Source organism: Artibeus jamaicensis, unplaced genomic scaffold, assembly GCF_021234435.1.
Source record: "Artibeus jamaicensis isolate MK-2021 breed Jamaican fruit bat unplaced genomic scaffold, CSHL_Jam_final contig_387, whole genome shotgun sequence".
Lineage (NCBI taxonomy): Eukaryota > Metazoa > Chordata > Mammalia > Chiroptera > Phyllostomidae > Artibeus > Artibeus jamaicensis.
The window spans coordinates 10,479,441-10,623,619 of NW_026521812.1; the positions used below are offsets into that span (position 1 = coordinate 10,479,441).

The window sequence follows — 144,179 nt, forward strand, 5'->3', positions numbered from 1 at the left end:
ATGTACTGCACACACCACAGGAGTCTACAGGGCTCCCCCACCCCGTACAACAGCCAGACGGTGATTGTCAGAACAGGTGATGCCCGTTACAGGTTTGTCCAAGTAGATTGTTGTTACGTTCTTCCATGAGACCTGATCCCATAATTAAGATCACCCTTCCATCCTGAAACAGCCAAACAATAAAAAGAAAGCCCAGCCACAATAAAAGGCCACAGGGACCCTTGAAAGTCTAAAATTAGACTCCAAAATATCACAAGGTATTCATTTGGAAAGACTTGCCCCTAAAATTTGTGTGATTTGACATTGGGTGTTTTTACTGCCAGCAGCAAGAGGGACTGCAGCTACTAAGGAGGAGCAGCACACTGACACATAGCTACTGAAGATCCTTGAGGTAACAGATTTTTAAAATTTCATTGCTTAAAAAAAAATCTGTCAATTTCCAGGTCCTGTCCCGCAGGACATATCTGTTGGCAGGAGGATTATTTTCCTATTTCTTGTCAAATATTTACACATATTTGCATATATAGCCTATGTCTTTGTCTTTTCTAAGCACATGATTTATTTTAATTATTCATTATACATTCATCATGAAAAGTTGAATTATATACTATTGTACATAAAGAATACAAAACTAGCTTTTTGTATAAAGCTAACACAGAATGCAAGACCAACATGAGCAAAATAATGTTATACGAAATGTCTTGATGTTGATACAGCTCACTGTGAATGAATAACTACATATAAATGGCAAACACCATGGCTTTTCAGCATCTGTGTGGATGTTGGTAACAGATAACACATTGCCAAAGACAAATTGTAGAGAACTGGTCAAATTCTTTTATTTTTAATGTTTTTGCAATGGAACTGTCTCTTAATAAGAACTACAGATAAAGACTGATAGACATTCTACTGTTTTAAACTCTAATAATCATCATTTTTTGTGTGTTTTAAAAATGTGTTTCACTCATTATGGTTTCACTTTATGGTGTTTAATATACTTTTAATACTTCACATGAACAATGAACAATTAATTTAAGAAAAATACATGGACTTAGCTGCTGTTCTAGAGATAATACAGTGGAAAGGTAAGAATACGCAGTCTACATACACCCCTAAAGGTACACTTGTGTCATCAGGGCTTTAAATAGAGGGACTAAGGAATACTCACAAAAAATATATGGCTCTTTAGATAAGAAATAAAGTGAAAAAAATAAGGCACCAATAACATGTATAAATGTTACATACTCTCATCACACAAAGCACCGTATGAAGGGTTAAAGGGAACTATACATTAGTGCTATTGGAAAATGGTAATGAACCCAGTTTCCCTAGCTTTTATTCACAAATTTCTTTCTTTTCAGTAAAACAGGGAAAATTATACATTACATTAAAAGCACAATTCATGGAACCAACACACCAAAATAATCATTTGGCAATAAGAAGCTGATTAACAGTAAGAAATTAAGGTCCTAAATACTCCTTATTTCCTAACATTTTCATTTCAACAGAATTTGTTTTTTCTTTCCAATTTTATTTCAGAGATTTCTACATGATATTAATATCATTTATTTTTTATTTATTTCTACCTGCCTCTTTCTTAAAATGTTCACAATTATTTCCTCCACATAGTTTAATACCTAAGTAAGTAGACTAATAAAATGTAAAAAAGGTTACAATAAAATTACATATTTTCCAATATCATTGAAGTAGGAAAGAAAATCTCTGTTCAAATAGTCTAATTTTAAACAAAAATATTATCACAGTATTTGGAAAATAACTATGAATTCTACACAAAATGAAAAATACATAATATAAAGAAATGATGAACAAGATCTGGAACAAACTACTAGTGAAAGTCATCCACCTTACAATTAAAATTTTCTTATTTGCTATTGTTCACGAAGATTTAATTAAAATGGGATATATTCTGATATTTCAAATAGGACATGGTAATTATTCCTTAGAACTGCAACATCTGAATATACAGTAATATATTAAACATCCAAACATTTCCATTTTAGTAATTTACACTATGTGAAAAAAGTGAATGTGAATAATTTAATTGTCCCAGTTTGCAACAGGTATACATACATATAAATATATTTGTTTCATGAATGTCTTATAAGCAATTTTGTTTAAAATAAAAATAAAACAATTAATTGTGTGGCATCTTAATAAATAATGTGCTAACATAACATGCTACTGTTTTTGTATTCCTTCTACATAAAATTATTTCTGTGATCTCTCAAAATTTACTACTTAATAATTGCTTTCATAAGCAGCAAGACTGTCAATTAGTTTTGACAATAAAAATCTGTAACAGATTGTCCTTGTCAAAGTAAATGAATTTTATATATCTACACAGATATATATCAATTACTGTTCTAGGTTTCATATAAATTATAAGGTTGGTTTACTTTTTTCAATACCATCTACAGAACTTTAATTATAATCATAGTGATCAAGTACCAAAGTAAACTATTGCCATATAGAACTTTTAAAAAATGCATCTTAGAAAAAGGGTTTATAGTTAGCTGTTAAAAAATCATATACTTTATCTAGAATTTTCTTTATAAAGGAACATAAAGCATAATATTTATATCAAATATTAGGTAGTATTTACTTGAAGTGAACAATGAAAGTATATTCAGACACACTGAGAACATAATATGTTAACAAAAAATCTTATTTTTAAGAATTTTCCAGATTCTGGAGACTATTTCCCCACGTAGGGCATGAGGTGAACCAGGGACAACTCTGGGGAGATGATGAAAGCGCAGCCTGCCAGCTACAAGGAAGCATCTATTTTTGCAATTCCTGGGGCTCTTTAATACCTGACTGACCTTCCCACATCACGTACTAAACCAATGCTAAATACATCGAGTGTGGCTTGCATCTAAATCATATCAGTGAAGAAGTTAAACATTTGCAGATAACAAATGATTTCTCCAGAATAGGGTTAATACCAGCTGGAGTCAGTGTGATCTATTTTATGTTTTCAAAAGACCTACTTATGAATTCATGCTTGAGTCTTATATACAAATGTTACATTATATAAATGCAGCCCCCCAGTCCAGCCTGTAGGACTTTAGCTACAACAAAGACTATAAACCATACACTTAGCCATTTGGGATGAATCGTGAATGTCTCAGTGTCAAGCTTGGGTGCATGTCCACACGTGTTGCTGTTCAACTAATATGTAAACACAATATTGACCTTTCAATATTCATGAAGCAATTTCTGAAGCTTGGATGTAGAGTGTTTTAGGCTCTATTATCCAACTGACATATTCTCATTCATTTTACTTCTCATCAGAGGGCTGGGCAGGGATCTCCAACTCTGTCCAAGGTAATCCTGATTATTTAGTTCAGTTTACAGATAAAATAAGCCAAAGTAAATTATGTTCACTACCACTGCCAAATTATGAAGTCCTTTCAGTGTCTGCATTCCATTTCATTAGAGTCAATGGAATTAACGGTAAGAAGAACTTGGGCCACATTTGGCCAAAGTGGGAAGGGAACTGCAGAGTGAAAAAGTAAGACAACCAAGAAATCGAGAAGAAAACAGAAATGTGATGTTGAGTGTGAGTGTATCACTTCACAAGCAGGGAAGAAAGTTATTTAATATTAATGGAAAAATACAATGATGATTAAACAGAAAAAATAAAACAGTAACTGTTTCATCTTAAACAATTATATTGATGATGGAACAGACTGACTAAAATGTGGGATAGACCTGAAAAAATATTTTTAATGTAATAAGTCTGCATAACTTAGGTAGAGTTAAATACTCCTAATGAAATTTATTTTTATGAGCTAAAAGGAAGTAGAGGAAAAAGCATTGGCAATCTTTTGTGTGGTTTTTAAAAAATAATTTGCCTTTAATTCCATTTTGTTATTCTCTAAAACCGTCTTTTCTTTAGGCAAAACAAAAACATAGTTTGTCACAGGCATAATTACATGCTTCTAAACTTGGCACTACGTATGTGAAATACGAAAACTTCAGGTCATGCTCCAAAAGACAGTTACGAGTCTTACACTGCTGTGACTCTGCTCTTGGATTTGGTGATGTCAACTGAGCTTCCAGGCTCCCAACAGTGATGTACAATAGAAGCCCCCACACTGTCAGCTGTGAAATGAGTAGTCTATCCTTAGAACCACAGTTGCAAAGAGTTCCACTGCATTTCTCTTTTAATGGTTTGCATCACTGCTTTGCATCCAACAGATAATATTTTACAATCTTGAATACTCCCCAACTTTTGTGCCTCTGTTTTTGTTCAGATCATATCTTAATAATTTTATAAAATTATTTCAGTTGTATTAAAGTAGTAAGTGTGGTTGTACATATTAAAGATGGGATTTTGGAATTTACTTTCCATAGGAGGTGGAAAATGCCAAAATTAAGTGGTGAGGATTTGAAAAACAAATACTCTCAAACTTGCTATTGGTGATAGTTTTCACTTACTTTTATTTCTGGTCAGTGGAATATGTTCTAGAGATTTCATGAAATACAAAAATGCATTTAAAACTTGCAGTAGAAATTAACTTGGTATTTTTAACAAACGTGTTAACAAGGTTATAAGGTAACATTTATCAATGGCTTGCTATGTTTGAGCTCCTAGTACCAATTTCTAAGACTATAATTTCAGAAACTTGGCTACAGTTTTTTAGGTACACTTTGCTCTAAATTTTCAGCTTCAGACTGCACCCCAAATTTAAAGAAGTGACACATATTTGCTAGCATTATTATTCTACTGTCTCCTTCAAATATATGTAATCCGTTTCTTTAAATCTATCAAATTATTTAAATGGCACAAGTATTTTAAAGTGCATTGATTTTAAGGCTATATTATTAATAGATATTAGCACAAAAAAAATAGAGCTGACCACAAGGAAATCACTCTCAATAGCGGGGACGGATTTCAGCCACAAACAGGAAAGAATGAGCACATACCCCCAATGGGAAGACTCGCATTAAGGCATATGTGCAGCTTACTTACAAAATTAAAATCTAAACGGCTTTTGGCATAAATTAAAAATTTTTTTGAACTACTTAATGAAATACATCAATTAGTATTACTTAGGCACTAAGTTTTTAAAAATAATTATGAATTTAACAGGGCAGGCAGCACAAAAGTCTAATGTTAAGAACATTACAATGAGGGTGAAGCAGGAAGGATGTCTTGGCAAATGTGCTGTAACCTCACAAAGGTCGGGCAGGAATGCTGATGCGTTGCACATGCCAGTGAGTTTTCACCCCTCCTGCCTCTCCTCTTGTCTTCTGGTCAACAGGAGCTAGAGTGGCAGAGGAGTAGACATGAAGGTGGTTGGGGAGAGTCACCGGGGACTGGAGGAGGTTACGGTGGTTTGAGGATATTTTAGGCCATAGATCTGGGTGGTAGGATTGAAAGATAAAGGCTCAACTGGGGCTTTGGGACTCAGGAGATGGTGGGTGTCAGGACAGGCACCTCCTGACAGGTACCACTGTCTCCAGACACCACTGGCGAGAAAGTACCATTAAGGATATCAAGTTGGACTTGACTGGTATTTAATTATCTTTGATTGTTTTCCTGTCTTTTTTATTTTCAGGATACAACAGCACCTACCAGAAAATCAAGGGATGGCAAGAGGATGTTGTTTGTACCAAAGGGTTGGGCCCCTTGCATGGCCTCCACAGGCAGAGGTTTTTACGGAACAGCTAGGATTCATTGTACAAGGAATGTTTCACGTTATTCCACCATTTTAAACATCCCAACGGACCACTTAACCTCACATACAATCTATTTATTTTTCTACGGATAACTGTGGCAGTTCATAATTGGCAACATTCTGCTTCCTACTTTTCACATTGGCATAATTAAGTTCCTTTGTGCAGCAACATGCATGAACATGGACAGTGTTTACAAAAATGTGACAAACATGACTGATTTGGTTATTTCATTTAAATCCCTCAAGTTTTACAACTAGGCCATCCAAACATCAGTGCGTCTTTCCTGGCTATCTTGTAGACATCTCATTACATGTTATTTTAATTGGAATAAGATTCATTTTCTTTTATATATTTTGGCCAGATTTTTATTTGGCTATTAAGCAGGAGTAAAATTATCCTGCAAAAAAATGCTTTTTCTTTAAAAATTATGTACTTCTATGTAATCTTTTTTTATCTAAGAAAAATATATCAAATATACTAATGATGTCTATGACCTCATTCACTGAAAACGTATTAAAATTTTATTACAAATGTCTTCTAAAAACCAAATTGAAAAATTATGGGAATGGCAACACAAAGTGACAACAATCTATGTAAAGGATCTTCAGTGATGCTCTGTATTAGAGAAGTAAAACAATCTTGTCCATTCAACAGGGGACTGATTAAATAAATTAAAGTAGAGCCTCACAGTGGGATATGTAGTAATTTACAAAACAATGAGGCAAATCTGTTGAAACTCTTATGGAAAAGTGTCTACCAATATATATCAAAATGAAAAATAATCACAGGACAGTAAGGATGTTATTATTCCACTTGTACAAAACTAATATACACAGAGATATGAGCACACACAGACATTTACTTGTATATTTGTAGAAAGTGCCCAGAAGGACACAAACCAAATTACTAACAGTGGCTACCCCTAGAAAATAAGGGGTCAGTTAAACAGATAAATTTGTGTTTTGTAATTCTATATGGTTTTCATTTTTTTACAAAATGTATACAGGGGAGGGAAAAAGTAGGTTTACAGTTACGAGTATGCAAAAGTTTATTTGTGTATTATTATTTATTATTGTATTACTTTGCATATGAAAAATTGTAGACCTCCTTTTGCCCACCTTTGTATATTAAGTTTACAATAAAAACATAAAAGGACAAGCTTTGGATAGAAAGATATTTCTTTTGTGTGTATGTTTCTTTCTCTAAAGTAGTTTAGAATGCATCCCGGAAGTTACGCTTACACGAGTTTTAAAAATTCTGTGCTCTAGGACAAGAACAGCCCTGTGCAACACAGCGCACGCCTGCTCGGCGGTGACGAGACAGCCTGCACTGGACAGACGCCAGTTGGTAACTGGAAAACTGGGATGTTTCCAAATAATATAAAAATATTTCCCAAAGATAAGTTATTCAAAGAAAGAAATAAAAATCCCTGAGTAGGCCAAAGACGACAGATACAATGACCTAAGAAGATAGATTATCTAAGACCAGACGACACATTATTTAGCCAGTCGGTATATATGTATGTGGCATCTGTATTTATATGCATCTATGGACATATTATATATGTATACATACATAAATATATGGATAATATATATACCCATATATTTCTATGGAAATATTCTATATATACATATATATCATACATAAACATAGCTACTAGAATTAGAATGATCATACTCACATATTGTCTAACTAACACCCAAGTCTGGGAAAGGCAAGTTCACAGACATTTAGCACTTTTTATGACACAATTGCATGGATTCAGGATGGAAATTCTCCTTCTCTCAGTTTGACACTAGAGCACATAGTACAGGCTCAATGAATATTTGTCAAATGAATGGATGGACAAACAGATGACTGAAAGGAAATATATTTTGTAAGACTAAAGCACATTGCTTCTTCTTATAACATGTCATGATTCAGTAATATGTCATTACAGAACCATAAATGGGACACCCTCCTCTAACTGGAAACTGTCTAGTCCTGAAGCTATAGTGTAGCTATTCTGAGTGTCATTTAGAAAGAACAGAAATGCGCTGGCTTGTTATCCATGCGAGTAAACTTCATTGTCACGAACTTCTTAGGTCAAATAAAAGTCATAAATGTTCTTAAACCTGGGAGACCAACGAGACAACCTATCCATGTTAATGCATGTTTTCTCACATAATCTGTTTCAATTCACACAAGGTTGCTGTTAAATTAATGCTATGTCTATGCAGATGGGTAATTTTAAGGATTGGGAACAAACAAAAACTAGGCTTCTTAGGGGTCTTTACTTCCTTTCTGATGATGAACATTTGTGATGAGAACAAAGGAATAACATAATTTAGTTACTCGTCCTTTTCTTTTATTTAAAGACACCTCAGCTTGGTAAAACTTCCTGAAAATATTTCCTTCATTTTTCGGTGTCCTTCTCCAAAAGCAGTTTATATTTTACATAGACCTATAAACACAAAAGTTTTATTTTCAGATTATCCCTCCGTAAGAAGATACCAACACATTATTATGCATGTGAGCAGTAAACATAAGGAGACTCCTTCAAAACTAGTATTTGTTTTCATGAAAAACTTGGGGACAAATTAAATAGAGAGAGAAATAAAGAGGTAAGAAAGAGGGTAAGGTAGTTAATAATACTACACCTTCACCTAAAGCAAAATTATCAGTAATTATAAATTGTTTAAAAATTTAGCAGAATAAAGATTATTTAACGGCTTCAGCAGTTCTTTCTACAGCAAACTTGCCACTTAAATGAACTAATTTCGCCTAAAGGATTTATTCTTATGGTGAAGCATGTATGCCAAAGTAGATGAAGGTGGAAAAGACTGAATGTTCAGGTCTTGAAAGTTTGCTAAAAATCAGTCAGTGAGTTTTGTCAGTTTATAAAGTTTGATAACCCTTGGGGTGATGAGGCACACATTTCTCTGTGTGTTTGTGACGGAGAGAGAGGAAGAAATAGAAAGGGTCAACATCGAAACAGCCTGTTGTCTAGATCGACTTTAATTCAGCACACTCCCAAATTATGCCCACAAAGGAACCATCACCATTAAATATATCTACAAAAATGTGGAAAAATAGTATGGAGGCATGGGACTTGGTAAGTACAAGGTTACTGGGCCTCGTTTTAACACAGATATTTATACACACACACATTCATATCCCTACACATATACAGGTCAGTAACTCATGACTCTTTTTATTAATTTAGTTTCTTTAGTTCCCTTTTGGACACTGAGCTTTTTGACAAGTATATCATCTGAAGGATGGAGGAATTGCACTGCTTGGGCCACAGATGAAAACAAGGGTATGTGGTGAGCCTTTATCTCTGAGAAGTGGCTTTGTTTGTTGGTACAGCTGGGACTTCAGCTGTTCACACCAAGTCTAAACAGGATGGCCCAGAGGAGGGTTCAGGTATGAAGACAGTCCAAGCAATTCTCAGGCGAGGCACTCTCAGACAATTCTGAGGGTAACTGGTTCTTATCTAAAATAATTTCTTCCAAGACCCATTAAGAAGGTCGGAATTATGGTACAGATGTTTATAGTGTAAGGAAGTGACCATTGTTTAAAAGCAGCAATCAGTATAAGGGAAGGCCAGGATACCATGGCGGGAGCACACTGGAGCAGAGGCGTTGTGGACTGCAGAGAACCACGGGGACTCCAGATGGCGGAAGGTTCCTCTTGGTATGTTTCCGGACTTGACTCTTGGCTGGGTGTGCCCTTCAGTATAGCTCCTACCCGGGCCAGCTTAGTTAGATGAAATCATCTGCATTTCACCAGTGCATACCTGTTCGTGATCGTTTTCTCTGTTTTTTACAAAGGCAATAGATAGGAAATACAAATAAACCTAAGGGTTAAAAAACATGAGGAGCTCATTAGGAGGAGAGGCATTTAGGCTTATAGAATTGAAAATTTTCTATTTTGCGAATGATTTACAAATAATCACTATTTAGCAATATGTGGAGATGAAAAGAGGGAAGAGACCTGTGCTACATGTGTTTACTTCTACAAGATTTCATTCTTTATTATTTTTCTTTAGCTCTCTCCCTGTTCAACCACCTCCATGACACCAGTTTGAAGGTGGAATATTTTCTCTCAAACCTGAGGTTTAAGTCTTCTTCATTGACTCTGGTTACACCAGTTGTGTACTATGATATCTACACTTCACTTTCAGGCACACTAACATTACTGAACAATACATGCTGTGGAACCAAATGTCAGGTTTCATTCCCAGCTCTATCACTTAGGACTGGCCTGGGAAGCCTTCATTTCCTCAACTGTAAAATGCAGATAATAACAGTATCTACTATATAAAGTCCCACTCATCGTAATAATTGAAATGTTAGTTACTATACAATTCTCATACATGCAAATTGCCTGCTAAATAAAACTTTACATATGAAAAGTTATTTTTTAGAAGAAAATTCCATTCACTAATTGAAACAATCATCAGAGGCACCTTCATCTATAGCACTGAATTGAATATTCTCGAAAGCAATGGTTCTCCATGTGTGGTCTCTGGACCAGCAGCATCAACATCACCTGAGCAATTTTAGAACTAGGAAACCATGGACCCTGCCCCTGGACACTGAAAAAAAACTGTGCTTTGCTGGAGGGACCAGCAACCTGGGCTTTAAACAGCCCTTCCAGGTTATTGTAAGCATGCTAGAGTCTGAGAAACCACTGCTTTAAAACATATATTTTACTACATTTGTATGAATAAACTATACGAGTCAATGATACACTTTCCATTCGTCAGTGCTCGGTATACGTTGGGCATATGTTCTGATCCCATCACAGGCATCTTTTTCCATCCAGGGCGCTCCTTCACTAGAACAAACCAAACACCCAAGGGTGTACCAGAGGCTCCTTTCTTCGATGCTCCGACCTGAACTCAGAATTGGAAAATCTGGGTTCTAGTCCACTGGATTCTTTCACTAAATACTAGTTGTATTCATATTGGTGTTAAAAGGGGGTTAATGATGCTTCGGAATACACATGGTTCGAAGTGTCCAGAGACTGAGCAAGTGTCACAGCCGTGCATCCTGCATGGAGCACGAGCCTCTGAGTCTGTAAATCCCACGTTAGGTGCCTATCTAAAGCAAGCACTGAACAGATGCCCTGCCCACGTAACAACAGACTCGCAGTACGACATTCATCCTCATACTCTATGGCACTCAGAGAATTCTCATCTCAGGCATGTTAAGTGTTTCTTACCGATTACAACTGCTATGGCCCCTAGTGCTAATCCCAGGACCAGGATTAGAGGTGCAACAAATAATTTTCCAGCTGGAAAACAAAAGGCAAAATCAGCATTATTTTTTTTTAAATATCAGAGAGTATATGTTATTTTCTTTTAAAGAAGTCTGGTTATAATTAGGGCAATATTTTTCCAAGGAAATACATCAGGTGTAGAACAAACATATACACATGCAGGTTTAGTAAATTCACTAAAGTCCTGGGCACATTGGTCACACATTCCATAAATCCCTTATCCTTTATAAGCAAAAAACAAAAAAAATCCAAAGCTACCAGCTCACTTTATTCTGCCAGGGACATGTGTGCTTTTCCTTTAGATCTCTTCCATTTCAACTTTCAAGATTCTGGAAGATTAAGAAAGGAGCAGCACATTCTGAGCTATGTCTCGAAAATTGAATTGGCTCACAAAATGGAAAGCTAGTAGGTGCTGTGGAGGGCTTCTGCTGAAGCTCACATCTGAAAAAGTGACTTATTTATATGAGTACAAATAAAACTAATGATATGAACACCTAATAAACAACTAGACTGAAATGTTTCAGTACTACTGTTAGAGAAAGCTATTAATTAACATACAGTACACTGAAAGTTATCGAAGTGAATCATTTCAACAAATTTAAAAAGGAAGCCCTCTATAGTAAGTGCCAAGACTAAATGCAGACAAGGAGGCCACATGGCATCGACCAGCCTTTTTCCTCCCTAAATTAATAATTGAGCACCGATTATAATGAACTCTACTTACATGCAAACACAGCAGAGTTTTCAATTGGAACCCCACTAACTTTGAAAGGCACTGGCACACACGCACACAAAAACCTATGAATATGTAATATCTTGTCACTGTGTAGTAACCTTGATCTTGAGGCATGTGAGCCCGCAGTGTAGCTGCAGAGCCCTGGTGCAAGAAGAGAGGAGAGAGGAATGGAGGGGCTTTGCAGTAGAATCGTGTGGCTGTTTAAGAAGAAGCCAGCAACCCATTCTACAAGTGAAAGACAGTAATTTAGAATAACCAATTATATGTAAAAAATAGAATCATAATGTAGTCACAATAAAAATGTCCATATTTGTATTGAGAAATGGTCTTTGGAACCCATTGGAACCATTATCAAGCTGAGAGAAAATATAGTTTTTAATACCTGACTTAAAAAGATTGCCATTCATCTGACACAATGTTTAACCCCGGGTTTTACTTGTACTTTTCACTGTGACAGAATCCAATTAAACAATACTAAATCTCATGGAACAATTATACTTTGTACATTCTAAAAGCTATGCTGAACTGTTTAGAATATATTGGCTTGTGTATTTTAACAAGTCTGTTTTTTCCCTGCACATGTAGCTCAGTAAGTTCATTCATATTTCCTTTAAAATAATTATTAGTATATTTTCATAATAGCTATGAAATTTGACTGAAAAGTAATAGCAGTGATTTTTTCCAAACATGACAGAACTTTGAGACCCAACTACCGGTTTTCTTTCTCTGGGAAGTAATAAACTAATTCTAATCATGCCACCAACGCTTACTATATGTTTAAGTCTACTTTTGAAACTGTCTTGAGGGATTAAGCACGCACTCTTTTATTCTTAGATCATTAACAATTCTTTTAAAATACCACTCTCAGTATTTAAAATAATTCATCGTATCCACCTATCATATCTAATTTATTCTTGTTATTTTTTCCTTTTCTTGCTATTTTAAATTATACTTGTAAATAAACGATTGTTGGCCTATCCAAAACAATCATCTGAAATGTCCTTCACATTATTATCATTTTTATTTGCAAAAAAATGCACAAAATTTCCAATTCATTCAGTACAGTATGCAAGTCCAGCACTGAGTATTAACTTGACAAAATATTTGGTAATCAATAGTCCACGAATGCATTTTATTTTAAATTACATGTCTCTACTACTAACACTGAGTATTTTTAAACATGTTTATTGGCTATTTCTTCAATTTTAGTTCCAGACCTCTTTGTCCCTTTAAAAAACAATGTGTGTGTGTGTGTGTGTGTGTGTGTGTGTATAAAATTGGGAGGCTCTATTGTTTTTGTTTATAGAAATTATTTGCAATCTAGAAATCAATTAAAGATTTATATTTTCTTTGCCCTTATGTGCTTTAATTTAATGCTTTGAATATTTGCATGAATTATATGAGAATGAAGCATTTTCCCTCTGTCACTTTTATTCCCCAAACCATTCATTGAATAATCTGCCTACTTTTTACCAGGGAGCCACTCCCATATTAGAGGCTGCCCATCATCCTCCAGTTTATGGTCTTCCTTGCTCTCTAGGAGCAGAACCTCTGACCTGCAGCTGGCCCAAGGCCCCATGGAATGCAGACCACGGTTCCCATCCCCCAGCTGTAAGAGAAGAGCAGGCCCCTTCTCTGTGTCTATCCAAGAACATCTAGGGGGCAGTGGTCCCACGCTGAGGGAGTGGTCCCACGCTAACTCAGTTTACATCACACACGCAGACAGGGTGAGAAGGCTTTGCTATGATCAATCCATCTTCCTTTTTATAGGGCAGGAAAAAGGCAGGTTTGTGAGTTACAGAGTAACCCCTTTTCCTGCCTTCTGTGCAGATGGGAGAGGTGGGCAGAACTGCCCTGGACGTTCCCGCCCAACAGGAGTCAGAGGCAGCTCTGCTGGAGGTGGAAAAACATGTGTGGGAGGGAGAGCTTATCTTAATGCCGGCTGCTCCCACGTTGTCAGGTTTGTTCTGACACATGTGTATACACACGGAATACAAAATAGGCCCACAGAAAACCATTTACCAAAAGTCGACCATAAAACTTTTAAATAAAACAGAAAAAACAGTACAGAGAAAGTAGTTCCCTGCCGACAGCATTCACAAGCTGTCCATTCCACAGGCTATTAAATAACTCGACTCTTGTAGGATCTGAGAAGAGGATTCTGGTGGATGGAAGAAACCACTGTGCCACAAAATGGCACTGAAGCCGGAAAGAAAAGAGCTAGCAACATAGAAAATTGATGATTTTGTGTTTAGGTTATTCTGTATATATAGGGACTTACAAATAGGTTACAGCTCAACACTTAAATTTGCAATTAGTTTCCTCATGATATTACTGTTATAAATAGGGGTTGGAGTCCCTGGCTATCCCTCCCAAATCCACTTAACTAATAATTAAATACCGGTTATATAATTATAGTATATACCACTATAAGAAAATAAACAAAATCACTGAAAATTATTAAAACCAGTCTTGGCTATATTGAATTCTGTTGGCTATGGCAAATTATGTTTAGATTTCAGGAGGGACATTTTTATAGGAATCAGACAAGATTTTAGAAAATGATGGCATTGGTCTCCATAAGTTAAAGTGAATATTAAAATACTTGTACTCTCTTTCACCTGATGGAACTATGCATCAGGTCAGCCTTGGTCTGATTAACCACCCTATGTAGGATTCTGGAGAGGGGAGCGGTTTACAGCAGCAGTGATTCAGGGCTAAAGAGACATGCAAAGCCATCGTCATGAAGGAACTAGGCAAAAGGCGAAATGTGCATGACGTTCAGAAGTACTGCACAGCCAGGAAAGGCTGCCGTAGAAAGACACAGTGGAGGCCTTTGTGATGAAAAGAGGAAGAAATCCCACGGCGGGCACATCCCAGAGGAGGACGGTGCTGAGGGAAGAAACAGCCACTGGGTGTGAAGGACACTGCCGTACACAGAGCTGGTGGCGCTAGGCCGGGGCGAGGGTCTGCGTTTACGTGTGTGTATGATATCACGTGTTGAGGGTGAAGGGGGAGGGAAAAGGTCCTTCCGAAAAATCTGCACTTGCATATCTAAACTTGGGTTTGTATGCAGTGGGGGCATTTAATACTCATTACATTACTGTTAGCCATGAATATTAACTATTCACACAATAGAAAATATATATAATGACTTATCAACTATTCGGATCCAATGGAACTCCACTACAGGGCTCTAAAGCATGCAGTTTTTTTATTGTATTGCACATCCTCCGTGAATGAACAGGGGGCACATGTAAGATTTTCTGTTAGGTATTGTTAATACAAAAATAAATGTGATATTGTTTCTCTCAACCAGTGCCTTACAATAGAGTTTCAGAAATTTAAAAGACTAATGACTTCTTATTTTTGCAGTGTAATTAATAATTAAAAAAATTATCTATCTATCTATCTATCTATCTATCTATCTATCTATCTATCTATCTATCTATCTTTAGAGGGGAAGGAGAGAGGGAGAGAAACATCAATGTACGGTTGCCTCTAGTGCATCCCCTGCTGGGAACTGGCCTGCAGGGAACTAGCCTGCAACCCAGGCATGTGCCCTGACTGGGAATTGAACCACGATCCTCTAGTTCACAGGCCTGTGCTCAATCCACTGAGCTACACCAGCCAGGGCCATAATTTGTTTTTTTTGAACAAAATCTGCTTGCTCATGTAAGTAAGGTCCTGCTAACAAACTTAAGTTTTTAACTTTAAACACAAAGGCAGAGAGCACATTTTCCTCCTATTTTGGGGGAAAGGCCCCACTAGACCACCTGGCAGATGACCAACATGATCGTGGCTATTGCATTTCTAAGTGCTGGCATCCCTGAGTACTTCCAAGGGAGGATTCCTCCAAGTCACGTTGGATACTCACCACAGACAGACCCTCTCACTAATCTCCTTAGATGAGGTCTCTCTGGGAGGTAGCGATATTTGCATCCAAATATACTGAGGTTTGATGTGTGGTCTCCAAAGAAACGGAGCTGGCGGTATCTCTCCCCACATCGATAACAAAAATTAGTGTTACATTGGGAACAGGTCATATGATCACATCCTTCAGTTCTCTGGATGTGGATCTGTAGCAGCAAAACAGGGAAAGGGAAGGAAAGGCTATTAAAATTTTTAACAACTAAATCTGGCAAATGTTACAAAAGAACAAACTTCAATATAAAAGCCATACGTTGCATTCCATTACAAGCCAATTTGCTTGTAATCCATCACGTTCTCTAAGATCACACTTGTATCAAATACTTCATGTATGCAAAGCTCAGTAACATTTCAGGTACTCATCCTGTTGGCTGATTATGACTAATGCGTAAAGTAACACATTCCAAAGACAACTCACATATCTTTCTAGACCGAGGCATTTTAGTATTTGTGTGTCTGGTGCTGAAGTGAGCACCAGACCGAGGCATTTTAAAATGCCGAGAAAGTGGATTTTGCTTATGCTATGATCAGCAAGAACAAGATGACGTAGGGAATGAGAGGAGATAAAGAGTTTTCCTTAAAAGCAAGGAATATGTAACACTTTTTGTGAATAAACATCAAGAACAAGAAGGTTCCTTTGTGGAAGGAAATGATCGTTCACTCCCAATACCATTTTAGTTTCAAACTTTATCATTCACAAATATGTTTACGGAACTGTGCATAATTCTATCTGTGCAACTAAGTGCCTTCCTCAACTGTTACCATCAATTTACATAATACAACTGTATACAACTTATACAATGTATTATGTAAGTGCATTACAGTTATTGTAATACAACTGTATTACAATTATACAATTGTAATATGTATACAACTTATACAGTTGTGTAAATACAGTTCCATCCTTAATGTAACAAGGGTTTTACTCTTGAGCAGTCCGCCATATACCCAATGTGGCAGTCACTGTCTCAAGCACTGAGGCCATGTTATAACAGATTTTACTCAGAGATATAATCGGGTGCTTGATACAGAATCCTCATGGACACTCATAAAGTGAGCCACCTTTAATGCCAGTAAAAGCACACTTACTTTCTTAGGTAAGTGTTCATAAAAAAGAACTAATAAGCATTTCATTAAAGGTTTGATAACATTGTCCAACAATCATGTAACTGAATCAGAAACAATGATGAAGTCTTCCCATTTCACTACAGAGTAGGCATTTGCATTCAAGTCACATCTTACTTATTCTTACCACACATGTATTTTAAAACACTTTTTAAATTGATGAGAGAAGAACAGAAAGAGAGAGAGACCTTGAATTGTTGTTCCACTTGTTTTATGCATTCACTGATCACTTCTTATATGTGCCCTGACTGGGGACTGAACCCACAGCCCTGGTGTATCAGGACAAAGTTCTGACAAACTGAACTATCCTGCCAGGGCCTCTGTCTACCTACCTACCTACCTACCTACCTACCTACCTACCTACCTATCATTCTTTGTTTAGAGAATATATTTAAACTGTTCCCAATACCATTTTGACTTCTGAAAGTTTCTACCCATGACTTTACTTTGGGACTAGTGTTCAGTAAATATTTCCATGCAGAGAACTTCACAATTAACACGTGAGTTAAACCCTCCTGTGGCTGTGTGACTCTGCAGCTAAGCCTTGGCCACAGCCCACGACCTGACATACTTCCTGTGAAATAATGCTCTTCTACCCTGGATGCACAGTGCAGCCCGTAAGCTTCTGTAGCAGTGCGGTTAGTTATACTTTTCAACTGGACAGCGATTGTGGAGATGGGATAAAATCATCCAGGAAAAAAATCTTTAATGTAAAGAGAGAAATTAAAAGGTTGACAGATAAAGAAAATAATTTATTTCAAAATATAAGCATTTTATAGGTTTTGCAAATAAAAAATTTCAAGTTGTTAATTCCAAATCCCATGCAGTATTTCAGTCTTGGTGATTAAATAACAAAAATTTTGAACTCTGATGTAAAGAAACAATACAACTTTTTAAGAGGACTTCTGAGGCTACTCTTAAAATAGTAAAAGTAATCATAGTAATGGTGAAAGTTTCATTTGAGCAGTATATGCATTTTTGTATCTGTGTATCTACCTACCTACCTACCTACATACCAACCTGCCTACCCATTTATCTACCTACCTGTCTACCTCCCTATCTTGAGAGCTTGTAGGTAGTGGTGATGAAATTGGAGAAATAATCACTAAGCAGAGGACGGCACGGTACAGGCAGCACACAGCAGCCCTCAGGACATGGTAAGTTACCAAGAAAGAAAGTGTACTAAGTTTCTCGCAGGATGTTACATATTCAAAATCTTAGTCGGATTGTAAGTTAAATGTCCATTCCCTCTCAGTGGCTGCTTGATTCTTGGCAGGTGAGCCTCACCTACATGGGGAGGTTGAACGAACTCAAGTTTTCATTGTAAGAAGCCCTCTGTCTAAATTTTGGCTCCATTAGCTGTACAAAAACATACAAAGCTTGCTTGACGTCTCCTAAGCCTCACTCTCCAAGCTATTACTTACATGAAAATAAAAATGTGATAATTCATGTACAGTGCTGAACCCAGTGTTTGGTACATACTGAGTCAGATCACTATGACACTGGTTTCTATCTGTCTCTTTCCCTTTACCCACCTAAAAACACAGAAATCAAATACCTGGGCAATGTAAGTGAACACCTGATTGCCAGGTGGTCCCCTTTCTCACTTCTTCACATGGGTAATTCTCAGGTGAAAGCTGAACTAGAGAACACCTTCTTAGATAGGTAAAGGCATATGAATATCTAAGGGTTACTAACAAGTCATTATTTGGTCAATATAGGCAAAACTTACTTTTTATGCTATTGGCCAACCCATCCTTTTAATATAGTATTGAACTTTTTTTCTTTTACCTAACAGTGCAGTCAGAGTCCATCCAGGTTTCACGGGGCCTGAAATGATCTAATCCAAGGGGCCCTCTTTAAAGAGAGGAATGTAAATTACAAACACAAACTAGATAAACGGCCTAAAAGGGGGCTTGTTCAGGTGAGGGTCTACGAAGCTTAAGCTTTTTAGCTTCCTGACAAATCCACTCTGAGCTCAGCATTTCCTCTCTCGTGCCCATTGCTGGGAGCAATTCTGAAGAACGGTCACGGTGCCCACACCCGCTCGGCACAGGGGATGGCAGTCAGGAGTCACGAGGGTCCTGCCGGACCCTGGCACCATTTCTGATCCTTCTGTAAACCACCTGAGCACCAGGCAAGAACGTGTCCAAAGAGAACTGCTGAGCAGCCAAAATAAAGGTTACTTCGTCACACACTCAATGTTTTAATTGTATATTGTATTTGATCTTAAAATGGAGACAATGAAGCTTACCATTTCCTGGTCACTGTTGCATACATAGTATTTGACTTACAAAGAGAAAAAGGCTAATATTTGTTCAGAGCCCATTGTGTGCCAAGCATTGTAAATAGATTAGTGCCTTTAAGCCTCATAACTGTACCACAAGATTGGCATTCTTACTCATAAACAGAGCTTAGGAAAGTAATCTGCTAGAGTGAACGGAGAAAGAATTTTGATTTGTGCCTGTTTATTATAAAACCAGAGGTCAATTATATTCTTTGTTAAATGACAGCATAATCTTTGCATTAGCTAGACAAACATGTTTGCTTTCCCGCTCAAGGCAAATCTGAGCCTTTCCTCATTTTAGCTTTTTTTGGGGGGAGAGGGGGGCGCGACTTATTTGTTCCTTTAAAACAGTATCAAAATTTTTTCCTAACAGGAAGTTTGTTCTAACAAGTTAAACTTGTCACTGATGGTTCATTTGCCTCAGTTTCACCTGCAATTTTCACCGTCATGTTCTATCTGTGTGTAATAGTGTTTCATTGGGTTCTAAAAGCTTTTGAGATAAATTAACTTTTTCATTTAAATCACAAAGATGGCAGTTTATAGTCTCTCTGAACAGTCTTATTTATAAAATTACATTCTGAAAATGGCAGGCAACTAAAATACTGTTGGTCTGATGATATTTCTGCACAGGAGGTGGTAAAAATCCAAGCTCTTACAATACTACTAACCGTGTACTTTGCGAGATGGGCATCATCAGTAGTATGGTTTTATACATTAATTTGAATACTTTATACACAGAAAAGGCAATAATTTAATCATGAAAAATGATTTCATAATTTACCAACTGTTAAATATACAGCACTTCCTTTAATGCTTCTGTGAATATACCTTGATTATATATGAATATATTTTAACGATACTAACAGAGAAACGAATTGATACAAGTTAATGTGCAACAGGAGACATTATTTTTCACGTCTGCTAAGCAAGCTGATATTTTGGACTCCTGATACCCAAGGGATAGTAAATTTCATATGCTAAATGAGTTCCCTGTATATTTTGTTCAAGATCACACTTTGACAATGCCATCTTTATTTGTAAAATATAGAGCCTTAAAAATGTAGGCCTAAATTATGTTTACATAAATTTCATTTTATTTCTCAGTGAGGCTGTTTTATTATAGCTTCAACACATTCAGTAAGGTAGGTCTGCTAAAACAGAAAATGAACCCCCCAAGTGGCCAACATTCAGAATCAACATTTTCTTTTTACTTAAGAGATGGACTGTAGGACAGACAAGATATTCCTAATTAATTTGTTTAAAATGACTACGCATAAGCCACAAATGCCACTTGCTTTGCTATTACTCACAGAGTTTCTTTTTCCATCTGTAACAAATAAAGATGGCTGATCCTCAAGTTCAGTATTTAATTACTAAATGTCGCTTACACCTCTTTACACTTTGAGTCATGAGGTGAATGTTCAGAATATGCTAGATGTTTCTTTGATAAGAGTTTTTGATACTAAGTCTACACTGTAGTAGAGAGAAATAACAATATGGACTGTTTTTGAGCCTACGCTATTCTTCATAGGACATACCAACACCTGTAGTAAGAGACTATTCATAAAACTACATATGTTTTAGTATCTACCCTCTTTATATTGTTACATTTAATAAAATATCCACAGATTTCTAAAAATAAAACTAGAATTAAGCCTTCTATTTTCATACAGATTCTTCCTGATCATAAGGCGAAAGAGTTAAGAATAAATGAACTGCTATATGCAACCCATTTCAGAATTAAATCAGTACATATGTGCCTGCAAGGATTTATCTCCTTCGCCAAGAAATGAGAGCTTATTTTGTTCTTTAAGCAGGGATAATAAGTTAACTGTTATATACTGTTGTCACCAAAAAAAATTTACTCTGTACTTTGATATATGTGTTTGCATTAGTGGCTTTTGATATCTGGAGGGACTGATCAGAAATAAGTACGAGAAAAGTTAAAAAATGTCCCATGAGTAATGCTTAGTTCTTCACTTAGCTCACTATACCAATTCTTCATAACATAGAGATTTTTAAATGAAAACATATAAACAAAGCCTTCAAAGAAACAATAAAGATATTTCGAACCTAAAATTCTTGTCCAACTATAAAATTAATATATAGGGGCAAAAATAAAACAGTTCCAGAGATGCTAAGGCTCCTGTGAGCTTTTTCTGGGGCCATGACTCACGGAAGCACTTCACAGGTGAATGTAAAGTTCAAGAGAAGAGAGTATTAGCACATAACAAAAATGATGCTAAGAAATCTGAGACACAACACTGGAAAGCAATCAGCCCAATTAGGTAGAGGATGTCCACTGGTTTCAAGAACATCTTAAAAAAATAACAATGGAATATACATTAAGCAATCAAATTCTTCAGCAACTAAATATTAAATAACATGATAAATAATGTGGGTATTTCTACTCTCAGTAAGGCAAAAAGAACGGCTATGAGAACTTTCAGGAAAAATAAAACAGCACTAAAGGCGTGTCCATTCCAAATATGAGGCAGAACAAAATATGGTATAAATGAATTGATATTGAGCCAAGGATGCTAGGGACATGTTTCCCAGAGCTGTGATCTCACAGAAAAGGAAATGTAATCTGAGTTCCATGAGTACACGTGTTTGATTATGTAAACACCCAATGTTTTTTTAAACATTAGAATCATCCTTTAGAAAAAACAGAAGTATTAAATATTATATTGGAATAGAATGTGAGTGTCATCAAATCTGACAACATAAAAACAAAGTTACAGCTTGAAGACGGAAATGGAAGGAAGCAAACAGAATTGTAGGAAAGCTAGATCCTCACTACCATCTAAAATTGTTAAGATCGTTAAACAGAAAAACTAGTACACTATTTAAAGGTAAAAGATCATCAAAAGAAGCATCAAAATAACAATACAAATTGGAAGGAGAAAGGGAATGGGTAGATACGAATTCTCATCTATCAGGTCACACTGGAAGTGGTGGCCTCTGTTTATAAGTAGACTACACTGCAAGGGATAAAATGTTGATTTCAAAATTAGTGGATGCCTCCTGCCATGTTAGCTTTTTAAAGCCAATACTCTGATGACTTTAATTACCCTTCAATGTACTGGTTTTCTCTGTTACAGAAAATTTATATATATTTCAAGTTAAGTCTTATGGTCCACTTATGACATAAATTCTTTCAAGAAGAATGTAGAGTACTGTCCTATTCTTATTCTGCAGGGTAGAGTCGTACTACAAATTAGCCCCCAATTTTACTTTTCCTCTTTATCACACTTCCCTTGAGCCCATGCTTCATGTTCTCAGAAATGTTCAGATGCATTTTCCCTCCTTCACATTCATTTTCACCTCTTCCCCTCTGCGACTGTACATCGCTTAGCCTGCCAATAGCTTGGGTATCACCACATCCTAGTAAATCCTCCCTTTAATTCCACATGACCTTCTAGCCAATAATTACCCTCACCCTTCCATTTTTGCCAAACTTCTTAAAAGAACACTCTATACTCAGTGCTTTTCTTACCTTCTCAGATTGCTGCAAGCCCATGTTATTCAAACGTCAAGACCATCTATCTTTCTCCAAGAAACAGTCATTCATGCAAGCTTTGAATGAATGTTTGTCTACTGATAAAATCTGATAAGGACTTGCCCTTAAAGAGCTTACAGTTTAAGGTGTAGAAATAGATTAATCAATTATGCAAATAAACATGCACTCATAAGCTAGAACAAATGCTCGGAAGTAAAAGAACAAGTTGTAAAGAGAGTGCTTAATAGGAGGAGCTAGATTTGGTTGAAGGGTCAGAAAACGCTTCTCTAAGCAAGTGACATTTGATCTGAAAAATGAAGGACAAGTGGCAGTTCACCAGTGAAGAGGACTCAGAGGTAGGGAGAGCATGCCCAACCCAGCACATCCATGCTACTGTGTCCATGAACTGAGAAGCAGCTAGTACTGTACACGCTGCCTCAGCATTTCTCCCTTTAACATTTTAAAACTCTTCAATTAGGTATATCTCTCCATTCAAACCCCCTACTCTCCCAGTCCATAAGATCTAAAAGGGCCCAGATCACGTTCATCTTGTTTATTGTTTTTAATATTAAAGAGACTTGCAAAGGTCCTGTCACATGGCGTCTCAATAAATATGTATTTAAAATAACCAAATGAGAGTTATCCATGACCTTCTAATTATCAAATCCAATTTTTTTTTATTATTTATTTATCTTTAGAGGGGAAGTGGGGGAAGGAGAGAGGGAGAGAAACATCAATGTATTCCCCCCCTCACTCCTCAGAAACATCCACTACTACACCAAGGGCTCAAATCCAATTTTTAAATTCTTATCCAATTGTATCTATCAGTGTCATTAAATCAGTTGACCACTACTTCCTTCTGACCTTTCATATACTCTGGCTTTAACAGCACCCCTCTTCTAGGTACTCCTCTTATCTCCCTTAGGTCCCAATTTTGCCATCTGTCCCTAATTCCACTCACAGCTCACCACTTTGAATATACTCTTCAGGTCATCTCTTCCATACCCCAGTGGTTTCAACTTTCATCAATAAGATCTCTCTCCTTAATTTCCACTGTGGACCTGGCTCCTGAGCTGCAGATGGTTTGCTGGCCATCCATATCTATAGGCCTTAAAGCCATTTCAAACTCAAATAAGAAAAACCCAATCCATCATTATTCCATGTCCTCCTGCCCCAACAACAACAAAATAAAACTAGGTCCATCTCCATATTTCATCTCAGTCTGTGGTATCTCCAACCATTTGGACACCCAGGCCAGGTATCTGGTGGATATACTGCTTTTATTTCTCATGTCCAAGGTCAGACAGTTTTAGGCCCAAGATATTTATCTAATCCTTCTCCTCTTCAGCTGTTTGACCAGTAGCTTAGCTCATACTGTCATCATTTTCCTCTAGATGTCTACAACTATGTTCACATAATCAACAACAACCAGCCTGAAATATAAATCTATACCACCATCCCCCTGTTTACAGCTTTTCAGTTTGGAAGATAAAATCCTTGTTTCTTAATGTTGCATGCAAAGCTCAGACTTGTCTCCTTGTGTAGCCCCACCTTTCACCACTTCTCTCTGTGAACCTTACTCTAAGGGAACCACAAAGTACTTGTGCCTATTTTCCACAGCGCACACTTCCTGGCTCTGTGCCCTTGTACTTTTCATTGTAATACTCCTGTTCCTGGACACTGTCACCATCGATCATGCCAAAATCTGTACAATGATCTTTAACAACCCAGCTCTTTCTGGATTCCCTGAAATAAATGAGATGTCCCTTTCATCATGAACTGCCTTGCTCTTTGCAAAGCCCTAATGAAGTACAACAGTGTTTTATCATTGTGAGTGTAACTGCTGTGTCTCCCCTTCTGTGAGAGTCATGAGAAAAAGGACCGTGTTTAAAGAGCACATAATGGATTCTCACTAAAAGTCCAAGTAAGGAGGAAAGAAAAATGACATTCGTTCATTCAAGAATTTTCCATTTAGTGCTACACAGGACCCAGCACTGCTCTAAATGCTGAAGCTACTTTAAGGACCAAGATAGGTCAAAATCCTTGCTTTCAGGCTATAAAATATACCCACTGTTTTAACAGTGATATGTAGTGTAATATTGTGCCATGGAGAAGCAATAGAGCATGTAAGGGCATATTATCAACTAAGGTAAGGGAAGGTGGTTACTGAGACGCTGAATTTTGTTTAAAGACGTGACAGTGTGGTCTGGCCACTGAGACATCTAAGAAAAGAATATTCCAGGAAAAGGGAAGAGCAAGTATGGAGACCCTGGGAAGGGAACACGCCTGATGTTTCTGAAGTGCAGCAAGGAGGCCAGCATGGCTGGAGGAGGACGAAGGAAGCAGAAGGTGATTTCAGGGACATAATGGTGTTGAGGCGTGTCCACGGTGTGACCTTGTGGGGCTGTCTAAGCTTCTGGCACCTCTGGCCACACTGGAAGAAGAGTTATCTTGGGCTACATATTAAATATATTGTGACACATAATCACAAAAAAATCTCATAATGTTTTAAGTAAATTTACACTTTTGTGTTGAGCCCCATTCATAGCCATCCTGAGCTGCATGTGGCCCGAGGGTCTTGTGTTGGACATCCCTGCCTCATAGGGTCATTATAAGAAACAACTTCAGCTTTGTGTGAGGTGGGAGCCATGGAAGGTTTTGAGAGAGGGTGATATAATCTGCCTTATGTTTAACAGCCTCACTTCTGCGTTAAGAACATTGTGAAGAGTAAGAAAACAGTCAGGACACCATTGCAAAAACCTTAGAGAGAGAAAGATGATGATGACCTGTAACTGGATTAATGACAGGGGGTGCTGACATGTGGTCAGACCCTGAAGACATCTCAAGGTACAATCTGTAAAACTTCTGTGAAAAACAATCTGTAAAGCTAGAGCATTGGACTTGCTATTTACCGAGATGGGGAAATGAAGAGAAGAACCTTTTGGGAGAGGAGAATACACAGTGTCAGAGAAGCCTATTAATTAAGGTAAATGAAGACACCGAGCAGGCATTTGGGAACTCGCCTTTCCTCCCGGACCCCAAACCTTTGTTCTGTTATTGACTGCTGCCACCAGTAAAACTTGCACCCTGTTTTAAGTTCTAAGCTGAGTTTGCTACAGAAACAAAAACAACTCTTAAAAACTGAAATGAAAATAAAAATAAATAGATCCAAGAGAGCTTTAGGTCCTTTAGCAAAACTGGCCCCACTTGTACTCATATGCAAACATTCCCCTGTCCACACTTCTCACTGGACTTCATCCCTCTCCAAGCTTTCATCTGTAACTGAGGTTCTCCATACGGGCTCTCAGCCAGTGGGAATGTCTCAGAACTTTACTTTGGTAGGGGGATGTTTTGTTGTCACAAAGGTGGCCGATGCTGGCATTTATGGCTGTTCTGCAAAGCTGGGGCCATCTTGCATGTATTTTTCTAATGCATTAGACATTCGTGTAGGTGAAAACCTGTTTCTAAATATGTGGTCATAGAACTCAGTTTCATTTTACATATAAGTGCAAAATAATGTTTGCATGGTTTTAATAGATAATGGATTATTTTTTTAGTTATATAATTACTGAGCAAAATGAGAATAGGTCAATTGTTTTAGAATTTAATCTTATTTTGTGTATCACCCCAAAATAAGTTTCATGGTTTTTATATATATTGACTTTTCTAGGACTATAATTACATAAATTCATAAGCATATGTACAGATATACTTATTTTGTATTCATTTAAAAATGGCAATTATATTGGATAGGTATTAATAACATTTCAGCTTCATTTAAAGTTTCTTAAATCCAGGTTTCTTAAACCCGAAGTTATGCTTTACAAATAGCTGCAAAAAATTGACCTCTTTATATCTTTTAATGTCTTGATACCTAAGCATTTATATGTTGAAATATATGTAATTTCATTATAATAGTTTCGCTTATTTCTATTTTACATTATATTAGGACAATATATTAATTTTTAAATAAAATGATATATGTAGTCACATTTTCATTTAATCTTGGGATAGTTAACAAATTTTATAGTTATTTTTTATAAAAATAGGGCATTGGATGCAATACAATTTATATCTTAGAAAGTATCTGCCATTAAATAATCAAGCTCTCCCTCACAACTAAGGTCTAGACTTTTTGGCACACTAACAAAACAGTAGGCGTGATAACCACTATTCCAAAAGCAGTGACTTCACGCAGTGTGGAGAGTGAAAATGGGTAATCGGCGGTGAAGGTGAAGTTATTTTACTTCCCGAACGGGCACTCTTTGGAAGCAGTCACGGGCCCCCCCCCATCTGCTTTGGCAGTGGTGTGTGTGGGGCTGGGGAACTGTGGAGTGTCTCTGAGGTCGAACCAGCACCCTCCAAGTTCTTCAACAACCACAGTCGACACAGCTGCAGCTCGGCTATAAGAGCCCACAGACGTGGCTTTTGTGCTAATTTTATGTGAAAAGCAGCATATTAAGCATTCTCTGAAAATACATTCTTGTCCACAGCCTCCTATTACAGGATTTAAGGTAATAAAATACCTAAAGGGAAATATAACAAGTAAATCTCCTTAACTCCAGTATTACAATGAATATTGATGAACATAGTTCACTTTCCCCTATTACTTAACTTTTCTGAGACTGTTTCTACAACTTGAGATGGCAACCGTTCCCCTTTCCCCACGACATTCCTTTGAAAAATTAAATGAGATAACAAATGTAACTTACATGCTGCATTACTATGTTTCACCAAAAGATATTGAATAACTAAAATCTGGAAAGCACATTGAACTTAGCATCTTAAAGCTGGAATTGGTAAAATTCCTAAGTACTGATTTTAACTCTTAGCTTCTAACTCACCAAATTTACGAAAAGCAAATACTCAGTTCCCTGTGATCCTGAAGTGACAGCGATGGCAGCAGGAAAGACGGACGAGCAAAGGCCTACAGGGGTCAGAGCCTGCCTAATGGAGGAGTGATTATAATACATGAGGCAAACTGGAAACAGTATTTTCATGTTGTTTGCATAATAGCTTTACCCAGTGCACACATCTCCACTTTTCAATGCAAATTTGGAAGTTTAAAATCAGTATTCATACGCAGCCTTCCTCAATTTTGAAATGCATTGCAAATAAGAATATATACTGTTCATATATAAAAATGTCAGTTTAGTTATGTAACATAATTGTTCTTCTAAAATGAAACAGCAAATATTCTTTTTCTCCATACCTGCAGCAATAAAGTTACACATACAATTCCCTTCAGTATTGTAATGATAGTATTCAGTGATATCCAGATGCACATGGTTCTCTCCTTTCCTCCTAGAGGTTATCTCACCTTGCACTTTGGACACTTCTGGGCATTCCTCTGCCCATGCTCAATTTCGCTGGCCCAGTGACGCAATAGCTTGTCTCCCTTTTTGTACTCCTTGCAGTTAACACCTTCATGCCAAGGAGAGTGGCACTTAAAACACCAGACGAATTGGCAAGTGGGGCACTGGATCTGTGAAAGGAAAAGTAGGATTAAGTACTAGTAGAAACACTAAAAGTGTCTAAAGGATAAAAATGGTGATGGTTGGGGAAATTGCGGTAGCTAAAAAGTTACCAATTGTTCAGAGTTAAAGTATCTTCCCTCTACAAGATGTAAATGACAGTAAAATATGACTATTTTATTACTGAAAGAGGAAAGAAGTGCTTTGCCATAGATGATTTGGCTGTATGAGATACATAAATTATGCTATAGTAAAGTACGCTATACTATGTTATACTTAGCTATAAGTTATGCTATACTTTGTATGCTATGCTAAAATTAAACACTTAGGACATCCTGGAAATCAATTTGGTCTTAAGGCTTTCCCCTAGACTGAAACACAGAATAAAACCTGAAGGTTCACGATGCCCCAACTCCACACACTCAGGCTGCCCTTAAATTTGTCTTTCTCTTGACCCAATTTCCCAGGCACTTCCATTGCACTTCTTGTCAATGGCTTCATTGACTTTTATAAAAATCAGAACCTCACAGATGCTTCAACAAATAAAAAAGCACTGAGAACAAACTGCTATACCATCATCTACCACGAAGCTCTGCCTAAAATAATGGACAATCCTTTTTTAATTATAAAAAAATAACACAAATGGTCTTATTAGAAATATATCAGTCTTGAGGGTTCTGTGGCCTGTTAGCTAGGAAACCATCAGAAAGATGTCTTTGTATTTTCATCGTGTGGCAGTACATGTGACAGTGTGTGTGCGTTCACTGAAAATATGTCTTCCACGTGACATGGAAGACTTTATCTGACTTCCTTTCCTTTGAATGACAGTGGGTATCTCCTTCTCACACAGTGTTTCTGGTCCTCACCCTCTGAAGACATATGAACATAACCTGACTTTCCTAGACCCGTTTGATTACAGTGACTTAATGAAATGTCTAACTATGAACAATACTGATAACTGACTAGTCTTCTCTGAGCTCCTGCATATGAACTACTTCACTGTAACATACGTGCATTTACTGACTACACTTTTTGAAAATCGGTTAGAATTTCTTTCCGTAAGCTATACAAAATCATTACTTACTTTTTTTGAAAAACTACTCTTGACAATGGTGGTTCCAATATACACATTAATTGAGGGGCAATTATAACAATGACTCTTCCTTTTATAACTCAAAGCACTTCAGTTGTTACTATGTCATGAATACTGTTCTTCCCATGCAAATATGAAGTAACAAAAGTACTTGTCTTTTTGATTTATATCATAACAAAATAATTTTTGTCAGAAAAGTTAAAAATCTTCATGTTTTATTTACTTTTTGCCATTATGTCATATGGTAATGTTTATACTGTTGCAATACACACATTACTTAATATTATCACAAAATAATGTTGCAAAGTAGGTAAGAACACCACATGTTTACAGAAGGGGGAACACAGGGCTCAGAGATTAAATAGCTTGACCCAATTAATATAGCAAGTATGTGTTAAAAAGAAATGTCAACAAAATGTCTGGCTCCAAGGCTAGAATTTTTTTCACTGTGCCAAAACTGTTTCTCACACTAAACAGCATTCTTTCTTTGATGACTGAAAACCAAACTGTAGAAGTCAAAGGTCATGTGATTAAAGTATCCGGTAAGTAAGAATTTACCAGGATTACCAACATAAGGGGAAATTTAAAAATCTTTTCAAGATTTTTCTCACATAAATTAAGATAACCCTTGGACTTTTTAGAAAAAGAGATGTTACTAGTTAGTCACTTAACCACCTTTGACTTTTCTGATCATTAAAGTGTAAATAAGTCATATTTAAAGTAAGAGTTACAATGTGTGAGTTCCAGATGATAAAAGAATACAACATGATCATTTTCCTCTGTCACTGAACCACGAATATCTAAATATTACAAGGGGCCTGAATAAATTCAATTTTGAAATGTAATGAATGAAATGAGGAAGATATCGAAAGATTTTGCTTTTCCTCAAGTATCTGCGCCATTATGTCAGATGGGTCTAAATACTTAATTCAGTTCTGTTACACTAGACATTACTCATAATTATAAATCACTGGACTCTAACAGCATCAAATACAAATAACTTGCTGGTTTTAAATGTCAGTCTTAGATTACATTTATGAAATGAATAGAGGAATGAATGTAATGGCACTTTGAAACTGGGATTTAACTCTATGGAAGTTAGGCATTATAATGGTTCAAGAATATTTGGGACCGAGGGCTGAACTATCATATCTACAAATCTCTAATGAAGACAATTAGAAATGTATTATTCTCCTAAGGTCCCAGAATGATAAGGCATCGGACACTTGGTGCCAATACCAGGGACACTGGCTATTAAATGCTACTGCAGATCCTACTGCCAATCCTTGCCATTGACACAGACTTGATGACAAACCTGTCAAAGGAGTTCTGCTTTTATTTCTCAAGGAAGGATGAGTAATTCAAATTCAGGCTCTATTGTTTACTGTCTCTCACTGCAAATATTAAACTATTTCTTTGCTTTGAATTAAGAAATGAAGGGACTAATAGCCCACTTCCATCACTCTGTTATTCAGAGACTGCACCTGAATGGTCTAAATACCCACCTTTTGGTCTGAAGATGCCTTATGCATTCTGACCTTAACCATGTTCCAAACCGGCCTTACATAACACCCATGAAGGCATCACCACTGCATCTCCCTCCATTACTGCTTTGCACTTACTCCTCCATATGAAATGCCATCTCACAACTACAAATTCTCCACGGAGGGCCTGCCCTCTGAGCACTTCTATTCACACAGAGGTCACCATTGTCCATCTTTGCCGTGAAGGTGTAGTCTGGGGAGCAGCACCACCAGCATCACCTGGGAGCTTGCTGGAAACAAAGAATTGCGCCACACCCCAGACCTCCTGACTCAGAGCTGCATTTAGCGAGGTCCCCAATAGACACGCTGAATTTTGAGAAGCACTGCTCTGTACCATGTGACTCCATCTTAATGGCCACAACTAATCTACACCAGGAAGGAGCTCCTATGCCCAAAACAGGTGTCCAGTTGCTGGAAAGCAGCTTACAAGGTGGCTGCATGTGCTTTGTGTAGTTGGGCACCTACTGTTGAATAGATAGTAGCCAAGTTAGACATTTTTTCTTGAGGAGTAAAATGGTGATACACACACTCTACCTTCGCTGTGAAGGCAAAGACAGAGGACAGCTTAGTGACCATAGTGAAGATCACAGGAGAACGGGGAACAGCAGTCATGGCTAGTGAGGCAATAAAGGGGTCCTCATGCTACCACTGCCAGGGTCCAATTTTCTATGAGGTCTGCAGGGTGGTTGCTGAGACAGCTTTCCTGCCCTCCGGCTTCCTGTGGAGCCTTACAGTAAACCTCCTTAACTGACATAGCTTGAGAGAGGACATCTCTGCTTCTTGTAATTGGAGAAAGTCCAACGAACACAATCTGTCTACTGAAATCTTACCCGGATCAAATGCTGCTTGCTTCACGATGCCTTCCCTGCTCATACCAACCAGATTCGATATCTGTCTTACAGAATGTGTAGATGTCCAATCTCCCTAACGGCCTGCAAGTTCACTGAGGGTGAAGGCTGCGCCTCATTCATCCTGTATTTCTTGAGTTAAGCAGCACAGAGTTTCTGGCACATGGAAGGTGCTCAGTAAATTATACTGGCTACCATTGCAGGAATTCAAAGAAAAGCCAACACATCTAATTTATGAGCAGCGACTGAGATGATATTACTTCTTAAGTTAGCAGATGATGTTTACCAAATATTTTACTAACATGACATTTTACTGAGCATCATGATTAATGTGCAAACTCTTCTATAAGAGACAGGGATGAAAATGTTTCAAGAATAAAGTTATCAGAGTTAGGAATCTTAACTTGTCCCAGAATCCATGAAATGTAAAATAGCTTTATATTGTATTTTTAACTTTTGAATTCCTTTAGTTCTTCCAGAAATCTGGGCTACAATAACACTCAGATGACGGGTTAAACCAACTCACTTTACCTAAGCAAATGGTATTTTCTCTTGACAGTTCATCATGCCAAATAAAAAAATAACCCACAAAATAAAAAAATTTAAAGTCAAAGAGCACTTCAATTAAATCTTTCTGTGTCTAAATTCTATACACTCTTAATGTACACATTGGGTTGGCAAAAAAGTCTCTGTGGTTTTTTTTCTATAACATAGAAGACACATGTTTCATTTTCACCAATAATTTTACTGAATATGTTGAGTATGTTGGCTATCCCCGATGTGCTATAGCACTGATTGTTCTCAGTTAATGTCTTGATTTGACCACTACCAGTTTCAACTGGTCTACCCGATGGTGGAGCACTGTCCAGCGAGAAATCTCCAGCATGAAACTTTGCGAATCACTTTTGACACATTTGATCACTCACAGCACTTTCTCCATACATTGACAAATCTTTTTGCATTTCAGTTGCATTTTTACCTTCTTGAAATAATGAAACATAATATGCTGAAAATGTTCTGTATTTTCTTCTATCTTTAATATTAAAATAGCTACACAAAAATTCATTGATTTTGATGTTTTTTTTAATGCACACTGATATAGCAGCTGTCACAATAACAATCTAACAATGTTGTTTCAAGTGAAGTTAAAGACAACTAAGCACTACTAGAGACAACTTATGGGGAAAAATAAATGTTTTGGCCAACCCAAGCATTATTTTAAATAAATCACAAACTCACTGCCTATCAAACTCAAAATATTAGACAGCATTCACGTGTGAATTTAGCATTTCAAATATAAGCTAACCCAGTTTCCAAGAATAATTTGCTTTTTTAGAACTTCAGGCTAAGACAAATACTCAATAATAAGACATATTCATCAATTCACTTGCTTATAAGACAAATATTCATTGAGCATCTTCAAGCAACAGGTATACTAAGTATCCTGGTTTTAGACCCATAAAAATAATGTAAATACTTGTCCTCAAGGAATTTACTGAAGGGAGATAGACATAAGCTCAGAGAGGTAACTAACCATGTAGTAACTGCCATCAAGTGGGTGCTGTGGGAAAGATGCTTCAGGGAAGGCTAGAGGGTAGAGTTCAGAGAGAACAGGGCCTCAAAGTATGAGTGGAAGGTCCCTGGGAAGAGTGATGGGGTCACACTTCAGGACCCACCACAGAGGCTTGAGAGCACACGGTATAGTGGAGAATAGCAAGAGTTCTAGCGTAGCTCAGACAGAGATGTCACTTCAGCTGGCTTGACCCCGAGAATTGCCGACATGTCCCAAACTGGGTCCAATTAGTCTTACATTAATGCACCTACCTACACTCTCGCTGTTTCTCTCAAAACACACTGTGGTCCCCAAAACTCCTCATATGCAACATGGAAAACTTAAGGCTGTCAGACAAGGGTTTGCCTAAAGAGACTGACCAGTATGTAAATAGACAGGTCTCAAAGTTATAAAAAGTTTTTAACAATGTAATATGGTTTTCTTGAAGAGGAGAAGAATCTGAAGAAATGCACGGTATTAGAAAGATGAGAAAAAGAAGTCTTTGATGTTCAAGCAAGCACTGTCTCCTTCCCTAAGAGGTCAAATCCTAAAGCAAGACGGCAGAGGAGGGAGGTTCTCCACATGGGAAAGCGTGGTTTGACTGCTTGCTGATCACTGTATGTTTCAGATGTGCACCACTGCAGTCTGACATACACTACAAAGTGATCACCACCAAAATCTACTCACCATCCTTTACCATACAACTGACACCCCTCAACATTTTGAACTCCTTTTTACCCCAAACCCACTTCCCCTTGGGTAACCACCAATGTGTTCTCTGTATCTATGAGTTAGTTTTTGTCTCACTTGGAGTTTTTTTCTTTTGTCTTGATTCTTATCCCCTAAGGCTTGACCTCCTACTTGGGGATTTCTCCCTGACGGCAGTGCCAGTAACGCATGGGCGTCACGAAGCACCGCTCCCTGACCACTGTCCAAATTTGGCCAAGTTACCCACCCCTTGATTTTTCACAGCATCACTGAAACTAGGCTGGAAAATGAAACAGAAACTTTCTTAAGGGTTGGGGACCGAGCAGGGACAAAAGTGTTCAATTGTGCCTGGGCTACTCAGGAGGCATTTAGTAGAGAGGATTCCTGCACAGTGTTAGGTTCCCTCACAGACCAAAGAGGGTAAATGTGGCTGAGGAAGAATACAGAGTGTGGCTGGTGGAAAATGCACAGTTCTAACCTCTTCTAGGCCACTTTACAGTGAGCCCCAGCCTGGCTTAATTTTCTACCCACTATTCCGCAGGCCATCAGAGAGGTTCTTCATGTGTCTCTCGTGCTGAAGATCCAAGGGAACGATGTGATACAGTGAAGAAAACACACACGAACAGTTCCCAGGCCCACTGCAGGTCAATTTAGGGTAGTTGTGAGTCTTGATTGTTATAATGATTGTACTTTTTCGTTGTCAGAGGTAGGCTAAAATATCAAACGAATCCCAATATTTGGCTTTTGCTATTAGAAATTCAAGCACAGGTAAAGACTCTATAATATATTATGGCTAACTTGTCTATCAAGAAAGCAACAAAGAACAACTTTAACAAAGCATGTCATTAGTAACTACAGGGAGAAATGCATCCTAACAAAGTTTAGGAGCACTGCCTCATAGCTGTATGATATATAATTTTCAAAGGTAACATATATAACACTCCATTTGTTTAAGCTGTCTTCTTTAAACTGGGCTAGATGACTTCACCTTTCACTCCCTCACAAATTTATGCTAGCAACAATCATTTAACAAACGTTTATTTTTCTATCAGCTCCTGACATCAATGATGCATTAAGGCCAAGAAAACAGTGTGGATCATAAACTAAACTGATCTTGCAAGACTGATGCATAATCTAATTCTCAATTTGCAAACACTATCAACTAAAAGTGATGGTATCAGAAAAAATGAAAAGCAGAGCAACACACTGCCTATACTTACCTGGGAAAGCTTTAAACATTTTTATATATGGAAAAAATCTCGAACATCTTCATGAGAAGGAAGCTTAAGTACTGTTCATTCATTCATCCATTCATCTATTTAATTTATGCATACATGCAAATTATTTATCAGAAGTACAACTGAAGAGGTACAGCTGGTATTTGAACAAACAGAAAATTGATAGGCCCCCAGAAGCAGAAAAAGTGGGCAGCCATTGCCATTATAGGGCCAAAAAGCAAAGGGAGTAAAGAAGTTTCTGGAGCCCAGTGGGAATAAGGAACATGGAGGAGGACACAGCTAGGGTCACGTAGAGATGCTGCCAGAGTTTCGCACTGACCCAGGAAGAGAGCGAAAAAGTAGTGCCTCTACTATTCTCTCCTTATCTTTCCAGCTTCTGCCAATGCCAACCTTAGGCCAAATGTAAATAGAAATCGAGGTGGTAAGGGGTCTGGAAAACCATTCCAAAGGGGCACTTTCTAGACTACAGGAGGAGAAGTCAGCGAAGGGTCAGTAACAGACGCAGGAAGAGGGTCAAATCAGTATTACCTGAGTTCAGCCTTTCACTTCAGCATTATTTAAAGTATATCAATTAAGAATAGCAAACCCATTGATTTGATTATATTCTTAAAGACCTTAGAAAAGTTTTCTTTATCACTTGAGGAAGGAATGTTATTTGTAAAATGCAATTGCAAGTCAGAAGGTTTATACTTAGAAGAGAGAAACAAGAGTGCTAAACATATAAAGTAAGAACACAGCAACTTTCCCGGGATATTGGCTTTTTTCTGGTACATTACAATGAGTCAAGATGACATTTTGTGATTTACTGAGGTTTTGTTTAATGTTTGTGGGAAGAATACTGGAGATTATTATTTGTTTTGCCTCAAGGAAACCATAAAGAGAATCACTGCTAATGTGTTTCCTCCGTTGACTTATGTATGCCCTTCAACACGCTTCAAATCCACATGAAAAGGGGGATCATTTCTTGGTTTAAACCTGCAAATAAGAAGGAAACCTAGAACTGTCCATACTTCAGTAAAATAATTCTATTTAATCATTTTTAATCCTCTTCTCTCTTCCTGGAAAAACTATAATATTCCCTACTTCCCCAAAGATACTCTTTTCATTTCTGGGAATTCGATGATCATCATTCGCCCTGCCCTCCCTCCCCCAAATATTACTGCTTTCCTGGAAATCTCTTTGGTGCCCCAAAGGGTCTTCAAACTTAAAATTATTAACACATTTTAAACTGAGTTAGTTTTCCACCTCTCAAACCCACTCTTCTTCCTCAAGACCCAATTTCATCTTTCCTTTACTCCCAGCATCCAACAGCCACCCAGTCTTTTATTCCACCTCTATTCTTTTGGATTCCTCCATCCCCTTCCCAATAATTTAGGGTTGCTCATTCTGCTGCCATTGCCAAAAATGAGGACAAGCACAATAACTTCTAGCATGTGTCAACAGCACTTAGGATGTGTCAGAGATGGTGCTAAGAACTTTATATGTGTGACCTCATTTAATCCTTACTACACACTTATGCATTTACCAGTAAATGAGGTAGAAACTGTACTCAAGGTTACAGAGCTAATACGTGGCAGGTTGAGAGTTTCAATCTGCTTCAAAACTAAATGCTTTGCCTACCTTTTCCACCTTGACAAATTCAAATGTTCAAGGTTTGATTTAACATGTTTACTCTTTAATGAAGCCTTCCCAATCTCTCCTATCCTTCGTTTTCTATGCTCTCAGTATTTTCCATCCACGTTTATATGAATACACCACTGAATCCAGACGATAACTGCTATGAAGAAAAACTGCCGGTGCTGCTGATGTGTCCGTCCCCAGGCACCACACAAGTGCCATTAGAGCCGCAACCTCACCTTTTTTATTTCCCCACCACCAACTTCCTCCCTCTACTGATATGCAGTTGGAGTTGAATTAATAAATTATAGGAACTGTTTAGGTTAGAAATTAGATTTCTAATGGGGAAATAAAATTAACCTTGCAGAAATGGAATGGTAAAAGTTTTTGGCCTCATAGAAGAGTTGACAGGACAAGCAGAAAAATATTATGACTGAAAACAACTGGATTTGATCAGAGCCAAGGTTGTCTCAATGGAAACCTCTCAGTTCAGGAATGTACTTGTTATATTTGATATCGTATGAGTTTGACAGAGTTCAGAACATAATGAAAAGCTCTATTTATTCAAACTTTTGCCAGAAGAGAGATGTTGACTAAAAGGCTGGAAGCATAAACTGGCACCTGAGAGTTCTTGTTACTGTTTGTTGATATAGTCAGTTTACACCTTTTCTATCTGCTCAGCACAAAAAAATTAACAAGTGGTATTTAAAAAAAACTATTCAAATGAAATCCAAAATACGGTACTTTAGGTCACAAATTTCATGTGAGATATAATCAAAGGTGTTTCTTGCTCTAAAATAGTTGTGATATTTTCAAGCAAATTTTTAAAAAGTTTTTATTTATTTAGCTTTAGAGAGAGGGGAAGGGAGAGAGAAAGAGTGGGGGAGGAACATCAGTGTGTGGTTGCCTCTTGCGTGCCCTAGACTAGGCACCTGGCTCACAAGCCAGGCATGTACCCTGACTGGGAATCGAACCAGCCACCCTTTGGTTCACAGGCCAGCACCCAATCCACTGAGCCACACTATCCAGAACCAAGCAACTTTAGTCTTCTATGCTAAATGCATCTGAATTGACAGCAGAAGCCATAATGAATGCCCAAAGTATAATATTTTGGATGAAGATATTGTAACTCAATGAGTCAAAAAGAATAGTATCAAAATATACATTACAAAGGTTTTATCAATAGATACAAAACCTTCTTTAGCTGTAAACAACATTATAAAGAGATTTTAAATTGCTCAGACATGTTACACATTAGTGCAATCTTACTTGTTTTCCTAATTCAGCATTTGAGTACTTGAATTCACTTCTCTTAAAGTTGGATAAACTATATCAATTTGGAAGTGGGCTCTGTTTAGGGAAAATGGGATTAAAAATACAGAAAATCTAAAAAACAGTCATTGGTTCACTGCAAAGAACAAAGATCTTAGTCTCAGCGTAGGGTGCTGCTGTAATCATGACTGTTGCAGTTCATTTGTTGGAGTATCCGTGTCCCTACTCATAACATCCAGACCGGCACAAGACATGTAAATCAGGTAGTTCATGTTCATGTGAGCACTGGGAGTTTAATGATGAAAAATGTTATGTAAATATTACACTAAATAGTCAAATAACTGTTTCAGAAATTGTTTGAATTAGCCCCAGAAATTCTGTATGATATACAACACAGGGATTATTTACATATTCTGTTTTATATATTCTATAAAAGAAGATTAACAACCACAGTCATCCTCTAATTCTGTAGCAGCTTTATTTTTCTTGAAAATGGCTTAATGTTTAAACTTCATATTAGATTTCCACTCCTCACCCATTCCTCTGGATTTTAACTGCTTCATAATCAATAAATTTTGTACTGAATTCTTCTCTCCCCAAAGCAATTTCTCTTTTCTGCTCATCAAAGATAAACAAAACAAAACACAGAGTTTATTAGATTTCAGATCTTGATCCAGTTGCTCCCTGCTTCTCTTCTTACCTACAACCCAAATGATAGATGGTAGAGGAAACTACTTGCTAAACCATAATCCCCTCAAAGCTACAGAATGAATAATGTAGCCGGCGCTGCTTCCAAGCCATGGAACATTGGTGGGAACTTACCTTCAAAGGAGATGACTTCAAACAGCCTTTGAAACCACTTCATCCTGCCATTCTGCTGCAATGGCAACGATGACAACTACTGCCACGGGCCTCATCATTTTTCCACTGCATTTACTGCAAACGTTCCAATTCTGCTGCACCTTAGAGTCACGTAGTGAGTCTCGAAAATTTGCTAGACAATTATCCTGGGGTGGGCTTGGGGCCCCAGTGTGTCTACAGGCTCTCCAGGTGATTCCAACGTGCAGTCAAGGCTGTGAATCACTGACATGCTCCCACAGTGGCTACCTCAGGTTTGCCTGCCTTCAGTGTGCCCTCCGGTGACAGCCTCTATTACTGCTGCCAGAGAAGGATCTCTCCGTACTGCCTCCAGAATTCCATTCAAACTTACTTCTAAACGCAGCGTAAAAGACTGTGCAGGATCTGCTCTTAAACACCTGCCTGGCTGCCTGTTCCCTACTATCAGCAAGTTCCACCAAGCATTTGTTTCCCACACGCCTGTCTCGGTCTCCAGGCCTCAGCATGGACTCATCTCTTGCTCGGAAATGCTCTCCACTGCTTACCCGTTTACCTGCCTGGGAATGCATCTTCTCTCTGAAGCCTCTCCTGACATCCTGACCCCACTTCTCTATCAGAGTTTTCAGAGCACAAGTGTGATGGGTTTCATGTTTGGTTTGTCTGATTTTGCTTTTTGACTAATCATTGAACTGTCATTTTAGAGCATGTGTCTCTCACCCTCATTAGACACTTTTTGGAGCAAGAATCATGTCACATTTGCCTGTGTATCCCCATCTAACCTAGCACAGTGCCTCACATATGGCGATAGTTTGTATTTGCTGAATAAATGAATCAATAGCAGTTTATACTATTTTCACTTATTACATACAGACAGAGCCAGAGAGGATTCACACTGGGTCTACTGAACAAGTCAAACTTATACTAAATTTAAAAAGAATCTCAATCTTTATTTAACATTTAGTAATAGTAAGGACAATAACTTTAAGAATTAGCCTTTTAATTATGCTACTAGATGAATGTGAAACATGGTTAAAGTCAAAGAAAAACCTTCATTAAACCCTAAAGAGTTCTCTCTTATCATCGGCCTCCCCACAACATGTGTTTTCAGAATCAGAGCCAATATACACTCACCTTAGACTCCGGTAAAGGAAGGAAGCCCATTTAATGCCCACCACAAGTTGGCCTAATCTGGCTGCTCCCATCATGTGACATCTAACCCACAATTCTGGTGAACATGCTTACTTTGTATTTGCTTTCTGATCTGGAAGGGGTGGGAATATGTCCTTTTTTCTTGAAGGTTGTAAAGTGCTTGCATTGAGGACATGGCTTGGTGCTGGAATCAATACGGCCAAGTTCTAAGAAGTATTTATATTTGATGGAGTCTTCATGTGTTAAGTTATAGATAACCGTTGTTTCCTCCAGGAATTCAAAGCATTCTGTGATAGGGCATTTGATTTCTACTTGGCCAAGTTGTACCTGAGTGAAAGAGCAAATGGGAGAGAAAGTGAAAGACATTGGTTATTATGTCTCTCTTCTTTTTGTTCATATAGTATTTTTAACTTCATGATTATAGTAAATAATTCCCTGTTGTTTTTTATGATTCCTAACATAGTAAATGGTAATCACTTTGGTACATATGTTGAACAGTATCAAAAATAGTTAATCATGTTTCCAAAATGATTTATAGCATGTTTAAGCATTCCATATCATTATAATATTTGTGAACTTCAATGACCTGAACCATAGGCTCACCAAAGAAGCAAAGTATCATCATATTCTCTGGAAACCCCACAGTGAGACAGCATTCAGACAATGTACCATTAAATGAACAGCTGGGGTGACAAGGTGTTTCAGATTTTTCAACCTTACTACAGAATACCTCACACTGAACCACAGGCACATTTAACTATTTTAAAAGGACAAAAAAGAGAATATATATATATATATATATAAATAATTTAAACATTATTGCCAAAATAACTTTATTTTCCCTGACACTTCCATGTAAAGAACATATAATAATAGTTCTTATCAGAATCACAGGAACAAGTAAGACAACTAAACCGATCACAACAGTGTAAAAAAAAATCCTAATGAGATCTGGCTACCACTTCAGTAATTCATACAATGAATTTCTTCCAATGACAACGGAGTTTGATCAGGAGAGCGGGAAGATATGCTGGGGCGCTACATGCAAACTGCATGTGGGATTCGGATATGGCTACCATTCAAGATTACAATATAAGGTCAAAGCACACAGTGTGAACACAACTAACGTTTAAACAATAAAGAAAATAGACTAGTTTGGAATAAGGAGTACCTAGAATGTTCTGTGTAAGTGGTGAACAAGAGCTCTTTACATTCATGACATCATAATCTCTTTTGCTCATTGTGATGTAGCAAGGGGGTCAGTGACAGGCCAAATGGTGAACAGTGCTAAACCATTTCTTTCTCAGCTGGGTGAACCTGACATTGTGAGAGGGGAAACAACGTTGACCTTGATGAACAATGCCTGCTGTGAAGACTGGGGGAGGGCTGGGGAAAAGCTACATGGTCAGGGGAAAAAAAACATCACCACCAAAACAATAAAAACAAGAACAACTCTAAACTCACTGTAGTTTGTCCTTTAACTTTGCTGTTTATCTGGCAGAGACATGAGGAAAGGTGGTTAAGAAGCTACAGGCTTCAGGCTGCATGGAACAATATATTTAATACCAGTAAAGGACATAAGTCAGGCTGAAAATAAAATGAAAGAGTCTGTCTTTTGTTAAACTTGAATTATACCTATCTGTTGAAAGTGTAAATTACTGCATGATTTTATGCTACTATTGTACAAAAGCTGGTCCATAGAGGTTTTTCAAGTATTTGCCCCAAATGATTTTTTTCTACTTTTTTGGAGGAGTCTTCCTATAGTTATTACAATCAGGTTTTATTACATTTGTTACAGAGTTATAACAATGTTATTATGTTTTATCATAAGTTATTTTCACTTATAGCTCAAAACAGAGGTCCTCCAAAACCTTTTAAATGGACAAAAATTATATATGATATTATATAAGAAACTGGCCTAATGAGATATACAAGACATTTTAAAATTAACAAAATGTTTCCTCTTTTAACATTCTGTTGACATTTATCAAGCCCATTTCTGAGCCAGGTACTACGTCAGGGACTGAAGCATTTCAAGTGTCTATTCAGTAAAGAGGCAACTGTGATACAAAGTGGTGAGTGTGCCCGACAGGAAATGGGGGAGGCTTGGTAACTCACACTTGAGAAGTTCAGAAGAGGCTTCTTGGAAGAAGTGAGGTTTCAAGAGAGATCTTAAGATTAGTAGGACTTAGTCAAACAAGACTAAAGGTGTTTCAAGCAGACAGAAGATAACAACATGAGTAAAGGCCTGGAGGGAAAGGGAACACAGCACAACATAGCAGGGATACCCACGTGCCAACTGGATGAAATACATGCTGTCCTCAGGAAGAGGCAAACTAACTGAAAGATGGCAGCCTTAGAGGGACTGAATGATGAGCAGTAAAGAGTGAAGTACAAAGTAAGAATTTGGAAGACAAGACTGTACATATGAACTGGTCTCAGAGCACAAAGGCAGAGCATGAAGCCGCCTTACGAGTCTGGATGCTTTTCCTATAAAAATAGAAAACTTCAGTTTCAGTGTATGGAAGATGATTTCATTCCACACAGAATGGGCTCGCTTGGGTCATCTCCAATGACCCTTATCTATTGGGAAGCAATACTACAGGGGGTAACAGCTGGAATTTTTTAGTCCCGGTCCCAATGTTCTAAGCTGGCCTCCCTCACCTATAAATTTATTTATTCTAACTGTGTCAACAAGAACAATAGCAGCAGTAATTTCACAGCCAGCCAGGAGCGGTCAGGTCTTAGAGAAATGGAACATCCTTCAGGGACCAGAACAGTGCAAGGCAGCTTAAAGGAGGGAGTCTCCTTGTCACTCCTCCGGCAGGGCTGTTCATTACTACACTACCTTAGGGTGCCTACCGTCTAACACCCAACCTTGTCTTCTCCTCCGCTGTTTCTCAAACCTGCTGCAAATCGACTCCATTTCCATACAACACACCATTTCCTTAGGCCTTCATATTTTCTGCATTTTGCCTGTTCCATTCCTTCTTTCTGAAAGCTCCAAAATCCCTCCTCCACTACACTGAGCCAAATGATCTCATATTTTACTAAACAGAAGCACCATGATCATATTCCCTCATTTTCCCACTGCTCACTGTCCCAGTCCGTGTTTGTCCCCATCTGTTTTGTCTTCCTTACTTTTATTGCACAGGGTCAGAATCTGCTTCCAGGACAAGTGTGAGTCTTCTGACATGTCTGTTGAGAATTCAAGTTTCCTGGCCCACAGGGCAAGTAAGAAATTTTAATCACTGCCGATAAGCTGTCACTGGCAGTTAGAGACAGTTACTCATACAGTCCTTTGAATTACTCACACTTCTTCATACTAGCAAACTCCCTTTTCATAATAAAATGTCACCTGTGGCCTACATCTCTTGGCCTCTACATGTCTATCGATATTTTTCAGAATAATTTCCCGAAAAGATCACTGGCAAAGAGTCATCATGATTAAGCAAAGTACATTCATTTATTTATTAAAAAGATACATATTTCATCAACTCAAGCATGCATTTTCCAACGTTTTAATATCTCAAAAGTCAAGATTACCTTATAATAAATGATCTCTAGCATTGTGCCATAGTTTAATTTGCAGTGTTTTAATTTTCTTGGTGGCTCATAATACAATACTGCCAACTACAATGGATCATGTCTCAGATTTCAATAAAATGTGGTTTTTATGGATGTGGCAGAGTAATGGACTATGGAGAGATGAGGAAACAGACAGGGCTTCTATTGGAGGAAATGCATAATAAACAAGTGAATAAACCAAGCAGATTGTAATCAGTTGTTATGAAGGAAGGTATCTTTGAGGGGTAACAACTTGAACTGAGAACTAAAAGGCCTGTAATGGTGAAACTGCAGGGAGAGGCTGTAGTCAAAGGAAACAAGGACAAGGGCCCCAGGGCAGAATGTGCCCAGTGTGCCTGATGCGCCTCTGTTCAGAGAACAGAACTGAGTTACTGAAACATATCCTACATGACCCAGAACACACAGGCCTTGCTGTTATTCTAAGTTCAATGTGATTCATTGAGTGATTTTCATGATGAGTGACATACTCTGATTTATACTGAAAACCTCATTCAGACTCTTCCTGGAGAATGGACTGTAGAAGAACAAAAGTGGAAGTTGGGAGAAGGGTAGGATTGCACATGTACTTCCCGGCAATAGCATCGGGCTGTGGCAGTAGATGTCCAGGCAGTAGAAGACAGAGACTGAAGTAGGGAACCAGAGGTGGGCAGATGAGGTTCATTACAGGAGTAAAACCCAATGGCTTTTGGTGATGGATCAGATATGGAGGATGAGGGAGAGAAAGAAATCAAGGATGAGTCCAGGTTTTTGCTTGAAATATCCTGATGACTGGAGGGTGCTACCTACTGAGAAGTTTTTAATAAAATATAGTTTATGTGGGTATGTGACATTTGCTGGAAATGATCCACTGTAACTTATTATAGTAACAAGAATAAAGCTCACTAATTCATTCAAAAAACATTTGCGCTCCTATAATTATACTTAAATTATGTAAAGTAGTTGAAGTCATAGGTCTTGCTTTTGTAGAATTTGAGGATATAGCAATTAAATTTGTGTTGACAGCCTCTTCTGGCAACTTGGAATTTGATGGTATTAATTCATTTAACATTTTATTCAATGTTTTAAATTTTTATTAGGCATAATCATAAACACATGTAAAAGTTGGCAGATTGGTATTATAAACCCTTAAGTACTCATTCTCCGGGTTCAACAACAATCAGCTCCTGGCCAATCTTGTTTTTACCTGTGCCCTGACCCATATGGCCCCTCCCATATTATTTTGAAACAAAGACTAGAAATCATATAATTTCATTCATAAATATTGCAGTATGGGTCTATAAAAAACATGATATCAGTAACATGATATCAAATATCTCCCCAAAAGACCAAAATTCTTCAATATCAATTAACAGTTTAAATAATGTATCATCTATATTGCATTTGTAGAACTTTATATACTTAATGTATTTAAAACCAAGGTATTTTAAATTTCTGTTGTGTTCTATGCTAATACTACTGTTGATGTCACTGGAAAACACACTTTCTGATTCTTCTGACTGAAAAATATGCCATTCTTGTAAGATAAAATTATTAAAATTATTTAAATCTGGAACAATCTCCAAGGGTGTTAGTAAGAGACACTCTTTTCCACTTCATGTTCAAGCTGGATGGCTAATTCGCCACCTGGGATAACTCGAAATTAATTTAGTGACACAGGTAAAAGAGAGCTCCAGAAAAGTGGCAGGTCAGTTAATTAAATCATCCAGATAAAAGAAGAGAGGAAGCATAAACCTTGAACTTTGAAGCTCAATTTATCAAATGTGTTGTTTATGATTTTTGTCTTGGTTTTAAATGTTGGTCATGATAGTTGACAAGGTGCCTTGGCCTTCTGTTCACTTTATACCAGGGCATTTCAGACTTCCTTTAAACTGGAACGTGTTAATGTGGTGGTGGACAAGAGTACACCACAGCGGAATCAGTAACAGTAAGACTGAAAGGTGTAAGGTGCCCCCTACATGCCAAGCACTGTTCTAAGCACTTTCTGTGCGTGGGTGACTTTGTAGAATACGATAGAGACAGATTCATTTTTAGGATCACAGATTTTCCCATAAATTTATCATCTGTGAGTATAGGAGGTGGTTGCTTTTCTGATAAATATGATTTTTTGTTTACTCAACATCTATTACACAGCACTGTGCTAGATACCTTTCATTACTGAAAATACTAATGAAAACATCAAACCAAATATCTCAGAAGTTCTCTCAATTCTAGACAAGGTAAACATAAAGAAAATGACACATAGGTGAATAAGGTTAAAGTGCTAAGTACCAAACGAAAAGAAAGTATCTTAAAAGCAGTGGAGGAAAAAGACATCCCCACATAGAAAACCTTGGCTCCAGGTACACTGTGGATAAATTCTACTGAGAATTTAAGGACAAACACCAATAATACATAACTATTCTCTCTTAGAGAATCGGGCAAAGGGGGAGATCACTGTTCAGGTTGTTTTATGAGTCCGGCATAATTGTGATGCCACAACTTGATAAGGATATTGTCAGAAAGGAAAAGTACTGACCTATCTCCTCATAAACACAGATGCAAAAATTATACACAAAATATTAGCAAACCAAATTGAACATTACATGCAAAAAATAACATCAAAGGTTTATTCTAAAAATATGAGGTTGGTGTAACATTAAACAATATATTGATATAACTCTCACAATAATAAAATACGGGTAAAAGTTACAGATTATCTCAACAGAAAAAGTATTTAATAAATTCGACATTCATTCATGCTAAAATCTAAGCAAAGTGGGAAGAAATATAAACTTCCCTAATGTGATAGGTATCTACAAGACAACCTACAGTAAACATCACATTCAATGATGAAATAGTGAGAATTTTCTTCTTGAGATTAGAAATGGGGCAAACAGACACTGCTTTCATTATTTAACATTGACTAGAGCTCATAGTCGATGCAAGCAAAGAAGCAAAATGAAACAACTGGAAATGAAGATATAAAACTCCCATTTCTTGCAGATTGCATAATAGTATATACAGAAAATCCAAAATAATTTACAGATACACTATTAGAGTTAATAAGTGAACTTAGCAAATTTGTTGAATAGGTTAGTACACAAAAATCAAATATGTTTCTATATGCAAGTAACAAGCAATTTGAAAATGATATAAAATGTACACTTGAAACCTATGTAATCATATTAAGCAATGTCACCTCAATAAGTATAGTTTAAAAATGTGGAATAATTGAAATAAATACATGAATATTAATCAAAGAAATAATATTATACCAATATTAAAAACATCAGGTATGAATAAATCTAACAATAGTTGTGTAATATCTCTACAGGGAAATACTCTAAATATTTTTCAGAAAATGAAAAGTAGCAAATAAATGAAGGAATATATCAGGTTCTTGAATTGAAAGCTTCAATATAGTAAAAATGTAAATTCAATCCTTACTGATCTACAGATTCAAGGCCATTTCAATAAAATCTGTTCTGGTTTTCTTTTCTTCTCCTCCTTCTCCCCTTCCTTCTTCCTCTCCTTCTCCCCTCCTCCTCCTCCTTCTTTTTTATTTTTTGAAGAGATCAAAATTATAAGCTGTGGGGTCAAAATTATAAGCTGATTCTAAAACATGTATGGACAGTCACGATACTCTTGATCTAGAAAAAGGAAGTACTCAGACTCGTTCTACCAGACAGAAGATGAAGCATCAAGCTACAGTAGCTACAACAGTGTGACAGTGATCCAAGGACAGATAAGGTCACACGATAAGACGACAGGACAGAAAGGAGCACAGAACAGAACCACTTACATATGGGAACTGGAGCTATTCACACAGCAGAGCAGTGGAGAGGATGTTTTTTCCAATAAGTTATACTGAGTCACTTTCCCTTGGCCTCCAAAATATGCTTCAATACCCTAAAGATGCCAAAAGCAAAGAAAAGCAAAAACCATTGCTGGTTTCACTATGAAAACCATTCTGCCCTTCCACAGATTGTAAGAGATTCTCTAAACAACTGTGAAAAGTGAAATAAGAAAGCAAAAATTTTACAAATTCTGGTGCTTTTGAGGTTTATGAGTAGGCAAATTAGTTAGTGCCTTTGACTGAAGGGTAGGCACATTTAAAGTAACAGATTCAGGGAAAATTATTGCAAAGTAGACATGTTGGCCAAGAAGAGTCATATAGTAGCTCCCCAAATTTGTTCCTAGTAGGCAAAAAGGTATTTAAAATTTTTTATTGTATTTTTTCCATTACCATTTAACCATCTTACATCCCCCTTCTCTCTTGGGCCTCACAGAATGTGTTTACCTACTCTTCCTGGTAAAAGCTCTTAAAATACAGCAACAGCTACCATGTCCCTCCAGCTTTTTCTCCTGGGAAAGCATCCTTACATTTTAAATTATTCCTCACATCTTGGAAGTCTTTCCTTCTTTCTGGTGTTGCTGGTTTGTAACGAAGTGTGACACCCAAACAAAAGCCATCCTGAAGGTATGGTGTGGCCACTGGGAAAACAGGGTTATCCTCAACCACGGTAAAAGCTGAAAGAAAGGGAAACTCTTACAAGTTACCCAACTAACTCAAGAAAGAAGTGGAAAACTTGAATGGGCCAATGACAACAGAAGACATCAAGGTATGCCTTCTTCTAGGAAAGCATCTATTCTCTGGGTTTTCACCTGCTGCGATGAAATATTCCCTCCTTCCCACTGCAGTTGTATCCTTTTTCTCATCTTGTCTGCTTTTACTTTCTCTGATCCTCAAATCAAGGACACTAAAAGAATTAATCTTTATTTTATTTCTTAAAATAACTGGTTTCAGGGCTTGTTTATATCTTTCTGTTTTCCTTTAACATTTTTTTATGTTCAATATTTTCCTTTTCTTGCTTTTGTTTCATTTTGTTATTCTTTTTCTAGTTTCTTAAGATGATTCCTTAGTTCTTTGTTTTCTGCTTTTACTTTTTATGAATACAGTTTTTCTTGTATAATTCTGGCATAAAATGTTGTTTTCACTTCTATTTTTTTAAAGATGTTATTTATTTATTTATAGACAGAAAGGAAAGGAGAGAGAGAGGGAGAGAAACATCAGTGTGTGGTTGCCTCTCACAGGCCCCCACTGGGGACCTGGCCTGCAACCCAGGCATGTGCCCTAGATTGGGAATCGAACCAAGAACCCTTTGGTTTGCAGGCCGGTGCTCAATCCACTGAGCCACACAAGCCAGGGCTCACTTCTTCTTTTAGTGTTTCTTAATTTCTCTGCAGTTAAAACTTCCTGATGATTTTTAAAAACATTTATATTCAATTTTACTTGATTCTGAATAGAAAAGTAAAATCTCAATTTAAAAAATTTGAAGGTTTTATTTCCAGCCCATTAAATAATCTTTAAAAATGTTTCATGTATGTTAAAATTTTCTACTCTAATCGAAAACATAAGATTCTATATAAATGTCTATGAAATCACAGCCTCGATGCTTTAAGTCGATTTTTCTATGAGCTCATTAATTATTTAGCTGCTCCTAAAACAGGAGTATTAAAATTGCTTACTAAAATTTTTTCAAAGTATCTTCGTGCTTCTAGTTTATGTACGCTTGGTTTACGCATTTAACTGCCATGTCACTGATGCAAACAGGCTTATGACATATAAATAGTCTTCATCCTATTTGGTGTTTTTACACTTAAATCTCTACTTCAGCAGAAATTAATACTTTCACTTCTCCCTTCTTTTTATTGGCATTTTCCTCCTTGGACTCTGCTCTTTTCTTCTCAACTTTTTTAAAAATCACTTTGCTGTGAATGATTCTATAGAATAGCTTCAATTTAGTACCCAAGTATTTATTCAGGGCAAGTCCCTCGGCTAGCTACTGGGGGGATTTAAAGATGAACGAATTGCTACCCACAAGTAACTTTCAGTTTATCAGTGGAGACAGACATGAGCATGAACAACCACAGTTCCCACAGAGAAGCTGACATAGACTGGAAAAGGAGGTATTTCAGTTAAACAGCAAAGGATGAAAAGAACCATAATGAATTGATTTGGCTATGTCTTATTTCTTAATATAAAAAAACATATAAAAGACACATCTGATAATGTTAGATAATCATTGTATTTATATAAGTCTGTACAAGTATCCACATATATGAAAAAACATGAATTGAGAGGTTTGAAGAAATTACTAGAAAATACATTTTAGGTTGTAAAATTATTTTTTCCTATTTAAAGTTCTAATATTTGTATTAAAATTTTGATCGTCCAGTAATTTTTAAATTTTTGCCTAAGTGTTTTCTGCACTGCAGCAGATGACAGATACGGAACTATTAGCAAAACCTGTGACTAAGACTTAGGCTTGGTCTTGAATGTAAGACAGGATACTTGAGAGCTCAGGCATAGGTTTGTTACGTATCAAAGCTGAAATATGAACACGAAGTTTCTGAATACACTTGGTAATCTCTGTTTATCCCGTATATCATCACCCTAATGAATTCTGGGCTTCACCCTAACACTACAGTGTGCGGTGGAGGAGGCAGTCCTGTCCCCAGGGAACTCAGCGCTGCGGGAATCCATCCCACACGCTGCTTCGGTCAGAGCAGCGGGGTGCCCTTCGGGGAGCTGACCTCCAAGAGTGCTTTTTAAAATCCCAAACCTTTGTTCTGGAAAATTGTTTAACAAATGGAACGAAAAAAAATATCACTCCTTACAATACTACTTGTCAACTTGAAGGTAATCCAAGTTTTGACACTTTTAAAAAACACATGTTCTGTATTTTCACTTACAACCATTGAAACTGTTTTTTTCTTCCCCTTCAGGTTTTGGTCTTTCAGGATTGGCAAGCTTCAAAGCTTTCCCAAACGTCAACCAAGTTAACACAGTTCTTTAACGTAAAAAGAGCAATTTCAACAGAGTCTTTCATGCCAAAACAAAGTATCTCTGTGTACCATCCACCCAGTTCTAGGAACAGTCTGTTCATTACCTGGAGTTTGCAGATTCAATAAAGAAAAATATAATTCCCTCCTTCCTGGCTTCTATTCAGTATTTCCTGATATAAAATACTGTTTAGTGTGGAGTGACCAAATTTTCCCTTATATCTATCTCTCAGGAACAAAGTTCAAGTACACTTGAGTATAAAAAGAGAAAAACATATTCTTCGAATTGTCTTCTCTTTGGAAATTTGAATTTTATATTTCCAAAGTAGAGAGAAATCTTATTCTAGGAGTACAGCAGTGTCTTTTAAAAATATGAATTGGATAGAGTAGTGTCCAAAAAAAGGCTTGCGTGGTCAATGAATATATGATACACTTTTACTGAGAAGTTCTGTGACTGAACTGAAAAAGGACTGGAACACTCAGTGTTAAACATCTTGGTTTACTCCAACTACATTAAAAAAAATCCTACTCTGCTTCAACTGAGTTTTTAAAGTGACACTAAAACAATAATGAAGAAAAATTCTAGACTTTTCTACTGGCCAACATGTTAAATATTGCTCATGGGTTAACACTGAAATAGTTCAAATGTAGTTTTTGGTTCAAATACTCACTTGAGAAAACTAGTTCAAATGTAGTTTTTGGTTCAAATATTCACTTGAGAAAACTAGTTAAGATAAAGTACATAGAAAGACAGTAAGAGAGAGACCACATAGGAGGACTGGGAACTGTAAAGAAATAGAACACGGCACAATATTTGAACAGAGCGAATAATCATTAAGTAAAACTAAAAGTCAAGTTGTTTTTTAAAAAAGCTCATATGCCAAATATAGGTACACATGCAAAGGGAGAATAATAACAATATAAATGTTTTATATAGTATTTATATATACACAATATGTAACTACTATATATAAATGCTATATATTTCACATATTATGTACTAAATACTTTGTATTTATGAATACTATTTTGCACTAATTTTTTCAGCTTTATTATATGCTCTTATCTTTTTAATAGATTTATTGATTATGCTATTACAGTTGTCCCATTTTTTCTCCCCTTTATTCCCCTCTGCCCTGCACCTGCCTCCCACCAGCATTTCTCCACCTGAGGTCATGTCCATGGTTCATACATGTAAGTTCTTTGGCTTCTCCATTTCCCATACTATTCTTAACTACCCCTCCGTCTATTTTCTGCCTACCATTTATGCTTCTTATTGCCTGTACCTTTTCCCCCACTCTCCTCCCTTCCCTTCCCCACTGATAATTCTCCATGTGATCTCCATTTCTGTGATTCTGTTCCTGTTCTAGTTGTTTGCTTAGTTTGTTTTTGTTTTTGCTTTTAGGTTCAGTGGTTGACAGTTATGTGTTTGTTGTCATTTTACTGTTCATATTTTTATATTCTTTTTCTTAGATAAGTCCCTTTAACATTTCATATAATAAGGGCTTGGTGATAAAGAACTTCTTTAACTTGACCTTATCTGGGAAGCACTTTATCTGCCCTTCCATTACTAAATGATAGCTTTGTTGGATAGAGCAATCTTGGATACAGGTCTCTGCCTTTCATGACTTTGAATATTTCTTACCTCTTTTTTTATATTGAATTTTAATAAATTTTGCCATAATATATATTCTATAAATTAAATCCTTTTGGAACTACTCAGAGTATTTATATATCAGGGAATCCTAACCTGGGGTCCTAAAATTCCTTTTTTGTGTTCTGTTTACCTGTGTATTGTTGGGGGCAGATACCCCTAGATTTTATCAAATACCTCAATGGGTGCCAGAACAAAACAGGGGGATTAAGATAGACAAGGAAACTACAAATTGTCTTAACAACAGTACAAATGATGTCATGGTCACTCAACAATTCCTTTAACAGATACATGTCCCAGGCACTATTACTCTTTGCACGTGAAAATAATGCTAACTTTTCTATTAGTACATCACTGTTCCTTTGTAATTGCTTTGATTTCTTTTATCCAGTCAGGGAGATGGATTTGGGCAGTTACGTCAATCACACACCCTCTTGGTTTCCATGGAATCGAGCATCACCCAGGAAAGCAGTACAAGTCCCAAAGAGTTTAGGGACTGAATATAAAAACTTGCCTACTGAAAAGACCAACTTGATAAACATCTAACTTTCATTCCCTAGTCTTTTTTAGAGAAATGTGCTTAGTATTTGTTTTAATTTTAACCTGTCAAAACTGGAACACACAGTGTCCTTGGCATTATTTCTACCACAGAAAGCAACAGTAAAGGCTTAAATTGTAACCCTCACAGACACTTCTGGTATTGTCAGATGAAATAAATAATAATGAGAATGGCAACTGCTAATATTATTGCATGTTTCATATCTGTCACTGTCCTAAGCACTTTCTGTCATCACTTCATTTGTACCTGATAAAGGTCCTACCAGGACCCCGAAGCGCGGGACAGTGAGCAACCTGTCCCAAGGCCACACAGAAAGGAAGTGCTGAGGCTTTAATGCAAACCTAGTTACCACCGGAGCTGGAACACATCACTGTGCTTCTGCAGATGCCTACCTAAACTTGGCAAAACTACCCGCTTGGAATAATAAGGCTGTGTGGCCACTGGCCACTGTGAGTTCTTCAATGCTTCATCGAATGCAGTAAGTGCTCTTCTAAACATGACACTCGGATAAGCACAAGCAGGCTGACCTTCCTCTGTTTCCTGCGGGCACCGTCCTGTACACAAGCAGATGTTCTCCATGTCCATCTGGATGTCATCATTTAGCAGCCGCTCTTCCCTGGGTCTGAGTCACCACTTCTTAACCCGTGAACCATTCCTAATTTTCACCTCCTTTCTCTACGCCTCACCTCCAACCTTCCCTTTCAGCTGACTGATGCACATGCAATGAACAACCCTGCGTTCCACTTGTCAAGATAAAATCTAAGGTGGTCAAATGAGAACCCCTTCAACTTTCTGTTCCCCATACGCATATGGGTGCATTTTCTTCCTCTCAGCAGAGAGCAGGGCTTCCCAATTTGACTATTTCTTTCTACATGCCTCATTAGGAATTTTCAAACCTCTCTGGGAACTTTGGATAATTAAGCATATAAACATGCTCAAGTTTCTCCCATCATAAAAACAAAACAAAATAACTCATCAGGACCCTCTGTGCCTTAGTCTCTCTGTCTTATTCTCCTTCCATTTTCAGCCAAGTGAACTGAAGTATTATTTAATGTTCTTGTCTCTATGTTCACTTTAAAAACCCACTACTGTCTGTGTCACCCCTCTACTTTCAGCCACTTGCTACAAAATTAGGAATGACATTCTCATTACTAAATGCCTCCTCCGCAGCACTGACACCGCAGACCTCTGCTTCTTTCTTGACCCATAAGACATCATATTCTCTTGGTTATTGAAACTTCATTGTGTCCCATTTTGTGGATTCTTTTCATGTCCATCCCTTATCGCTTCCCAAGTTTCCAAGGTTCCAGTTATCAATACAACAAATTGCTCTCACTGAGTAATCTGAGTGTTCTCCCTCCACCTCAGGGTTTCGACTCCACACATATGCTGAGGGCTTCCCGAGTCCACCTCCAGCCCGGATCTCTCTACTGAGCTTCTGAAAATTAAAAGCAATTCCCTACGCCGTGTCTGCAGTCAGACACTTCAAACTCAGACTAAAACACAACTCACTGCCTCCCCATCTCTCCCTGACAGCCCACTCTCGTTCATGTTCCCTTCCATAGGAAGTGGCACAGAAACCAACAGAACAAAATATTAGTGCCTCCTAACTGTTATTCTGCCTCATCTCTCTTTCAACTGGTCAATCAATAAAATTCTACTTTAGTCATGCTTCAGAGAACCATTTATGTCTTTTGATCTCCACTGACACAACACAAACCTGTGATACTGCAACAATTAAAATACCTCAGTAATACCCTTGTGCTCAGGATTAAGTGAAAACTCCCTAATATGTGAATTAAAGGCCCAGTTCATGATTTCGCTACTTTCCTGGATTCCTTATGGCCATTCCCTTCATCGCAGGCTATGCCCTGAGTCATTTACTGATGCGCTAATGGAATATGCTGTTTCTTCTAGCTGGGACATTCTTCAAACCTGTTTTGTTTATTTGTTTGTTTTCATAAATCCTGCAGGTCTTAGTTTAGTTGGCATATTCTTTTGGAAGACTTTCTAAATCCCTCAAAACTGCATTAGTTAATCTTAAATCGTCTGCAGCATCCTCTGCTTCTGCCTATCATTTTATCTACCCCAGCCAAGATTGCTTGTTTTTCCTATTATCTCCAAAACTCTTTGAGCACAGAAACTGTGCCTTGTTTATTCTTGCAGCTCAAATACCTCCCTCATCACTTGGCGTAGAGTAGGTTCCTATAAATATTGGTTAAAATTCCAAAAGAGGTTAAGAGAGCTAGTGTTGGTTTCTTGGTAATGACTAGGTAATGGGCCTCCAGCTACAGAAAACCAAGGGTTAAGCAGCAAGCAGAGACACAGGCAATCAAGGGGAGCATGGGGCCACTAGTCCAAGTGCAGCATCAGTAGCAGGGGAGGAAAAGGTGATTTTATTTGTTTCTTTTGCTTAGCATATAATATCATCTTGTAGGTAGAGTCATTAACGTTCTATTGTGGACTATTTTAAGGGGTGCTAGTCGTGGGGAAGGGGGTAAGAGTCAAACTGGATTTGATGAGTAATTCTAAAAAGATAAAAATGATCGGTCATAAGCACGAGTGAAGACACCTCATTCTGGCCTGAAGCCCAGCCTCTCTTCAGGGCAAGGCACACCCCTGGCTGGCCACAGACTCAGCTGTTGCACCCACACGCAGAGTGAAAGAAAAAGGCTGGGACATGGGGGCAGAAACACTTCTGGCCTCTGTTGGGCAGCCCATTCTTGCAGTCCAACTCCTTCAAAGTCTTCCTATGTTGCTCCGATGAAAGGACATCCCTTCTTTTTCCTTTCTTTCTTTTTATTTTGGCTTTTGTTTCAATGCACCAGTTGCCAAAACTGTTGTGTGGGCTGACCAAAATTCTACTGGATCCCTATTGCACATAATGGAACTATATAAATTTTATCTAACTTTTCAATAATTTCATAATTTTTGAGGGAGAACAGAAACACATTTTTCTTCCCTAAATCAAAAAGATTTCGTTTGGGCCTCATCTTCTAGAATTAGTAGGAACACAGGTGCTAGTCACACTGGGGCCTGGAGTGTAGGGAATTGTTTGATGGCAGTCTTGGGGGTCTCTTGTGTCAGTTCAGCTGGTGAGTGAGTTTTTAAAGGCAATTTGGACAACTAAGAAAGAAGAAAAATTGGGCTTTGTCTTATCATCCAAATATAACCAATACTAACATTTTCATATATTCGTTTGTAGGATAGACTATATTTAGTTATTTTCAAGATTTTATTTATTTATTTTTAGAGAAAGGGGAAAGGAGGAAGAAAGAGACGGAGGAAACATTGATGTGTGAGAGGCATATCTACTGATTGCCTCTCAAATGCCCTTAGTTGGGGACCTGGCCTGCAACCCAGGCATGTGCCCTGACTGGGAATCGAGCCAGCGACCTTTGGATTCACAGGCTGGTGCTCAATCCATTAAGTCACACCAGCCAGGCATATACTATATTTATTCTCTGTGCTTTCCAAATTTAATTTGGTATCTTGCTTTTCTATAGTTTAACGTGAGCATTTTTCATGTTACCATCTGTATCACCATTTCTGAATATTTTATAATGTTTCAGAAAGTAGATGAGCCACAGTTAACCTGTAGAGGCTGTTTCCAATTTCATGCTATTAAATTATGTGGTTATGCATAACTTCATGCATAAGGCTTTTTCTGTATTTCAGATTATTTCCTTAGGATAGATTCCCAGAGTTGGAATTATTGGGTCAAAGTACGTGATTATTATTGAACTCTTGACACATCTTGCCACACTGCTTTCCAAATACCATATTTATTCACAGTCCATGACAGTAACCCTTTACCATACCTTGCTCTGAGTGCCATCATTAAAAAAAAAACATGCAAACTAAAACAATACTAAAAGCTACAAAACGTTTGCCTTTGATATGATAAGCAAAATGGCAATATTAATTTAAAGTATAGCTGTACTTTATTGTTTTAATAATTGTAAGCTTTAATATATATCAGCATATTTGTTTGATGTTTTCTCTTTTTTCTGTGAATCTTCAAGTCATGGGCTGACCTGTAATAGCTTGATGCTCTCTGTATACTATGCAGTATTCATGGAGATTATATAATATTCCATGTGAAGTCAGAATAGCTTCCAGCAAAATGAGCCAAAGCAACAAGCCTGTATCCAGAATCCAATGATGAACAGATGTTTGCTTGGCAGCCTAGTTGTGATAATTAACATCAGAAAGCAAGGCAATTAAAAAAATTCAAGCAGATTTCACATCCATGAATCATGGTTCTGTAAATGTTCCAAACCATCTGGATAACTGGGCTCCAGCCCTCCATTCTGACAAAGACCTGCATGATAGTATGAAAGACAGGGACCTCTGAATACCAAATGCTCCTAGGGTACTCTTTGTCTGACTCTTCAATCACTTCTCCTTCTCTACCTTTTAATAATAGATATTGATGTAACTGTCGCAAGTCCTCAAGTTCCCTGGGTTATACACTTCTCCTAGGTACATGCCATACTTTATTTACCTTGGTATCCTAGGAAATCACCAGGATCCTGCCTTGCATACAGTAAGCACTTGGTATTTGTTTGTTGAAATAGAATAATCAAAGCCTTGGCAAATGTCTGACCTCAAGCCAGAGGGTGCCTTTTAATTACCCTGGTAGTTGTTTACCATTACGATAAACAGCTCTGTCAAGTCCTGCTGATGGTGGGAAGGCTGGTGAAGGAAGCTCCCTGGCTGTGCTCCATGGGAAGAGCCAAAGAGAGGGAACAGTGCTGGACTTCGAGGCAGGTGGACTGCCTGCACAGCACGCGTGGTCTCGCCAGGGTTTACTGTGAGGTTCGTAACGTTTACTGAGATCGGAGGCAAACTGTGACTCCAATTTGATATGCAATATTGGCAATGTATGGTCATTTTACTGTATATTATTTTAGCCGAGGACTATTTGTTTCCCCAAGAAACAGATGGCAAACAGGCAATTCTCAAAGGGGAAGAAAGGGGTGTCTACCTGAATTAGCAATCTAGAGATTTTCATTTTAATGACTCAGTATTATTTGATTGCATATTTTCAAAACATTTAAATAAGATCTACCCCACATTTTAGGAAACATGCTGATTACCTTCAATTCTGCACCATTTCTTTGGCAAAATCAAAGTCTTCAGTAAGTCTCTGTACTGGCAAAGAATTTCCTAAAGTACATTTCTTAAATAAAAGAATGCATGGCATAATCTGTATCCCTTATTTCTTTCCAGCTTTGAATTTTGAAACAATTTCTCTCCCTCTCTGCCCCTGTCTCTCTCTCTTAGAGCTGGAATCAGCCGACTCTCCAAAGAACCGTTTGTTTTCATGGAGAATGATGCATTGAAACCAAAATCCATGCTTCAGATGCTCTTATTTCTACAGGGGTATTAATTACTTCCAGGCCTTTCAGTCATCACAGTTATTAAACACACACACGCATATAATTTTGTATTTGTATGTTATATAAATTTAATAAATATTAAATATTAAAATACTTTCCCTTTGTTTTAAATATGATAATTTCAAACTGATGCTTCCAGTGCTAACCCAATGCTAATAACAAGGCTTCTTTCTCACATTGCTTCACTCCATATTAATGTCTCTTTTTTCCCAGGGTGAGAAAACTGATATAGACATCTTTATTTATTTGTTTTATTTTTCAATATATATGTAAAAGTTTCCTAATTGCTATACCAACAAACCAGTGACAACAAACCACTACGTAAAGATCAAGGTACATCTGAAATTCTCTTTGTACTTCAACTATATCTTGCTAAGATGGCCAAAGCAGGTGTTTAAAGTAGCCTGGACTAATTTTTTGTCTTTATGCAATCGATTTGCCCCAAAGTATTTTTAATCTAGTTGAAGAGATAAAGTATCACCACATAAAGGGAAAACTTAGGAATGAAAGGCACAGTATCAGTGACAAAAATACTACAGAAAATACATGTGCCAAGTACTAAATGTGAAGCTGGTCTTCTTCAGTAAATTTGCCAGAAGCATTCAGAGTCAGATTTTAACACTCAGCTTAAATGTGTGAACAATCCAAAAAGCCATAAAATCCAAAAGTGTGCATTACCAAATATATGCTACAGTAAAAGTAGAATTTTCAAAATTACCTAAAGCAAGTTATAGTCATTATTCACTCATATTCGTGACCATCAAATGAGCACCAGTGTGCTATGCACTTGACAAGAAGGAAGCTATCACTAAATTATAAAAAACACTGAAAATCATAAAAATCCACCTTGGAATTAAAAGAAATTATCAGTAGAAGTAGATATACGTTAAAAGCTCATTTTAAAGTAGAGTATAGTTTTTAAAGCTAATGCTTTAAAATGGGAGACTTAAAGCAAAAAGTTCTAATAAATAACTTTAACTGACCTCAGAAATAAAATCTTTATTAGTGACATGATGTTTTGCTGGAAACTTGCTGATTAAATAAATATTCAGACCTGATCATTTCTGGATTTAAAAGTAATTACATAAAGTCAAATCAGATACAATCTTATTCCCCATAAGCCTATAAAAAATGTAATGGATTAGAGAGCCAAATATATTTGTAGTAAAATATTAAAACATTATTATTATTATTTGAATACTATTGAATATTTATAACATACAACTATACCAAGTGTGTTGTGCATTCTCCACAACATTCATGTGAAGTTATTTTTATTATTATAATTACCATTATTATCCTCATTTGCAAGTGATGAAGCTAAGGGTGTTCAAAAGTTAGGTAACTTTCTTAGAGTCACAGAGCAGTAAAGTATTGCCCATGCAGTAAAAATCAGAGTTAGGTAAGTGACCTATATGTGACTGTTTATGCTATTTTTATCAATATTATACATGAGTGTTACTTTTAAAAGTCAAATGATTCTCTCAAGGAATATAATAAAAACAGAGAACCCTTATTCTGGGAAAAAAGACTTTTCAGCTCATATCTATTTTTGATCATTACCTTTATGTTTCTAGAGAATATTCTTATGTTCTTATACTAGAAATTAAAATTTAGAACTCTCATACCTTTCTAACCATTGTACTTATTTCCATGTACCCAGTATACTTGTAGCACAAAATTTTGTTAGTTAATCATCCACATGTAGGATATTGTGACTACAGAAGTAATACATACTATTTACTGCTGATCGTAATAGTATATTATAGTGACATTTTATTTTTTACATAACTATTGCATTCCTAGGACTTAACATTTCCCTTCTTTTTCTATATTCTAGCTTACTGTACCATTACAAACATTTCTTAAAATTCTCCGACTGAATTATAAACTTTCCCTGAAAATCTTCCACACAATCAGAACAAGTTCACCAAGTTCCACGTCTTCTTTCTTAGAGCATAGTTTCTGGATCCCTCTGTCCTGCTCTGCTCCAACACGGACTGGTCCTGAGCCTGCTGCTTCTCCCCACTGTGGGAGCCCACAGCTTCCTGGATGGCATGCTACCTGCTACTGTGCTTCATCTCCCCATTGCCCTTTATGTGGGTTTGCCTGCAGACCCCTATTCTCAGGGCAGTGCCCCTACCATCACCCTGGGGACGCGGCACCCTTCTGAAGCCTCGAATTACTTGGGACACAGGGAATCACCTAGCTGTGCAGGGCCCAGAAAAGTGAGAAGTGGGTCGGTTCCTCTTCCTTATTCAGATTTTCAATCCTACTACTACAGAGAGTAGGATTTTTAATTCTACGTCTTTCAGCTTCACAATGCATCACCATCTTCTAAATATTCTGGTGTCTCCTATTTCAAAGACTCTCTGAGATTCATTGGTGCAGACTCAACTTTCTTGCTGGTACCCCACCTTTTTTTTAATCCACCACATTTCAAATAGCTCATTAAGTCAGTTACCACTCCATCCTTTTTTTCCCTTTAAAATGAGGTCTGGATGTCTGGTCCACTGTTGTCCTCTCTCTTGTTCTCACTGTCCTTGTGGGTGGCAATTCAAGTTTTGTGAATGCCAATGTGTTTGGAAAGTCTTTATCTAAAACAAACAAGACGCTATGTTTTCAATGAAAAATCTTGTACTCGAGAATATTTGTCCTTGAAGTAATAATGAGTGCATTCTGTCGTATCAAAATGAGGTCGGAACTAAGCTGAGTTTTAAAACAATTGTAAATAATTCTTATTTTTAAAACTCAATACCAGTGCCTTCTGGATTTCCAACAAGTTACTTAATCTTATGAAAACAAACAAACTGTAACTTTCCTTAAATACAAGGCTGGAGACTAGACTAAGAAATTATTAAAAATACAAAATACAGACATGAAGTAGTAATACTTCTTGGTTCTGTATTTCACTAACTGATGCTATTGCCAAAGAAAGGGGCTCTTTTACCATGCCTTTGTAAATAATATAAAGCTTTTCTTAATACATGTTTCTCTACCACAAACTCTTGAATAACCAGCATTAAAAATGGCTAGTGATTAAACTTACAAAAAATTTAATTCTATTGATTATGCACTATTAGAAGGATAGGTGTAACCAAAAATAGTTTAAACACATCAGAAAAATCTGATTCAGGGAAATAATATCGTAACTTTTGTTGAGTAAATGCTTCTCTATATCATTGGCTTTGTAATTTTACATGTTTTATTTCAACCTTTTACCACTGAATGTGTTAATCCACTTATAATGCTATGCTTGTGCCAATATAACTACTGGACACAATCTGAATAGAAAGATTACAGTGATTGGTGCCCACATTGTAAAAAATATACACTCAGGTAAAACTTAATAACTTCCCAAAATATCAGTGGCATTTAAATGCACATAATTAAGGAAGTAATTTAATCCCTATTTTAATCATAGGATTAAATATACTTGAGCTTAAAGGCCTATAAAACACATGATTCTAGGGCCAAGTAGAGAGAAATGTGTACACTTCCCAACATAACATTTCCTTTCCAGAAATCTTTCCACACCATGACAGGTTATTTTCCTTAGTGTACACATTCATGTGCCTAATTTATACTTCCATAGAACCTAAAGAAGCTTATGATAATACAAGTACAATAAAGCTGAAAAATAGGGTCCGAAAAACACCTACCTGTCAGTTCATCAAAGAGCTAAAGTTGATTAATCATTCTGTGTTTTTCAGGGCAAAGACAAATAGGAAAAAACCCATTTGTGAATAGCTGTTATTGTCCAATGCATTAAAAAGCATTCTAACTCACTGGGAGAAATATTTTTTCCTTCTACGAAATTCTACAAAAATATGTATGACACTTTATGTAAAATACATTGAGTATCATGAAAGGCAGTACCATCAAAAAGGTGTTTTCAAAAGATGTTTTCATATGGTCATGTGTTTTTTTCTTTTTAGTTATGCTTATAGCTAAGATTCATGAAAACAAGCAAAGAGAAAAAAGCACATGGAACAAGTCCAGAGAAAACCATGTGCCAGTTTCCAACAGTGCCTACCCACGGAGTCATGCAGAGCACACGTGAGTCATACAGCAACACGCAGACAAGGTATGTGAATATCCTGGTTCACTGCAGACCTCACTGTCCACGGTTTTGATTGGGGACTGCTGGTGTAAGCTTCCTCTACCTGGCATGCACCAAAAGTCCAGACTCCAGAAGAAAGGAAGGTTTTCAGGATGAACAATATTGTGTTCACCGACAGTTTAGGGGCAGTGACCCACTTTTACGGAAAGTTTTGCATCAAAATAAGACAATGGTTACCACTCAAGTTCCCACGTATCAGCCCAAGTGGCCAACTTGCAAGCACAACTTACTAACATTGGCAGGCTCAAGCCTGGTATGCTGAACTCTTTTCTGAACAAATTTCGTTAAACTAAGGCACTACCGACCCACAGAACTGACTGCACAACTCATTCGTGAGTCATGACTCAGTCTGAAAACACAGCCTTAAAGGACCCCATCGTGGACAGAAAAAAAGAATCTCTCTACTGACACCAGATTCCCCTAAAGGGTCTTAATTTTTCTCTGCTCTCTTTCACTGTAAAATTTGTCAGAGTGCTATGTGTTTTCTTACTTTCTAACTTCGAACTCCATGTTTAATTTTTTGAGAAACTTTTTTAAATCTAGAAAAGTACAAAGAATAATAAAAATCATGTTCCTCCCATCTACTCATAATAACTATTAACTTGTTACACTTGTTTAGACTTTTATCTATGTATGTATATATGTATGTTTGTATGTATTTTAAAATATAAAATTGTACAAATACTGAAGTCTCCTTTAATCAACCCTATTACTCTCATTTTCTTATTTTTTCTCCCAAAGGCATCCGCTGTTATAAGACTGGCAGGCCTTCCAGTCCCCTTTATACTTTCATGTGTGACGGTAACCATTTGAATAGTCAACACATAACTGTTCTGTGTTGTGCCTTTTTTCACTCAACATCTTTTTAGACCTACTTTTATGTTAGCAGATAAAGATTTAATTTTTCCAATTGAAATGCTATATAATATCTGAGCACATGAATAGGTCATATTTCATTAATCCAATCTGTTTTTGGTAGACTTTGAGGCTGTTTCCAAAAGTTAGTTCTTGGAAATAGTTCAGCCATGAATATCCCGGTAATGTTACAGTTATGTGTGAATGAGAATCTCCAGAAGCAAAACTCTTGAATTTTGGGGGACCTATGTCTCTATTTTGACATTATTGTTTTCTTGAAGATGATGTGAAAATATCGAAAATACAGACAACTACATAGTAGTATTCATATTTATCAGCTGTATGATTATATATGTACATGTAATTTAAAATATAATAAAAATAAAATGGGATCATACTGCATAACTATTGTAATGTTGTACTCATGATTATATCATAACCATGTTTTCTTTCTGAACTATTTTAAAGTGTCTGCATATCTGGGTGTCCCGTTATTAAAAGCATATATACCATTCAGTATTTTTAGAGTTTTTCACATTTTCTCTATTATATAATATAGTGGTGAATATTGTAGTGATGAGTATTTGTATATGTGTGTCTGTGTACATTTTTTATTATTTTCTTAGGGACACTCATAAAATTGCTGACTTTAAAAGTATGAACTTTATAAAAGATGTCTGGTACATCTAATACATGGCTATTTTTAACATCACTATTTATACACGAAGAGAGATTTTACAAAGAATGTAAAGTAAAGCAGTCCAGGTTGGTAGCTTTGTGAAGATGTAACTTGAGACAGGACACTTCATGTGTCCCTTTGCTTCCAATTCTGGACTATCAACAATTTTTGTTGACCTCTTAATAAACACTAGAGAGTATATACATTGATATCAAGAAAACTGCTAAGTGGCTGCTAAGTGTTAGGTGAAAGTCACTAGGTGTTCAATGGTCAATGTTGATGGCTTTCCTTGAAAATAAAAACACCTGACTAATACCTGTACATAGATGCTGGACGAGTTTGCCTCCGGACTCAGGTGGTCTGAACAATGGCATGAGCAGGGCAAACGTGGTTCATCAGGAAGCAGCTTTGCCTTTCCTCAAAAACTCAATCAAGCAAATGACTTAAGCCCTCATCAATACTATACTATAAATTATGTAAGAGATGGATGACCTTGACCTAAAATATTAATTTTTAATTTAAAAAGTAATTTCTCTCTATTACAAAAATGGGTTCTTCAGAAGATTGTACCCCAGGTAAATGAAAGAGTCTCCAGAGGAATGGAAGACTTTATTACTGTCCATTAACATGCCAAGCATCTAAGGCAATATGAACAGTTTGGATTTGGTGTGTTTGATTTTTGAACTGTTTCTAACAATAACTGGTTGAAAGATTTAGCTATCTCTTGAGGTTAATTATTCTATCTAGAGTTGGATGATATAATCAGCATACAGAAGAATTCATTGCTTATTTCCATCATCAAAAAAGATACCATTCGATTAACAGCTGTATCAAAAAATTTAATCATAATATTAAATAGGGGAAAGCAGAGCTGTACACCGAATATAATTTTAATTATTTATTATATATGTCGGTTTCATCATCAATATGGAGCTCATAGAGCTCTCCTGAGGATTGAGTGAAGTAACACATGCATGGAATTTAAAGTAAAGCTCGGAAGGCATCACCAACTAATAAACTTAGTAAGTATTAGTTACTAGTATCATTACTATTCAAAATCTCCTGTCTCCTCTACTGTGGTTATTTTGATCAAAGCAGAGAAGAGCTTTGCATCTGTTCTGGAACACTAAATTTACTCAGAGCCATCCACTCTGCCCAAATCCAGGGAATAGCACATGCATGATACTACCTGGGGCTGTCTATATGAATGGCGCCCTCTGTAGTTTGTAACATACCAGCCCTAAATTTTGTCTAGAGACAATTCCCATTTAGAGAGAAAGAACAACAAGCTGATAAGAAAAAACCTTAAATTCTTTTTGTAAACTGAGACTAGCTGACTTAGTATAACTTACATACATAGTGTAGATGGCATTACATTTGTAGGATTTATACTAATTTCACAAATAAAGTCTGTATCACAGCAATAAATAACTGCTTTTATTTATTGCCTCTGTTATATGTCATTTACCTTATAAACGTTATCCAATAAGTAAATAATAGCCAAGCAGGGGTTCGGGCCAAGGCAAAAAATCTTGTGTGCTTTTCAGCTGCCGCTCACTGAATGATTAAGATACAAGGGCTGTACATGAAGTATTCCAGTTATGTGCCTTGTCTCAGGACTCAGAATGCTTCTTTTTTACTGTCTTACTTATCATGAACTAGATATTGCAGATGAGTGAGAATTGTACAATGAATAGATCTGCATTAAGAAACAGCAGAAGCTCTCAGACTTCTGTTAGTCCGATCACTCTCTGGCTTTAGCACTTTTATGCTGGCTAATCCTTCCACCTAGAGGTTCCTCCTCTGGGTGCGTGTTCACAGGCCTCATTCTCTTGCTTCACTCAGATCTCCTCTGAACCATCTCATCTACCATGAATCCTCCCATGACCACACACTCAAAAATACCACATGGACACACACACATGCACCTACCTTCCCTGTCCCTACCCTTCCTCTTACCTTGGTTTTGTTCTTCTGGAAAAACCATTATCACCATTGTACTGTTATGCATATTTGTTTATGACCTAATTTTTCCCACTAGAATCCAAGCTCTAAATATTGAACAGGGGCTCAGTTTGGTGAACTGCTATGTCCCCAGTATGATAAACAGTTTATATTATTATACAGTAGCTACTCAATAAATATATGCTGATACAATAAATATCAAAATGAAAATATCAGAATTAAATATCAATTATTTAAAATATATTTTTGCTATAGGCCTTGAAGAAATCTTTCAGAAATCATTTAGAAATGCTAACTTTCAGGAAACGAACACTTAAGAGTCTACATCTGAAAAGCAGCCATGACAAATGTGTTGCTCAAAGGTAATTTACTCCAAGCTCTGAAGGGACACCTTCAATTTAAGGAGTTATGAAACAGGCATTTGAAAGAAGGTGGAACGTAGTCATCAAAATAAAGGCACATGAGTAAGGAATTCCAATTTGATTATAGGTTTGCCAATAAAGCCCAAATTAAATTAAGTCAAATCATTACTTCTAACTTATTAAAATATTAATGATATGAGCACATTATAAAAGCAAGACATAACTTCACTTCCCACAGGCTGTCTGCTGCCATATTATGCTAAGAGGCACTAAGGGAAAACATGGGAACAAATTCTTGGGAAATTTGGAATTACATAAATCTCTATAAATAAACGCAAGACTAAAGTTTTCTAAGCATATGTAAAATACATTACTTACAAACCCACCCTTATTGATGAAGCACATATTAAATTATAGTCACTATCAAACTAACTTAAATAGAAGCCTAAAAGCACATATACAGTTGTGAACCACCATCCACAGTGAGTGAGTATATGCAGTGTTGATACAATCAGTGCATAAAAACACATCATAAATATGATGGAGTACACTGAAAATGTCATGTTCATTGCAATTATCCCATATTTATCTGCTTAAGATTTCCAAGTGTCAATTTGCAAAAACTTCCCAAATTCTGTCAGGTAAGGTAGTCAGAGTTAAAAACCTTCATTCTGTTAAGCTTCCCAGGGTAGGTCATTGTAGTGTTTTCTATTTTAGCGTTATATATATTTAAATATATTTAAAATATTTGGAAATATCTCGAATACCTCACTTGCTTTTTATTCCTTAAATGTGCCTTAGTGCTTTAAGAATATTTTTAATTTTTTTACATTAAACTTTATCGATTACGCTGTTACAGTTGTCCCAATTTTCCCCCAAGAATGTCTTCTCTTTTAAAGGACTAGATGTCAAACCACCTCTGATTTTCTCTTTTATTTAGTCTAAGCCTTTAATAAAATTCACTATATATGTATTCCATGAGTATGTATTTGTTCCATGAGTGTCCTTTCAAAAGAAAAAAATGGTTTTTGATTTAAAAATAACTTTTGGCCAGCATCTCCTGATGTGACCCCTTCGGCTCCCACTAACACGCACATGCCGATCGGAGGAAAAGACAAGAAATCTGCACTGAAAAGCAGGGCTGGCAGGTAATATCTCATCAGGAGGAATTTCTTTCAATACCACAGCTACTGGGAGTAGATACAGAGGAGGAGGGAAGATACAGGGGAAAAAAAAAAAGAAAACGGAAAGGCAAGCAGAGCACTGAATGGAAAATACCATGAAGGAAATACGACTTGGTTCCTATTAAGCAATCATTTAAAATTAAAAGGGGCTTTTTTTCAGAATCTAATACTGTATTTCCTTGTTCTTTCATGTAAAACTTCTGTATCTAATTCAATAGAAGATGCATCCACACTCATGATTGCTTACAAATGCTTTATGACATTCCCTAACCAAGTGATTTATGAGTAATTACGTACAATTGTTAACAAGGCTAAAATAATCAGATCAAGAAACTGGAAGTCACAGACCTGGCCGCTGCACAGGGGGTACTGATGCACAGTTGTTACTCAGTAGACAGTGGCCATGATTCTCACCTGCACCATCAATGCTGAGAGCCCAGCACCCACTATCTGTGTTTAGTCTTTCCACTGATCCTAAAGATTAACAATTTTACGGAGTTAAACCCTAGACAAAACTTTAAAATAAAATAAAAATGTCTTTAGAGTGTTGCTTCCTTCCCTTTTGATGTCTCTATCTCATTTCTTGAATTGTTGGTTTACTTTATTGTGGCCATACTATGTCCAACATTACCATATTTTGTCATGCATAATGCACACATTTTTGCCCAAAATTTTTAGGGTAAAATAAGGATGTGCATTATACCATGAGTGGTACTATTAATTACATTTCTAAATAAATATTTTTAATTCCTTTATTTATGCTTATGCTTTAAAAGTGTAACTCTAGAAATAACGATATCCCTATGTGAAATAATACTGAGGAATACAAAAATCGGTTTTGTTGAACTTCGTAGGAACTTGCAAGGGAAGCAGTTTCAGCCAACAATTCAAAGAAAGGAAATGAAAGGTGATGTACTGTTATCCACAGAGTAAGAATAGATGATGCCAATTGTTATCCACTTGATAAGACAGGTGATGCCGACTTTATTTCCATATGGTGAAAAGCACGACATTTCTCTTCGTACACTTCATGTGGGAGAAATTATTGGAAAGTCTCTTGGAAAATGTAAAAACAGTTATCGTACACTGCAAGCTTTAAGCTAAAAGTTATTAAATACACTAAAAAGCACGGCAGCAGAGCTGCCGAGAGACACTCTGGGCCTCCTCCCACGGAGAGTGGCACCAGATTGTGGGGCAACAGGAAGAAACGCTTCTTCAGATGCCAAGACAGAAGACAATGTGAGGGAACCTCCAAAGTGGCCGGAGGTGGGGCATGAGGTGCAGACCTGGATTCTGCAGCAGCATCAAACTGGGACCTCTGGACCAAGATGATGCAAGAAGAGGGTAAAAGGATAGCAAGAGAAATAAAACATCGACGATTTCTCAGGTGCTATAACTTTATGAAGAGAGAAAGTTTGAGTGTTAGGACACTAACAAAACTTGCCCGGAACTTCCAGCAGCCTATGAGAATCAAGTTTTGGAATTTTACTCTTATGTTATTCGGTCTTCAGAAGACTCATGACTTCACACTGTCCCAAATCACCAGTGTGGATGAGGTCCCACTCACATTTGATGTGCCACCCAACAGAACTGTGGATATCAAAGAAGCAAAGACCGTGGCTGTTAAAATTAGTGAAGAAAACACATTTCACTGTTGTGCAGATAGGACAAAGCTACCACCTATGATCATCTTTAAAAGAAAAACATTTCTGAAAGAAAAGATCCAAGTAGAATTATTGTCCACATGCATGAAAAAGGATGGATGAATGAAGAAGACATAACAATCTGGTTTAATAAAATCTGGTCATAATGGCCCAGAGAATTACTTACAAAAAATAAAAAAAAAACAGCTTTGCTTGTTTTTGATCACTTCAAAAGCCATGTTACACGCAGTGCAAAAGCAATAGCAGTGGACCTGGAAACTCAACTTGCTGTGATACCTGGTGGGCTAACCAGCCAACTACAATCTCTTGTGTTGGTAATCAAGCCCTTTAAGGCCCTAATGAAGGAAGAGTGGATGTAGTAGAGGAAGTCAGCTGGTAATGATTTAACACCTACAGGCAGGATCAAGAAAGCATCCATCGCCCAGGTTTGTGATTGGACCCTAAGATCAAGGAACAGTGTCAGGAAGGAAGTGGTTGTGAAATTGTTTTTAAAATGAGGCATCAACAATGCTATGGATGGATATGAGGATGATGAAATTTACCGGGGTGAGGAATGTGATTCTTCACAAGACACTGGTAATGTAGAAATTGAAGAAGACGATACTTCTGATATTGACAGTGATAAAGAGTTCTTGGCCTTCTAGGATGAGGAAATATAGCAAATCTGGTACTGGCACACAATGTTTCTTGTACCTCGTATTTGTTCTTGTGTTTTGTAATTATTTGTTACATAAAATTTCTTGTTCCTTATGTTCAAAAATAATGTTAAAATTCCTTTATAAACAAAAAACAAGTATCTAAATATAAATTAAAAAATCAAATTAAAAATCAAAACAAAAGACTTTTTTCCTGAATGTATGGGCCAAAAACATGGGTGCACATTATACATGGGTGCACATTACACGGCAAAACATAGTACTGTTTTTCTAAGTGATTTAATTCTAAATAATCTGTGCTAATGTGCCTGGCATGACAGTAGCTTAATGCATTAACCTTTCCAAGTTACAAGTGAATTTTACCCCTGTCTTTTCTGAGACACATCTTAACTAAAGTCATGAATGTAAGAGCAGAATTTTAGGTACCAATGTGCAGACCAGGGAGGGCAGGACTTTGGAAGCTGCAGATCTTAGATCACGTCTGAGATCTCTAGCTTGCTGCACCCACGCATGGCAGCATTAGGGAGACTACCAGGTGCACTTAAACCCCAGCCCCTGGTTTAACCTGTAATGTAATGGGTTGGCAAGGAACAAAGGGGCAAAAAGCACTTTTCCATTGATGTTGCTTATGCCATTAAATAGCTGGGTCTAAGGATAACTATATATTTAAGTGAAAGTGGTTGCTTTCTTTCTTAAACTCTAAAAAGTCCCTTGTTTTCTATGTGGCAAACTTAGTACTGAAGTGTTAAAATTTCAGTTGAAGCATTTTTGACAAAATTTCTTATCAATTAAATGTGAAATAGTTTGTACCAGAAGAACAGAAGTTCATATGGGCATTCGAATCTACAAAACATAATGCTCCTTTGAGGTACTTCGTGAACTGCTTATTTAGAAGACAACTGTAGTAATGCAGATATTTAATATCATATGATAACTTTTTACATCAAAGCACTTCTTACATTAAACTTAGCATATCACAACAAGAAAGCTTGGTTGAAATTAAAATTGAACTTATTTTATCAACAATAAACCAAAAATAAATAAAAACATAGAGTATCATTCATTATGTTCTAGAAGTTCCTATTTTAAGAAGAAATAAGTTACGGCCACACTAAGACCTTTGTATCTGCTACTAAATAACACCATCCTCATTCCTTTACAGCAAATACTCAGGGATCCTAATTTAAGATGTTGCTCATTTCGACTAAGAGAAATGGATGAGATGCAGAAAAAACATTCAATATACCCTGAGAGTGATCGGCCTATTCTTTTTTTTTACTGCCCACTTTTTTCTTTATCAAAACCAAACCTGCCACCCTGAAAACCTGCCTGACCATTAGATTTCATGAAAAAGAATGCTGAGCTATCTTTGCATCAGCAAAAGTTGGAGGGAGACAAGCATGAACAGCAACAATAAAAGACCCTCCCCAAACAAAAACCAAAACAAAACAAATCTATGTACTGAAACCAGGCTTAAATAACTGGAGTGATATGAGAATACAAACATTTTTAAAGATTTTATAATATAACATGGGTAAGATCAATTGGAAATAAAATCTCAAGGATATAAAACAGTGTTTGCAGAAATTTTTGCCAATGAATGTGCATGGAGAGGGAATGTGGCTTGTCAGCTGTTTATCTCTTGACACTAGTTGGGAAGGTAAAGGCTTTGGTGGTTGACAGACAGGTCTCTATGTTTCAGAAGCATAACAACAGAAGGAGGGATAGACGAGAGGGAGGGAAGGGAGAGAGAAAGAAGAAAGAGAAGAGAAAGAAAAGAGAAAGACGATCTGCATTTAATGATAATGCCAATAATAGTCAACTGCTATGAACTGAAGTCTTGTGGCATCTCGATGCCTCATTACATGAACATAGCTCCCCGTGGCACGTACTCACTCCTCCCTCCCCCTCTTGCCTCCTTCTTATTCTTCTTAGGAAGGGATGGCATCATCTGAAAAAGAATCACTTCTGCTTCTAAGCAAATGAAAACCATCTCCAGTCCAGGCGCCATGTCCCTCAGAGGACTCAACAGGAGATGCTTTGAAGAAATCACAGGGGCTCCTGCAACACAAGAGAATCTGCCCTCTTTGTGGTCATAACTCACTTTCACCCTTTTTGTGAACTGGCTTGTAAGCAGATGAAAGGAGAAGCAAACTAGTTACACATCAGTCTTGATTTTCCTGTCCTGTGCCTTGACCCAAGTTCCAGCAACAGACCCATGAACGAGGGGAAAATGGTGCAAGGTCAAAGAACAAATACGCATACATTTCTGCTCAGAGAAGCCCACTCTAGCTACTTCCTTGTTCTTTGTCAACTAGTTGTATGAAATTACATATGGTGTAAAAATACATGCAGTAAAGTATCACTTTCAAGTACTAAATGAGGAAAAAATCATTTTAAATAATAACACTGTTAATGTGAGTATGAAGGTACTAATACTCTCATGTATTTCTAGTGGCATAATGACTTATGAAGCTTTTTTAGAAAGTAATTTGGTGACATCAGTTTAAGATGGTGAACTGAGCTGATGGAAAAAAAATCTCTTCGCTGGGCACAAAGGCATAAAATTACTGAACAAAATAAAACATTTTCACTACCTAATAAAGCTGGAAACCAAGAGAATGAAATCTCCAGGATCCAGAAGAAAAAGGGATCGAGAACTAGAGGCTAGAAGCAAGCAATCACTGAGGGCAAGGGATCCAGCCACAGGAAATCACGTCCCATGCTGAATGCAGAGTCATAGAGGGCTGCTCCATTTGCAGGACTAACCAATACCTCAGCAGGGGACAAGAACCTTCCCATCAGCCTTTGCTGGCAGTAGAAAGAGAGACATTCCAAGAAGCAGGAAACTGAGGCCTGGGTAGTGCTCAGGGCTGAGTGTCCAGACCTGCAGTACCTCTGTGACTCACGGACCCCAGAAAGAAAACTGGATTTATGACTGATCTGAGAGTAGTTACCGTAATGCTCAACTTCTTTGTGAGTATGATGCTCTAAACGGGAGCACAAGGGATGTCTTTGGAAAACAACCCAGCAAAATGCCTGTAACCCCAAGAAAGTGCAAGAACAAAGAAGCACATATGTGAGAATCATTAGTCATTGTACACTAGAGATTTCTGCACCCCAAGCGCTGGAGACAGCAGAATGCATGGAAAAGACTTTAAGCAGGTTCAAATGTTCAAACCGATAAAAGGAAGAATACAAAACTATTAGGCAAGAATAAGACCGCTGCACGAAAAAAATAAAAAGAGGTGAAAAAGAAACAAACTTTTGGAAAGCAGAGCCTTTGCAGTATATTCAGCTGACAACGTCATACTAGTGACTGTGCTAGGGAAGTGAGCTTACATACTTCTTTTTGTCTTTCCTGTAGACCTGCAGTTAGGGAATGACTATTACTAATCACCTGCATCATAGATAATGCCTGTCACTGAAATTTCTCCGTTATAATGCAAATTTTGGAATCCCCAGAAGGTGGTTCAGGTCTTTTTTCTCTTTGTTAAGCACAACTTAAACATGTCCAACACAAAGGGATGCTGTACTTCTATGTTCCCCTCTTTACTCCCACTTTAACTGACACGGAGATCGGCAGGAGCACTATCGGAGGCAGGAGTTCCGTGGGAAGCCTTCCCAGGCCTCCAGTGATTTGCAGGAACTGCCGAAGACGGCACAGACTCCAACAGCACTTAGCTGGGCCCAGCAGAATGCCTCAAAAAATACGCACTGAATCAATAGCCCATTACTGGGTTCTTACAAATGAACACCCTTTCTCCTCCTTCTCAAATTTGTAGTAGAGACACAGTACGAATCATCTTTACCTGCATTTGAAATACTATTCCTAGAAAGTGTAATATAAATCAAGCCTCAATTTGCCCCATAAATAATAATTCCCATAATTCCAAATTATGCTTGAATAGCTTATGTTCTATAGAAAATCATATTTAATTAATTAGCAATCAATACTTGAAAGCTTTGTAGTGCATACAATTCAATCAAAGAACATAAACTCACATTTTGAATTCATGGTATATGAATTTCTAGCCTTACATCTTAAAAATTCAAGATTAAGTGTTTCTTCAAAGTTTCAAAGGCTTAGATTTAAGAAAGACATTTTTTCAAAAGATTTTCAAATCTTTTAGAGAAAGCTGACGGGATGACCACTGGATGACTAAACAGTCTGCTCTTACCACAAATTGGTTTTTTCCTGCAGAAACCAAGTTTCTCATTCTGCTGCCTGCAAAACAGAAACTCTTTCTGCTTTCTCATCACCATTAAGGAGTTTTGCCATGTACCCTTATGTTAGGTGAAGATATATCTGTCTTTAAATTGCACAGTCAACATCTTTCCAAGGAAGTTTCTTATCCTTTGATGTCTCAGTATGCTGATAGTTCAATGTCAGGAAGCTTCAGACACTTCCCAGAGTGACCCGAGGCACCTTGTTTGAGGTTCAGTTCACAAAATCAGTGTTTTCCAATGCAACTATAAATCCTACATATCAGCCTTTAAAAAATTCATTTTTCCCCTTTTGTCAGCTATTAAAAAAAACCCTGCATACAGGGTGGGGGGAAAATAGGTTTACAGATACTCGTATGGAAGGTAATACAATAATTAATAAATAATATTACTAGATTAAACCCTGTTTCCCAGGCTCTTAACTGTATACTTACTTTTGCCATACTCTATATTTGCATGACTATAAAGTAGTAAGACTAACTTTCTAAGAAACAAATCAGTATTAATTTGTTTCTTCCACTCAAAGTGCCTGAGCTGTGGCCTTTGTCCTTCATGTATATATTTATGCATTTACAATGCTTCCTCTCCCTTTGCACAGGAAGCTTGTAATGACCATAAAGGAAGATCATTAGAAGCTTCAGATCCTCACAGAACCTAATTGATAGCCTTGTTCTCCTTCCAACGATGTTATCATGGCTCCAAACATTTCTGTACCTGCCTTTGGGTGCAATTTCTTAGCCAGGCAAGGACATGGTTCTCATCTTGAATTTATCTGACGTTTATTCTCCTCGTTTATTCTCCTCTGGGCTACGGCCTTTACTGCTCTACTGAATTCCCCTCCACCCCCAAGCCATCCCTCCCACTGTGTGACTTACCAGGAAAACTACCCCGGTGGTGTGGTTTGAGAGTGAGGGCAGAGGAAGAGGCACTTTGAGTTGGAAAATGCAAGAGAGACAGGGACCCCCTCCAATGTCAGCCCTCCCTGAACAGCTCCCCTGCTGGACTGTACCTTCGGAACAGAGTGACAATTGGAGACGGGCCCTAAGTTAAAGACAAATAACATCACTGAATGTCTTGTTTCTTTAGTAACTGGTTTTGCATCCATTATTTACACATTTACCTAAAACTGTCCTAGTGGATTTTTCCAAAACTACCTCTGAAAAAGGTCACCTCATTTTACTGCAAAATTTTTAAGGAAAAAAAAACTTTAACTCACCATTAAAGAAAAAGGGACAGAAGCAAAAATCTACTTAAAGGACATGTATTTCAAGTGCACAGTTTTGAAGAAACTGAAATCCTTTGGCTGCAGGAGGATGAGACTAAACATGGATGTTGGGATCGGTTAGTTCTAGTTCCCATCTCACGCCTTCCCTAAGTTCTCTGAAGCTCAATTTCTTCTCCAAAACCATCCACCTCACAAGGCGATGTTGAGGACTAGAGGACAGACTAAAGAAAAGGGCACAGTATGCGATCTAACAATAGCTACTCAGACACTCAGATATTTGGCTTTTCCTTTTTCACAGTCACCTTTTGATAAGGATGCTGCCTGTCTCCCACTGCTGAGTGTTTGTTATGTACGCGTCACTCTGGCGTCATTACAACACGAGGACCGTGAGACTTCAGGATGTTAATAACTTTTCCAAGGTCACAAGCCAACAAGAGTATCCATCTGACTGCGGAACCAGTGCTGTTTTCCACAAAGAAACGCTCATTCCCTTCTCTAATCAGTTATTATGGAAACATGCAGACACTCCATTCTGTTTCTTACCGACCTGAACTTGGATAAACCTATCATGTGAAACAATGTATTTTTAGACTGATTAAAAAGTATAAGTTCCACGTTCCTCATCACAGCTATGTCTGTCACACTATGGTAACAAATACAGAAATACATTCAAATTAGAGGAAAAAAATGAAAAACAAGAATTCTGTTTTATTTTAATCAATGCATTATAGACCAAATGCTACTGTAAATCACTAAATCACAGTGGGGGAAATCAAGACTTTGAACTTCATCTACTAGGACCCACATATCTGATTCGTAGCCACCCTGACATGGCCGGGCATGAGTGTGCACATTCATGTATGTGTTTATGTATATGTGTGTGTGTGTATGTTTGTGTACAAAACTTAAAATCAAATGTTCAGGTACAGATTGCTAACTAGTTAAATATGATTTTATAGAACATAAGGCAATCTAGCACAATTAGGAGTTATGGGAAATTATTATTATTTATGTGGCAAATTTAGTTTATACTCATATGTATGTATGAATGACAGCAAGCTCACCACTTACTAATGTAGGCCGCACCGTCTTTGGCCACCACCATCACTAAATTAACCTTTCCAATATACAACCACATTTTCTTCACTTCATCCCCACTCTGTGATGAGGTTTCCAGACTCCAGAGCGTCTTGGTAGCTCTGACCTGTCTGATACGCCTGCTTCATTGCGGATCCAGAACTATCACTACGCTACAGGCAGCCTCCTCCGACTGACAACGTTGGCAAACTCTCTCCCTCATCTAAAAATGAGGGGACCCCCAAATGGAATTTCTTTATTAAACATTGTGCATATATTCTTACATATTTAACTTTCAAAGTACTCTCCACTTGATGCAATGCGCCTATCGAGATGTTTTTTCGCCTGCTCCAGACAGCTTTTGAACTTGTCTATTTTGATGCCTTTTAGTGCTTCCACCATTTTTTGTTTCACCTCTTCCACATCAGCAAAACAGTTCTCTTTGAGGACTTTTTTCATCCTGGGAGACAAAAAAAGTTGCTCGGGGCAAGACCAGATGTATGGGGAGGGTGGGACACAGGGACCATGCCATTTTTGGTCAAAGATTGCTGAACACTCAGTGTTCTGTGGGGAGGTGTGCTCATAAATCACCCATCATGAAATGGGCAAATGCAATGAAAGAGTCTTCAAAAAAATTTTCATTGAAGCCAAATGCAGCCTCTCACAACAATGCCAGTTGGCACACTGATACACATGGATTCCTAGAACACTCACTCACCTAACAGGGGAAGCCTGTGCTACAATGGGCCTGCCCTCCAGAAGATAATTCCAGGTTTTTTGGGGTCCCCATCTCGTGTAACATAATCAAAGAGATTCCACAATATACTTTAAGGACTTAGTTACAAAAATAACATCATGGGGAAGATTCCACTCTAATGAGGGATGTGCAGTGTCACAAGCCAGCACACAAGTCCTGTGGGCTCTGGCAGAAAGTAAAGAGAGAGGAGGAACAAGGGCTCAGAGACACTTCCGACGACGACGGGACAGCCCAGGGCCAGAGTTCAGCTGACAATGGAAAGCAACAGAGGAAAACAGGGCGGCAGCAGTAGGAGGAAATAACAGGGCCGAAGGAAACAGCAACTTTGGGGGTGAGAGTCAGGGGTGGGATGCGGGTTGGAAGTATGAGGAAATGAAGCCAAAGCAAAACAGAGCGTGGACATACTTGATGGAAGCAAAAGCAGGGCAGGAACTCAGAGCGACGTGAGCCAGGTGGAGACCACAAAGCTTGTGATGAGCAGAAGCAGAAGACTTACACGTGGTTTTACTGCCTGGACAATGACAGTTACATTCCTCAGCAGCCAAATAGCAGACCGCACACTTGATGGCAACACACCAGACAGATACTTCCTTTGAAAGCTAACAAGGCAAAGACCGGGATAAACAAAGTAGGCCACTTTGGGGCAATTATTCCTTTCATTATTTTACACTCTAGCAATACCAAAGTAATTTTAATGCATCCTGTGTACTAGGTGTTTGAAATTTATTAAAAGTTCTGTAAATAAAGACCCTACTTCATATTCAGAGTACAACAGCACTTAAGATGTAACTGCGGAAATTATTTTAGTGCATACGCCCTGCCTCCATGGAAACACAGTCATTCTGCAAGCGGGCCTCAGGGTACCCCCTGGTCTGACAGGGATCACCGATGGGGCAACATTTCCTCTCCAGCGGCTGTGCACTTTTTGACTTATCATTGCTTTGAATCGCACTATTCAGCATTAAAAGATGATCATTTTGTTTCCCTCTCTCAGCACAAATAACACAAAATCCATGCAGTGATGCATGGAGGATTCTATTACACTGTATTCCTATCACACAGGGGTAAATCCTATACCTTGCTCATAACTGTAAACTTAAAAGGGAAAAACAAACAAGTTTCTGAATTCTAGACCAGTAAGCAATCATCTCGAATTTTAATGACTGTGATTCAAATTTTAACTTTATATTTTAATACTTTAAAGTGAGAGCATATTTATGAGAATTATCCGGGATTAACTAAATTATTCCAATTGATTTCTGCCCTATTTGAATTACTAGCTGATGAAAATGTATCATTACATCTTCACCTGTCATGTTATAAGACACTAATAGGTGGCACAATTACTATGGGCTTCCAGGTGCCCAGTCTTCACTAGACTCTTTATTCTACAGTTCTCACATTAAGTCCAACAAGCCTAAAAGCACAATTCCATTTACCACTGACCTCAAAGGCACAGCCTCTAAAACTAAATGGTAGCAGGGGTGGAGCATGGGGGAGAATAACACACAGAAAGACCTGTAACAAGAAAAAACATATTGAGAATACAAGATAATCTATAATGAACTTCACATAAATATCAAATTCAGCATTCTCTAATAGAACCCTAATCTTCAGAATACTTTTCCCTTCTTCTATTTCCCTGATGTGAAGAAATCTCAAAAATCAGAGGTAGGCGAAGGTTAATCACTGAAGAAATCAAAGGACAATTTAAAAATTAATATTCTTCAGAATGCTAGATCAATAAATAAAAGGTAATCTCTGAGTTATGATGGAAAATTTGTGTCTGTATATTCCAAGACTGTTTTGGGATTTTTAGATTATGTGTGATAGAAACATCTCCTACATTATACATCTATACCTTTGAAACACCTTACAGAATTAAAAAGAAAAGGGAGAAGAAAAATGTCTAATATACTCTTCAAACCTAAGATTCAAGCTGACTCTATTTTTTAAAAATCTTTTTATTCATAATAATCCATTCGAGACCATCTCTTCCCCTTAATGAAGCATGCTGCTGGACTACAAAGCATGATTTAAATTAAAATGTGGAAAACTTCCTCAAAATGTATTGCATCATGAAATTATTTCCACTCCTTTGAAAACATGCAGATAGTCCACATTTCAGTCAATGTACTTAGATAAAATACATTCTAATGTCTCTATTTCTCTAACTGCACACAAATCAGAAATGGGCCATGTTTTCCTAGAATACTTGATTAATGTAAGGACCAACATTTCCTTAGGAAACCATGAAAGATTAATATTTAAAGGTGAACAAGTCAACAGTTGGGTTTTCAAAAATAATAAAAAGTTTTCTTTACAACATGTACATTCATATTAAAATGACAGTGGACAAATTCTAACTCTCGTCTGACATCTCTAATGCCTCCTCTTTCATTATTTATTATGTGTTATACATAACACGGCATATATATATATATATATATTATAACATTATAGTGTTTCTTAAACTGGAACCCTGTATACAGTGACTGTACTCACAGATTTTTTTAAAACCAGTTTTATTTTTTCCACTTAAAGTTTTTTATTATTATTGTTATTCTGTTACAGTTGTCCAGGTTTTTCCCTCTTTGCCCTCCTCCACCAAACTCCCCTTCAAGTGACTGTGTCTTATGCCACTTAAATAGGGGATGTCTTTAAATTCTTAAATAAATTAAAACACTGGTTTAAGACCAAGATAATGACACAACAGGGCAAGTTTTGCATTACTAATTGCCAAGGGCTAAAAGGAAAGAACAGACATGTAAATGCAGAAAGCAAATACTAAATGATGAGGTGCTGTGATATAAACCAGGGTTGATCAGATGTCTGAATGGAGACAGGCTGGGGAGAACTGAGTCATCAGGGACCAATGGCAGGGTAATCAGGACTGTATTCATCTGCGCTGATGTAGTTTCAGAGGAAGAAAAGCTCATCATTTGAAAGTGTTCCCATTAATCTGTAGTTGAGTTACTGGCGGTGGAACTGTGTTGGGACCTATATCGCAATTGTAGAACTGTGTGAGAGGAACAAGTATAAAGCATGTGACAAGTATGACTGGGTGCCCGTGTACATGACAAGGTTAACTGTGCAGCAGGGAGTCCTTGACAATTGTTTTTTCCTTTAAAGGTGATTTGAATATGTCTCAAATTTTAAGAAATCCTGCTCCATACTTTCCAAAGCAGTTTTTATCACTTCATCTGACCTGCAGGGCAGCCCTTAGGGCTCACCTCCCTCTGAAGATAAGGCCGCAGTTAGGTCACCTGCTTGCAGCTGCAAGCTTACAATTGCGGCTGCACTGTAGGCTGGCCAACTACGGTGCTTTTGTCTGTAACACCACACTAACCACGCTTGTGAGCTAGAACTACATACAATGTTAAACCTTGGGAGAGAAAAAAAGGTCATTTGCATTTGCTATTTTTCTAAGAGAAGTGGGAGAGATGAGAGAAGAAATCCACTGCTGGGTGTTCACAAGGCAGAAAGCATCCAGGGAAACTGGAGAAGAGAGCTGCTGGGCGCGTCAGCGGAGCAAGCAGCAATCCCTGCCGGCCCAGCCTCTGCTGCCCCACGCACCTGCGGTGAGCCACTGACGTCACCGGCAGGCTAAAAACGGAATGGTGTTCCTACGAGAGGAAACTGAAACTGAAATATCCCACAGCCAACCACGCTCAGGACTTGACCAGGAGATTTGGAACCAGAGCGAACAAGGGCCAGCAGGCCCTCCTGGTCCTCGCCACAGTGCACAGTATGTTTTTCCTCGCACATTCTTCAGAGGGTCTAAGTCACCTTGATCCATGAAGTTGTGTGTTTAATAACAAATCTTGCCATAAGTAAGTTCTAGACTATATATAAAGGTATAAAGAGATATGTTTATTCTTGAAAACAAGAAGTGTCAAGAAAAAATACTTCTGAAGGACTCAATAAGTATTTATTCAGTGCCTATTATACGTACGACATTGTTCTCAACCAAAACAGGTGTATAGACAGACAGCTTGCTAACTACAAGTTTCTAATATAGTTGCTTATAATCTTATGTTGACAAATATTTATTATCATTTGATAAGTGCTATGACTAATGCAAACTTAATGCATATGAGAAAGTGGCATTTAGAGAATTCTGAATTTGGGGATGTTAGGCAAAGATCTAGGAAAGATTATGAATTTCCATTAACCTTTAAAAAAACTTCAGTTGAATTACTCTTCACTCCCTCTTGTTCGTAGCCAATGGCATTTTCTGTCTGTTAGAGAGTCTGACATGGGGAGGGGGCAGAGAAAAAAGGGTGGAGGAGCAAAGTGGGGGAAGTGAACTGTAGAAAAATGAGGTGTTGTCAGAGAGAGCCAGGACTGAAGGCCAAGCTCCCCGGGGGACGGAGAGACAGTAATGGAGAAAGGAACACAGAACATGACATGGTCTACAGTCGGAGGAAATATACAAACTTCCCTTCTGGGCAAATTTAATTTGAGGGGATGCCCTCATCTTGCAATCAGAAAAGGGACTCTGGAGCTTGCAAGAAAGACTAGGGTAAAACTGGAAATTCTGGAGTCATCCAGGGTGGGAAGAAAAGATGAAAGCAGATCACAGAGAGACACAGTAATGAGACGTTCGTGTCAAGAAGGGGAGACAAAAGTGAAGGGGAAAGTGAGGAGAATGTAAGGTGATCAGTGAGCCCAGCAGCGTTCAGGGCTGTAGAGAGAGTGGGCAGAGAGGAGACCAGCAGCCCTTTGGAACTAACGTCAGGGCCTCTCCTTGCACAGGCCCCCTTCGAAGATCTAGGGAAGTATTCACATGGTTATAAGCTTTTGCAGCAATAAGGTATTTCACCTGTAATTGGCTGACATCCCTGTTACCTTGTGCTCTGACTTCCCTCCATCACTGTGTCTGCTGTTATAATTATAAAGGAGCATTTTTCAGATTTGCCTAAGGAGAATTTGAGTTAGGGGTATAATAAGTCTGAACTTGGGGGGATATGCCACATGATTTTCAGTCACTTGTGAAAACAGTTAACAAACTGGTAAAGCCGCAGGGTAGAAATGACTTCCTAAAATATCTCACTTCCTTCTCTACAGACCCACCTGGAGTCATGGTACCAGGACTGCAGCCCGACATGATCGTGCCCTGCAAAGCACAGGGCAGGGAAGCTTGTGTAGTAGAGGAAAACCAAGGTTCGAAATATGAGACATAAATTTATCTGCAGGAAAGTCCTCCTAATTATCAAACACAAGACATTTTAAACAGATTTTGTTCTCCATGCCTAATTCAAACAGAAGTTCTCTTCAATCAATTTTAGCAAAAACATACCATAATTTTTCTTCTGTTTTGATAGAAATGACATAAAACAGAATTTGTCAGCATGTCTGTGTTTACAGGACACAAGACAAGCCCACATGAGGTGGTATATGTTTTATACATCCCAACCACCAATACGAAAGTTATATTACAATTAATTATATTACAAATAACTACTTGAGGCAGATATGTATCATCTTTATATTCTATTTTTCGAAATTATATTAAAATTTTTTGGTCATGCAAACAAAGGTAATCAAAGGGTATGCAGTGAAAAAGTAGATAACATGTACATATGAACATGTACAAGTCAGTTAATACAAATGTATTTTAAAATTACATGACTTACATTATAGTATCTGTGAGCTTTTTAAAATTCTAATTTGTTTTTATTTATATTTATTCTAACTGTTTTTTGTGCCTAATTTTATATTTACAACTTAGTCTTCCCTGTCTTATAAAAATACAGCCACCTTGTATAAGCTTCAAATGCCAAAAAACTGAACCTATCTCTGATTATAGACTTTTAACTTTGAAAGAAAATATCAGTGGAGTGGTGGGGGCAGAACTTAGATTGCAGTGAATTAAAGAGAATTAAAACTCTTTTTAAAAAGATCATTAAAAAGTACCAGGAAAAAACTACAAACTGGGAAAAGATATTTGCAGCACACACATCAAACAAAGGATTAGTATTCTGACTATAAAAATAGAACTCCTATGAACTTGTAAGTTAGATACAAGTAACTCAAGAGACAAATGAAGAGTGTGCTAAAGACATGAAAAATCCCTTTAAAGAAACATGAACAAAGCATAATCACCCAAAAACGATACCTCCAACAACAAATGTTAATTTAAACCTTGCTGTAAAATGAGGTAAATGTATACATCGAATCATGAGATTTTTTTCATACCCACCATTTGGCAAAAGACAAAGTTTGATAGTACAAACTATTATGGAGGAGCTTTCATCAGCTGTGAGAGCAAGGAGAGTATGGCACAACTACTTTGGAAAACAATTTGGCAATACCACGTCATGCTGAAGAAGCATCAATTCACCTTTCCCAGGTATAAAGCATGGATGAATTCCTGTACATGTGCCCTATCTGTAACAGAAATAGGAAACAGCAGCAACAGAAGCAATGTAAATGTTTACCAACAGCATAATGTCCAAGTAAACTGGGGTGTATTCAGACAGTGAACTACAAAATAGCAGTAGGAATGAGCAAAATGCTATCATACACTTCCATATGGATGAACCTCAGAAATTCATCTAAATACCATATAATCTCAGTTATGAGAGGAATTTAATGAACAAAATGAACTAATGAGCAAAACAGAACCAGATACATGGAAACAAGGAACAGACTGACAGCTGCCAGAAGGGAAGAGGGAGGGGGAGTGGTGGGAAGAAGGAGGGAAATGGTAGAAAGAAGGGGAAGGAACCAGTCACAGAACACGTATGAATGACCCATGGGCATGAACAACGGTGTGGGCTGACTGTGGAAGTGGGGGGTGGTCTGGGTGGAGGAGGGCAAAGGGGGAAAATCAAGCCAACTATAATAGAATAAATAAGAATAATTAAACAATAAAAACAGCATGGAATAAAAGAATATACCATATATGTTTTCATTTACAGAAAGGTGAAATCAGGTAAAAATAAACAATATTGTTTGGGGATACATATATCTGTGGTGAAACTGTATTATTTGTGATTCAGTAAATTCTGGGATATCAATGACCTCCCAAGTGAGGAGCCCAGAATGAATCTGGACAGGCACCATAGGAAATGAACAGAAGAACAGTGGTGCTTTTGTGGTTCCAGTTCTTATGCACAACAGTCAGTATGTAAATATTTGTGTTATTATGGTTTTTAAAGTCTAATCATATCTTATATACATTCTTTTGCATCTGTAGTATTTCACAAAATAAAATTTGTAAAAGAGATTAGAGAAAGGCAGTAAAAGTAATCTAACTTGAAAAATTATGAATCAAGGAGGTGAAAGTACAAATAACAAGTTATAATTATTGCCTTATTCGAGGATATAAATACAGTTAAGAACTAGCAATAATCTTGTTTCATTCTTTCTTAATGGAAATCTAAGTTTTCCTGAGGTAATATCTGAGTACTTAACATCCTTCTTTTGCATAATACTAGCAGCATGAACTTACAGATGATATTACATATTTCTAGATCATCACAATTTTTTCTACTATATTATTGAATGCCTCAGAGCTATCTCTTTCCAGAAGTGAGCTCCAAATTCCTCAGGCTGCCAATGGTCAGCCACAGAGCTATAGATTTCAGACTCAAGTAACAGGTGCAAATTTTCAAGTGTAATTCTTACCCCTAAAAAGATGAAAACATAATTTGAAACATAATGCCATATAACTGCCTACTGTAGCACTATTAGCACTGAAGAAAACAATGAGTAATTTGTTTCAGGATACATTTAAAGTAGGTTGTAGAAATTTTTGTTACCTACCCAAAGTCATGCAAGTAACTTTTTTCTCAACACTGTAAGCAGCAAATGCAACTGAGTGAGCACCTAAGATTTGGAGTCAGAAGATAGGGGGTGTCGGCCATTTCATTTGCAGGTTTGTGACCAATGGCATGCAGGAGGCACCTGGAAGTTTGAACACTACTGACTAGATATACCTGATATTAAAAATTACTGTTAATTGTTTTGATGTAATAACATGTTATGGTTATGTTAAAAAGAAAGAGCCCTTACTTTACAGATACTTACTGAAATATATGCAGATGAAATTATGTCAGGAATTTATTGCAAAATAATAAACAAAGGGAAAGTACAACATTGGTTATGAGTCACTGCTGTATTTGCATGATGGGCATATGGGGATTAGACTAATGTGTCCATTCTTTGTATGTTTAAAGTTTTATATAATAAAAAGATGCATACACACATTAGTAACACACACATTGCTTTTTTTCCTCTAGGCTGGCATTTTAAATTCACCATTTCTTTCAGGCTAGCCATTCCCTCCACTTCCCATCAGGAACTCTTCCCTTTTCCCAATCCCTCTTCTGCACTCCAGGAAAATGCTCTGTGCTCTGAAATACCAAACATTATTGCTTCACTGACTTTCAGTGGAGTCTCACTGCCTGCAGGATAGAGCTCCAAGTTCCTTGCCCTGGATTACAGGGCTCTTGGTGACTGATTCTTCCTTACCTCTCCAGAGTGGCTTCTGCTTCTTCTGAGCTGGTTCAAGACAATGGAAGAGCTGTGCCCTTTCCCCTGTGGCTCTCAGGCCTGAATGCTCTTTATTCAGTCCCTGTTACACCCAGCTAACTTCTACCTACTCACTGTCCAGTCTCACGGAGCCCCCAACACCCCGTTCAAACACGGACCTACTCTTCACACCCCGCCCCCGCACCTACTCCTAATGCAGCACTGCTCCACTGCAAGACAAGTGCTTTTACTTACACGCCTGCCTATCCAGCTTGCAATTCCTTGACTTAAAAACACGACGTGTTCATTCACCTTTGTCTCAGGGCCTGGAACAGTACATCTGGAAAGTACTCTGAGTATCTGTTCAATGAGAGAATAATCTTAGTCTCTCATGTTTCCTCAGCCTTTTTATCAAATAAAGAACTAACCACATGCTGGTGAATAGACGGACTGATGACGATAATGTTAATGATGATAGTATGGAGGGAGAGGAAAGAAAGCTAATACTGGTAAGTGCTTACCACCTGCCAGTTATTACTCAAAATACTCTATATTAATTCATTTCTGGGCCCCATCCCAGAACTAGTAAATCTCCATGTCTTGGGGCAGGGCCCAGAAATGCATTCTGATGTTAAGTCACTTTTAGGAATCACTGGCCTAGCAGTACAGAGACAAAGAAAGCTCCTATGATATCATGCAGTTTTCATTTTGCCGTTCATTCTTTCCTACTATTTGTTATTCCATGATATATACATTTGACAATCCTAATGTAGGCAAGGCATGACACTGGTTTCTCAGCATGTAAAATGGACATTCTGTTAAACTGCAGAATTCAGGAGGTTTTGCAGCAATTTCTTTTTCTGATATCTAAGTATGACAACATCAAAGAAACTGTTTTAGGTAAAAGAGGCTACTTAGCTTTATTAATAAATCCGAATAGGTTTATTAACCCTTCGATTACTTTGAAGTTAGAATTCAACAACAAAGTGTATTATAACAAAGAAAAATGTCCTGCTGAATAATTATTCTCTATGAAAATGTGAAATAGAAACCACCAATGTAATTTTATAATTCAAAGTTAATCTTATACTTTTCAAAACCAAATCCAAATTTTGCACAACAAAGCCCATTTCAACGAGAAAAGCCCTCTCTCTTCCCACTGTCCTAAACTTCACTCACACAAACCAGAGTGAATGAACACCGTCCACTATTTCACTCCAGCCACGCAGTCATTACATTACTTTACCTCCACACACCACTGGAAGTGCAAAGCATCACAAAGCATCCTGTGTCACGTACAGTCTTAAAATGGATGTTCTGCAGCCTCTCAGTTTCTTGCTTTCTCCTGCTGGACTGTATTATTTATGAAGCTTTTATCTGAGTATGGGGAACATGTTTGAATCTATGTAGCTGAATGTGAGACCAGCATTAAACACACCAGCTCGTGTTATTTAGAGAATATCACCCTAATCACAAAAGCACACTTCTGTAGTAACAACGAGTGAACGCCCTACTACAATAATGAGTGAGTGCTGCTTGGCATTGGTTGAAGGCTCTGCAGCTCTACTGTTCGAAGTGTGATGCCCACACCGGCAGCACTGGCATCACCTTGGGGCTTCACGGAAATGCCAAACTTGGGCCCCTCCCAGACCTACTGAAGAAGAATCCGCAACATCGGTAAGATCCCATAGGGCCTTGTTAGGGGAAGCACTGCTTTATACTTTTCATACACATGTGGGTCCTCTGGGTTCGGAGGAATCCACCTGTATGAGCAGGGGGTGCTCAGAGCAGCCCCGTCTAACGAGCTCCCTGCGATGATGGGGAAGTTCTGTACCTGGGCTGTCCAGCACAGAAGCCACTGGTCACACGAGTGCTTGAAATGTTGCTGTTGAGACTGAGACTGGGAAACTGCATTTTTAATTTTAATTTTAATTAATTTGATTTATATTTAAATAGTACCATGTGACTCTCTGACAGATCTAGAGGCTACTGATGATATAAAATCCCTTTCTGCTTAAAAATCTTACAATTCTAGATTTAGAAAAATGATTTACAAAATAATACTCAGGACTCTATTTAAAACAACTATCTGTTGGAAGGCCTACTATGTTTCAAATACTGAGGCTTCTTCATCAATGAAAAAAACAGACCAAAATTCTTGTTCTCATGGCTTATAGTCTCACAGGGAAAGAAAGACAATAAAAGTAAATATTGCGAATAAACAAAATAGTAACATTACCAGGAGATAATAGGCTACAGAAAAACAGAGCAGATTAAGGATGAAGAACGCTGGTGTGGGGTTAGTAGCATTTACACTTGGGGCGCTGAGAGGAGGCCGGCAGGAAAACATGACACTTGAGCAAGAACTGGAAGCAGACAGCAGTTAGCCATGTAAATGTTGGAAGGAGGAGTGCACCCACAGAGAATAAATAGTTTTTCCAAAAGTCATAATGTGTGTAAGGACCTAATGTGAATGAGGAACAGCAAAGAGTCCTGGGAAGCTGTATGTGAGTGAGCCATGCACGGCAGCAGAAAAGCGAGACAGAGTCCCCAAGATCAAAGAGCAGAGGTTTATGGGTCATGTAGGGCTTTCCGGCCACTGTGAATCTTTGTCCTTTATTCTGAGGATCCATGGTAAAGGAGACACATGTCAGATCTTGTATTTTTTAAATGGTTCCTCTGCCTTCACTTGAGATAACTTTACAAAAGCACCAGGACAGAAGTAGGAAGGATGGTTAGGAGCTTATTGCTGGATCCCTGGTCGGAAAGCACAGTGGCTTGGTTCACAGCAGTAGCAGTGGAAATGGTGAGAAGTAGCTGGATTCTAGAGATACTGTAAAGGTACAGCAAACAATAATATAGTGCACAAAATATTGGAAGGCAGTGTGAAGAAAGAGAAGAGTCAAAGCTGATGCCAAGGTTTTCATCTAAGTATCTGGAAAAATAGAATGACCATCAACCGAGATGGAGGGTAGAGCGGGTAGAGGGGGGACTGCAAAGAGCCGAATCTTTGCCATATTTGAAATGTCTGTTACACAACCAAGTGGAGTCTTAGCACACAGAAGGAATGGCCTCAGCTGGAGATATAAATTAGAGAAACAATGTCATACAGAGAATATTTATAGAGATTATCTAAGATGACAAGTGAGCATAATATACAAAGAAGAAAAGAGGAGCAAGACTGTTGGAAGTTGGAGCAAGAGTTCAGAAGTAATTCATAAGGGGAGAAATTAACAAGGAATCATAAAAAATATGTAGTGTGGAAGGAAGGAAATCAGGAGTCTATGGTGTTCGTAAGCAAAGTGAAGAAAAGGTTTCAAAGTAGAAGGAGCATCAAATACTGTTGAGAAGTCAAGTCCATGTAATAGAAAAAAACATGACCATGATATTAAATGATGTGAAGGTCAATGGTGACCCTGACAAGAGCAATTACAGAGAAGTAAAGGCAAAGCTTGATTGAAGTGTGTTCAAACAACAATGAAAAGAAGAAAAATGCAACAGGGAGTACAGACAACTTTGGCCAAAAAGATGGATTGTAAAGTGAGCAGCGAAAAGTAATACTAGCTGCAAGGGCAAATAGGGCCCCACAGCGTTTTTATTTGTCTTAATTTTGTAGCAATTTTTTTTAAAAAGAAAAGAGCAATAGTAGCCAATTCATGTGCTGACAAAAACAATCCAATGAAGGGAAAAATCAATTAATACAGGACAGAGTTCAGCAAACTACTTGGCCCATTAACTGTCTTGTGCAGCTCATAAGCTAAGAGTCATTACTATTTGAAATGGTTAGAAAGAATCAAAAGAAGAATCAAATTTCATGGCATATGAAAATGATATTGAATTCAAATTTCAGTGTCCACAAATAAAGCTTTATTGGAGCACAGCCAGGCTCGGCACTGACGTGCTGTCTGTGGACACTCTTGCTCAACAACGGCCGAGATGAGTTTCCATGATAAGAGATCACAGGTGACACTGTATTAATTCCCACTGCCGCACAGTGCGCTGTGAATCACAATGACTGAGTTATCACCGGACAGTGTTTCAGCGCCATGCACACTGCTGTGCTGTGACGCTTCACTTTTTCATCTTCCATGCGCATGTCAGAAGGGGATGAAATAGATTCCAAATGCCATGCTTCGAAGGCCCAGCGGAGTGTAAATTATTTTATTATTGAATTAGATGGCACAGCATTTTGTTTGTTATGTGGTAACATCAAAGCTACACTCAAAGAATATAATACATGTCAGCATCACCAGCCTAAGCACTCATCAAAATATTCCCAATTCACGGAAAAGCAATGGTCAGAAAAATTAGAAAATTTAGAATAGAATGACTATTATTGCAGAATTTTTTCACAAAAATGCAAAAGCTAGAATGAGGCTACAACCAAAGTTCAATTTTTAAATGTCATGGTTTTTAGACAAGCACAAAAAAGCTGTTTACCAAGTCTAAGCTAATTAAATCATTTTATATTGCATCTGTCAAAGACATGTTTCTAAAAAAGTAAACTTGGTAAGAGGATTAGCCTTTTGAAGAGAACACGACTCATGAAGACTTGAGAAAATTGGAAGCAGTGTCAGTAGTCAATTTAAAAAACGATGCATCCCCCGGCTGGTGTAGCTCAGTGGATTGAGCGTGGGCCTGTGAACCACAGGATCGTGGTTTGATTCCCAGTCAGGGCACATGCCTGGGTTGCAGGCTAGTTCCCAGCAGGGGACTCACGAGAGGCAACCACACATTGATATTTCTCTCCTTCTCTCCTTCCCTTCCTCTCTCTAGAGATAAATAAATAAAATCTTTAAAAAAATAAATAAAAAATAAAAACGAGGCAGATGATTGCAAATCATTTTCCTTGGCTTTATTATGTCTTAATAGATGTACAGATACTGCTTAATTGTTGGGGTTTTTTTTGAGGAGCAGTGCTGAGTGTAAAATGACAGAAAAATTAGCCTTTATGAACAATCTATGTAGAATAAGTATAGGCAAAGGTTATCTTTTAAGAAGTTGAGAAAACAAATTCAGTACAAGTTGAAGTGGAATCTGTTAAGATGTGTTTTAACAGATTGTGGTAAAAATATGTACAGAATAGAAAAAGGCTTAGTTTGACAAATTTGTCAGAGGAGCAAAAATTTAAGGTATTTAAAGGCTATGATTACCCACTGCATTATTCATCAGCAAGTACTTTATAAAAAATAGTGAAATCTACCATGTTATTGAACCAGCAGTATCACCAGTGAAACTGACTTGCTTTCATGGACTTAACTGTAATTATCACTGTGGATTCTGTTAGGAACAAAAGCTGAATATTCTGATCTGCCCTGTTTATTAATGAATTAACCTAAAATTACAGGAACTAGAGAACTTATATACAAAAGTTATACAGTAATAAAATCATTCTTGACATTACTTGTGATTCCATTATTGGAATCACAAGTACTGTCAAGATGGTAAACTTCCCACACTGTGAAAAGTTAAAATGAGAAGCGAGATCTCCGTTCCCATGCAAATCTGCAGCAGACGTTTTCTGAGCTCAAGCTATAACTCCAACAGTATTTTGTAGGACCTGATGCAGTTTCAATAGAAATTTCGCATTTCAAAATCCATTTAAGAGTCACAAAAGACCACGTATTGTATGATTCTATTATGTGAAATGTCCGGAAGAAGCAAATCTTACAAACAGAAAGTAGGTTGTTGGTTTCTTAGGATTGGAGGAAGGGAAGAAGAGGAGGAGACAGGGAGTGATTGCTCATGGCTATGGGGTTTCTTTAAGAGGGAACTAAGATATTCTAAACTGAGGTAACGATAATCATTTCACAACCCTGAGAATAGAGTTAATAATATTTAATTATACAGTTTAAATAGGTGAACTGTATATGTAAAATACATTTCATAAAAATGTTTTGGAAAATACACTTACTTGTGCAATTGAGGAACTTCCACCTAACCTTCAATTGGCAGTAATTAATTTGCAGTGTAACAACATTCTAATAGGCAAATACCAAGAGAAAAAATCTAATAAATACTATAAAGGAATTCCAAAAGATAAATATAGGTTCATGCTAGTGAGTTTGTATCAGTATTTGGCAATACATATTTGTATAAAAAGACATTTTAAAGATGAAATACATAAAATTGCAAAACAGATCAGTATTGACTAATGAATATTTTCAATTAACATTGATAACAGAAAACACTAACAGTTAAGTGTTATCGCAAAATGAATAATGAAAAACATGATAATAGCAAACACTAAAAGTTAAGGAAAATGTTATCACAAAATAAATAATTCTATTTTATTAGTAGATCTAGACTGGAAATAAAATATACCCTATTGTTATCATACTTTCAAGTTTGTCAATAAATATGTAGAAATGTGTTTTTCTTTCTTATAAATCCCTATATAATAGTTCTAATTTTGCCTCTTGTCCTGCAAAACCCCAAATATTTATTATCTATTCCTTTACTGGAGATGTTTGCCAACCATGAGAGAGGAAAAAGAAGAAACAATTGTTGAAAATCGAGTAAGCAAGAAAAGGAAGCTGCTACCAATGAGGAGATTGGTTTAATCCAGACTTTGAAAAAAAATCTATGTTAAATGATTAGGTGCAAAGACTAACATGGAAATAAGACATATAATAATCAAAACATTACAGCAAGTGCTCAAGACAACTGGGGGAAGAGATCAGTGATGGGAGCCATGAATACAGTATTTTTGTGAAAATCCAGAGTACTGGGGATCAGCAGATGGAAAAAATCATAAAGGAAGTCTGCTGGCTGATAGTCATCCTCTCCTTCCTGCAACCACAAAACTGCATCTTTAACAACGTGAGGGGGGAAAAGGACTAACATGACAACAGCCAAAAACAAGGTCATGAAAGAGGGTAAGGCATTTACAGAAATAGTGAGCTTTAGCTCTGTAAATAGAAATACCAGTTTACGATCGAGAATAAAAATGTGTTAGCAGTGAAGACAGATGCTTTGCTTGTACCTGGAAGGGAGATTGAGAATTACTCTCATTTCATGGAGATGATCGTTTCTACCTTTGTAACCTGTCTAGATATCCTTTTAAAAGGCAATGAAAGAACTGAAGACCGAGAGAAATGATAGGTACAACCTTTATTTCAGATCCTGAAGAATAATTACGAACTTTCATACATAATTTCCCTCAGAGAGCTCTGGCGAGTATGCAGGGTTACACAGGTAGGATAATAGACCTAAGGGAGTAAGTTAAGTTCAATCACCTTGACTGTGGTATGCTACCATGTACTTTATAGAATATGTTTCCTATTTCTTTAAAAAGTAGAATATTACAAATAAAGCAATTCCTTACCATCTTTCTTTCCCAGCCTCTAAAGTTAAATAGATACTCTTACAAATCTGGTTTATATTTGTTTGCTTTTTTATACTATACCAAAAACATATCTGAAAAATATATCATGACTTTATTTGTCCTTTAAAATTTCATTGCTTTGGACCTGCTTAAATTTTAAAACTTGGCTGATTTTACTTCCTATTGTATTTTCAGTATACATATGTTAGTATCTATATATTTGTTTAGGTGTAAGTACATTTGACAGACTTTATGAACATATTAGAACTCACTCATCCATTTTCTTATGATGGAAATTTGTTTACAGTTTTTCAACTATTATAAATAATGTTGTGATACACAGTTTTGTCCACACCCCTCACAGATGTGCAGTTTTCCTGGGAACATACCTCTGTTCCCAGAGCCTGACCAGCACTTGTTGCCATCAGACTTCTTGAGCTTGTCACTTTCAAGTGTAAAATACTATTGCATTTTCTTGTCATTTTGTGTTTTCTTCATTAGTATAAATCATAATATACCCTAATAATAAATTTAACTTTTTTGTGTATTTTTTTTGCCATTTATATCTTTAACCTGCATTTTCCTAATAAGTATTTTTCTCTAACTGATTTGTATATTTATATACTATGGATAGTAATCCTTTATGACATGTATATATTATAAAACCACTTTCCCAGGGTATGACCTGTCCTTGACCCTCATTTATAGCTTCATATATAGCTAAGGAGACCCAGCTATATATGAAGACAGGATGTAATGGAGATTGCCCCATAAAACAATGAGGATAGAGTGAACATTTCAATAAATAAATGTGCAAGGATGGTTGGCTTTTCATATAAAAATTAAATAAGATATATATATATATATATATATATATATATATATATATATATATATATATATAGTTGTCTTCTCTGTTCCCTTAACTTATTTGTCTATATCTGTAAAAGTTTTGTACCACTTTAATGAACTTATCTTTGAAACTTATGTTGATATTTAGTAGGGGAAATTTTCTCTCCCTACTTATTTAAATTTTCTGTTAACCTTGCACCTTTATTCTTCAGCACATAAAAAATAAATGTACTGGTATGGAAAACGGATATCTTTATGACATTGCAACTTCCTATTCACTGGGGGATACCTGCATTAATTCAGGCATTCTTTTTTGTTCCTCAATGATCTTTTTCTTCCTGTAAAGATTATGTTTGTCTTTAGACTTACTCTTAAGAATCTATCTGAATGTAATTTCTTTTTCTCCTTGGTTCTTGCTGGTGAATGGTACCCAACTGCTCCTGTATCGAGGAAACCTAAATCTCCTGTTGGCTCTCACAGTTTATCTCTGGATCCTCATAGATATTCTATGGAGGTAATACTGTCCTCCAGAAACAAGGAGCTTTTGTTCCCTTTCCTTCCAAACTATATGTCTGTCTGTCTTTCTCATATTGCATTGGCTTGGACCTTTACAACAAAGCTAAACCGTAACACAGCTACAGCAAGAATCACTGTCTTTATCTAACAGTGCAATTGCCTCTCAGATTTCATCACCAAGTTTGACATTTACTATAAGTTTTTGATACATCCTTAAAAGTCTAAAGAACTTCTCATTTTGACTGATTGAATGTTGCTTCTTCATCTATGGAAATTATTATATGATGTTTCCTTTTCAATCTATTGATGTAGTAAATAATATAAAACAGATTTGTCAATGTTAGACAAAGCATTTTGCACCCTGGAGATAAATTCTCCTTGATTGTGCTGTAATAGTGTCTTTTTAAAAACTGCATTTACTAGATTTTATCATCTAGCATTTTATTTAGGTTTTATAAAATATTAATGATTTCTACAATATAGCTTTTCTTGTTATTTTTGTATTCTTCAAGTCTGCCTTTACTTACTAGCTTCATATTAGCTTCATAATGTAAACACTTTACAATGTGTAAAGGTTGTGTGTACACCAACCCATTAAATGACTTTTCCCAGTCACATGATTATTATACAGCAAAGAGTGAAATGCAAATGTTCTAACTCCAAGCCTACTTTTAGTGGTCCAATAAGGAAGCACTACATTTACTGGTCCACAAAGCACTCAAGGAAATTAATTTTAGTAGGGGTTAAAGGTCACTATTATGCATCACCCCCCTTACAAAAGTGAGGGTAACCACAGACAATAAAACATAATCACCCATATTTTTTACTGGCCATCTCTGTTCATATAAGTGTATGAGCACAAACAAGGCAGCTTTGATACAGAGACATCTACCTTGAAAGAGATGATCTCTCGGGTCCGCTCAACAGTTAAAGATTAGGATGTAAATCCACTAAACCACCACTCAGGCTCCAAAATTACACTCATCTTGGCCGTATTTCATTCACTACCTCAATCCTCTAACTTTTGTTCTCCCTCTCAGCAGTAATTAGAATGAATATTTAGAGCTCTTGCCCACACCTTGCTTATCCTGAAAAATAAACAATCACCAGAACTGGATTGTCCTTACCTCCCAAGACATGGAAACCTTTTCAAATTAGTGGCTCTAAACCTTTTATGGGTAATGGTCTGAAAATTCAGTATTGTTACAGACCGACTCACAATGAAAAAACATGTTTTACTAAGATATCAGGGCATTTATAACCCTTCTTAAGACAATCCATGAATTGCTAAGACTATGAAGTAAGAATTGCTGGGGGTGGGGGATGGGGGCTGAAGTAGTAACAAACAAAAAATATATAGAAAACTTTTCCTTTAAAACAGGGTGCTCTGTAAAGTGGCCCTTTGTCTAGGACAATTCCATCTGTTCCTCTCCTGTTCTCACCTGACAGCAAACCAAGGAAAGATGAATGACTCTCCTTCACAATTCTTCAGTCTCACCCAGAGAAAACATGTGAGTAGGGCAAACCCATTTCCATTCTTCTCACCATAAACTGAGTAAATTGCTTTCACATACCATAAAGTCATCTACTACTGACATGTTTTTCTTTATAAATGTATCAACAATGTCCCCAAGTGACTTGGGAAACAGGTATTTGCATGTCACATAAAAGACTTTTTTAAGTCTTTAAAGGTTAGGTATGTAGGTAAAACGATTGTTTAATTTCTTTTCAGGTAAAATCTACCATAACATAAGTAAGTATATTATTAATGATACTAGATGGCAATGGTTATAAATTATTATGTAAAATGTGTTATTTATACATAATGCAATGCAGGGATACTTTTTTAGTAGATAAGGATGGAGTTTAGAGTATTGAATCTTTATGAGACATCAACCACATATTTGCTGTAGAAAATGTCCAATTATCTATAAAGAAACATTGAAAGAATATCTTGTATTACCTTATGAACTAGCTTTTATTTTTTTAATAATATATGTTATTTCTGAGTGAAAATGTTAGTGTTGAGACCCAAAACTTAAATCCATCCATGCTTTTAGAGAAAAAACAATGAATTCACTTCAAAAAGAGATGTTTTGACAGAAAGATTAAAATAAGGGGGAAAAGTTAGATTCCTTACAAATTGAAATGGGCTATTGGAAACTCAACGAATATTCTACACATAAAATATAAAGCTTCACCCTGGCTGGTATAGCTCAGTGGATTGAGTGCAGGCCTGCGGACTAAAGGATCACACTTCGATTCCCAGTCAGGGCACATGCCTGGGTTGCAGGCCAGTTCCCAGCAGGGGATGCACGAGAGACAACCATACATTGATGTTTCTTTCCCTCTAAAGATAAATAAATAAAATCTTTAAAAATATATAAAGCATAATTTTTAAATGACTTTACTGTTTCTCAATGACTTTACTGTTTCTCAAACAGTTTTATAAATATGAAAGTACTCCCAGATATTACCCAGTCCCTGTGATTGCTCACACTCTCCAACTTTAAAATACTTTAAATTTAGTAAACACTACTGTTCTTCCAATTACTTACATCCAGTGGTGTTTTATGGTGAGACACCTCACACATGGAACAAAACTGTTTTAAAGATAAATACTTTAGGTTTTCTCGTAATTTAAAAAAAAATAACATTTTATTACCTCCAACACAAATATTAAGTGTTTTATGATCAATAGGAGAATGTAACTGGGGGAAACACTTCAGGACTCTGAAATAAACAAACAAAAGTATACAGGGGCAGGGAACTCAGCCACTCAGCCTAAAAATCCACAAGTAAATCTCTGTTGGTGGAGTTACTTATCAGTGTACTCTTACTCAAAACAACGCGAAGAACAACCACGGTCAGCACGAAACAGCTACTGTGCGGTGAAGCCGGGCCCGGGCCTTTCCCATTAAAGGCAGAGGCAGTGGCACAGACACCAAAGTGAACACTGTTACGAAAACAGGAATTAGAAGTAGGAGATAAATACGTGTAAATACATAGGAATTAACCTAGGAAACAAATGACAGTTATCAAAAAACAATTTTAGAAAGTAAGGACAAAAACTAAGTAGAATTGCCAAAAATTTCTAGGAACTTCCTCTCTGAAGGGAAGGTTGACCAGTAAGACCTTGTTATCTGCAGGAATGGAAGGGTGGGAGATGTTATTTGTTTTAAGTAATGATGAAAGCAAAACTGTTGAGCAGAAATTAAAGAAAGAATTAAAAAGCAAATTGCAAAAAAAAAGTAGGAAGCAGAGAATTGTTCAACTTCTCGAATAAATTAATTCTGACAATGAGGAAAATAACAACTATAGATACCTAGTCAAAAGAAGTTTTCTTATTTTTTGGTCGGTGACTTGATACATGGTGCCTCTGGAACCAAACAATCAATATCAAACAAACAAAATCACCCCAGACAGGTAAAAGATGAGCCAGAATCAAGTTGAATAAAGATTAACCTTATGCTGCTTGAAGAATAAGACTGTGGTTGAGGTTTTATAACTTTGGGGCCTTTGAACAGAAAAGGCTGCGAGAACTGGCATGATATCCTGCTGTACCAAAGGCAATGTGGTCCCAAGACAGTTTTAAAGCCTAAATCCCAGTAAGTGGTAGAATGGGAGAAGTAACCATCTCCACTGTTTGCAGACTAGTGCAAACCACTGTCGTCTTGGTCAGGTCTACATCTTTACCCCGCTATTCAAAAGGAAAAAGTTCCTGTGAAAACTTCCAGAGGTTGAAATGGCGTAAAGCGAGATGCAATCAGCTTAGGACACATCTTGCTAACGAATGCACAAAATAAATGAAGATAAAGCAAAGATGCTCACAGACACAGTTCAAAGCTACAGCAGCCCCTTGCGGAGATGCGGAGATGCAGAGATGCGGACATGCTGAGCGCAGGCTCCCAGGAAAGAGCGTGGTGGGCCACTCTCACTGCATCCTGGTGCACTTTGCCTTTGTAACAGCTCGCCACCAAAGAGATGCTAAATTCCATTTTCACTTTTAGCCTCTTCTTTTCTTAAAAGTGAAAATCCTCTTTGATTTCCTTCCATTAGCAAAAACAGTACTAATGCAGGTCTTACGCAAAAAGGAAGTGGTACAGAGCAAACTTTCGAATACGGAGGGACACCTGTACTGTGACTGCAGCCTAACCCATTTGCTTGCTTCTATTCTTGCCATCCACCCCTCAGACAGCAGCTTATTCTCCACACCAAAGCCAGAATCTTTTTAAAGCACCCATTATCATTTCACAACTCTACTCAACTTGCCAGTGACTTCTCATCACAGTTGGAATAAAGTATTAATTCTCTAGAGGGGCAGCACAGTTCTAGACAATCGGACCAAAGTGTACCTCTGTGAGCTCCTCCGACCAGGGGCACCTTTTACTCCCTGTTCTTGAAACACGCCACACCTGTAGCCCCAGCTTTTGCAGAAGGGCTCTGCCCCTCTGCCTGCAGTGCTCTGCTCTGTGTCGAAGTCTTCATTCCACTGATTGTTTGTTTAGCTGTCACCTCTCCACCTGTATTTGCCATACAGTCCACCTGAGCTCGTCTCTATTCATGGTCACCTGCACACGTCTTTCTACAAGAGTGTTTTTGAGTGTGTACATGAACTTGCTCACTCCACCTCACTCGGAGACCCCTGACCACCCCAGCCCCTTTCTTTTGCCTTTACATCAACAATTTTTTAGACAATAACCAGTTCCAAATTTTTCTGTTCCCATAAATACAGCTTTCTCTTTTTACAACCACTTAAGTCAACAATCAACATCACATAATTCAGTCATAAACACTTCCTAATCTTTGTCTAGAAAGCTTATTTCTCACCTACTAAATTTCTAAACTTGCTAAGAGTTTAGAAATTGTCTCTTCTCACAGTGATTAGCATAGTGCTAAGCAAGAGTTCTGTGCTCTGTAAATGTTTATAGTAGAGTCAGAACACTCTAGCTCCTCACTCCTTTCTCTTAAACCAACTGAATAGAGCAGGTCCTTGAATAACATCATTTTGTTATAACCTTGGTGAGATGCTGTAACTTAACTTTTGTTTGTATCAATTAGCCTATATCAAAATTGGATGCATTGTAAGTTGATTCTCTTAAAGTTGTAGAACCTATTAATGACTTTAAGTGAAGACTGACTACTGTTCTAGGAACAGATATTCTATGGCTTGACCAAAGTGAAAGAAAAGAAAGTCTTGGCCAGTGGAAAATATTTCTCTATGTAGAAATCTCTGCAACTCAACTGATTATACATTATACTGTGTTTTGTTTTTCCCTAAATGTTGATTAGATTAATAATAATTCTTCCATCTTGTCTCAGCTACAGTCTTATGATCAGAAGCAGACACTTTAGCATATGACTGTGTAGTGTTAAGGGTAGTCTTCAGCCACACATGAGAATGTCATTAACCAGCCTGTAGGAAGACTGACTGCCGACCTTGACCTCATTAGCAACAAAGCGACAGGGTTTTGTCCATCTAAATTGCAACAAACCAAAAAAACCCAACCAGAATAATCCAAAAGTTCCAATAAATTTTAGCATCTTAATTTTCATTTTATTAATAATATATAATATCTTATTGCTAATTAATAATTGTGAAAGCAATGTGTTATAATTGGCTTCCTTATTTTTAAAAAATCTTCTTTCAGCATTTAGTGACACTGGGCATCTAAGGTTTATGTTCAATTTCTTTTGATACATTGTTTAAATAAAAAACAACTCACAAAGACCAGATGCAAAAAGGGACATTGTTGCCTGTGCTTACTAAATCACTATGCTTACTTTTGTATTTCCTCTACGATTATTACCATATTGTTAATGAAATTCAGCTAGTAAATTTACATCTTCCCAGATGTCAATCAACTGTTCTTGCAGCTAACCAGAAAGTGCTAAATTTTTAAACAAATGGGTTAAAAACTGAGGCAATTCATTTGGTTCCAAGTTTTTAAAATTTGTAGTGGTTTTTGAAGAGAAAAGCAAATCTGAAAAAACAGTGTTTTTCAGAAATCTTTAAAACTAACAGAGAAGCCAAGTATTTCCCCAGAGGGGGAAATTACCATCATTTCAAATATTTTCTTTCCCAGCATGCCTTCTAAGCTCTTCCTTTATCTTAAGGCTGAAGCCTCAGTGGTGACATTAAAAATTAACAACAAAAAAGAGGTAAACCCAAGGAATACCTGTTTTTGGTTGATTCAAACCATATCTGAAATCTATAAGTATACCTAGAAATGACTATGCTTAGATTTTTACAAATTGAGATGAGCAAATAATTCTCTTGTGATAATGAAACAAATACCTTTGAGACCTTGATACACATACACACACACACACACACACACACACACACAATTTTGATATAAAGTATTGACATATTGGGCATATAAAAATTCATTTATTTTAGGAGCTTATTATTTTCAAAATGTTTCATACACAATCTTGAATTAAAAAGGGTAACATAAAAAAACTCTTGCAGGAGGACAAAAATCCCCTACTCAGTACAGACTTCTTTTAATAAATTCATTCTCCCCACCAAGGTCCTACATTCATATAAAAAGGGCACACCAAGACCAGGCCATATCGAAGTCAATTCTGATTTGACCCCACCATTCTCCTTACACGTAAATGAATGGTGAACTCAACTGTAAACACTGGAAAAATGGCATTACCAAAGGAAACAAAGTCTAGTGAAATACAATGAACAACTGTTTTATTTTTCCCGCTGTTTGAAATTGTCAAGCAACCAGAGGAAAAAGCTGTAGTGATTTAACCTGCACCGTTCATCTCAGGGCAAATGAGCTTCAGGAACACTGACCAGAGTCCATGAGCATGCGATGAAACAAGAATCGACACCACAAAAAAGGAAGTAATTTGCTAGGTAGCCTGTAATTAGCCTCTGAATTTACAGTAGAGAATATTATTGAGGCAAATAGCTTAAGAAGCTTTAAAACGGGATTAGTCATTCACATGAATGAATAAACCCAGAATTGAGTTACCCGAGCTGAGGAAGGAGGGAAACACATCATACACGCGATACACGCCCCTGTGTTTCAGGGTGCACAGACCTCAACCAAGAAATTTTGGCGGTTATGCCTCTAGATATTTAAATGGTTATCGATGTGAGAGGACACTAAACAAATGATAACATCACCCAATTAAACGAGAAGTATAAACAATAAAAATACAATGGTGGGACAGTTAACAGAGATTAACTAGGGTAGGTAAATCTAAAGTGTTACTAAATATAATATTATTTTTGTATAGAATAGGACTGGACTACAAAAAATGTTATATCAACTCTTTTGATTCAGAAAGATACTCAACTTTTTCAAATAATAATTTAATCACTGTCAAAACTAAAATTTTGATAACAGGAAGAAAATTAAGTGGTGCTGAAATTGATCTTCAGATATTCCAGTTGCAATACAGTTATCTACATAGTTCATTTTAAAAGAGAATTGATTTTATATAAGTTTTGCTTAAAATTAAGTGAAGCTTTATATTAAATTATTCAAGAATAAAGCACAAAAACATCAATGTATATTAATCCAAATTATGAAATGAGTTAGAAATATTTAATTAAATGACAAGACATGAAATATTATTTTAAAAAACACATTAGAATTGAGGCTCAAAAGCGTTTACTGCCTAAATTCACACCCTTCCTGATTTTTGCCGGAAATAGCATGACAGTTTAAAAATACAGCTCCCGATTCTTTGACACCTTCACATAAAATGTCGGGGCCTAAGTCCTTTCCCCTTGAGTTTAGGCAGCCTTGTGACTGCTTCGCTCAAGTGACGCTGAGTAACTTCCAAAGTTAGCATAGAAAAGATCATGCAGCTCCCACTTGGGTCCCTTGAGACACTGGCCCTGGAGGTACCCGGCCTTCATGGAAGAAGTCCCCTGCCCTGAGACTACCACGCTGGCAACGCCACATGCAGGCACTTCTGAGACAGTGGCAGCTGAACACCCTCACAACAAATAGCCCAGTGAGCTGACACCTGACCACAACCCCATGAGAAAGCCCCAGTGTGAACTGGCCAGCTGAGCCCTTCCCAAATTCCTGACTCACATGTCATGTTCAAAATAAAATGGTTGTCTGATGCCCCTAGGTTCTGGGGGAATTTGTTAAGCAGGAGACACAGGAACAGAACGGGTTTTATAACTAAAGAAGGACCTCAGGTGCACATGGGGTACCAGGACACACAGTCAGGCCCTAGCATTCCGTGGGACTAAAACTTTAAATACATGGCAAAATAAAACATCAAAAATTCAGGTTCAGATATCTACTTTACTTTTTTTTTTACCAACCTAAACATATTATAATTCACTTTCAATCATTCACTCAGTCTCTTAAGAAATATCTATTGAGCAACCAACTCTCTCCGGGATGAGCAACCTACTCTCTCCCAAGCCTCGGTGCTAAGTGATGATTCGAAAGATGCTCAAAGAATAGTTGGGGGTGGGGAGGAGACAATTAATCAAACATAAAATCATCACACAGACATATAATGACAAAGGGGGATGACATACAATGTCAGCAGAGTAAAAAAGGACTCTAAAAGCCTAAACAGCAGGGACTGAAGGGGAGGCCAAGGTCAACCTCATCAGCAGTGTTATGAATGAGAATCTTTATGGAGAGCAATGGGGAGGTCTTACCAGTTTTCAAGCAAGACAATGAAATATTGAGACTTTCATTTATTTTATTTTTATTAAATTTATTGGGTGACACTGGTTAATAGAATCATATAGGTTTCAAGTGTACACTTCTATGACACATGATCTGTATATTGCGTTGTGTGTCCGCCACACAGTCAAATCGTCTTCTGTCACCACACATCTGGTTCCCTTCACCCCCCTAACCCCTTCCCCTTTCCCTCTGGTAACCACCACACTGTTGCCTATGTCTATGAGTTTCAGTTTTATATCTCACATAAGTGAAATCATATGGTCCTTTGGTAGTTCTAACTTATTTCCTTTAGCATAATATTCTCAAGCTCCACCCATATAGTCACCAATGGCAGTGTTCCATCTTTCCTTATGGCTCAGTAGGATTCCACTGTATGTATGCACCCCATCTTCTTTATCTAGCCCCAATTCCAGTAATGGAAGGACACTTCAGTTATTTCCATGTCTCGGCTACCGTGAATAATGCTGCGGTGAGCATAAGGGTGCATATGTCTTCGCAAATAAATGTTTTTGAGTTTCTCGGGCAGATATCCAGGAGAGGGTTTGCTGGGTCATACAGTAACTGCATTCTTAATTTTTTGAGGAACTGCCAGCTTGTTTTCCAGTAGCTGTACCAGTCTACACTCTCACCAGCAGTGAAGGTGGCTCAGCGGACGTATGAAAAGATGTTCAGCTTTACTAGCTACCAGGGAACTGCAAACCGAAACTACACTGAGACTCAGATACCTCCTCACACTCGTTAGAGGGGCTCTAATTAACAAGACGAGCAGTAACAAGTGTTGGAGAGGCTGTGGGGATAAGGGAATTTCATTGTAAATATGATTTTGGCGGTGTTAAAAATTTATCCATTGCCAACACCAGCCCCTGGCTTATGGTCTAAATAAATTTGGTAAACAAATACTCATTTTATGCCTACAACACACCAAGAGCTAAGAAATTGATCAGCAAAAAAAAAAAGGGAGGCATAGAGCAAAAAACAGGCTATTTAAATACAGTGAAATAAAAAGAATCTTATAGTGAGTACAAAGAGTTGTCAAAGGATACATACAGGAAGGATGCTTAATACAGGTATAGGGGGGTCAAGAATTCTCAAAGGAAGAAATGTTGAAGCTGAAACTGGAAGAGTGGGTAAGTGTGAAAGATGTGAATGAGAATTGGGGTGTAAGAGGAAAAAGTGGATCCCCCGTGACAAAACCTCCTGTCATTCACTGTATCGAAAGCTCATAATTAAGAGAGTCACAGAGTGGCTCAAGGAACAAAGAGAAGTTTAATATGGCTAAAGGTTTAGGGGGCACTTGCTGAGAAACAAAGTTAGGAGTGGTAAAGGGGAGTCAGGCTGCTCAGATACATGTAAACCGGGTTTAGATTCTATTCTGAAAGCAAGAGGCACACATCAAAAGCTTAAGAAGGGAGTGCCAAGACCAGTCTTGCACCCCAGGAAGAACGCTCTGGCTGGAGTGTAGAGAATATATTGGAAATGGTCAAGACGAAAGCAGTGGGGCCATGTAGGAAGCTGTGGTTGAAATCCAGGAGAGAAATGGTGGTGGCCTGGGCAAGGGCAGTGCCAGCAGAGATGGAGGAAAGTAGAGAAGATAGAAATATTTTTATAATTGAAAGACTTTGGTGACTGATCAGAAGGGGGAGGTGAGAAAGAGGAAGAACTCAATGATGACTGCCAAGTTTCTGACCTAGGTATAACTGAGAGAAACAGGGAACCACAAAGAAAGAGCAAGGCATTAGGGGGATGGGAGGGAAGAAGAGGAAAGAGAGTCTTGTTCTGAGAAGTTAAAGGTGTTTGGGGTGGGAAATGTCCAGGACAGAACTAGCTATATGGTACTGAAAGCGAGGCGTGACCTGGGATAGAGATGAAGGTGTGGGAGTCAGAGCGTATAGGTGTTACTGGAAACCACGGGAGTGGATGAGATTTGAGAAGAGAGAGGGTTTCGGACCAGGCAGACACCAACATTAACAGATGGTAAAATAAGAAACCTCACATGGAAGCAAAAGGAATGACCAGAGAGTTAAGGACACAGGATGGTACACTGGGATTAAAACTAAGTCAAATCATAGCGTTTCTAAACTCAATTCCTCTTGATTTCCTTACATGAAGATGAGGCAGATTTTGGTAGAAATCTTTCTCTGGTTCTAAATTTGGGCAAGAGCCTTCCACTTCTCCAAAACATGTAATTTAGCTTCTTCCTCTTCTTCAACTGGAAGACTTCTTATTTTGTACAACACATATAAACTTAATGGAAAAGATAAAATATATTTAACTTATAAATACAGGATATGGCAAAACTAGGTTTATAGTTGTGAACAGGCCAAATATGGCTTATTCTTTTATTATTACTTATTAATTATTGTATTATTTTCCATGTGGACAAATGTAAACCTACTTTTGTAGAATAACAAATTTAAAGTCTGTAAGAAGTTCATGAGTTTTACAGCTAAGCCGGCCTGAATTGAAATCCTACCTTTGCTGTTTTCTACCTACGTGGTGTAGGGCAAGTTATTTGTTCTCTAGAACCTTGAGTTTCCTTATATAATATTGCTACTGACTACTACAGTACATAAATGAAGCTGTCCTCGTTTTCTTTAACCCACTCTTATCAGAAAGCCAACCCCATTGCTGCCAATGAAAACAGCATTGATCATGGCTACAAACAATCCCCTTGTTGGGAAATCCAGTGGTAAATTTCAATACTTATCCTGTTGAAACTTTCAGAAGCATTAGACAAAAATGACTGTGTCTTCCTTTTTATTTTTTTAAATTTCTTTTAGGATTTTGTTTATTCAGTTTGAGAGAGAGGGGAAGGGAGGGAGAAAGAAAGGGAGAGAAACATCAATGTGTGAGAGAAACATCAAGTGGTTGCTTTTCCCAAGCCCCCAACAAGGGACCTGGCCAGCAACACAGCCATGTGCCCTGAGTAGGAATTGAACCAGTGGCTTTTTGGTTCACAGGACAGCACTCAAGCTACAGAGCCACACCAGCCAGGGCCACGTCTTCCCTTCTGAAACACTGTCTTTGTCTGGCTTCTGGGTAACCACCACACCATGACTCTCTTCACGCCCACCGGGCCCTCTCCCTCTCAGACTTCTCGCTCGTTCTTTTGTGCATCCCCAGCTCCATATGCGTAAACACTGGTATGCTCCAACTCAATCCTCATCCCCTCTTTCTATTATCACACCCCAGATGACCTCATCTAGTCTCACAGCTTTAAATAAATATCCTCTGCAGGTCCAAAAAGTTCAAATTCACATCTTCTGCTCAGCTCTGTCTTCTGAATGCCAGACACCAAATGCCTATTCAACATCCCTTCATAAATGCCTGAGCTATTCAAACTTGGCACCATTCTTCCTAAACTTAGTTCTCTCACATACAGTATTCCTCATCTTATTAAAGGGCAATAGCTCGAAACTTTCTCATAGTTTAGCTTCCCATCTCAGAGAAAATGCAAATTCTCTATGGCCTCTTAAAAACCCTGCCCAACACGCTTTCCCCACACCCTCCTGTTGTTTTCTTCACATTGCTCCCAATCTCCTTCCCCGTGCTTCGGCCACATGGATCCCTGCCATCCCTGGAACACCCCCGAGCATGTTCCTCTCTCTGCAACTGTACACTTGCTTCTCCCTTGGAAGTCCTCATGGTGCGCTCCCTCACTACGATCAGGAAGACCTATGTTCAAAAGTCACCTTGCAAAACAAACCCTCCCTGACAACTTCCCTCAAAATATTAAATATGTAAAGAATTCCCCCAAATTTCTTATCACCTTTCCCTTGCTCCTTTTTCTCTATAGCCCTTATTATATTTTACTTATTTTGCTGTCTGTCTCCCCTTCCCCAACCTAGTAGATAAACTCCATAAAAGCAGGGCCTTTATCTGTTCTCTGTATCCGTAATACCTACAACAGTGCCTGTACGTAGTAACACGCGTTTAGTATGTGAGTTAAAATTAAATAATGTGTTAAATAATACATTTTAATGATAATATTAAAATTAAATAATGAAATGTGTTAAAATGTTTAGATAACAGACATTTACCAAAGGCTTGTTATTATTTGTGGCAACTTCAACACTCAAGTATTAATTATCTCAAAATTGATGGGGCAAACGGTACTGGTAAAGTTGAAAAAGAATGCTTTATTCTAGGAATTATGTTCCTTTAAGCACTGAATTCTTATTTTGAGACAGAACTGGATTTGAAAAGTTCATTTAGTTTATTACATGAAACTCTTCTGACAATTTTGAACAAAATAAACAATTTTTAAAAAACATACTGTAACTTATAAAGATATGTTATATTGTCATGAGCAGTTCAAAATAACCTTAGCAAAGTTATGTTTTCTTTTTAAAGATTTTGTTTGTTTATTCTTAGAGAGAGGGGAAAGGAGGGAGAAAGAGGAGGAGAGAAACATCAATCAGTTGTCTCTCGTACAACCAATCCAGGCCTGTGTCCTCACCAGAAACCAAACCAGTGACCTTTTGCTTTGCAGACTGATACCTAACCAACTGAGCCATGCTGATCAGGGCAAACTTACATCTTCTTTTGAGTGAAGGTAATAAATATTTTTAAAGGAGCAAGATGTTTACTAATATTCATTTCCAGAAACTAGAAAGAGCTCTAAGAAGTAAGTGTAAAGGGAATTAAGTAATGTATGACTTTATTACTTTAGATTAAGCATAAGATGAGCTTACTAAGAGGTGTACTGTGCTTACTAAGAGGTTAGCTGGTGGTCCAGAATTGGTTTGATAAAATCTTCCTAGAAAGGAAGCAGAAGAGAAAAAGAGACCTACAGATGTCTGGGAACTTAAAGAAAAACTTATTTGTGCCCCCGGATAAAGCTGAGAAGGAATACTACCAACAGGGTCGTGAGATGGCTGCCTGAAGGCGTTAAGTACATTTTTCAAGTATCGCATGGTGCTTGGCAGACAGGCACCCAATACATATTTGTTAAATGTATACACGGCACACTAACACAACAAAGTCAATGATAAGAAATCACCACTCGGGTGTGTCCACATTGCCCATCGCAAACTCTTCATAAAAAGCCAGGAGCTCAAGTTCTAAGACTCCTCTTTCTGGCTCTCACATAAGAAGGAAGAACGCCTTTAAGTATAAAATCTGAGCTCTACTCTAGAAGAAACAAAATCTCCACTTGGGTTGCCACGTTAGGGAAGTGGTACTGGTTTCGTTATTTGAGATCTCTGCGGCAGCAGAGTGCAAGGCAGGCTTCCTCTGCGTCACCTGGTCTGCAGACAGCTGGGAGAGGCGGGTGACACCCAGGCAGCCCCGGACCAGGTCCTGCTGGCCCAGAGCTCAACCTCGGCAGTCCACAGAAATCAAATGCCAGTTACAACTGGACTTGAACAATAACAGAAAGAAAAGAACTTAAAGATAAATAAGGATATTGTTAAACAGATATTATTAAAGAGACGAAAGAGGAAAATAAGGGTATACATCAGTAAAGTAGGAAAGCAGCTGTTACCCCGCCCTCCAGATAAACACACACCAACAAACACACAAAGTTGAGACACAAAAGAAAATGCTTACACATGCCTCAATTTTCACTTTCCCAATCTGTGGAGTGACTTAACAGATTTCACTCTCATATTCTTCTTCACATTTTCAGGATTACCAGAATCCCACCTGACATGACATGATCTTTAAATTCACCTGCGAGAAGACAACTGACTGCATTTAAACTCCATAACCAAGGTGACAGTTTCTAAAAATATACAGGTTGCTTTAAAGTTTAAGGGAAAAATGTAGGTTACACTTTTACCCATAAAATGTCTGGGAGACTAGGAGTTTAATAATAGGATACATAAGCCTTGCCCCTGGGTCACTGATTCAGGATGACTACAGTAGACTCTCATTTTAGCCATTACCATCCAGCAGCTGTTTTGTCCAAAATCCGCAGGAGAAATGTGCTGTGTGTCGCTATTAATACTCATCTGACAGGTGTGTACATTTCACCCCCTATGCATCTGCCAAGTGCGACACTTTGATGCAGTGATGAAAGCTGCAACAGCTGTTACCTTTAGAAAGCATGCCCAGTTTTCTGTCTTTATCCTAAAGTATTCAATATTAATACTTCATTTTACAACAGATTCTACTGTCGAAAACCAAAATCGGGAAGAGATCTGTGGAGGATTTCTGAAACGAAATCATATCGTTTCATTACTTCATTTCATTTCACGAAACAGAGAAAGCAACAACCATTCCTCCTAGGAAAATGTAGCAAAACCCGCTGAGAAGGGCAACAGTTCCAAAGGCTCAGTGGCCTGTAGGAGACTGCAGACGTCAGGGACTATGCACTTGAGCCAGCCATGCATGCTCACATAGGCCACTGGGGAACGTGCTTCTAAATGTTGTGTACCAAAACACAACGCACCCAGGCAATGTGAACCAATATAACCCCACCACCTCTGTCATGGCGCTTTAGAGACTCTAAGCCAACCCCTATGCAGAGTCAAAGATTGTAACTTATCGGTTCAACCCCTCACCATGGCAACAGGAAACTAGAGGGTACCTACTGCACTGTAAAGCCATCCATTCAGGAGGGCTCCCCTCAGCCACAGTAACAGCAACAAAGGGAGGATCGTGTTTTGAAAAATAAAGCCATTATATCTAAACCACAGTGTGGAGGTATTTATGTCATTGACTAATTTGCTATGTGTGTGTGGATACAATGATGACAGCTATCCAGTGACCTTGACCACACATTCAGTCCAAGGCTTCCGTGGAAGTGAGACTCAACCTTGAATCTGCATTCCTGTCTGCCACACCCACCTCCATACCTTCTTTCAAAGAATGAAGCATCTCCTTTCAGGAGAAAGTTAATTTAAACAGGCAATAGGCCAACTCACATTTAGGATGCATTGTTTTTATATTTGTATATAGTACCTAATAGGGACTCTCAAATTATGTTACATAATACATTATTTGGCACAGACTCAAATAATGGTGAAAAGTCACTAACAACTTTTTATTTGAAATACATCATTTTATTTCAAAAGGTCTTAAGAACCCTGCCAAGTTCAGGCTCGATAGATTTGCTTCTGTCACACCCAAAAAACCTCATAAAAGAAGAAAGAAAGTACTCGATCTGCCCTTTTGATCTTGTTCAGCAGGGCGACAAAGGAACTCTGCAGTTCAATTTTGTTTTAATTAGAACTGGTGTGTTATTACAGACCATGGTCTGCAATTCCACTACATGGATGAGGAAATTAACACACAAACAAGTAAGTGACACAGAAACACAGATCCTTTGAATACAAGGGACCTTAGCACTAACCCCATAAATATAACAATATTTATATATAACAATATATAAATATAAATATATTTATATTTTTATATAAATTTTTATATATTTTATATATTTTTATATATTGTTATATAAATATAACAATATAACCTCATAAATATAACAATCACAAGCCCATATTTTTATCCAACTGAAAAAACCCATGCCATTTTTTGTATAAGCTAACATTCTGTGAAAAAACTCTTTAGTTCCAGGTATACTAGCGAACTCAGCACACCCATCAGTTCTGCTGTTGTCTTCTGTACAAGAACCATCAAGTCTTGTGTTTTGTCTTAAACACCAAGAAGCTCGGGGAGAATTCAGTGCTCACACAGAACACCCCTTCCCAGCCACGGTTTCGGGGGTTGCCTCACCCTTTCTGTGTCACTCACCACTTCCTAAATTCAATAACTACTAGTTTAGCATCTGTGCATATGTCAGACAGGGTTCTAGGTGCTAAACACACAGTAGTGAATAAATTACGTGGAAGCTCCTGTCTTCATGGGACTTCATTATACAAGTAGAAGATAGAGTACGTGAGCATTATGGGGAAGATAAAAAGCAGGAAAGGAGATCAGGCATGGGGGGTCAGGCTCATCTTTAAAAAGAGTGACTAGTGAGGGCTACAAGGGTCACGTGCATACAGACCTGGAAGGGGGAAGTGGGAGGAGTAAGCCAGTCAAGAGAAGGCCTCAGGGACATTCCAGGCACAAGCAGCAAGTGCAAAACCCCTGAAGTGGCAGAGTGTGGCCTGCGTGACTCATCTTTCTGTTGTGTATTATTTTAAGGAAAACATATTTTTCATTATTGAAAATTCTGTCCCATACTTGGGAGGAGGATCAGGAACCTACACACGATCATAAATGCTGCAGACAAGCTTTAGATACTATGACACTGCAGAGGAGTTTTTAGAGGCTGTGTATTGGGATAATACTTCACCTTGACACCTTCCCACTCCCATTTCTTCTCTCCTAACAGATCAAAACACTGATTTCATAAAACTAACTCACAGAAGTAAAACAAAAGCAAAAACAAAACCTGCTTTGGGAAAGGACCACCTTTAGGAAATCAAACTGCAAGGCTGAGTATCCAACCCACAGGGATTACCTCTCTTGAACTTGTAACCCAATGTATTTGTGTCTGGTGTTTAACATTAAGCACGACCTGGTATTGTTACTCTGTTTACATCTCATTACGTGCTACTTTGTATTGTTGTGTACACATCTGCTCTCACAGTGACTTCACTGGAGCAGGGCTCATAACACTGGAAATGCCTGAGGGCCACCACTTGTCTTTACACATGGATGGTACAATATCTGTTTGACGATTATGTCAGAGAAGCAACCACAATGAGCGGCCAACATCCTCCTCTTTTAAGTATCTGTTTGTGAATAAAGCCTGAAAGAAACATCATCATGTCTTACAGGCATGTGGATAATCTCAACCATCTTCAGCAAGTTACTGTTTGTGTAACATTCCATTCTGTCTAACTTTCCCTTTGCATTCTCAGTTGGGTACACTGCACACTTTCCGTCTAGACACAAGCAGAGATTAGCCCCAAAGCACAAAGGAACCACACTGTGCTGTGCAGGATCCTGTGTACTTCGCTGCAGTCGATGTTATTAAAGGAAAGGGCCTCAACATGAAACTACCAGATCCAGAGACAGTAAGACACTGTCCATACAGTTTACAAAGACAGACAGAAACAAAGGGAACAACTTCAGTGAATGTGAAACACACAGAAGTATCTTGAAAGTATATAAACAGTGGCCTGGAGGGTGAGGGAAGGCTTCACAGAAAAGCTGGCACCTACACAGCCAGGGTGAAAGATGAATAGGCCTAGGACAATCAGACACAGGATCAAAGGGCATTCAGGATTCTGCAAAACCCTGGCAGAAACATAACACACTGAGCACGGCCAGAAGAACACATTCACCATCAGTGAAGGAAAGCAGGTCTGTTGTACTCTTAATCTTTCCAAGAAAAAAAAAAAGCTTTCACATAAGGAGCTGAGGAAGAAAGTTTCACCCCCCCCCTTGTTTTGCTAAACCTCTTAGCTTTGCTCTCTCCGTTTTGATACCTCTTAAAAAAAATTAAGTGCTGTGCTGGCATAAAAGTTTCCTGAGAAAACGTACTTTAACTTTACTTTGGGGAAAAAAAATAAAACTGAAAAGTGGGCAAGAGCCGAGGAATAAATAAATTACAGTTCTGGAATATATAAATGGAGCAAATTCTTTTTTAAACAATCAGGTATCACTGACCAGAAACATTAATTCCAACCTTTCCGTTCCCTAAGTGAAAACATATTTATTTTATGCCCACAATTTGTTAGTTTCTGGGATACCAGGCCTATGAGGCACTCTCACTGTCCTCCTTTCTGAGCAAGCTCTGGCTTGCAATCTTGTAAAAGAAATAAGCAGAGGGCAATTCACGGTGCCTTGTTTTTTTCCGCGCTTGCTCAGAGCAGAGTTAAATTCCAGTCAAGCTAACCAGTGAGGGCAAAACATACTTAAAGAATTACAGCAACTGAGAAGTAAGAAACTGACAGAGGTCCTCATAAGGGTATCTAAGCACCTCTTCCTGTGAGCAGGGAGCTGGCGAGCTGGACTTCCTGGCCAGCGATTTGGAATGCTGAATGGGGCGCAGAGCAGGGGACATGGGGGGTGAAGTTACCTGGGAGCTCAGGTAGACTTTGAGGCACTCCTCGCACACGGCCTTCTTGCAGCAGGGCAAGGGCTTGATAGGCTTGTCTTCCAGGCACACCCGGCACATCAGCACCATGAGGGGCGCATAGGGATCCCCCACCCCACCCAGGCCAGAGTAGGGTGGAGCTCCCAGCAGGCTGGGCACTGAGAACGGCTCGGGCGCCAGGTAGAACTCCAGCTCGATGCTGCCGCCATCGGGGGACACGGGGTCCGTTGGGAGGGACGGCCGGTGGCTCGGAAAGGAGGCGGGGGCGCTGGGAGGGTCCATCACCGGCGGAGCCCGAGGCGGCGAGGCGGGCGGCGAGAGCGGCTCCGCGGCGGGGTCCTGGGGCAGGTCGTTCTCCACGCAGAACACCGAGCAAAAGACTTGCCTCTTGGCGGGGGGCGGGCGCCGTGGACCCAGCACGTCCAGGACCAGCGCGTCCGGGGACCCGACGCGGGTCCTGGGCTTCGGCTCCTCTCCGGGGGGCACCGCCTGCGGCTCATCCCCTCCCCCTTTTCGGCCCCCGGCTTCTTCCTCCTCCTCTCGCAGCTGTTGTTGCAAAGTCTGGGGGTTGAGGGGCACCGTGAGGGCCGGTCCCGCGGGCTGCCGTGGCGCCCGGCTCTCCGTCCGGCCCGGGGCCCGCCGGCTCCGCGCGGGCTCGGGGGCGCTCGGGTCGGCGCAGTCCGCGTCGCTTCCGCAGCCGCCGCCACTCGTGTCCGCGGGGACCGTGCACGGCCCGGGCGCCCCGCTGCCGTCCCCCCGCGGCCGCGGGGACTCGGGGCGGCCCGCGGCGGTGCCCGCGGGCTCCCCCGCCTCCTGGGGGCCTCCGCCGCTCACCGTGCTCTGCTCCTCGCCCATCGCCGCCCGCGGCCCGCGCCGCCGCGGCCCATCCAGCCGCCGGGACCCCCACCCGGCGCCGGCGGGCAGCGCGGGCAGCGGCTCGGCTCGCCCGGCGGCCGCGCTTCTGCTTCCGGGTCCCGCCGCCGGGCCCGGGACGCCGCGAGCTCCCCGCGGGGCGCCCGGCCCGCCGCTGCTCCGCCGCGTCCTCCCGCGCGGCCGGGCTCCGCCTCGCGGGCGCCGAGGGCCGCTCTGTCCGGGCGCGAGCGCGCCCGTCCCACATGCAGATCCGGGCGGCGCCGGGGCCCCGAGAGCCCGCGGCGGGGCAGGGGGGTCCGGAGGGCGGCGGCGTCAGTCCCGCGCCACCGCGCGTCCCGGCTGCGGACCACGCGGGACGGGCGGCGGGTGGGCGGCGGCCCTCGGGTCCCCGGGCCTGTGGCGCGGCCGCGGCGTCCCCCGGGAGGTGCGGTCCGAACGCCAGCCAGCGGCGGGGACCCGCGGGCAGAGGCCGGAGCGGGCGACCGCCGCTTTCTCCCTTTTCTCAGGCTTCACCTCGCGCCCTGCCCGCGGCCCCTGACCCCACCCCTCGGCGCACACCTCCCCACACGTACACGCGCCGCTGGCACACGCGCGCTCACCCACACGCACCCCCGAGTGGGTGTGATCTTAGGAGCCGTGAAGCGCCGTCGCGCCCGGAATTCACGCTCGGCCTCCACAAAACCCTTCGGAGCAGGCAGGCTGCCCTTTGGGTGAGACATCGAGTAGGACTTCCTGCAAAAGTGCTCGCTTCTCGGGGCTGGGAGGAGAGAACACTGGCTACAGAGGATTTGGTTTCTCTCGTTTCTCTTGGATCCATCCAATTTTACGTCCCCCAAAAAGAGCGTTCAGAGAAATACTCTAGGAATTATTCATTCAAAATGTGGTAGAGAAAGCTGTTTTCTGCCTAATGGGGTAAGAAGAATTTGAAATCCACACACAAGGGGAAAAGCACCTTTAAGTTGGACCAGAGGACCAAATGGAATTCCGATGAGCACTAACTAATGAATTTAAGATTTATCACTTTTTCCTCCTCTTCAGTGTTTTTTTAAGAACTACTTTTAACCCTTTAAATATTACGAAATGAGTAGCACAAGATCGTAAAATGGCCTGGCCTCGTTATGAAACTGAATCATTGGTGGGAATCATGAGTTTCATTAGCATAACCATATTTATCTTCAAAACTGTTTCCAAGACAACAATTATATTTGAGCCAGAACTTAATTATGTGTTGATCTATCTTTATTTTACAGGAAGTATTAGTCACCCAGACTAAGTGTGTTTGAGTTCCCTAAAGCCAATGAAAACAGTTTTGGGAAGCCAGCCCTTGTGTTTTCTATCTTGACAGAGAATTCAATTTACACATTCATGTCATAGGAGGGAGTTGCGAAGAGTGTGCATTTTTTTTAAATCTTGAATTTGTTACTGGGTTGTTCTAAAATATTTTCCAAATCAGATACAAATGCTAGAAAGGTAACTACCTATGCAACACCAGAAAGCACAGCGTAACACTGCAGACGGTGTCTATCAGTGTGCCTGACGCTCAGCTGCGCCCCAAAGGGATGGACCCGAGCTGTCCGTCCAAATGCCAGCTCATTTATCAGTCTGACCCAAGAACCAAGACTTCTTATTTGGGAGATTAAATACTATTCAGAGATTTTTTTTTTCATGTTGGCTAATTAATTTCCTGGTAACTGCTGTTTTCACCAAATACCTCTAGTATTTACTACTTTAAAGGCAGGATCAAGAGGCCCACATGCGTGCCTTTTGTGTATGCCACCTCAAAACTATTCTTTAAAAAGGACTACAAAAATATCATTTTCCATGTGACCACAGGCTGATCGTAAGACCAGAGGAACCATTATGGATACAAAAAAATTTTTTAAAGTATATCTCTAGTATCTGTAGGAATGAAACCCCTCAAGCTCCTCCCATAGTTTAGGTCTCCCTACCCCTGCACACATTTGTCATAGGTATTCCAAAAATTTGTTCTTGCAAAGCCCACCATTTTTTCCCTTTATACCTCATGTTCCAGTTCATTGGCAGGGCTTTCCTGGACACGAAACCAACTCAAAGTTCCTGCTAGGATTCCTGAACACGGCCTGTGGCTCTCAGCCCTACTTACTGCCCTGACTTCCTCCCTGTGGATTTCATCTGGCCTCTGGGAAAAGAGAAGCATGCATACCATATCTTCAACCTCCCCCCCGGCCCCAGACAGCCTCACACTTGTCTGAGTCACTGGCCCAGCATCCACTGGTGTTCAATCTGGGGTCCATGGGACACCAGCAGCATGGAAATAAGTTAAAAGGCGAAGTTAAAACACTGGCTCTAGGGTTGATTTCCCCTGAAAAGAAATGTGTGAAGTACCTATGAAGAGTGTACTGATAGGGTTCACTTTTTTAAAAGGATTGCTTGAAAATATACTCTAGCATAAATTTCACTTATCTACTGCAAGCTTAATATTCTTGAAACTTACACCATCTGCTCCTGCCAGACTATATCCAGGTGTTACTATAACATAAGCACGACCTGCCACCACCAGTTTCAGCTCCCAATATTCTTCACCTGCAATAAGCTATTCTTCCCTAAGCCTAAGACTCTGAGCTGGAGAAGTGACATCGTCAACTGCTTTTAGTCAGTAGTGAACAGTATTCTTGATCGTTCCACTCTTCTTATCCCAGCTTTTAAATACGACTTTATGTTTATTTCCCCGACTTTATTTTGTTTTGGTTTTCTTGACAATTTTTATTCAGACATTAATTAGAAAATTTAAAATCCTAGATTTGTTAACTTACTAGAAAAATGTCATGAGGTGTCAAAAAAGATGTAAATTATTAAACTTTACATATTAAAGGTAAAACTAACCTTTTAACTGTTGTGGAGAAGAAATATATAATGTTTAATACAGTGAAATAATTATACAGCAAATACCTGACTTGTTTTTCTACTAGTCCTTCAATGATCAAATCAGGTAAAAAGCAATAAAAATCATTTCTTTTTAAAAATCATTTCCTGAAGAGGAATGGACAGGGTGGAATGGCTTTCTAGGTCTTCTGACAGGCACAAGGGAAGGTTTCCTATTTTCTACCCTCTTTGGCCATGGAGGAAGAGACCAAATTATTAGGGGAAAGGGCATCAAATAAAACAGAGAGGAATGTAATTCTTTCACTTTCTTTTTGCATGAAAATTCCACAAGGAAAATCCAAATAGCAGACTTTTATAAGATAATGTTAAAAATAAAACAAAACAGTATATTTCTTCAAACTGTAAAAGGAAAGCCCCAAAGCTTGGAAAACAGAGAAAACCAAAAATAAGGAGGAATGTAAAGAAGAAAGGAAGGAAGGGTGGACGGATTTACTGCTCAATATAACCACTGACACTACTTTAACATATTGGTATATTTTATTCTAGTGTTTGCCTCTATGTGCATTAAATATATATTAAATGATATATGCTCTTTTTTGTTTTTCTTTAATTTAGTGATATATTCCGAACATTTTTTATATTATTAAAACATCTGTACATCAGGATTTGTGACCACAAAGAATTTTACTATATAGATGTGTCCTTATTTATTTAACCAATTTAATTTTTAAAATTTGATTATTTATTATTTTAAATATATATAACACCTAATGAGTTCGTATGTATTATATTAACATAGAAAATAAACTTTGTATACATTCCTCACATACCACAGCCTAGAGTCCTAAAATTAAGTTGCTGCAGAAAAGAGTAGATATAATATTGAGGCTTTATCACAGAAACTTGGCACCAATTCATAGTCCTGTCACTAGTGAGAGTATGAGAGACACTACTTCTTTCATCGCTGTAAGGAGATTTTTGAAAATTAGAAATGGTGTAACTTATATCTCACTTTTTAGTTAATGAGCACACTCTTTTCAGTGAACAGGGAAACAGCACACATTAGCTGTCAGTGACTCTTGGGATACGTGTGACATATCACCGTATGGACGGCCCTTTATTCCCGAGGTTAGGGTTGCGACAGCTCCCCCATCCTCATCTTTTTTAATTTCCTCTTTACCTCTTCTGTTGACAATAGGGCTCCAAAAATGTTCAGAGCTCAACTCCATCATAGTTAATACTTCTAAATCCGAGATGCCAATCCCTCATTTATAAAATACGGTGTATTCATTTGATTCCCCCAAACTCACTCCCTAATGAATACTGTGCAGAGGAAATCGCATCTCAGCCCACCCCTTGGAAGCTGGTTGGATTAAGACGAGAAGAGCTTCACTAACAGAGCAACATCAACCCTTCCTCCCCTGAGAGGAACAGTCACCTCTGCCTTGAAGGAGTGCCCAAGACCTTGTGGTTTCAAGGCAACTCAGAGTTTCCACTCCTGTGGTTCTTGTTTACTAGAAACTGTCAGCCGTGGCTCTGCGTCTAGAAATCCCCAGACTCCTCTTCCCAAGGCACATGGTCACACGAGAGAAGCAAGTTCTCCCTGTTCCTCAGCTTCCCTTTCTGAAAGGGGTGTCAGGTCACAGCCGCCCCCTGACAGGCTTTGTTTACAGCAGGATTCAGAAAAATTTACAGCCTGGCTCCTCAGAGACCCTGAGACTGGAATGCTTTCCTTGTTGGGTAAACAAGTGCCAGATAAATCTCTTTTTGTACAGCCCCCGAACCATCCTTGCTGGCTCTTTCACAGTGAAGGCTATCATTCTGTCCAAACTAAAGATTAATCCAGCATCAAAGCAACAGAGACGAAGGTGCACTTGTACACGACAATGCTTTTGGATTCACTTAGCAAAAGGGAAAGTAAATCTCTTCCAAATCAGGAAGGAAAAGGTAATTCAAAGAAAATGTGATAAAACAAAGGAGAAGTGTTTATACCACCGTGTTAAGTGAAAAAGGCAAGAAAATGCAATGTGTAACATGGTTACAACAGTGTAGCATGTATATGATACAGTAAAGGCAGAAGTGATCGTGGTTATCCCGCTCGGTGCCCTTTTCCCTGGCAGCGGATGGAAACCCGGCTGCGATAGACCTCCCCACGGAAAGGCCTAAGAGACCAGTGTGGAGCAGGAGGAGCAGAGCCTTGGGCTTAGAGCCGTCGGGGACCCTCGGGGAACTGACACGCCGAAGGACCCCACAGAGGCTCCCTCGGGTGCCCTCTGCATCAGAAGCTTTGGGCAGAGGCCAGCCATCTGCACCCGGGAAATGAAACCGACCAGCCCTTCTAGAACGTTACTTTGTGAAATATACTTTCTGCTCTAAAACTGTTGTTCCTCATTGGAAAACACCTCCACAACAACCTAGACAGGGAACCCGTGCAGCCCTTCTGCACCAGGTTGTGAACCGAGCTATCCTGTCCTCCGGCCTTGCTCCGAGGGGGCCAGGCTCACCGACTCCGCCGCCCCCAACCCCTAATGAAGTCCCTTCTTTCTGAGGAAAAAAAAAGTTAACAGTGATTTTTGTGTAAGGGTGGTGACGTGGTGATGAATTTCTTCTCACTTCCTAAAATTTCTAAACTATTATGTTGATCTTATAACAACATATAAAAGACAGAAAAAGAAGATTTTCCCGAAGAGTGAAACAGTTTCAGTCTACTGCTCAGGAACACAGGCTTGGTGCTCGTAGACGTTATATGCGCAGTTGAGACAGTGAAGGTGAGCAGGTCCTTTGCTGGTGTTGCAGTTCAACTCAACAGACATTTCCTGACGGTCCTTTACATCCTCTGTCAACTCTGGAACATTCAGTTTACTTATTTGTTCAAAGGAGATGTTCTTTTCCCCAAATTTCATTTCTTTCATATTAACTTTATAACATCTACGAAACACTTTAAACTGTCCATAGCATATCTCTCTTGTAAGTGAACTCCCAGTTCCTAGCCTTCTACACACATTTAATTTGCAATAAAATATTTTTAAAGGAAAGATGGAAGAATGATCTTCTATGGTTACTTAATCTTTATGTGGAACTATGGTTCTCAAATTGTGTGCCAAGATACCCTGAGGCCCAGCAGCAAACTCTAGGGGCATCTTGGGGTATTTATTGGTGTGGCCAAGAAGTTCATTTGTTTCTTTTCTGCAAATAGAAAACCATTTTTGTTAGAGAGCTGTCATATCAGCATGCATTTACAAAAATTATCAAAGTGGTGAATCATTGTGTAGTCATTTTAATATTTAAGAAAATAAGCCACATTTTGGCATATTATGTTTTATTATTTAGAGAAAGGTATAGATGTGACTGAAATGCTAAAAAGATGTGTGCAGTGTATAGAGAAGGTGCTGTGATTGATTGAATGTGTCAGAAATGGTTTGCTAAATTTTGTGCTAGAGATTTCTCTGGACTATGTTCCACAATGGGGTGGATTAATTGAAGTTGATAGCAATCAAACTGAGACATTAATTGACAACAATCAATGCTTTAAAAAAGGATTTTATCTATTTACTTTTAGAGAGAGGGGAAGGGAGAGAGAAAGAGAGGGACAGAAGCATCAGTGTGTGAGGAAACACATGCCCCCATCTGGGGACCTGACCTACAACCCAGGCATGTGCCTGACTGGGAATTGAACCAAGAACCTTTTGATTTGTAGGCCAGCACTCAATCCACTGAGCCACACCAGCTACAGCAGAGAACAATCAATGTTATATCACACGGGAGATAGCCAACATACTCAAAATACCCAAATCACTGAAGTTATGGCTAAAAAATGGAAAATGTGTCTTTTACAGAAAAAACCTAAATGGGCTTTTTGGCCAACCCAATAAAATTCTTCAGGAAATCACAGCATCACTTGTTGGGCACAATGCAAACTACTACTATTAAGTTATTAGGAATTTCTTTTGGCCTAAAGAACTCCATGAAAAATTACTGAGACACAGTGCTCCGTAAATCAAGAAAGTTTGGAACTTCAGGTTGGAAACCCAGTGTGTAGGGCAGAAACCACAGGATAGGGTCCCTAGTCTCTTAGAAATTCATATTCAAAACTTACTAAAGTCGTTTGTGTGTTAAAGGATTAATCATGGCTAAAGAAAGGTTTGGTGCTTGCCCTCAGCCCCTGGGAGGTAACCTCTAGGCTCTGACTGAAGGAACAGCCTAACCAGTGAGTCTCATTGCTTACCTGGGATCCTTAGCCCACACACTTAGTCTGTGCTAGCAGTGTGATTTATGTTGGGATCTTGGGTCTTGTGGTATCGGCTTGGCCTATGGAGGGGCTGGAACAAAGATCAGCCATGTCTGTCTCACTGACTTCTGATGCAAACCCTGGACACCAATGCCTGGTGATCATCCATGGTTGGCAATATCCCGCGCATGTTGTCGCACATCATTACTGGGAGAAAGAAGTGCTGGCCATGCAATGCACTGGGAGACGACAGCTGGTGGCTTCATGCCTGATCTCTCCCGGACCTTGCACTGTGTATCTTTGCCTGTTGTGAATTTTCATCTGCCTTCTTGCACTGCAATAAACCAGAACTGTAGGTTAACAGTTTGCCTGAAAGTCTTTCTGGAGAAGTGTTGAACCTGAGGGTATTCTTGGCAGCTTAAACAACAACAATTCAAAAACAGAAGTTCATGAACATTTTTAGGTTTCCATTTTTCTTGTTTCCCCTAGTAAAAAGATTTCATTGAGAAGGTATGTTATTCACTAATGCAAGATAAGGTTAAATATAAAATAAAAATAAGTGAAAATGTATTATCTTGTTCTGGTCACAAGAAAATTGACTCTTTTGATAAGAGAGATAAGTAATTGACCTCTTTCAATACAGTTTTAATATAGTTTGATTGAGATTGGTTTTAACATTTTGCTTGACAAAATCCAGCAAGAGGATTAAATGATTCTGAAATTTTCTAGACTGACAGCTTACGCCATTCAGTTGTATTTATTTTACAATTATAGAAATAATATTATCTATTTATCTCTTAACACACTGTTACCAAGTTGGAATGGGAAAACCCAGCTGCCTTTGAGGACTGTTAAATATCACAAGCTGCTTCTCGAACATTGTGGGATCAATAAAGCTGAAAATATTTTCTCAAATACTGTAAAGAAATTTCTCAGCATGTAAGTATCTTAAAAGGCTTTTTATGTAAATATCCCTAACTCGGAGCTCCTGCAAAGATGAGGGGCAGGTAGATATAGATATGTCTGGCTTCTTTCCGCAACCATAAGAAGGATAACAACCAATTTAAAAAAGGAAACAACCAGAACTGCCAGAAAGCCAAACTGTATGGAAGTCTGACAACCAAGGGGTTAAAGAAGAAGCATTCATCCAGACAGGTGCACCAAAACAAAGAAATATGACCCAAATGAAAGAACTGATCAAAACTCTAGAAAAACAACTAAGCGACAAGGAGATAGTCAACCTATGAGACGCAGAGTTCAAAACACTGGTAATCGGCATGTTCACAGAAATGATTGAGTATGGTCACAAAATAAAGGGAGAAATGAAGGTTATACAAAGTGAAACAAAGGAAAATATACAGGGGACCAACAGTGAAGGGAAGGAAACTGGGACTCAAATCAGTGATTTGAAACAAAAGGAAGAAATAAATATCCAACCACAATAGAATGAAGAAACAAGAATTTGAAAAAAGTTAGGAGAGGTTAAGGAACCTCTGGGACAACTTTAAATGTTCCAACATCCAAATTATAGGGGTGCCAGAAGGAGGAGAGGAAGAGAAAGAAATTGTAAACTTAGTTGAACAAATAATGAAGGAAAACTTCCCCAGTCTGATGAAGAAACTAGACATGCAAGTCCATGAAGCTCAGAGAGTCCCAAAGAAGTTAGACCCAAGAAGGAACACACCAAGGCACAACATAATTGCATTAACCAAGATTAAAATGAAGGAGAGAATATTAGAAGCAGCAAGAGATAAGGAGACAGTTACCTACAAAGGAGTTCCCATCAGACTGTCAGCTGATTTCTCAAAAGAGACCTTCCAGGCAAGAAGGGGCTGGAAAGAAGTATTCCAAGTCAGGAAAAGCAAGGACTTATATCCAAGATTGCTCTATCCAGCAAAGCTATTACTTAGAATGGAAAGGCAGATAATGTGTTTCCTAGATAAGGTCAAGTTAAAGGAGTTCAATATCATCACACCCTTGTTCTATGAAATGTTAAAGAGACTTATCTAAGAAAAAAAGAAGATAAAAAACTATGAACAGTAAAACAACAACAAACTCACAACTATCATAACTGAACCTAAAAAAACAAAAACAAAAACTAAGCAAACAACTAGAACAATTTACACAATAACAAATGGAGATCACATGGAGGGTTATCAGTGGGGATGGAGAGTGGGAAAATGGGGGGAAAAGGTACAGTGAATAAGAAGCATAAATAGTAGGCACAGAATAGACAGGGGGAGGTTAAGAATAGCAAAGAAAATAGAAAAGTAAAAGAGTTTAAATGTACAAACTATGGACATGAACTAAGAAGGGGGAAGAATGCTGAAGGGAGGGAGGTGCAGGGAGGAGGGGGAGAAAGGGGAGAAAAAATGGGACAGCTGTGATAACATAATAAAATATACTTAAAACAAATATTACTAACTCATTTAAATGTTATTTTTGTTATCTTTAGAAGACTTTGGAGCTGTTATTATAATATTTGTGGGAATGATACTGTATTTCATAATTGTAAAACGGAAAAAGGTCAAGACTGGGCAAATTAATGCTTGTATTTTAGTCATACTTTGTGATCGATTGTACGTTTGCCTGAACTTTTCTGGACCTCAGGTTTTACTTCTGCAAATTGAGAAGACTGGACTAGATGACTCTAATGTTCATCTCAGTACTAAAATCATTTTCCACTTAACCAATAAGTATTAATCTGAACTTTGTGCACATTGTTGTGAAAAGCACGGGGCTTATAAATAGTGAATATAGCTCAATGCATGCACTGGGGAATCTTGTAATTAAACAGAGAAGAGAGATGTCAAACGATAATATCAGAGTTTTGATGGATGCTATCATAGAACTATAAACTTGAGACTTTGGAAGTCACAATGCAGGGAAGATTTCTGCCCAAGGGGATCATAGAAAGTTTCATGGAGACCCTGAAGATGAATTAGCTTTCTACAGGTGGAGAAGGACGTAAGGATAATAACCATTTCGGCAGGGGAATTAGATGAGCAAACTCATGATGGCAGAACCTGTGTGGTGCCGTGAGTGGAGCTAGTGGTCCTGGGTGTCTGATCATATGCAACGAGTAGAGAAAGGACAGAAGGTGAGGCAGGAAAGATAAGCTGATCCAAAGTTGTTCAGGGACTTTTTGGTGAGTAGTTTTGTTTTCCCTTCTGAATCCCCTTTTCGCTTTTGTCTACCCTTTGTGTCCCTGGAGGCTGACCCACAGGGCCACTTGTCAGTAGCTTCATATGCTCTCTGCTTTCCAAAGCAGTTCAACCCAGGGAAGGCACTGGCAGGCGACCAGAGTTTTGGGCTTTATTTTTCTGGCTCTCAGTTGGCAGGTCGCTGTGCATCACCTGCACCCTAATCAAAGACCATGGGTGTTATCATCTCTGGGTTCTGAGAGTCTCTCCTGGCCAGAGCCAGGTGTATTGTTTTCCTAGGGCTGCTGTAACAAACTGGATTGTCTAAGAAAACAAAAATTGATTGTCTTATATTTCTAGAGGCTAGAAACATGAAACCAAAGTTTCAGCAGGGCCATGCTCCCTCTGAAATCTGTAGGGGGAAACTCTTCCCCATCTCTTCTGGGTTTCTGTGTTTGCTGGCAATCCTGGGCGTTTCTGGGCTTGCAGAAGCATCAGTCCAACACTTGCTACTGTCATCATTTGGCCACCTTCTCGCTATGTGTCTGTTTCCATGTCTCTTCTTATATGGGCATCAGTCATAATGGATTAAGGGCCCACAGTGCTCCAGTATGACCTTATTTTAGCTAATTACATCTGCAATGATCCTAGTTCCAAACAAGATAACATTCTGAAGTACTGTGGGGTTAGGACTTCACATATCTTTTGAGGGGACACAATTCAGCTTACAACAGGAGGTTAGGTTCCCCAGAGTTGCTAATCCCAGGGTACCGCACTGTGCCTTACACAAGTCCTTAATCCTGTCCACATCTTTGCAATTGGCCCCTTACTAAGCTTTGTTAAGCTACCCAACTTGCTTCTACCATCTTTTTTCTTCAGAGATTCCAATTATGTAGAATGATTGCCTTGACAATGATTTGACCAGGTGTTTTGATTTATCATGTTTTGTTTTAGACAGTGGGATATATTTAACAGGAGAGTAATAATCGGTTCTGGGTGTAAGAGCAATAGATATTGTGGAAAAGTAAAATATGCATTAGAAAAAGAAGACACGGGAGGCAAGATATGAGATAGTAGCCTATTGTTATGTTACGTTCTCATGTTGAGATATGACAGGGTCTCAAGTGGGAAGGAATACCCATGACTTCCTGCATCCCCGAGTAAACTCCAGTGTCTCCATTAAGGTCTTTCGTTAGGTCTTCCTCCGACCCCTGCCCCCACACCCACCTCACTCGCTACACGGACTCTCACTGGCCCTTCACCATTCCACGAATGTCCCTGTCACACTCTTACTCCAGTGCCTGGGTCCCTGTTCCCTCTGCCTGGTGAGTTCTTGTGCCTGGGTTCTGCTCAGTATGTCCCTTGGTCTTAGAGAGTTTTTTTTTTTTTTACCAACCTCAGTAAAATATCACCACCCTATGTATCTTATTCACAGTCATCTCTAGCCCTTTAGTCTGTTTCCCCCCAAATATATACCAAGTGATATAGCAAATGATTTTGTTAACTTTTTATTTGTTAATTGTGCTCCTCCCCCATTAGATTTTGAGCTCCATGAGTTCAAGGGTATTTTTCTGTTTGTTATTTTTGTCCACAGTGGATAGAAATGAGCCTCCCAATAGTAGGTGCTCAATAAACACTTATTAAATGGTAGTCACCTTTAAGGAGGGAATCTATGCGATATGGTAATAGATGTAATGTAGTGATAAGGATGACATACAAGGAATTAAATATAGCTCCAATGGTTCCCTGCCACTTAGGTAAACCTGATTTCACATGAGTTATTTTTATGCCCTTCTAAAAGGAGACTTTCTAACCCTGTTTAGTTATTTTTGCATTTACATTTCAACAATTTTTTAAATTTTCAAACGTCCTTTATTTGTCATTTACTTATTTATTTTTCATTTTTAGACAGAGGGGAAGGGAGAGGGGGATAGAAACATCAATATGTAGTTGCCTCTTGTGCGCCCCCTACTGGGGACCTGGCCTGCAACCCAGGTATGTGCCCTGACTGAGAATCAAACCAGCAACCTTTTGGTTCTCAGGCCAGAGCTCAATCTACTGCGTCACACTAGCCAGGGCTCAAATGTCTTTTCAAAAATCCTAATGTTTGTGGCAGAAATCAGTAATTTTTATGAGCTATGTGAGCAGGTTGTGACTCAAATACAGTTTTAAGATGGTGCCTCAGGTTTGTATTCTGTTACTAGGGTATATTAGCTGATGCTACTGATACTGTTCTCTGTGGGGGTTGTGGCGGGGACTTCTATGGCTTTATTCCCCTTCTCTTAACTTCATGTAACAGTCTTGTTTGCCTGTGCCTCATTAGTTGAGGCAATGCTTCCTTCTTTATATGAAATAGTTAACTTAGGGAATTAGTCAAGTATTTAATGTGATTATTCATCTTGTTCGGTGATGCATGATATTTGTTATTTAATTGTTTGCTTCCAATTTTATGGATGACTAAGAGTTATTGTGAAATTACAACTCAACAAGGCCGTATGAGACAGGCTTTCCCTCACCTAAGAAACTGTCTGGTGTGATGCCAACACTTCTCAAAATGGCATCTGGGGATGAAATTCTGCAGGTGTATGGGGACCCCGTCTGCTGCCCTCTAACTGTTATAGTGAGTCATCATGGGTCTGCAAAACCTCTCAGACAGTGTGCTCTGGAGGGTATTTATGTCACTAAGAATAGTCCTTTTCACCCTGGTTGATGTGGCCCAGTGGACTGAACACTGGATGCAGACCTAAAGGCTGCAGGTTTGATTATCAGTCAGGGCACATGCCTAGGTTGTCGCCTGGTCCAGAGCCAGGTCCCCAGTGGGGGCATTCGAGAGGCAACCGATCGATGTTTCTCTCACCCATCAATATTTCTTTCCCTTTCTTTCTCCACCTCTTCCTCTACCTCTAAAAATAAATAAATAAATAAATAAATAAATAAATAAATAAATAAAATCTTGAAAAAAACATGCCTAATTCTTTAATAAAAAGAGGACAGTCTTTTTAAATTCATAGGGAAAATGAAGTGAGAAAATTAGGATAATTTTTAATGTCACCAGTGATAAGTAACCACCAATAAACCTGAATCAAACATGATGACTTTTGGGAAAACTATCTTCTTTGTTTCCCTCTGATCATATAATTAGTAAAGTATTTTAAAGTTTAGATAGAATGCTTATTTTTTACGTTCATTAGAATGCAGCAGTCAGAACTGAGTGCACAATCATTTTTCCCTGTTTTACAAATACATTTCTTATCGTTTATTCTATTACAGTTGTCCCAATTTCTTTCTCTTTTGCTGCCCTCCACCCAGCCCACCCCTCTCATACACAATCCATCTCCTCCCCATTGTCCGGGCCCATGAGTCATTCACACGTGTGCTTTGACTAATCCCTTCCTCTTCTTTCCACCACTATCCCCTCACACCTCCTCTCTGGCTGCTGTCCATCTCTTCCATGTTTCCGTTATTCTGGTTCTATTTTTCTCATTAATTTATTCTGTTCGTTAGATTCTTCTTATAAGTGAGATCATATGGTATTTGCCTTTTTGCTGACTGGCTTATTTCACTTAGCATTATTAGTCTCTGGTTCCATCTACGTTGTAGCGAGAGGTAAGACTTCCTTTTATCTTTCTGCTTTGTAGTATTCCACTGTGTAAATGTACCACAGTTTTTTAATCACTCATTCACTGATGGCCATTTGGGCTGTTTCCAACACAGCTCTTGTAAATAGCACTGCTATGCACATAGGGCTGCATACATTCTTTTGAATTGGTGTTTCAGGATTCTTAGGGTATATTTCAGCAATGGGATCACTGGGTCATAAGGCAATTTCACTTTTAATTTTTGAAAGAAATTTCATACTATTTTCTGCAGTGGCTGCACCAGTCTGCATTCCTACCAGCAGTGCACTAGGGTTCCCTTTTCTCCACATCTTCACCAGCACTTGTTGTTTGTTGATTTATTGATGAAAGCCATTCTGACAGGTGTAAGGTGATATTTCATCGTGCTTTTCATTTGCATCTCACTGATGGATAGTGATGTTGAGCATTTTTTCATATACCTATGGGCCAGCTATATGTCCTTGGAGAAGTGTCTATTCAGGTCCTTTGGGTTACTTGTCTTCCTGGTGTTGAGTCACGTGAGTTCTGTATATATTTTGGAGAGGGTTTATATTATAAGGGTTTATATTTAAACCCTTATCTGATGTATCATTGGCAAGTATGTTCTCCCTTACAGTCAGTTCCCTTTTCACTTTGATAATGGTTTCTTTAGCCATGCAGAAACTTTTTTAATTTACAATATTCATTTGAAAGGCTATTAAGTAAAAGTTAAAAAGAGGAACTTAGAGGAAAATTCAGTTGTTTATGAAGATTGTAACCAAATTATTTTAAAAAGTCAAATTATGACAACTTCCTGGCTAGGGAGAACTACGATTGTTGGTTTTATGCCATTTTCTTCTAAATTCAAAGCAGCCAGATTATTTGTGCTGAGGCTAGCACTGCAAAAATATTGTGAAATAAGCAATGTGGGTGTTGGTGATTCCTCTGCCTTATTTTCACGTGGTATAAGTGCTAGGATCTTGGGTTGCTACTTGGAAAATAGTGTTGCCCATCCTATTAATCTGTCAAGACCCAGAAGTTCCCTTAATCATTCCCTCCATCAAAACCTACTTCCCCCATGTCCAGTTCCTTCATGCCAGTGTGCTGCCCTCAAAATGACCAGGGGTAAATATTATCCCTAATACTATCACAGATATCTGTAGCATGATTCACAATGTGTTTTCACATGCATTATCTCATGCCATTATTCAACATTATGCTCCAGGAATGTTTACTGTATAGAAGCTGGCAAACTACAGCTCACCACCTCCTTTTGTATAGCCCCTCAAAGTAAGAACAGTTTTTATGTTTTTAAGGAACAATTAATAAAAATAAAGGAAATGAATATGAAACAGAATGTCTGCTAAAAAAAACAGAAAGTATTTATATATGCCTCTTTACAGGTGAAGTTTTCATTACTAAATTCTCTTCTCTTGCTCTCAATGTCTTTTCCATAGAATGGAATGGGAATAATTACTCCCTTCTCACTAACCATAGCCTGAGACCCTGCTGACCTACTGTCCTTACTCATCCGCCTCTTTGAAGATGCAGTAGGGAGGAAGCAATGGAATGGTGGGAATAAATAAGACAAAGAGAGAAGAAAGGATGGGGTTATAGAGAGCTGCATTACATTAGAAGAACATAAATAAAATATTTCAAAATAGGAGCTACTTTCCCTTGTTCTTCTTAAACTCAAATGTATCCTCAGAGTATGAACAATTCATAATAATAAGGATGAGAAGTAGGAAGGAGATGAAGATTGAGTACTTTTGGACACTTTGTACCAAGAACTCTGGGATCTACGTTCACATACATTATCTTCCTTAGTTCTCAATATATTCAATAGCTTCCTATATAAATCAATTACTCAAGAATGATCTGTGATTCTTAGCAGCTCATAAAATAATGCAGCCCCAAAGACATCTAACAGAAAGATAGAATAGATAGAGGTTAGCAATATGTATTAAACTACAGGAATAAAATCCCTAGGACATGGTCCAAATAGCTGTTATTGGATATGCAACACCAGAAAGCTTTGGCTAGTTTCCATCTATGTTAAATTTTAAATCACATAATTATTTAGTCTTCAATTTTTTCATCTGAAAAATTAAAAAGATTACATGGATCACTCAAATGTACTCCATCTCTAAGGGCTATTGGCCTAAAATGCCATCATTAGTTAAACTGTGAGTAATCACATTCTTCCAGGTCCAAAGCATATCATCAGTTAACACAATAAAATTATATCATGACTTTGACTGTCCTGAAGGCTATGAAAGTGAGCTAGGATCAAGTTCAATAAAAAATACAACTTTTCAAAATATGTATCTACTTTTCTTGATATGCTAGATACTATAATAGAACATATTCTCTTAGAGATTTAACAGTTCTGTGTGCCTTTCAAACTTTAAAAACTGACAACCAAGTTCTACTTCAATGGCCACGTAAGTGTCTATTGAACCAACCCTCCCTTACATAATATCTCTGCTATCCCTGCTGTCACACCATACAGAACAGTTCATTGGTGAAGGCTGCTAGGACTACCTATAAAAGCCTTAATCACCAGGCTTTGAAGGAAGTAATAGGAGAATATCTTTGTGACTTGAGCATAGGCAAAGCTTTCTTTGACAGATGAGGAAAAAATAAAGTATAAAAAACAAATTGTAAATTATCAATCTATCAAACTTTAAAACTTCTCCTCAAAAGAAATGCAAAACCATCAAATTGAAGTCTGGGAGCAAACATTTTTTAAATGTATGTCTGATAACAAATACTGGTATTTAAGTTGTATTAATACTTCTATAAGTTGATACTAAGAAGGTCAAACAACCAAAAAAATGGGCAAAGAATTTGAAGATAAAATTTTTTTCGAGAAGATACATAAATGACAAATGAGCATGAGAAAAAGTATATACATCATTCATTGTCAGGAAAATACAGATTAAAACCTCAAGGGGATACTGCTACGCAGCCATCAGGATAGCTAGACTTAAAAAAGACTCATAATACTAAATGCTGGTGAGGAAGCTGAGCAAGTTAAATTCTCATACATACTTCTTAGTAATGTAAAAGTATATAACTACTTCATGAAAAGAGTTCTCCAGTGCTATAAAAGTAAACATATACCTATCCTATAACCCACTAATCCTGCACGACTGATTGGAGTTGAACTCATAAATGTTCCTTTATGCAAAGAAGAAGAAAGTACTAACGAGGTGATGCAGACTGAGTATTTTTGTTTTCTCAAAATCCGTATGTTGAAACCTACTCCCCTAATGTGATGGCATTTGGAAGTGAGGCCTGTGGGAGTCCTTATGAATGGGAGTAGTACACTTAGAAAAGAGGCCCAGAGAGCTGCCTTGCCCCTTCCAACGTGTCAGGTTACAGTAAGCTATCTATGAACTGGAAAGTGGCCCTCATCAGACATGGAAGCTGCTAGCACATAATCTCAGACTTCTCAGCCTCCCGAAATGTGTGAAATTTCTATTGTCTGTAAGCCACCCCATCTGTGGTATTCTGTTATGTAGCCTGAACAAACTGAGACACTCTGTCTAATTGTTTTACATAAAAATTCGGATTTAATCCAGAGCAAAAACTTGAGGAGATGGGCTCTGGGAGAAATGTGGCCAGATTCTCTTGTGAAGGGAAAGGTGAGAGCCCCTGGAAGGCACTGCCCAGTAACAAATGCCTTCTTGCTCTATTTGGCTGTCTACAGGACTTTGGGCACGAAAGCATGAAATCTACTCAGTGTTTTTTAAAGATACTAATGCTCTAGTGATTACATCTCTGCAGCTCCTTTGACTATTTTGAAAAGGAATTTTTCAGCTGTCACTAAACCACCTTATGATTGGCCTTGAACTAGAAGACAATAAATGATCTACTAAACAGATGGTGTCGACCTAGAACACTTCTCCTTTGCCTGAGCAATCACAGGCTGTATGGCCTTTCTTATGGGACATTTTCAGTGAAATATTTCAGGTAACTCAAACTTTTGTCATGATGCTGCTGATTTTAGATATGTTTTCTCCAAACATATATTTCCAATAAACATTTTAATCACATTATATTATACTTTATTATATATTGACAGAACCATGTGTCTTTAATTATGTAAGGTCCCCTCATTTTTTCTGTCCTCTGTCTGGTTCGGAGTTCTTCTTCTGTTGTACCTAAGTTCCCATTCACCATCCACTGCTTCCCTCTGACACAGCAGCTATTTCACAATCTTGTAACTATTGTTTGCTCGCCTCTCTTTGCCATCAGCCCATAAACTCCTTGAAGGTAGGGCTACCACTTATGTATGTACTCCCATCGCTTATATATCAGATGGATAGTCATAAACTCAGAAATACTTGTTGATCAATAAATGAATACAGTTCGAAGATTCACTCAGATTTAACTAGGCTCTACATGATTAAATAAAGCTAAGAAATTCAGAGTAGAACTTCAAAAAAGGAAAACAAAGTAAACTGATGCAAAGATAAAATTCCAGGAGACCCTATTTCATGCATCAGTTTGCCAAAGTCCCTCTCTAGGTCACCTCCCTTCCTGGGATCATGGTACCTGGAAAGTTGAAGCTTCAATCAAATGATGGCTTAGATGTGTATTTAATCCAGCCTCCACTGAAGCATCCCTAATCTGTAAAGAATACATTTTCCTAGTGACTGTCTTCATGTCCCTTAAATTCATTGTCCCTGAGCCTTAAACAGTACTGGTTAAATATTGACAGACATGAGCTTCTGATTGTGTGGTTTTTGCTAATAACGCCTTTAGAATGGCATATTTGGTCAATGTGTTTATAATGTGGAATGAAGTACCATTAATATACTGTTGTCATGAAAAATTAGAATAAGTATTCAAATTTCTTATTTTGGCATAAAGACCCATGCAGTCTGGCTCTTGTCCACTTTTTAACTTCATCTCATAATATTCTTTTTTTTCCACACCGTGCTCTACCCCTATGGGTCTTATATTCTTTCAATATTCCAAGCTTATTCCTACCTCAGGGCTTTTGCACTTGCTATTCCTTTGCTTGGTATGTATTCCCCTCTCTCAACGCCCACCTATGCATGTCTATGTCTATTCCTTATCCATATTCAAGTCTCAGCTCAAATGTAACCTCTTCAGTTATTCTCTTATTACATCACCCAGAGCCATTTTCTTCATAGCACTTATTACCAGAGAAATTGTCTCTTTGATTTATTCATTGACTTTTCCATTTGAATGTAAGTTCCATAAAAGCCAAGACCTGTATAATTTTTTCATTGCTATAAAACCAGCCATCATTAAACCAAGGTTTAATATCTACTAACTTCTTCAATTAATTCTGTTTTTCTGCCATCTCTGGCTAATTATAATGACTTTGAGGATAGGGCTCTTTTCTTCTTCTTCTTTGTAATTCTGCACTTTTGTCTCCTCAGGAGTAAATGGCTGTTGATTATCTGATGGTTGTCCATGGAAGGGGAGATGACCTCTGCACAGCTGGGAATACCAATTTACTCTGAAGGAAGAAACAGCTTTGAGATCGAGATTCACCATTGCAGGGATGAAGCTACGGGGTAAAGACTCTTGTGCACAGCTGAGTTCAGAGGGTAAAGAGCAGAGAATCCTAGCTAGAAACTTTGTAAAAATTGGAGGAAAAACAGAAGCATACCTACTTAGTGGAACAGAGAGGGTGGGGATGGGGAAGGAGGGTATAAATGAGTGATTAACAGCAGTGAAGGATCGTCTAGATGAAATAGTTTCCTAAAGCTGTGGGATCAAAACATGATTACGAAGTGTTTTGGAAGAAGATGATTGATTAGCCATATAGTTGGCATTAGAATTCCATCTTTACTTCCTTAGCAAGCAAAATATTGAATGCATTATTGTGATTTAATGGACTCAATTGTCTGGCCTGATTTTTCAGAAGAAACGCCCATACAAATGTATTTCTTTTGCTTTATATTTATTGACTCCAAATGTAATTGCATCTGGATTTTCTCCATTTATCTGAGCTTTATTCATTTCCTCTCTAGATAAACTCATACTTTTTATTGCCTTCCCTTTTGCTATAGTCCTGCCTCTATACCATTTCCCAAGTCATTTTAAAATGCCCCGTGGGGGTGATAGTTCTTTGGGTAATATTGAAGACACAGTAAATAACATGGATCCATTCTCACCTTCAGAAAGGAAGAAAGATGTGTCACTGAGATGCACTTTGAGAAAGTGGTTGGGAGCCGAGCAAAGCATTCTATAAACATCGTACCTTTGGAAGAATTGTGGAAAAACACATAGAATTGTATCTCTTGTCAAAGCAAATAATTTGTCAATCCAATCAAGTTGGGTTGGAAAGACCAATCAAGTTAGTGGAAAAACCAAGCTGTTCTAGCGCCATATCTTGCCACAAACAGGTTACATGATTTACACAAGTCGTTTAGGTTTCATGTCTTCAGTTCTCACATTTGTGTGAAAATGGGACACGGCCACCTGGGTTGGACCAGGTGATTTCTAAGGTCTCATTGAGATTTATCACTTTATGGTTTCTTAGAGAAGAAAGTTGGAATATGGCAAAACAAGTAGTAAAAATAAATAAAAGGAAATATTAGTCTGTTAGCTTTCTTGTTCAGGTATGGAGTCCACTGAATTTTCTTTCTTTTTCAGTTTTTATATTTTTAGATCTTTTCATTATTTTTTTGAAATTTCTCAGTTATTTTCATTGAGAAGTTTTATATTTCTTTTCTTTACTGCCAGAGAAATAAAACCTATAACACATTGAGAAGAATCCTTAAACACTAAATGAGAACATAAATGTAAAATTAAAAGTTCCCAGTTTGCTTTATTTTTAAGTTATATTTATTGTTAAAGAACAAATCTTCATAGTCAAAGCAAAAAGAAGAATCAACGCAATAATCTTTATTCTTGTAAGGATAGGAGGAAAAAAGACTTCCATGAATAATGCAGTACGGTATAGAAAGACACAGGTTCCTTCTGTTTAGGCCCACAAACCATGAGAGAAAGTTCTGCTTTTTAACTTTACTAAACCTCTCCTCTCCCTCCCAACTAGCTTGCAACTCTTTGATTATTAGTAACATTGAGTATTTTAACATATGTTTATTCATTATTTGTAGTTCTCCTATCATAGTGTTTGACTATTTTTCTATTAATTGATTTATATACTAAATTTATTAACCTGTTTTCTCTTATAGATATATTAACTTGCTTTATGGGTTAGCAATGTTATAACAGCTAATCACATTTTATTTTATTCAACAATTGTTTCTTATTGACACCTATGCTTTTATTGGTGCAACAAATCAGACATCACCTCATAGGTCAGTAGTCATAGGAAATATCTCTGAAGGTCTCATATGCACCTTCTAATAAGCTATAGTTTTCAAAGTATCCCATTACTAACTTGGGCCAGTAGGATTACAGTACAGTGCTTCGTTGCTAATCCAGTGAACTGGCCTCTACTTCCTCTGTATGACCGACTCATTGCCTCTTCCCAAATCATAATTTTTGATGTGTTATACTTACTCTGCATATGCTTTCCAGCATGCAAGACTTTATCTTTCAAGAATTTAGAAGTATTAAAAATGCCAATATTTCAACAGAGACCTGAAAAAAGCAAAGAACCATTTTAATGGCAATAAAGGCAAAAAAATTAATTGCTTGTCTTGACTTTATTTCACAAGTAAAATAGTTCAATAAAATGAAAGCATAGTTTTAGAAGTAGAATTATGGAATCAGAATTAGTACTTTGCCTAATTTTAGTACTTGGCAAAAATCATTTGGAGAAGTCTACAAGGATCATCTAATTTACTGAGAGTTGCAATCATATGAGAAGTATCCACATGCTAAGAACAATTGTTCTGTTTTGTAGAGAAGGAGATGCTGGACAATAGTTTTTATGTTATATTAAAGTTAAGAATTAAATATTTCCATAGTTTTACATGACACAGACAAAAACTATAACCAAGAAGCAAGTGAATTATAATAGAAGTTATTGAATTAATCAGCTGCTCATTCTAATTTATAAGTGAATATTGGAATAAATTAAGGCTAAGTCACTGTATTATCCAAATTAGATCATGTATAATTCACAACAGAATGGTTCATCATTTTTCTTTATTTCTTCTTTTTCTTACTTGAAGAGTTATTAAGCATTGAACATTTGTAAAAATTTCATTTGGAGTAGTAATATTAGAAAACCCCATTCCATCATTCATAATATGAGTTTTGCCATATTAATAATTTAAAAGTATTCTAGAATATAGTCTAATTAAGTAATTAACTATGATCGATCTCTACATGGGATGGATAAACTTTGCTACTTAATTACATTTCTTTTCTCCTTCAGGATAAAATTTCACAATTAGATTTTTTTTTAAAAACCCTTATACATATATGAGTAGATGACATAAACCTTACCTGATCATATCTGACTTTATATAATCTATTTCCTAAAGAAATTTACTGTTATACAAAGCTTCTCTGTTAACCATAGTATAAATCCTCAAATGATGCAACAAAATTTTAATAAATTCAAAGTTAACGCCTCATATGATAAAACTAAATTCAAAAATTATATTATCTTTGAATAATAAGGAAAATATATAGTTGATGAACTCACTTCTATTTCTTATGACTAGCTTAATGTTCAGGCCATATAGTCTGTAGTTTTTTTATGTTTCATTTTAAATAATTCAATGATGTCTTAGAAAGTTAGCCAGGTATTCATAGGTTAATCACAATGTTAGAAGTAGTTTTCAGCTTAGACTTTTTCTCAGACTTTTTTCTTTCTTGCTCCAGTAGGTGTAAAAAATTCTGGAGAAGGTCTTGGTGACCTAGTCACTGAGTGAGCTTTCAGAAACTGGGGTTCAGTGAGGCTATGTCTCCCACCCCAAATTAAATCACTTTTCTGAGTCATTGTGTCACAAACCTTTTGTACTGAGATAACTTTTGCATACAAAAATGTTGATGAAAATTTGGAACATTTAAAGGGCTCAAAACAAATCAGCAAAATTTACAGTAAACACACTCTGCACATAATAAGATCTCACAGATTTTAGAAAAGCATCTAGATAGAAACACGTTATTTACTTGATGGCTTTCTGAATTATGCCTTTGAGAAAAACTCCTTAATGCTCCAGCTCTGTCATGTACTGACAAAGTGAATGTCTTGGCTAGCCTTATAAATACATTGTTTTTACAGTTCAACTTTACAACATGCTTTCTTTTCTTTAGAGCCAGCTTTATCTCTCATTTTTTTCTCTCTTTCTCTCTCTGGTTTTTTTTTTTTTTTGGCAAACCTATTCATGTAAACGGTCACCTTGCAATATTATGCATCTTCGTTTCCAACAGACATAATTTTTCCCCATGTAAAAATGCTAACAAACACTTTGAATTTCTCAGTAACACCGTGAAACAGTGTGTCACTGTTGAGAAACATTCTCTTGAATCTAATCTGCTTATATGCCCATTTCCTTTTCTCCTGATTCATGCTTTATAATCTACCTAAATTTCCTATTACTCTACATCATTTAATATTTTCCAGACACGTAGTGACTTTTGCTTCATTTCCTCTCTTTTGTTGCTGTTCAGCCGTCAGCCTTTTTAATTCATTTTGTTCTAAATCCACTACCAATGATTGCTTTTCTTTGGACTCACTCCAACTTAAAAGTTGGTTTATAATAAAGGTAGAAGGAAATTAAGAAGTCCTTGAATCTCTGCTCCTAGGCTAGGGACAGAGAAACAGTGTTTGGGAGTATGCTTTCTCGACATGGTCTAGCATCTAGACCATCCACATGGCTCTGGACGGAGTGCCATGTGGGGGCTGGGTCTTGGCAGAAGTCCAAAACCACAGTGTTTAGGAGCCTCGCGAGTCATGCGCATGAGTCATCGTGACAATGCAACTGTTCCCCTGTACAAATATCAGTTTTCAGCAATATCTGAGCTTGAATTGTTTCACTCAAGCACGGGTAATATTGTACCTTGCCTGCATGGCCTGTCTGGAATCACAGAGTGAACAGCTTGAGGTCTGGACGATGGCCAATCTTCAACCTTTCTGAAACTGCCGAGGAGCTTACTGTTGTAACAGAATTATGTCTGTGGACCTACATTTCCACTAAGCTGGAGGACCTCCAGGTGTTTGCTTAAGGAAGTCATTGAAATTCAATGCAAATCAGGGCCAGATTTCCAGGAGAAAAAAATCAGCAGTAAGAATTTTCCAGGCGCAAGACTTCAAGACATGTTATTTAGATGTTCAGTATGTGCTTATAATACAAGTAGTTAAAATAAGTTTTTACTGTTTAAAATTCAAGTCCTTTTGCAATTTGAAATGAAGAACACTTGGTTAGGGTATATAATAGAGCATATAAATAATTTTTTTAATTTAGGAGAAATTGTTTTTTTAAATGCTGGTATGATGCCATTGTATCATTTCCCAGAGACTTGTTTAAGGTGCATTTGTCTGTTGAGAATTTAAACGAAATTGGTCAGAGGTTCACTTGCTGTCACAGAGCTGAAATTATGGAAATGACTCCCTAACTCCTAATCTCATCCTAAGTAGACCAGATAATAAAATATTTATACATTAAAAACAAGTTCTTTAACCAATAACAATAATAAGTAGTAATAAATTTGCAGTATTTTGATTGGAGAACATATTTTTACCTATTAGATTATAGTAATTAGTTCCCAATAACATTCTAATCAATACATTCATATTACAATTTGAGCAGACTTGTATAATTTGGTAATAATATGAAGAAAACACATGAAAACTTTATTGGCATAACTAAAATGGTCACTTTTATTTTTAAATGTTGTGTAACCATGCCATTTCACCCCCAGATAAAGCTCAGACTATTTTCTCATCAGAAATATGAATTTATTTTCTCTTCAGTGTTCTAAGACAGAAAGTAGGTGCTTAGGAAAAGGGGCATAAAGGAAGCTAGAAAGAAAGAAAATAAAAACACACACAGTTATCCTCGGTGATAGAGTAGTTAAAGGAAGCCACTGGACTGATTTTTAAAAAACAAATTAGATCAAATCTTGCTTGTGCTCAAGATTGGTCATTGGCTTATGAAGCCAAGGAAAACAAAACATCCTTATCAGGACTTGTACAGTCAGTCTGTTTCCTCTGAGGGGACTTTTCTCTCCTCCTACTCCACTGTGAACACCTTGGCTCTTTTGCCCCGAAGCCATTTCCTGCCCGTGACCCAAGTGCTTCTCTTCCTGTTGCCTTTTGTGAATTGACCCCAGATATCAGCGTGACGGGTCCCTGCATGCCCGTCTGATCTCTCCACAGATGTTGCCCTCGTTAAGCCAAATTCTGTATTGAGAACATCCTTCCTACGTAACTCTGTCACTCTGACATCTTTATCTTATTTTATTTTACTACCTAGCACTTATCACTACCTGAAATTCAGTTATCTATTGCCTGTCTCTCCCTTGAGACTATAACCTCCATAAGGACAGAAACTTATACTTTACTATCAACATAAATACTTTGCTTATATAAGAATAGTAAGATTTCTTTTGCATTTATATCAATCCCTGCACTGTAAGGGCTTTACAATCATTTTCTCATTTTCTTTTCATAATAACCTTATTATAAAAATATTATTGTTATCATTTATAGGGAATGAAGTTAAAATTTTGCCTTAAGTCACATAGATAATAAATATTTAGAACAGGGTTCAAACTTAGATCTTTTTGGCTTTAAACCCTGAGATGAAAATATTAGGGGGAATAGGGCTCAGGGAAGGTAGGTGCCATAGTCACTCATGTGCAAATTGATATCACAAAAGGAGAATGTAGGTATAGTGACTCTCAGGCAATAAAATAATAAGGAGAATTTTTACACAGACAACTAAAAATGTATTATGTTGACTAAGACAAGCAGAACTAAACATTTAATAAGCTCTCAAAAATATTTGCTTACATAATGCAAAAGAAAGCCCATACTATTATCAAGTGGATTTATACCATCATGTTTGAATATAGAATTATGGATTATTAGAAATAGACAATGTTTTAAGACCTCATGCCCTGGCTTTCTGTTTCACCGAGACTAATATCTAAAATCAGATAGGGAGTCTCTTGATATATTAAATATTCCTGGGGTAGATTTTCCTTTTCTTCCTTTTCATAAAACAAATGACTTCCCCTTTAACCTGTGTTTAATTTTTCTGAATAAAGTTTCTTTCTTTGGTGAGTGTTTTTGTGGAGATGAGAAAACAATAGATCTGTTTCTTCTCATAACTCATCTTGGTTATAGATGTCCTTCTACCTAGTATAGCATTTACCCTGTTCTACTGGAAGTAAAGAGACCCTTTGCTTGGTCAGTAACCAATTCCTCCCCTTACATAAACCAAGAAGCTTTTTAGCTGGCTGAAGGTGTCAAATAATTCCTCTTATCTCCGAAGCAGCTGGAAAATTCCTCTTTTCCGAAGTGAGCATGTTGTCTCGGTTACCCCTTTGAGATTCTCACACGTCCATCTCACATGTTCATCTTCAGAAGACTGAGTCCTGGAAATACAAAGACTGCCGCATCAACTACCAAAGTCACCAAATTACAGAACTGGGATAAAAGTTGAATCCATTTTGTTTAAAGAAGTCTGGTCAACACTGATCAAAGCCGACTTAAGACTTCTGTTTAAATTCACAGATTATAAACTAATTTTTCTACATGAAACGCAACTGGTTTATTTGCCTTCGGTACTCAAATAGAAAACCAAGTGTAGACTGGCTCAAATGAAGTTCGGTGAATCAGGCTTCCTATGGAATTAATCAAACAATTATATCTCGTACTGGCCCGTACACGCTCTCAGGGGTTTTTGGGTAGATGATGCAGAGATTAAGAGTGGGAACGATGGAGGCGGATCGTTTGGGCATATCTCTGCTAACCACAGATACTTCTTTTCGTAAGGCATAGAGTAATTCTTGTCTTTACAGATCTCTAATGAAATCCCTAAAAGCATGGAATGTAATTAAATTCAGAGGTTTTCAGGTGATTGAGGTTGTCTGTGTGTATAAACATGCGGTCAATTGGACCGGCTTAAAGATTCCTTGGTTAGCTTGTCTATGTTTGCCCTTGCTGTTCACGGCTCTCTAAAACAGCCCAGCTGAGTCGGAACCTCAAAGGGGCCAGGTTCCCGGTTTGATTTACTCATGCCACACAAACCCACGCACACTGTTATGAATGCCGCATTTGAGAAAATCTCCCATTTGTGAACACATACTAGGGCACATCAAAAGGGAGATTAAATGAACGCCTTTTTCAAAAAGTTTTTGGTTGGTGGAAAGGAATGCTGAGGTGACGCCTGTGAAATGGTAGAGCTACAGATGCCTCTTTCTCATGGAAATATGCTTCACGGGCTACGTTTCGTCCATTGGGGTGGGGAGCACTGTAAGAAGCATACTTCAAATTATCCTGAAACGGAGGGCTGGCCCTCCGTCCTGACCTTCTGCAGGGATTTTAGAGAGCAGAGCTCCAGGCAGCCCACACGTTTTTAAGACGAACCCTATTGAGAGCTTTACTGTACCTCAGCGTTGCCAGAAATGCTCTCCTCCATCGTTCCACTCTGTAGCATGCAGTCAGTTGAGTGTGTGACCCATTTCTTTTATTTCTACAGCATTTACTGTGGGCACACTTTGTTTTAAAGGTCTCAAATCAATTGCTTTTAAATGAAATTATAAAGCTAGTGGATTTAAATGCATATTGAGGTATATTATATAGCGTGTCCCAAGTTAGATAAGATGGGGTCTATGGAACCCGGAGGGTCTTCCGGAATGGAGTGTGTGACCGCATCTAGCAAGGTGTGCGAGTGTGAGAGTGTGAAACTGACTAATGCCTGTTCCTGGGGATAAAGAAAGGGATCGTCAAGATTGGGCAGTGCCCCTCCATGGAGGGTCAAGATTTAGTGACCTTCCAAGTGGGACCAGAACGAGGCCTGTAAGGAATGATTCTCAACACTATTAACACTGTTGTAAAATGAAATGATAGTTACTGGGGAAATATGTTTAGGTCCCTTGGAATAATTGCTTGTAACCCTAAAACTGAAAAATTTTATGTAGAAAAGTAACAAAGAGAACGCATTGTTTTTTGAAGTAGGCATGATTTAACTGTTTTATTTCTTTGAAAGCAGAAGGGTGAGCAAAATTGCAGTGTGTTTTGGTTATAACTTCACTGCTTTGAATTTCACAAGCAATTAAAAGCTTGCAGAGGTGTCCACGGCCCATGGGATGCAGGTGGCCCAGCATAGCCATGAATGTGGCCCAACACAAAATTGTAAATTTACCTAAAACCTTTTTTTTGTTAGTGTTTGTGTATTTAATGTGTGGCCCAAGACAACTCCTCTTCCAATGTGGCTCAAAGATGCCAAAAGTTTGGACACCCCTGCAAAGGATGTGCCATTTATTAAAGTCACTTATTTGTGCCCTTTAACATAATTTGCTTATCGAGTGAGACTTATTTGAGTTATATCACAACTGCAGTTCCAAACAATTACCATAATAAACTGCATTATTGGAGATTAGTGGGATAAGACATGTTTGTTACTCTTCAGGAGCTCTTAATTTTGCTTCTATGCCTTTAACATGAGAAAATCAAGCTCTTTTTGATCTGATCTAATGTGTCCTTTAAGGCCAAGGTTTCCTCATTGATTTTCCTTCTGGGTGATCTAGCCATTGATGTAAGTGGCATATCAGAGTCCCATACTATCATTGTAATGCTATGTATTTCTCCCTCTTGGTCTGTTAATATTTGCTTGGTATAGAAATTGAGGGACAAGTGGTTTTACAGTTGTTCATGTGTGAAGTAATATAATAATTAATAAATAATAATACAAGGATAAACTTTGTTTCATGTATTCACAACTATAAACCTACTTTTGCCCCACCTTGGATTTAAATGGTCCTACGTTGGATGTATAAATGTTTAAAAGAGTTATATCTTCTTGTTGGATTGATACCTTTATCATTATGTAATGCCCTTCCTTGTCTCCTATTATAGCTTTTGTTTTAAAGTCTATTTTGTCTTATATGAATATAGCTCATCGTACTTTTTATTTTTGGTTTCCATTTGCATGGAATATCCTCTTCCATCCCCTCACCTCCAGCTGTGTGTGTCCTTCCAGCTGAAGCGAGTCTCCCATAGGCAGCACATAGATAGGTTTTGTGTTTTTCATACAGGCAGCAGCTCTGTCTTTTGATGGGAGAATTTACATTTGACATAATTGTTGATAGGTATATGCTTATTGTCATTTTGTTCATCATTTTCTGGCTGTCTTGTACTTCCTCTGTTCCTTTCTTCTCCTCTTGCCTTTTCCCTTTGTGGTTTGATGATTTTCTTTAGTGGTATACTTGGATTAACTTTCTCATTATCTTTTGTATATGTACTATAGGTTTTGCTCTGTGATTACACATAACGATTTACATTTACAATAGTGTTCTTTAACTTGTATAAACTTATATTTGAACGCATTCTAAAGCTCTGCATTTTTGCTCTCCCCTCCATGTTTTATGGTTTTGATACCACATTTTACAACTTTTTTCTCCTGTATCCTTTAGCTAATTATTACAGTTACAATTGTTTTTACGGCTTTTCTTTTAACTTTTATGCTTTATAAGTGATTATTCTCTACATTAATTTTTAATAGTGAGATTTAGACTTTCATATGTTTTCTTATTATTAATTAGAACCTTTTCTATTCTGTTTAAATAAATCCCTTTAATATTTCTTGTAAGTCTGGTCTAGTGGTGATTAACTCCTTTAGTTTTTGCTTGTCTAAAAAACTTATTCTCTCCCTATTTCTGACTAATTTTTCTTTGCTGAATATTCCTGGTTGGAATTTTTTTCTTTCAGTACTTTGATTACATCTATCCCTTTGGCTTGCAACATTTTTGCTGATAAATCTGCTGACAGTCTTATGGAGGTTCCCTTGTATAACAACTTGTTTTTTTCTTACTGCTTTTGAAATTCCTAACCTGTCTTTAACTTTTGACATTTTAATTATAATGTGTTTTGGTGTGGGTCTCTTTTTGTTCATTTTATTCAGAATTCTCTGGGCTTAAAGGATCCATATGTCTTGTTTGCTCCCCAAATTAGGGCAGTTTTAAGCCACTATTTTTTCAAATAAAATTTTTGTCCCTTTCTCTTTTTTCTTATTCTTCTAGGATTCTTGTATTGCTAATGTTAGTCTGCTTGTTGTTGTCCCATAAGTCCTTTAAGCTATTTTTACTTGTTTTCATTCTTTTCTCTTTGTTGTTTTGTGTGGAGTAGTTCCTGTGCCCCGTCCCCGAGTTTACTGGTCATCTCTTCTGCTTCATCCAGTTTGCTGAGGGACTTATCCAGAGTAATTTTCAGTTCAGTTACTGTATTCTTCAGCTCTGTGAGTTTTGTTTGGTACTTTTTAATATTTTCTGTCTCTCTGTTGAAGTCATTACTTTGTTTATTCATTCTTCTCCTGAGTTTGGAGAACGCTTTTATGACCATCAATTTAAACTGTTTATCGGGTAAATTACATACCTCTGTTTCACTAAGGTATTTTTCTCCAGGTTTTATCTTGCTCTTTTGTTTGGAACACATTCCTTTGTTTCTTCATATTGCTTGACTCTCTGTGTTGGTTTCTGTGTATTCAATGAAACAGTCACATTTTCTGGCCTTGAAGAGTTGGCCTTGTGTAAGAGATGAAACTTATCATTCAACCCTGGCCTAGCTTTTGGGTTTCTCTCAAACTTTTGTGATTGTCCAAACAATTTATTTTATTTTTAGTAGCTCCCAGTAGTTGAGGGTGTGCCAAGACCAGTCAGTGTAACAAAGATTTAGGCTAATTGGAAGCGAGATCCTCAGGCAGCAGCTTTTAAAGAATTCAAAATCTGCACATATATATAGCCCTGTGGGACCATGAGTTTAAGGCTCACCAC

General features: G+C 38.0%; 1 protein-coding gene across 1 annotated transcript; it reads right to left on the reverse strand.

Moving 5' to 3' along the window:
- Positions 1-814: 814 nt before the first annotated feature.
- On the reverse strand, positions 815-113,511 carry RNF217 (ring finger protein 217). The gene is made up of 6 exons (XM_037139640.2): positions 112,546-113,511; positions 39,986-40,219; positions 27,881-28,045; positions 15,594-15,795; positions 10,924-10,995; positions 815-9,553 (listed from the first exon to the last, which is right to left on the reverse strand). Exons 1-6 carry the CDS (start codon positions 113,416-113,418, stop codon positions 9,480-9,482), a joined length of 1,620 nt encoding a protein of 539 aa, XP_036995535.2. The 5' UTR covers positions 113,419-113,511; the 3' UTR covers positions 815-9,479.
- Positions 113,512-144,179: the final 30,668 nt, after the last annotated feature.

Excerpts from the sequence above, each read along its gene's own strand:
- RNF217 (XM_037139640.2), bottom strand. The coding sequence starts at position 113,418 with ATGGGCGAGGAGCAGAGCACGGTGAGCGGCGGAGGCCCCCAGGAGGCG. Across the intron at positions 28,046-39,985 it reads GATCAGAAAGCAAATACAAA|ATCCAGTGCCCCACTTGCCA; the intron begins GTAAGCATGTTC and ends TTCCTTTCACAG. Across the intron at positions 15,796-27,880 it reads AGAAGTGTCCAAAGTGCAAG|ATCCACATCCAGAGAACTGA; the intron begins GTGAGATAACCT and ends TTGCTGCTACAG.